At 44.1% G+C, this 112,022-nt stretch overlaps 1 protein-coding gene across 1 annotated transcript; it reads left to right on the top strand.

Annotated features, from left to right (window-relative positions):
- Window positions 1-8,802: 8,802 nt before the first annotated feature.
- Tnfrsf19 (TNF receptor superfamily member 19) lies at window positions 8,803-98,924 on the top strand. Its single transcript, XM_036199800.1, has 10 exons — window positions 8,803-8,920; window positions 20,200-20,295; window positions 24,448-24,558; window positions 50,110-50,288; window positions 59,184-59,269; window positions 86,532-86,696; window positions 87,651-87,776; window positions 89,352-89,454; window positions 90,280-90,676; window positions 96,316-98,924. Exons 2-10 carry the CDS (start codon window positions 20,227-20,229, stop codon window positions 96,322-96,324), a joined length of 1,245 nt encoding a protein of 414 aa, XP_036055693.1. The 5' UTR covers window positions 8,803-8,920; window positions 20,200-20,226; the 3' UTR covers window positions 96,325-98,924.
- The last annotated feature ends 13,098 nt before the right edge of the window (window positions 98,925-112,022 follow it).

Here is a 112,022-nt window from a genome sequence, read left to right as displayed (position 1 = left end):
TTAGCGATTAGCCAGACTCAGGTTTCTCCAGGAGAAGCACCTAGACATGCCTGTTCCCATCCACCCTCCTTATGTCTGCATGATCCTCTTAGAGAACACGGCAGAGAAAGGGGCCGAATCTGTGCCCTCCAGAACAGAGCCTGCTCACTCATGACGGGGTGCAGACAGGAGACTGACCATTAGGAGAGCAGAAGAAGCTTGGGGAGTCATGGGATGCCTCTAGAGTGGTCAGAACAGAGAGATGTTGTGTGGAACCACAAAAGGAATGGACAACCCATCGGCTGCCCCCACCAACTCCAAGATATCCCAGGACACCTGGAGCATTGCATCATTATTTCTGGAAATGTCTCACTCCTGCATCTGTGCAGGGAGATGTTGCTTTGATTAAGAAGAAGGAGGAGGAGGAGGAAGAGGAGGAGGAGGAGAAGAAGAAGAAGAAGAGGAGGAGGAGGAGGAGGAGGAGGAGGAAGGGAATCATGCTACTTTTTTCTCCTCATCATGGTCTTCTGAAAAACACCAGCCAACTTACTGTGAACCATCAGGTCAGCAGGGTGTCAGGCAAATGAGGACCAGTGCCAGGGCTTCAGGAGTAATCTCACTGGCCCATCATTACTCCCCTCCAGGAGGCAGTCAGACACTTCCTGCATTGGCCTGCTTTCTGCCACTATGACAACATACCTGGATCTGAGAGGTTTATAAAGAAGTTTATTTGGCCCACATCTCTGGAGGCTAGAAAACCAGAGAGCATGGAGGCAGTGTCTGCTCAGCATTGTGGTGTATCACAATATGGCAGAGGCACATGGCAATCTGCTAGATCCTGGCTCTTCCTTCTTACAAAGGCCCTTTCTTTTCTTCTCCCTCCCTCCCTCTCTCCCTCCCTCCCTCTCTCCCTCCCTCTATCTCTGAGCAAAACTCATCTCTGGCATTACTCTGTTTAATCTCCGGCCTCCAAGATAAAAATCTATTACACGTGTGTCCTTGCCATTTGCATTCCCAAGGGAACCTCTCTGCAAGGCATTTAGGATTGAAGCCTTTCAAGTGCAAAGCGGAAGAATTCAGAAACAGTGAGGGCCAGGCTGCCCTAGGTTTGGCTAAAAATACTCACTCAGTCTCTGTAACCTTTGAAAATAGCCGGAGCTTTGTTTACAGAAACACTCGTGAGGTTAATATTCTTAAATTAACATTTACTCTAAATATATAGTGACAGCTGTTGTGAGTTACAATTTGCCAACTGTTTACCAAAACTATCTGGCAATCAACAGTTACTATGTTACATGAAGTATTTTAGCCACATTTTCACTTCAATTAGTGCCTTAGAAAACCAAATTATACAGGGCACTGAGCTTGCCAGTTAACTGCTAGTTGTGAATTCATCGCTTCTACACACAGACACACACACACACACACACACACACACACACACACACACACACACGTTTCTGCACTGAGCTGCAGGCACTCAGGACAGTGGGAATCAGCTCTGTATCCACACTAGTCTATTCTAATATTCGGCTCCAGGTTTATCTGGTAAAATACTTGATTATTGTTATAATGGCTTGTTTTATGTTAGCTGGGGATGAGGGAATGTAAATGATAAGAATTCTGACTAAAGGCCTAGAGACTCACTTATTTTTGTGATTAATTTTTCTGAACCCACTAATTAAATTATTTTCACAACATCCCTCCTGATAATAGGGCACTTTGCATGTTTGGGTTAATGTTAAAACCTTAACAACTATGAAGCGAGATATTTAGAACCAGTTAGAATCATGATAGTTACTGTGTTTAGAATGTATCAGTAGGAATTGAGCCCAAGGTTCTAACTTACGTTCAATTGCACCAGGACATTGGCTTTTTTTTTTTCTTTCTTTTTTTTTTTTTTTTTGAAAGGGGGTGCTGCCAATCATACTTACTTACCACAGCCTGATTTTTAAACGTTTGATTAAAAGGTTCTTTCCAAATAATAATAATAAAAACGGAGCTTTAAAAGTAATAGCAGAGGTAGTGTGCTGGGAATGTGCTGTCTTGGTTCAGTTGTGGAGCTCTGGGAACATTCTAATAATGACTGTTTATTCTGCTGCTAGGTTCATTTTAACAAACAGCCTCTCCTCAGCGCAAAACAAAGGGGAGAATTAGCAATTATCTGATTTATTTAGGCTTTGTAGAAAACTAGCTTGGGCAAGTCAAGTCCTTGAAAATCCACTTCAGTGCCTGAATTAATTCAGTTAATTGTTTACCCCTTGTGTCTTTGTTGGGAACTGAAACCTAGCGCATTTGGTTTTAAAGAGAAGACTCTTCCTATGGCACAGGGGTGCTTCAAAAGGCCTTTCTTAATTAATGACCACAGATGCCCCTGCTGGGGATTTAGCAGATATGCCCATGACAGCTCTCCCTTACAATATTCCAGTTTTTCCAAAGCATTTCCTATCTCTTGCTTCAATGGCTGCTTTGTTCCTGCAGAAAGGCCAAGGCTTCAAAGGACTCTTCCAGTCCTGATGCTGCCACTAATTAGCTCTGTGATCTTAAGAGAGCCTGCACACTGGGGGAAGCGAGGGGCTCGACGCAATTGTTTTGTTTTCGGGGAACGAACGCCACTGCCATAGCTACAGCCCTTTCACATATGGGGAAACTGAGACCCGAGAGTGTGCACTGTCTTTCCTAAGCCCATAGCCAAGCTGGCATGGTCCACTTTCCAGTTGCTTAAACGAATGTGCTGTGGGGCCGACCAGAGAACAACGTGGGTTTGAAAGGTAGAAATAGCCACTTCCTACCATATAATCCCTCCTTTGTTCCCATGAGAGAGATGTCAGCTGCATCTGCTGGAGCACTTCTAAGGATTCCGGAGTTGTCAAGGAGTTGTCAAAAGACATGGAGCCATCGTTTCTTCTGCCTTTTACATGTGCGCGTGCGTGCGTGCGTGTGTGTGTGTGTGTGTGTGTGTGTGTGTACATATATGTTTAGTTTTTTGAGAATGGCCTTGGGCTCCTGTCCTGCCTCCATTTTCTCAGATGCTGGGATCCCAGGCATTTGCTACCATGCCTGTCCTCCTTAACAATTAAAATAATTCTCATTTATCAGTGATATATGGAAAATGTATGTTAGAGGTGGCAGGGAGGGAGAGAGGAAGACTATATATAGAAGTTGACCTTATACAAATACATCTCTGTGTGTTTTTTAGAAATTGGTATTTTCTTAGGAGGTATCAATAGGATCCATGAAAAGTTTAATAGCTAATTAAAAACTATAACTTCTAAACGAAGATTTGCCATGGGATTTTGTGAAGGTTTGGTTTGTAAATTCAATACAGCTTCACATATGATGGGTTAGCCTGCCCCACTTAAGTGTGTTGAGAATCATGCTGTGCATTCTCATGAACTCTTTTGCTTTCTTGGAAAAATTTTGCTGTAAAAATTTTAATTTGGCTATTGATTAAATCTTATACCTGTCTATTGCTTTCAAAGCCAAAGGACAGTTAGCTGTCCTTTGTATTATTTTTTTTTTAAGATTTATTTTTATTTATGTGGGGTGTGTGTGTGTGTGTGTGTGTGTACCACATGTGTGCTGCGGCCAGAAGAAGGCTCTGGATCTCCTACCCTAGGGCCGGGTTTAGAGGTGGTTGTGAGCCACTAACATGACCTAGGTTCTGGGACCTAAACTTGGCTTCCCTGGAAGAGCAGGAAGTGCTCTTAACCACTACACCACTCTCTAGTCCCCTTTGTACTCTCTGTCATCAATCTTATAAAAGTTCATGTAAATCTTTATGGATTGTTACTTCCATTTATTATTTCACTAGTTATTGATGTAATAATTTCAAGCATTCCAGCCACATGAATAGTATATTTTAAAAACTTTATCACTTAAATGAACAACTAATAAAATTGCGACTTCCCCCATTATATGCAGAGGGAAAGTGTGTCTGAGAGGAGTTGAATTTCAAGTTCAGGGTCACAGGATTAATTCAGGAGAGTGCAAGCGTCGATGAACTTCAAATCTTATATCCTTTGTTCTTAGGCTAGGCTGTTCCTCCAGTTACATAAAGCTGAACTCCACTGTGAGCAAACACTGTCCCTAAAATTTTGGCCAAAACAAACAAAACAAAGTGGGTCCTATTTTTGGTCTTTCTTTAGACATATTTTATACGAATTAGCTGGCCTAGACTCTCAAGTCATAAAGGGACTCAAAACATAAGCCTTTCCTTTAAGAGTGAACTGAACTCAGGCACCCATCACCACTGGCTGGTCAGACACTGTAATGATAGTTCCACTCCAGGGCATTCTGGGAAAATTTAGGATTCTGTGCTCCTCTAAAGAGGATTCCTTAACTTGTATGTGTCTGGTTTAGAGGACTGGATAAGAAGAATGAGGAGAGGAAAGAGGAAGGCTCCCTGGTGTGTTCTGTGCCTTCACAACCCATTCCGTGTGCCTTCCAAAACTGCTCTTGTGTAGTTGGCTTGCCCAAGGCTCACATCCTAGATTGAGAAGGTGCTTACTATCACCCATGGTGACTTCCATCATTGATGAGAAGGGAAGGAGAGGCCAGGAGTAGGTCAAGTGATTTTAAGAAGCTTTTTCTTCCAACAATAATATGCTTTTTTCTATCCTGTTAGTTGTCTCCAGTATACAGGTATCCAAACAGCCTTACACTGTGGGTTGTGGCCCAGCCTGTTCCTTCATCTAGCCTCCTGTGGAGAAGGGTACAGAGTAGAGTGAGTGGATGGTCATCTACTTGGGGGTTAGAGGTCATGAACTCTAGAGTATCATTCCAAGGGCTCCAACTTGAAACGAGTTTGCCCTGGGAATGTCACAAGGTTGACTGGACAGTCTCTTTCCCCTTTGTGTAGATGTTAGTGGTATGGTCAAGATGATGTTAGAATTGGGGAGCCCAGAATTTGATCCTGGCTTGATTATTAACTTACCGTATGACTTTGAACATGACTTCCATCTCTGGGCTTTAGTCCTCCTGACTTCCTACTCTAATTGGCAGCAGTAGATGTTAAAAATACTTGTACAGCTGGGTTTGGAGTTCCACCCCTATTTTATTGCCTATATTTACAAACTTGTTTGTTATCTTTTGAGAGTTTCCCTTCCGAATTACTGAACTCAACAATTATTTAAAGTACATTTTGTTTATTTATTTTGTGTACATGTGTATGCAGCAGGGTGGGGGTGGTGAGCACGTGCCACAGCATGTGTGTGGAGCTCAGAGGACAGCTTGCTTGAGTTGGTCCTCTCCTTCTACCATGTGGGCTCTGGGGCTCGAACTTGGTAGCTAAGCCTCTTGATGTCATTCATTCAACTGATTTTCAATAAACATTTACTATGTCCCATGCGCTGTGAACTAACCTGATGAAAATCCACTGTTTTCATGTAACTAGCATTCTAGTCCATTTTCCTGTAGAGTCATGCCTTCTAGTGGAAACCCCAGAAGTCAGACAGCTTTCCATGAGCAATGAACAATGCCAGTGAGCCAACCACACAGTGAGCGGTCATCCCTGAAACCATCCCCCAAGAAATGTTACTCCAATACTTCACATTTTGGGTGAAAAGATCCTAAACAAGTGTGTTCTGTGACACTTGGATGTTGCCAGACCTAGATGTAGAAGCCCAGCATAGGATCTGGCTATGGTGGCATATGCTAGTAAACCCAGTACTCCAGAGGCAGGGCTGGGAGATGCTGCAGATCCAAGGCTAGCCTGGTTTGCATAGTGGGTTCTAAACCAGCCAGCACTATGCAATGACATACAGGACCCTGTCTCAGACAATAACAACAAAATCTACCTTAAATCTAATCTTAAAACTAATAGCTTGGGGGCTGGAGAGATGGCTCAGAGGTTAAGAGCACTGACTGCTCTTCCAGAGGTCCTGAGTTCAATTCCTAGCAACCACATGGTGGCTCACAACCATCTGTAATGAGATCTGGACCCCTCTTCTGTGCAAATAATAAATAAATCTTTAAAAGCAAAACAACAACAACAACAAAAATAGTAGCTCTTACAAGATCCGCACAGCAACTTAGCTTTTCCACTTAAAATCTCAACCTGTTGATAAGATCCAGTGCTTAGCGAGAGGAAAATGTTCCCACATAGGTTTCATTCTGAAGGAGCCTAGCAACCTCTCCTCTCTCTCTCTCTCTCTCTCTCTCTCTCTCTCTCTCTCTCTCTCTCTCTCTCTCTCTCGTGTGGCCCAGGCTGACTTTGAACTTACAACCTTCCTACCTCAGCCCATCGTTGACCCCACACTCAGCTAAATCTTGTGATTCTTGTGGGAGGGCCATTGGTGCTCAGTTGTGAGCCTTAGTGCTCACTCAGTGCTGTTGGGTCGTACAGACAACATAAGTGAAGCAAAGGGGAGACCACTGTTGAACTTGACGGCCATCTAAGGGCTAGAATGCAGAAGTTCAGTGTCTTGTTGTCAGTTGGTATTTCAGTAATTTACTGTCATTTATTGACGTTCCTGCTTGTGAATGGCACCATTTACCACGTATGTGCTCTGTGCCAAGTACTAGCCTAGAGTTTTAATACCTGGTGTTATTTATCAACCTCCAGCGAAGTGACTTGTTTTACAGATGAAGGGAAATATCCAGTGGTTAACTACTCCAAGGTCATACAACCATTGGGTGCCAAGTTGGCATTGAGACCAGATTGTTTGATCCCGAAGCCTTTTGTGTTCACAGTTGGGTCCTTCTGCACGGTGAGCTAACAAGCTAACTGGCAAGATCAATCAGACACGTGAAAGGATCCAAGAACTAATGAGCTGAATAATGGGTTGCTGTCTCAGAGTACAAAAAGAGGTCAAATAGGACAGCAGCACTCGGCTGGAGTCGGAGAAGGTAGTTCCTGGTCAGCAGATTAAATTCCACCAGAAACCACTTAGCTAGCATCGATTCCAATGGTCGATGCTATCAGAGGCACAAGCTGAGGCAAAATCCACCTCTTCTCTGGAAGCATTTTAACTCCTTGAGGAAGAATGCTCAGGCCACAGATTCTCTTGCCACAAGGATTGTGACAAGTGCTAAATTAACACAAACCTTGGAAGGGGGGAATGGATTAGGGGGGAATTTGAGGGGGAGGTCAAGACTTCCTGAAATATGAGAAAAGAGTCAGGGAGGTAAGATGCATGGGCATGATGAGGAAGCTTCCAGAGCTCAGAAAGGGCAAATTCAGGACACAGTTGAGGCCAGGCAAGCAGACCAGTTTGGTCAGAATATAAAGCAAGAGCTCTAGAGGCAGATAAGGCTGTAAGTGTGGGTGGAGCCCAAATGTGGAAATCTTTACATGCTAATCCAAGGAGTATAGAAGTGCCTTCTCCCAACAGTGGCAGGCAGCTCAGGAAGACAGAGCTCAGGGGACTGTGGTCCATATTCCGGGGGATTGGGGGTTGGGGTTGGGGGTGGGTAGATACTGTACTGTGGAGGAGATGGTAGGCAGAAGGTAAAGGAACAAGAAGACTGCATGCCGGAGATCTTGCAAAGGAAGAAGCAGAGGTTTCGTTTGGTAAAGATGAACTGGCTATATACTGGGAGGCTCTGGGCTATCAAGAATGTAAGACATGCTGGGCATGGCGGCACACGCCTTTAATCCCAGCACTCGGGAGGCAGAGGCAGGTGAATCTCTGTGAGTTCGAGACCAGCCTGGTCTACAGAGTGAGATCCAGGACAGGCACCAAAACTACACAGAGAAACCCTGTCTCGGGGAGGGGGGGGGAGGGGCAGACACATCATCAAGAGATGGGGAAAGAAAGAAACACTATAGGGATTGCTTCACTATGTAAAAAGGGTGTTCAAGAGTGTTAGTGCTGCACAGGTCACGGACAAGCACCCTTGTCTTGCCATTCAAATAAACTCAAGCACATTCACTGTAAACCACCTACAAATAAATCATTCCTGACATTTGCATTCTGGGTGTATTACATTCAAAGTCTCTATCTTTAAAGTTGACCCTTAAGAGTGGTAAGATTTTCATCACAGGTGCCTAGTACTCCACCGTGTTGTTTGCAGTGTGGGGTCACAAGCTGAGTTTTGGGAGATTAATGATAAATGCCACTCACTTCTACATTCATTCAACAAGATATCCACTGAGGTTCTAAGAAGCAAATTCCATGCCAAGAGAAGCACAGTTGACTTAGGGAAGGTCATGTCAACAAAGAAAACTGCAATGTACCTCTGTATCAAAGTCATGCAAAGTTCCTTGGATGTGAAGGACCTTACCCACTGAACCAATCACTGACCATGTAGGACAGTAAATGGCTTGCATTCCTGTAGCACAGCACTGATCTAGTTTTTTGTTTTTGAGTTTTTTTGTTTGTTTGTTTGGTTGGTTTTTCAAGACAGAGTTTCTCTGTGTAGTTTTGGTGCCTGTCCTGGATCTCACTCTGTAGCCCAGGCTGTCCTCGAACTCACAGAGATCCTCCTGGCTCTGCCTCTCGAGTGCTGGGATTAAAGGCATGCCCACCGCCGCCCAGCCTGGATCTAGTTTTAATATGAAGTGAGTACTGCTCTCCCCCTCTTCCTAAATGCTCAAACCAAGGCTGGGAATTATGAACATTACCTGTCACACAGCAGAGGGAAATCACTGAGCCTGGACCTGCCTCTGCTATGTCCCCTTCCCAGGTTTAATGGTGACCCTAGTCCTTGGACCAGGCTCTTGAACAAGGGGGAGGAGTAGGTTTTGGCAGTCTGGTGAGGTACCTGGATTAGGTTTCTAGCTCCACAGGGCCATAGTGAGATTCTGGGAGGAGAGCATGATCGGGGGCGGGGCTCCCGGCCAGCAGGGGCGGGGCGGGTTCGGGCAGCGGTGGTTGCCGGGCTACGGAGCAGAGTGGCGGCAGGGCTGCTCCGGATCCCGGTGCAGCCTAGTGCCCGAACCCTGCGCTGCCCCATCCTTGGACTGCAGTCAGGCGCTGCTGGGCAGGACAAGGGGAAGGTAGGTGCCTCTGCAACTGGGACTGCAGCGCTGCAGGGCCCAGGTTGCCTGCGGGGATCTGAGCCGAGGGGAGGCAGCTGCTTGAAGAAGGAGGGCTCGCACGTGCAGGGAGAAGCGCCCTGGACAGCCAAGTCACTTGAAGGGGCAAAAGCGTGAGTGACAGGACTTAGCTAGGGTCTAGTCCATGAAGGATGTGTTTGTAAGGCACATGTGCGAGCGTGTGCAGTTTGCGCCTAGCCCACCCACCCTCTCGCTTGTCGCCTGTACCTGGGCGGGCACCCAGAGCCCCCAGCTGGTGCCCATGCCCTACTGCGCAACTGCGGCCGGGAGGGCCAGAGCGGAACGTTTAGAAGATCCCTCTGTAGCCCAGAATCATTCTCATTCCGTGCAAAAAAGGATTCTTGAATGCCAGAGTTGCTAGTGCATGTGAGCAGAGCATGCCATGGATTGGAGGAGAGGAGCCAGCTCTCACCTGCTTGTCAGCGCCCCCTTGCCATTTCTTGAACTAAGAGTTTAGTTACATTATTTCATTATTTTATTCTGTTATTTCAGGGAGGGTTGCGGGCTCCTCTTTTAGCTCAGGCTGGGCCGGAACTTTTGTTGCTCAGGTTGGCCTTGAACTGAATCCCCCTGCCTCAGCCTTCCGATACTGGGATTACCGGATGTGTTCTTGGATCTCAAGTTTGGCGGCATCCAAAAACCTATGATCATTTTTAATAGTAGTAAACTAACCACTAAGCCTATAATACTAGGACTCAGTTGGTAAACAAAGCTATAAACACTGTTGGGTAGTTCTCTAAATAAAACAGTTTAATTCAATTTATTTATTAAGATGTGATTTTTTTTTTTTTTTTTTTTTTTACTTCAGCGACATGTCCTTTGACAAGGCCATTTATACACATAGGAAATGGGTATTGTTAGACATAGCTTATGTAAACAGAAGAACTTATTTTTGTGTTGTCATTTGATGAGCACTTCTTATATGCACAAGGAGGATTATATTACATTAGTTTGGGATTTTCTTGGGATATTTTCTATGGAGGAAGATATGTACCTAGAGGGATGAAGAATTAAGTACTAATGTAGAAGACAGTTTTGAAGTATTCAGAGGGATGGGTAACAAAAATGAATGTTTCTTTGCATGTGGACTTGGTGTGAAAGAAGTATCACAAATATAAAGAAATACAAAATATAAAAGTGTGTTGTGAAAATATTACCTTAGCATTAATGCGTGAAGCATTATCATAGCTCTGTAAGTTCTTTTTAATCAACAAAAATGTCTTATGACGTCTACTTTATTACCAGCACTCCATGGCTTTATTGACTTTAGAATTTTCTTTTCCATAGTAAATGTTAACTCTCGAGATGGTATGCTAGTATTTTCTGAGACAATTGTAGAAACTGTTCCTTTGGTGGGAGTGACTAATGACAAGTCCAGGCTAGATTTTAATCTGAAGCCAACAGATATGAACTGGAAAAGGCAGTAACTACAGTGTAAATGCCTTTCCCAATAAAAGACTTGTATAAGGGACATTGCTGATGTGAAAGCTGTGTGTGTGTGTGTGTGTGTGTGTGTGTGTGTGTGTGTGTGTATTAGACATGTGGAGGCCAGAGGATAATTGAATATCTTTATTACCATTTGCCTTATTCCATTGGGACATGACCTCTCCCTGAACCTGAAGATTGTTGTTTCAGGTAAACTACCAGAGAGCAGTGGTCCACTTGTCTCCGATCCTCTCACTGAGTTATAGGGAGTTGTGCCCAGGCTTTGTTTTTCAAATGTAGGTGCTAGGAATCCAAACTCAAATCTTCACGTTTGTGGAACAAGCAGTCTTACCTACTGAGCCATCTCCCAGACTCCTATAAAAAAAGTTTAAAACTATTTTTAACCCTTACTTTTACTGTATGTATGGGTGTATGGGTGTTTTGCTTGCATGTATGTGTAATATTTGCAGATGGTACCTGCAGAGGCCAGGAAATGGACTCGAGTTACAGTGGTTGAGAGCTGCCATGTGGGTACTGGGAATTGAACCCTGGTCCTCCAGAAGAGCAACTCTTAAGTGCCCTTAACCACTACTGAGCCATCTTTCTAGCCCCTAAAAAGAGTTTTTAACACCTCAAAAAAAAAAAAAAAAATCCCAGGAAGTTAATGCAGATGGTGAAATGATTCAGAACTTAATTTGTGTATATTTCAGCACAAAGGTAATGAATGATTTGACTGGCATTGTGTGTGATTTTGCATGTTCTCCTTAGTACATTAATGGAATTTACTTGTCACAGCACTTAGGAAATTGAAAGCGTGTTTAAGACTTTAAAAATCTATGTGAGGAATTGTGCTAACACTCACAAGAATTTCCTTCCCCTTTGCTTATTTAAATCTCTGAACCCGGGCCTACTCTAGTTCAGTTCTGTAGCCCAGTTCCACCCCAAACTTAACCTCAGTCAGAAAGCTCCATGCATCCTACTCACACAATTCCAAATTGTTTTAAATCTGACAAACCAGCATTAAAAATCATGTGTTTAAAATTGTAGACAAAACCATAAAGTTCCACCAGCACTGAATCTGGTTGACTAAGAGTGTCCTCCTAGAATAAGGGTACACTCCAAAAGAGTCAGCAGCTACGAGAGAGTGGGCAGAGGCCACAGAACAGTTAAATACGTGTGTCCCGCAGCAGGTGACTAGTGGATGGCCATAGGCTTTGTAAAGGAAACTCCAGCAGAAAAAAAGATAAACAAGGCCATAGGAACAGAATTGCCTCTGGTTAGCAGGCTGAGCATGGAGTTCATTCATCATACTTTATTTGTTGGAAGTGTTTACATTTGAAAGTAAGATGTTTAAACAGGACTGGGTTATCTTCTAGTCCACACATCACAAAGTGAATACTTTTTAAACTATAGGATTAAAGCCCAAGGTTTAAAAAGAAAAGAGTCATCTATCAGCAGTCATATGAGGTTGCGATTATTGAACTTCTCTTAAAAAAAAAAAAGTTTGGATGGGTCTCATGAGGAAATTCTGAATGAACCGAGACAGCCTGGCGGCCTAGGAAGAAGGACACGCCAAATGGTGTAAAGACGGTTTGGAATCTACCCAGGCTTTCTTCCAAAATAAAAATTTGAACAGCTGTGGCGTAGGGATGGCTGTGTACAGTCCTTTGAGCACACATCGTCAATGATGCTGTGATTGTGCAATTTGTATCTTAGGATAGACATTCAACACATTTCAGGACAAGTTCATGATTTATTAACGGTGTATTTGTTGGGTGAACATCTTGAGAATTCTGACTTTTCCCTAGAGCAAACATGATTGACTTTACAACTCAAGAGGTAAAAAGAAATCATTTGAGAAAAGTCTACTGTAGGTTAAGTTCTGTTAAAAAAAAAAAAAAAAAAAAAAAAAAAAGCAAATAGAGCTAGATGCCTGACGGTGTTCCTGGTTAATTTCAACTTTGTTGTGTTTGGGGCAGAAAATCTTAACGCTTGCAGAGTTTTTAGTCGCAAACATTTTGTTATTTGGAAGAGACACAGTGTGCACATTCCTCTCAACCTTTACACACCTCTGCAAGCTTCCTAGGCTGCCAGGGATGCCAGCTCTCTTGTGTGAATAAGGAGTTTCTGAATACAGTGATGTTAGGGTGAGCTGTAGAATAACCACAGGCTAAGGCTTGTTGTCCTATTTGAAAATGGCGTCCTAAACTTCTGGTTTTTCTTCTGTTAGCATACGGAACTAGCAGTGTTTCCAAGCCACTGCTCCCTTCTCACAATGTAAGCATTTGCCTTTATCACATGGGCCTCATTTCCACGGTGATTTTTTTTTCATTTTTTTATTATTAAGAGATTTTTCTATTCATTTTACATACCAACCACTGATTCCCCTCTCCTCCCTCATCCCAACCCCAGTCTTCCCCCACAACCCACCCCCCATTCCCACCTCCTCCAAGGCAAGGTTTCCCATGGGGAGTCAGTAGAGTCTGGTACATTCAGTTGAGGCAGGTCCAGGTCCCTCCTCCCTGCACCAACGCTGCGCAAAGTGTCCCACCATAGGTACTAAGCTCCAAAAAGCCAGCTCATGCAGCAGGGACAGGTCCCTATTCCACTGCCTGGAGCCCTCTAAACAGTTCAAGCTAAACAACTGTCTCACTTATCCAGAGGGCCTAGTCTTGTACCATGGGGACTCCTCAGCTATTGGTCCACAGTTCATGCATTCCCACTAGTTTAGCTGGCCATCTCTGTACATTTTCCCATCATGATCTTGATGTCCCTTGCTCATAGAATCCCTCTTCTGTCTCCTGGAGCTTGGCCTGGCACCCGATCTCCACAGCAATTTTTCCAAGCACCAGGTACCAGGCAAAACCTTGTGGATCTGCTTTATTGTGGTCCCATTTCTTTAATGTTTTATCTTGTTGCACATTAGAAAAATTCATGGGTCGAACACTGCTTCGACATGTAATGTTGTTATAGTTTTACTAGATGAAAACTTACCTGTTCTATCCACTTTACCTGTGGGTTAATAAATAGTTTTCAAGAGCTAGAAAAATAGGGACTGTGTGTGGTGGCTTGTACTTATATACTCTGTAATAGGAAGAATGAGGCAGGAGGTTATATTGCCATATATTTTTACTTACATTACTTCATCCTTTACAACTCTAAGAGATAAATATTATCGCCCAGGTGGTGGTGGCACACACATGCTTTTAATCCCAGTACTTGGGAGGCAGAGGCAGGAGGATCTTTGAGTTCCAGGGTTATATAAGAGAAACCTTGTCTCAAAAACAAAAACAAAACCCAACAAAATACTGTCTCTAATTTATTCTTCATTTAGCATATATCAGGTACATACTCTGTGTGAGTTAGAATTCTGCACTGAAATTGATGTCCTGGCCATTAAGTCTCCAGACCCTGTCTGGGGGCAAACATACATGGCTGGTAGGTGATCAGCTATGGGAAGGGAGCCCAGCAACACAGTGTAAAGAGGAAATGAGAAAATAATGTGTTCTGACATGTGAAGGACAACCCATGCTTGGTTCTGGTTCTTCTCACCTCAATATGGGTTCAGGGCTGACAGATGGCTAATGCCAACTAAGTCCTTCATAACACTGAAAATTATTTTTAAAAACCCAAGCACTGGGCCTGGAGAGGTTCCTCAACAATTAAAAGTATTTGTTGCTCTTGCAGAGGACCTGAATTCAGTTACCAGCACCCACATGGCAGCTCTTGGAACTGCTAGTAACTCCAGCATCAGGAGATCTAACACCCCCTTCTGACCTCCAAAGGTACCAGGCACACATCCATGAGTACAGATAAAGCACTCATACACATAAAGAATGAGTATTTTTTAAAAGCCCAAGTATTGATTGCCTTGCCTAAAGAAAGTGTTTGCTAGAGACTAGGAGAGAGAAGTAAGCAGCTATGGATGCTGGGAGGTTCAGTCCAGGGTACATCACACCAAAGCACCCAGGTTACATTCGTGGCGTTCCAGACCTTTGACAGTTAAGCTGGGGCAGACATTGGTTTAGGGACTGCTCTACAGGTCTGCTCAGCCTGGCAGACTTAGAGTCTCCTGGACATTGCTCTCCTGAGCTGCTCCCTGTAAGGCCCCTTTGCCCATGTACACATGACACAGGTTGTTGTTGTTGTTTTTATTTCCAACAAGTGCCAGGGGTGTGTATCTACAGCACCTGTTGTACTTCTGTCCCTGCCAACCTAGGCCAGTTGGGACACATCTGCATTAGTACCCATTCCCACAAATGAGCAAGCTGAGTGGCTTTGCATGTAAGAGTCTCTTCAGTGCAGCTGGCGAGATGTGTGCCAGCCCTGTACTTTGGAGTCCCGCACCTTTGCATTCTGGCCTCTTTCTGATACCAGTAGCCTGCTTGGTGTGGCTGCAGTCAGACATCTGGGCAGGACTGCTTCTTCTGAAGTGCCAGGTAGGGGCAGTTTCTCTGCACCTATTCTGTAGAAGTGAATGCTGGAAGGTGTTTCCAGTATGGACATTTTGATAAACTACAGTCTAACAACTTACAGGATATTATACAGGAACATAGGAACTTGTATTTCTGGAGCTTGATGAGTTGATGTCAGATACACGGAACCCCGAAACATAAATACAGATTATCTGTCTTTGAGCAGAACCCTGAGGCAAAATTTTGAAAACAATTTCACAAATAGCCTTTTATTGCCTTGATGTTGTTTTACTTTAAATATTATTAACACCAGTTATTTCATTACAGTTTTCTTTTTTTTTAATGAATGCCAAACAATTTTATAAGGGATCTCATTCATGGTCACACTCTTCACATACCACCAGTGAAATTGTTTATTTCTAAAGTGCTCCTTGGCCAGGATATAAAAGACATGTAAAGGAAAATGATGCCTACCGAGCTGTGAGCTGCTTCCAGATGTATCAGGCTAGTACCATCCCCATCTGTGGCACCCCAGGACTCTTCCCTCAAACTGGGCTGAACAAGCGGAGAAATGACTGACTTCACTATTTTTTTTACATATCTGTCAGCAGCTTTGTTGAAGCAATTCTACTTTGTTAATCAAAGAGGTCACTGGATGCAGCCACACAAGCCTCAAGTCTGCAGTGACACAGAGTGTCTAAGACCCTGTGTGGCACCAGACAGGAACTTGATTTGATCTCCGTCAGCTCTAGTAGTTTTGACTTTCGACCTTTTGCTTTCTCTCCCACTGTATGGAGATAGAGACCTACTTTAAAGTGAGGAAAGGGTAGTATGCTTTTTTTACAAATACAGGACTTGGCCTTGTGTGAGCTTAGTTCAAACAGTGGGCTAGTTCTCCACAAGCTGCACTGTGATGTCCCACAGTGGTCTGGCAGGTGCTGAGTCTTAAGGAGGATTGTCCCATGTAAAGTAATTTGATGCTCAATAAAAGTGTCATAAATTAAGGGAGGGGGGGTAGGAACAGAGAAGTAACATGAAAAGGGAAGGGGAAGTAATAGAGAAAGATATCTAGGTGGAGAGATGGATGGGAAAGTTGAGCAGAGGAGGGAGTTGGGTGAGAGATGCCTATCACTAATGATGCTTGAAAAAGCATATAGAAGCCTACTATTTTATAAGCCTTCTATACACACACACACACACACACACACACACACATAGTTGGAGGTAGCCTCTACAGGAAATAATGTGCCTCCTAGAAGCTGTAGGTTGCCAAATAAAAAGCTCAGTGCCCGGTGTAGGGCACCTCCATTGACCTGTTGGTTGTGGGTACTCTGGAGACCCTCACCCAAAACTGGCTATTGTCATTGTTCTTAGCTGCCCACCAGAACTTGGTGTAAAGACACAAAGATACCATAGACTTTAGTCACAGTACATGGAGAAATCAAGTAGATACTGGTCAGGAAACTTCCTTCCTGATGGCCAGCTTTCACAGTACTGGAGGCACTATGTAGATTGCTGGGAGAAAGTCATCAACCGTCTTACCCAGTTGGGAACCCAGTGAACTCCAATGACAACTGGTGTGACAAGATATGCCTGTGGGTGTCATAGTGCCATGGATGTTATGGAGGTAACCAACAATTATCAAATTATATGTGAGGCCTGCTCCACAACATGAACTGCATGCCTAAGTATTGTAAATATGGATCCAGACCCATGGTTGGCAAGTTTATGGGCTCCAGTGGTAAGACGTACTACCATTCATAGTCTAAATGGCATAGTAGCAAACAGCCCTACAAATCCATATCTATATCCACAGATCAGTGCAGCTCTCAGACCTCATTGGAGAAGTTTCTTTGTACAGTAGATGGCAGTTAACTCAGAAATTGTTAACTTTCTGGCCCAAGTCCAGAGAAAAACCATCTATGGAGTGTTCAGCCACATTTAGAACATCTGTATCACATACGTTCCTACAGGGCTCAGAGACCATCAAGGAAGACAGAATGGAAAGGTTGTAAGAGCCAGAGGTCAGTGAGGACTGGGATGAAAAGTGTCTTCTTTTTCAGTCAGACAGGACTGTGATACTAGTGAACTCACAACAGCTGGGTTGGCCTGTGCAAGACCTGCACAAAATCAAGCCATTCAACATGTTAGCATGGGGAGGGCTTCAGAGGCCTCAACCTCTGAGGAGCTGTTAACACTTAGTAACTTCTTGGTCAGGGAAAGTTGGTTTTCTTTGATGGTAGGTCCACCATCCAGTGGATGACGTTACACCCATTAGCCCATGGGCAGCACACATTAGGTTCAGTAGATTATTTTTAAAAAGACAGGAAGTTGGGAGAGGTGGAGAGTGGGAGTGGATCTGGGAGGAGTTAGGAGAAGGAGTGGGGTGGAAATGTGATCAAAATGCATTGTCTGCGTGTATGAAAGTCTCAAAGAATAAAAAAAAAGAAGACGACTTTTTTAAACACCGTAGCATAATGGACAGCAGTTGCTAATACTTTATAGCAGTTGTCATGTTCCAGAAACACTCTGTATCAGTGACCTCTCCCACTGTGCTGGAGGACTCCCTGTCCTGCTGGGATGTTTGGCATGTTCCCCACAGGCTGAGGGGCTTGTTCTTGTTCACACAGCTGCATTGTGATGCGTCCTGTTTAGTGGGACCGGGAGCTGTGGCTATCAGTGACTGAACTTTATCCTAAACTGGGCTTCCTTGAAGCAGACCTCTAATCCCAAGTGTGTGGGAGACTGAGGTGATGAGTTCAAGACCTGCCTGGGGCCATTTAGCACAGCCTTATCTCAAAATAAATAGAAAACAAAATCCTCATGGGAAGGTTAGGGAGCTGGGTTAGTGAGTACACTCACATAAAAAGCCAGGCACGACTGTGCCTACAATAATACCAGTGCTGGATGGTGGAGACAGGAGGATCTCTGGGGCTTGCTGCCCAGCCAGTCTCAAAAAATAACCTGCTGGGTCTCTGCACTCTGTCCGAGTTCCCCAGCACCTCATACAGCATTCCTGAAAAGCCTTCTGTTGATCATGACCTTCTCTGATTCAGGCCATCCGTCTCTTTTTCTCTTATTTGGTCTAAGTGCATTGCTTTTCCAGGTTGGAAACTTGAATTGTTCTGGACACTAGCAAGCTGGGGATGCAAGTGAGGATTGTACCCAATGGAGACTCTCTCTGATACACACAGTCATTTAAAACCTTCAGGCTACACGTTTAAGTTGTACATGAGACATATGAAGTTTGAGTTGACTTGGTCCTCACACCCAGCATGGTATATTGAGTGGTGTATGTGCCAATATTCCAGAGTCAGAGAAAATCTGATATCTCAAATTATTCTGACCCTGAGCATTTCATGTAAGGGATGCTCAACCTGTGCTTGCTTTTTCATGTTAGTTTGTAATTTGTAATACCATATAAATTACACTTTTTAAAAGTATTTTTTTTTCAAAGATGTATGTATGTATGCACATGTATGAGTGCTCTATGGCATGTATGCTTTTATGCCAGAAGAGGGCATCAGATCCCACTATAGATGGTTGTGGGCCACCATGTGATTGCTGGGAATTGAACTCAAGACCTCTAGAGGAGCAGCCAGTGGTCTTAACCACTGAGCCATCTCGCCAGCCCCCTTTTTAAAAAATGTTTCCAAGACAAAGTATCATTATGTAACTCTGGCTGTCCTTGAACTCACTCACTCTGCAGATCAGGTTGGCCTTGAACTCACAGAGATCTACCTGCTTCTGCCTCCTGAATTCTGGGATTAAAGGTGTACACCACTATGCCCAACTACTAATTACATCTTATTAACTTTTAGAGAATCACACATTTTTCATATCTTAGGACCATGTCAAGAGATAATCTGTGGTATATACTTTAGGGAATGTAATGCAATTCATTTCCTTAGCCATCCTCCCACCCCCCTCTGCACAGGCAGGGGAGTCCACGGATAAGTCTGAGGTATGTTGGGGAGAGACATGACCAAGAAGGCGAAAGGTCTGAATTCACCCAAAACTAGTATTTATTCAGAGCACTCGCAACAATGATGTCTGTCCTGACAGTGTGTGTGTCACAGGGAGCAGCTAGAGTGACACCTCTGGGTCCCAGCATTCCTGGGGCTTCTGGCCTCAGTCTCAGCTCTAGATAGAGGCTCCCAGCACTGTTAATTCTACTGTTTTGCTCAAGCTCTGTGGCCCCCTATTCCCATGGTTCTAACTAGTGTGGCCCCCTATTCCCATGGTTCTAGCTAGTAGATGGCATCGTATCCTATCCCAGTTAGCTATGGAAGGTCCCATTTTAAAAGAAACCAAACTGCTGTCTCCCTTCCTGATAGATGGATCCACCTGGGGAGGCTTTGCTTAGAATAAAAAACAATACAAAACAAACAAACAAACAAACAAAAACCAATCCCCACAGATCTCCTCTCCTGACCTTATGAACATCTGAAAAACAAAACAAGCAAACAAACATAATAGCTTTGTTTCTACATTTAAAAACAAAACAAAAAACAAACAAAACACTCCTGGTGAAGATCAAGAGTCTGGCTTTATGTTGTATTGAAATGTCATGTCCCTGCCTCATTGAATCCCTTGTTTAGTGACATTTAGATGTTTTAAAACGAAAGCTTATCAGTCACCCATCCTCACTCCGTGCTGTGTAGCTTTAGGGATGATTCACTCAAGCCCAGCCTCAGATTTGGCATCTGTTCCCCAGATCTGTGCAGGGTTTGCACTCACAGAGGGCTTTTCATTGCCCTAGAACTGCCCTACTTGGGCTTTGAATCTGGCTTTGGCTCTAACTGCACAGTGACCTGGAGTGTGTTACTTAGCCATTTCTGATGCTAAGTTTCCCCAGCTCTAAGGAAGGATAGTGTTGATGGTCTAGAACAGTGGCTCTCAACCTTAGGTCTTGACCCCTGTGAGGGTTAATTGAACAACCCTTTCACAGGGAAAATGCAGATATTTACATTACAATTCATAACAGTAGCAAAATTACAGTTATGAAGTAGCAATGAGAGAATTTTATGGTTGGGGATCACCACAACACGAGGAGCTGTGTTGAAGGGTCACAGCATTAGGAAGGTTGAGAGCCTCTGATTGCTCTAGAAGGTCTCTGGAGTAAGCAAATTAGCATGCTAGACAACGCTGGTGCTTAGAAGAGTTGCTTTGAGGCTGTTATTACCCCACAGGCCCCATCCATGTAGGAAAACCACACATACACATAAGTAAAATAAAATAAAATGGTTCTTTTAAAAGGTAAGTAACATTCAGTGCCTCGTGTGTACAGAAAGTGGTGGTCACATCACTGTATAGTAAGTAGAGAGTGGTCCCCAAGACTTGAGTAACTGTGTCTTCTTTTCTTTGACTTGTGCTCAGGGAGAAACACTCTGATGAGAAAGAACCATGGCTTTCAAGGTCCGGCTTGAGCAAGGGAGAGTGCTCTTCACCACCATGCTTTTCCTGGGCTGTTTGGTAAGTACACTCTTGTTTTTTCCATATGAATATGTATAAAGAATTCATACAATGGTCCCAGGATTATGAGTGCTGTAATCTCAGCACTGAGATCTCAGGCTGAGGCCAGAAGATTGCAAGTTCAAGACCAACCTAGACTGTGTAGCAAGATCCTTTCTCAAAACAAACAAACAAGTAAACAAAAATAAAAACTACCAAGACTGTTTTCTATTTATGAGATCATTCTTTAAAAATTTCTTTCAAACTATGCTTGCTCTCTTTTATGTTTAGTGCTGTTAATCCAGGAAGTTTGCCACAGGTGTTAAAATTATTTCATTTTAATGTAGGTAAAGTCATAAAGCTAGTTGCCATGATATTCTTAGTGTTATATTAGTATAATGACATTATTTTGGGCTTATAGGCATATTTCTATCACAATACACCCCAGAGAAGTGGTTCTCAACTTTCCTAATGCTTAGACTCTTTACTCCAGGTCCTTGTGTTGTGGTGACCCCCAACCATAAAATGATTTTTGTTGCTACTTCATAACTGCAATTTTGCTTCTGTTATGAATAGTAATATAAATATCTAATATGTAGGATATCTGATATACCACCCAGTAAAAGGGTCATTTGACACCCTCCCCAAGGGGTCACGACCTACCAGTTGAGAATCCTGACTTAGACTCTAAGACCATAAATTAATTCTAAGTTAGTTTCCAGGATCTACACAGTTTATGAAGAAATCAGAATAGTTGTTGTTTGGTGGGATTGAATTCAGGTCCTTGTGCATACTAGGCAAATATTGTACCACTAAACTACATCACCAGATAAACGATTTGCATATCTACCTTAAGTTCAAAAAGTATTAAAGACAGAGAATTTTAAGTGTTTCTGAAAGTGTGATAAAAGGCCTGTGGAGGTATCTGGTAGAACTGACATTTATTTAATCTGGAGATAAGGACCTACAATTATAGAGAGAGTTGTTAACACTGGAGATAGTACCCAAAGACTTGGAAGGTGAAGTCAGTAGATATGAAGTCAGGCTGGAGTCTGAAGCTATGAGGAAAACCTCCTTTCTGGCCTTTTAGCTGTCAAACATTGAGTAAATGGCCTGGGGCAGAGGTAGAATCTCCTCCTTGAGGAGATTACATTTATTTGTGGCAGAAGGGAAACCTCTCTGGAGCTATGTGAGGTAGGAAAAAGGTCTGTTAGACCTCTAGACTTTCTACAGAGGCCTTTCTAGTTCTGAGCCTACCCTGGATTCTCTTTCCTGCTGGCCCTGGAGATGGAGGCTTTGACTGTTGGAAAGGGCTGATAGAAATGATGGGAGAGTATTGGTGAAATTATTAAGGCCACTCCAAGTAGTTAAAAGGGAGGTTTATTTTGTGGCGTAACTTACAAATGAAGGGATAGGTAGGTTGTAGGGTCTGGCGAAGGTATGGTGCAGTCCAGCGGTGTTCTCTGGAGAACTCTGCTCTGTCTAGCTTCAGCGTCCAGGGTCCCGGAACCAAGAGCTCCCTCTCATTTGGATCCTGGGTCTTCAGTTTCCTCTCTCAGCCCCGCCTTGTAGGTGTGACCGTTATCAAAGCCTCAGTGGGGGTTGGAACTTCCAGGCCAAGGCTGGAATGGCTACCCACTACAGGAGGAAGCTCTTGCTTTCAGTGGGAAGATTGGTCTGTGGTTTGATGAGTCATTATGATGTGTGTGACATGTAGATGTAACAGTGGCTATCCTCATAGGATCTCTAAAGACTTTCAGCTTTAATTTAGAACAGCAAAATGGTCATCAATTAGGTTAATCATGGTGTCCCTTCCTTGGGTAAAAGGTTGAACAGATTGTGTTCTTCTGAGACACCATCAACAATACTGTGTAGCTGGAGTTTCTCTCTAGCTCCCGCCAAACCCCGGCAGTCCAACAGCCCACTTATAAAATAAACAAACAGATGCTTATATTATTTAAACTATTTGGCTTAATGGCTCAGGCTTCTTGTTATCTAGTTCTTATATCTTAAATTAACCTATTTCTATTAATATATAAGTTGCCACGTGGCTCGTGGCTTACTGGTACCTTACATCTTGCTTGTCATGGTGGCAGCTGGCAGCGTCTTTCTCTGCCTCAGCCTTCCACTTCCCAGAATTCTCCTCTCTCCTTGTCCTACCTATACTTCCTGCCTGGCTACTGGCCAGTCAGTGTTTTATTTATTAACCAATCAAAGCAACACATTTAACATACAGAACATCCCACAGCAATACTGCTCTATTTATTACTTCCCAAATTTTTATTCTTAGAGCTTCTAAGTAAATTAACAGTAAAAACAAGAAGTTTTCAGCCTTCTTACATCTCAACAGGTAACTGTTGGTTTTGTTATTCTTAGATAGGGTCTCCAGTTGTCTGTGATGGCCTTAAACTTGCTCACAGCAGAGAATGGCCTTGAACTGATCTTCCTGCCTGAGTGCTTGGATTACAAGCACAGACTGTCACACTCATTACATGATCCTGGGGATCAGACTTGGGGCATTGTGAGTGCTAAGCAAACACTCCACCATTTGAGCTATATTCCCAATTTGAGGTAATCTTATAAATGTACTTTTAAATTTTTGTTGAATTATTTTTTGATTCTTGTACGGGTTATTATATGTTGAAATCACCCTCCCCTCTGTCCTCCCTGTTCTCACCCCTCTCCCTCCCATTTGTCCCCTTTATTACAATTTCCCTTCTATTTTCATTTTTATATAGACACATGATTTTATGTTACTATGAAAGACAACACTATGTAGCTCAAGTTGGTTTCGAACTCTCTAGTCAAGGATGACCACACCTCTCAAATGCTGCAATTACAGGCATTCACCCTACTGCTTAGGCTTGTACAGTGCTGGGGACTGACCCCAGGACTTCATTCATGCTAGGCAAGTATTCTACCAACTGAGCTACATTCTAAGCCCAATACTAATATTTTTAATAGAACATTGTCTGTCAATAAGCAAGTAAGGGCAAGTGAGATGGCTCAGCGGATAAGAGCCTGATGACTTGAGACTGATACCTGGGACCCACATGGTGGAGGGAGAGAACAGACTCCCACAAATTGTCCTCTGACCTCCACAAGTGCTGTTGCATGTGCACTGCATACTCACAGGAGTACGTAAGTAAATAAACAAGTAAACAAATAAATGTTTAAAAAAAGCAAGTAATCACATAGTTATAGAATGACAATAATGTGAACTTGTTTTTAGTAGATAGGTAGATGTCACTAAATTAAGCTAACGAATGGGGGGGGTACTTATTACCTTGTTTTTTGATCACAGGATAATTTTTCTACACAAAGTCTATGCTCTGAGCTAAAGCACACTGTTCAGTCCCAGGAAGGGCTGGATGGTAGTCAGAGAGGATGTGAGTTGAGTTCACACAGCACTTTTATTTGGAAGAGTCCAGAGCCGGCCATTGGTCATGTCTGCCACCACCACCATCCTCAGGAGGTGGGAGCTCATGGTTGTCAGATAGGGGTTTTCAAAGAACATCTCTAAGTGAAGGTAGTGCCCCTGGATCTCCATCCAACCAGGTGGCAGCACTTGGGGAGAGGAGGCATGAAGATGTGGAGTTTGAGGCTAGCCTGGGCTACATCTTGAGATCCTGTCTCGAATAAACCAAACCAGATAAATGACCAACAGCAACAATTCTTCAAAAATTACAGGCAGCGATATCTAAAGGATAACCACAAGTTCTTGTGGGGGTGTGAATCCATCTCACCTGTGTGTGCGTTGTTAGAGTTGACTATGTTTATATTCCTTTAAAATCACAAAAGGTTGGTTTGTGTTTTAATTCAGAAATTTTTAGGTGGCAAAAGCCTTGGGGTCTCTGAGGGATTTCTCCTTCATCCATCATGTTAGAGATAATCAGAAGAGTAACAGATAGGAGAGATAGTTAAGTCTAGAACAAGGGGGCCATGGTTATGGGATGAATGAACATTCCCTGGGCTAAGAAGGATTTGGTATAGATGTACTTGTCCCATGAGCACATTCAAGAACTAGCGTTTCTTCTTCAAAGTTGAAGTCAACGCCACGCTGAAGCATTCTTTAGTGTATGTGGACAACACTGAAGACGTCGTTCCTTTCTGGCAAGCAACCTGAGGAGTGCCGTTGATGATAACGTTTTGGGGACCATTTTTCTTTTTCAGTCATGGAAAGTGACTTGTGAAACTGGAGACTGCAGACAGCAAGAATTCAAGGACCAGTCTGGAGATTGTGTCCTCTGCAAACAGTGTGGGCCTGGCATGGAGTTGTCCAAGGTACATATCAAATACACGCTTGTACTTACGTTTGACAAAGCATTCTTTTAAACTAAATCCTTCTAGTTGATTGTTAGCAACACTTTGGGTAACAAGACAGAATTCTTGGCTCATTATGCCACTTTAGCAAGATATTATAGAATTCCCCTTTAATACTTCTAATCCCTGTATCTTTTTGAGATAAGTAGATCCTGACAACCAGGATTATGCAAATACTATTAATGTATATAACCTGATATTCACTGATAGACTATTTTAGGGGTTAATTGTAAAGAACCAATCTTCAACTTAAAGCTTAAACATTAAAACACAAATAACTGAGGGTGAAATAGTGAGAACAGAAGTCCCACCATTTTCTGGACCTTCTTTCTCTTAAAATGAAGGCTACCATTGCTGGTTAGTCATGTTCTGAGTAGGGATGTGATGAGGCAGGCCAGAGTATTGAAGGAAGAAAGCATCATAATCTTACCACTGTAAGTCACTCCCAAGAGCACTTTGGAATGTGCACTTTAAATCCTACTCATTAAGAAGTCTTCCTCATCGGGCAGTGGTGGTGCATTCCTTTAATCCCAGCACTTTGGAGGCAGAGGCAGGTGGATCTCTGTGAGTTCGAGGCCAGCCTGGTCTACAGTGTAAGATCTAGGACAGGCATCAAAACTACACAGAGAAACCTTGTCTCAAAAAACAAAAACAAACAAAAAACAAACAAACAAAACAACCAAAAAAAAAAACCCAAAAACTTTCTCATAGCTGTTGATATTTCACAGTTTCTCCTCCTGGCGTCTTCGAAGCTAAATGCCCATCTGCTTTGTTTTTTTTATCTTTTGAAGATGTTATTAGTTGTGGGGAATTGGTGTAATGTTTTGTTCTCAGTAAAGCATCAAAGCCTTCCGTTAGGAAAGAGACAACGGATTTTCATTTTTATTGAAAATGACTTTTAAAAGGAGAGCCCTCTCCCCTGCAGAGCACACTTTTGTAAAACCGAGTCTTAGTTCCTAGACTATTGACCAATAATCTACAGATAGCAGGCAACAAAGAGTTATGCATCCCACAAGTCCCACACTTACTGGGGGGGGGGGGGGGAGGGGCTTTTCTTTCTGGTGGCTGTCAGATTTCCAGCTCCCTGACAGCTAGTTAATTACTACATGGCATCAGAAAAGTTTCGGTCCCTCCTGACTGTACAAGTGTTTGTTTCAGATATAGGTTCCGCCATATTGGGTAGCTAGCAGGGCCAGCAAACAAAATCAAGTGCTCAGGCTCCCCAGAAGGAAAATAGACGAGTCTTCCATCCCCTGAGAGCCTTTGCCTAACATCTTGAAAAGATGAGTGGAACTTCACAGATGCTGAGATGCGTAGACCATTTCTGAAAGTTTATTCTCTTCTCTTCATCCTTTGACTGTAGAGACGAGAAAATAAATATCTAAAGAATCAGGTCAGAAGGTGAAGCTTCAATCGGCTGTAAGTTTTTTAAATGAAAACAAAAAATCATTCTACAGTCTCTGTTTGCACTGACTAGGCGCTTCTCCACAGCTGAACAAACTCAAGGATCAGCGGGCTCTGAGATCTCTCAGAGAAGCAAAGCCTTGGAAGTCAGGCAGATACAAAGAGTACAATCCACTCACTGCCTCACAAAACCTCCCTCTGAGGCTGGAAGCCGGAACTATCATTGGCAAATTGTCAAAGCTTTGGTCTGGAGAAGTAGGAGAATGCAGAGCTCTGGAGCCCTGGGCAGTGTGGCCTCACTCCATTTTACCTCCAGGGTATCAAGGAGATTTTCATGATGCATATTAAAGAGAATTCTTCTCTTCCAACAAAGTTGGTGTGTGTGAGGGAGGGGAGGCTTTTTGAAAGAGGCTAGAGCAATGTACTCTTGAGAAGACCACCTTTGGGAGAGATTGGAGGGATATTACTGTAGTGACAGGGGTGATGGAAAGTCCAGTGCCCAAAAACTCTAGTTATCCTATCTCAGAAGCAATGGGGAGAGAGCGTGAGGGAGGGATGAGGGTGAGGAGGCAGAGGGAGAGAGAGAGAGAATGGATGGATGGATGAATATATACATGTATGAGTACCTTGAAGGTTGTAGTCCAGGGCACAGACTCACTGAAAGACAGACATAGTGAGAGAGTCAGGACCTGCTTTCCAGACCTCAGAGCTTTCCCACACTAAAGGGCTATATAGAATAATCCTTTTTACCCAGTTCATCAGGCATGATTTGAAACAAAACACTACAAAGCACACACACACACACACACACACACACACACACAGCCCACTAAAAAGCAAAAACTCAGTTTGAAGAGACAGAGCAAGCTCAAGAAAGAGACACAGCAGAAGAATCGGCATCCACATAAGAGAATTGAAAGTAGCTGGGACTGACGTGCTGTAGAAGATAAAATGGCATTATTTGAGATAGATGGGCGGAGTGAGCAGAAAGATGGAAATCCTTAAAAAGAACCTAAATAAAGATGTAAGTAAATAAATAATGACAAACGCTTCTACTGGGCCATTGGTTTACTGGATATCTACCACTAAGGAAAGATCTCGGAGCTTGAAGACGTATCAATGGACACCTCCAAAACCAAAAACCATGGAGAAGAAATATTGAAAGAAAAACAACAGCAGAATAGAATATCTGAGGCTTGTGGGATAGGTACAAAACGTATAAACTTTCAGAGTGGGAATACAAGAAGAAAAGAGCAGCAGAGATAGTTTGAAACAATAATGACTTAGAATTTTTCCAAGTTCATGTTAGACACTAAACCCTGAAGCTCACAAAAATAATGATAAATAAACTAAACTTGGGCAACCGTTTTTAAACTACAGAAAAACCAGGATGAAAGGGGGAAAGTCTTAAAAAAACAAGTGAGAGGAGAAAGCACCTTCTCTGCAAGGGCGCAGAGATAAGGATGACTTCTGACCCCTTAGAGAGCACATAAACAAGAGGAAAGTAGAGCGAACGTTTTACAGGGTGAGGAGAACAACCCGCCAGAATCCCGTACAGTGTGATGGTGTCCTTCTCAAGTGAGGGAGAACTCGGGCCCAGTGGCCCTGGTGTGTGATCCCGGCCCTTGAAAGGCTGAGGCAGCAAGACCCTGAAATTAAAGCCAACTTGCGCTACATTGTGAGTTCTAGTCTAAAAGAAAAGGGAAGGAGGGTTGGGGATTTAGCTCAGTGGTAGAATGAGGCCCTGGGTTCAATTCTCAGCTCAAAAAAAAAGGAAAAGAAAGAAAGAGCAGTGGGTGGTGAGTAAGTGGGAGACTGAGTGATGTGTAAGCAGCAGCAAATCTTCCAGAAGAGTGGGGACATCATCATCCTTCTGTTGCCAATGACACCACCACTGTCAATCAAACCAGGCGTCACTAACATGGAAAGGCATCTTTGTCTAGTGCCAGTAGATATATCTTCTTCTCAAGCTTTCATGAAAGATTTAGCAACCTGGACTTCATGTCATGTTGTCAAGTCCTTCCTAACACATTTGAAAGGATATTTGACGTGTAAGTGTGATCTGTCCTTCAACAGACAAGCGACAACAGAAACTGGGGACAGGAAGATAGTGGGAGAAGTCCTCAAGTTCTCGGGGATTTAAAAACCACCATGCTCAATAATCCATGGGCCAAAAACAGGAGAAATTTACTTTTCCTCTAAAAATTTATGGGATGAAATGAAATAGTATTCAGAATAAGTATGTGGAATTAATGCATTTATTAGAAAAGAAAGTTCTAAAGCCACCTAGCTAAGCTTCTGTATTAGCAAACTAAAGAACAAATCAAATCCAAACCAAGAAGAAAATAAATAACAATTATAGAGAAAGATGGATGAAAACAGGAAACCAAAGGGAAAAATTAATAACAACAAAAAAATTGGTTCTTCAGAAAGATAGAAAAATAAATCAAACAAACAAACAAACAAAAAACCCAAAGATAATCCTCTAACAAGGCTAAGTGAAGAGCTAGGAAATAGGACACATACTACAAATATCATAAGTGAAGGAGAGTGTCACTACAGATCATGGATGTGAAAAGTTTGACATCTGTAACCTCACAGATACAATGTACCAATTCTGTGAAAGACACAATCTACCAAAACAGGCGAGAGAAAACAGTCTCTGAAGACCTTTACCTACCGAGAAGATCAGCTCTGTCATCATTAGTAAACTGACAAGCAGACAGTGCCAGGGCAGAATGAGGTCCCCAGTTCAGAGTGTTCCCCAGTCTCTCCTGTAATACAGAAGCAGAGGGCACAAACTCGTGCAGTGAGTGTCAGGCTAACAGCACCTACTATCAAAGTCAGACAAAAATAATATCAGAGGGGGATGGGGAGGGAGAGGGAGAGCTACAGAGCAATAACACTCATGAACATAGACATGAAAATCTTCAACAAAACAAATTCATGCCAAGAATATTCCACTTTGTCCTGATGCTATCTCACCAGACAGTGTACTACTATGACTAAGTAGGGTTTGTTTTCCCCATGCAAGTCCGGTTGACCATTTGAAATTCAGTGAGTGTAATCCATCACATCAACACACCAAGGCAGAAAAACCATGTGTCATATGAGTAACCATTTGGAAAAACTTTCAATACCCTTTCCAAATGAAGACTCCCAGTAAAGCAGGAAGGGAGGGGAATTTACTTAACTTGCCAAGCATACCCTACCAGAACAACCCTGTAGTTAGTATTTACCCAGAGGAGGTAAAAACCTGTGTCTACACAAAATCTGCACAGGGCTGAGTATAGAAGCAGCTTTCCTCACCATCACCAAGACTGCAAGCAGGTAGGTGAGTGAGAAAACAGACTAGTCAATGAGATACTATTCTGCACCAAAAACTGGTATCAAGCTATGAAAAGACATGGAAACCTTTATGATTATGATTATGATTATGATTGATTATTATAATATTATTAGGTTTTCAAGACAGGGTTTCTTTGTGTAGCTTTGGTGCCTGTCCTGGATCTGTAGACCAGGCTGGCCTCAAACTCACAGAGAACTGTCTGGCTCTGCCTCCGAGTACTGGGATTAAAGGCGTGTGCCACCACCACCCGGCTGACATGGAGACCTTTAAATGCATACTGTGTGACCATTTGGAGATAGCAAAAAGGTTGGCATCTGCCATAAGTCAGGGAAGAGAGGGGGGATACGTGGGTGGACACAGGATGTCAATATGGAGTTGTCCACCCCTGTAAAATGTACAGCACCAGGACTGAACTCCGAGAGAAGTAAGAAGAGGCTTCAGGTCATAGAACAGCGGTCATGGAGAGAGAGGATCGAAACAAGTGTGTCATTCAGGCACAAGAAGTTGATGATGGAGGAAGCTATGTAGAGGATGGGGTGTGTGGCTACAGCTGATGTCTCAGACCCCCCCCCCCCCCAGTTTTACTGTAAGCCTAAAACTAGTCTTTAAAAAATGAAGTCTTGAGGGATGAGGGGTGAGTCAGTTGGTAAAGTACACTGAGTGTAAGCATTAGGCCTGAGTTTGATCCCTCAGACACCACATGAAAAAGAAAGTCCTGGCATGGTGGAATGCACCTGTAATCCCAGCACCAGGGTTGCAGGACAGGAGGATCCCTGGAGTCTAGTCTAGCCAAACTGGTGAGCTCCAGATTTAGCATGAGACCCTGTCTCAAAAAATAAGTTCCTGAGTATAAGAGGAGCATAAACTACATTGACTTCTGGCCTCTACACACACATGCACATTTCTCACTCTCGAGCATGTACACAACATTATTTCAAAATATTAACAAAATGAAGTCTTAGTCGAGTGTGGTGGTATATGTCTATTATCCCAGCTATCCAGGAGGCTAAGGAAGGAGAATCATGAATTGGAAGCTAGCCTGGGTGTCAGATTCCTATTTCAAAAACAGTATCAAATAAGAACAAACAAACAAGGAAAACATGAAGTCTTTATAAGATGAATGCCAATCAATTTTTTGAGACTGTTGTCTAAGAGTTTCTGTATTGAACAGCCAGTACAAACGAGATACAGGAATATTTGGCTCCAATGAATGAGTGAATGAGCAAGAAGTTTCCTTTCCATTTTCCTAGACTTTCAAAATAATGAACAAGGTTCCCCTGACTGTCCCAAACCACCCCCTTCCCAGCCTTCTGTCTTGTTCCCACTCATGACCCTACTCTGGTCCCCATTTTTCTACCCAGCTCATACGATCCTTCACTACAGACCCAGATCTAGACCCTTCACAACCTCTGTCCTCCGCCCCTTCCCTAATGCACAATGCTCTTTGCATTCACCTTACGTGATAGGCATGCTTGGCCTGTTAGAGAAGATGTGCCTTTCAGTACCGTACACACATTCATAGATGGTTTCAAATGCAGTGGAAATTGATATGCAGAGCCTACAACCCCAAAGTTAAAGAAGCTTATGGGCTGAGGAGTTGTCTCAGTGGAAGAGTACTTGCCTGGTATACACAAGGCTCTGAGTTCAATCCCCGTGTATTAATAAAAAGAAAAAATAAACAACAGAAAGAGAATTTCTGTATTTCAGATTCCGATGGAATCTGTTTCCCCATTGTGACAGTTTGAAGGAGAATTGCCCGACAGGTTCATATGTTTAAATGCTTGGTCCCCAGTTGGTAGAAGTGTCTGGGAAGGATTAGGAGTCATGGTCTTGTTGGAGAAGGTGTCACTGAGGATGACTTTGAGGTTTCAAAAGACTTGTGCCATCACCACTGTTGTCTCTGCCTCCTGTTTGTGGATTAAGATGTGAACTTCCAGGGCTGGAGAGATGGCTCAGCAGTTAAGAGCACTGACTGCTCTTCCAAAGGTCCCAGGTTCAATTCCCAGCACCCACATGGCAGCTCACAACTGTCTCTAACTCCAAGATCTGGCACTCTCACACAGACAAACATGCAGGTAAAATACCAATGCAAATGAAATAAAAGTAAATAAATTATTATTTTTAAAAAAAAGGGTTGGGGATTTAGCTCAGTGGTAGAGCGGTTGCCTAGCAAGCACAAGGCCCTAGGTTCGATCCTCCGCTTAAAAAAAAAAAAAAGATGTGAACTTTCAGCTGTTTCTGCCACAATGCCTTTGTTCTCCAGTCTTGGACTCGAACCCTCTGAAACAGTAAGCCCAATTAAATGCCTTTTATAAGTTGTCTTTGTCATGGTGTTTTGTCACAGTGACTAAGACACCTAGGTAGCAGTTTTCCCTAAGCATAGAAGCAGCCAACCAACCATACTATACCCACAATGCCCTTGGAGCAGCACACGCAGCACTCGGGCGTGTGCGATGCTGCATAGATATGTTAATACGTAGCCTGTGGTGTTCCCTTGAGAGTGGCAGCTCCTGTCAGTTCAGCTTGGTTACTGTCCCAGCCCCGAAACACAGTACATTTGTCTTGGGTATTTTTTTTAAAAAAAGATACTTAGCATCTAACAATGTGAACATTTATGAATTTATATACAAGTAATATATTTTATAAAGTCTTTAATCTTGGTTTTTTGCTCAGTGAATAAAATTAATAATAAAAAAAAAACCCACTAAACTTCTATTTAAAGAGTAAAATAAAGTTTGTTCTCCCTAGATATAAGAGCCTCTGGATAACCTTATTATTTTAGACATAACTTAATACTTAGGTCCATTGTGTGTGTGTGTGTGTGTTTTGCTGTATACTAGACTCAGACTCAGTGTACTTCCTAGGCAAGCACTCCAGTACTGAGCCGCATCCCCAACCCTCCTTTTTCCCAGATGAGGTGTCTGTTTGAAGCATCCTACTCCAGGGTCATAATGTATTTCCCACTGCAAGCGTGTATCTGTGTTTTCAAACTAAAGTTAGAGAAACTTTGGGTAGGCAGGCATAAGTATATTTTCCATCTGTGGTTTTATTACTCCTAATTATAATTTTTTTTTTTAAAGATATTCAACTCTTTTTCCTCAAGGGGTCTAGGCTCTCCTATTGTTGGTTAGGTTTCCACCAGCCGTGATAGGTAATTGGGGCCTGCTGGTAGCTGCTGGATTGGTGTTCTGGAGATTCTGTGTACCTTGGCACACTTGTTGGATGGGACCAGAGGGTCTCAGTCTCCTCCACCTCCCGTCAGTTATTAGATAAGAAGTCTGCTTAGAGACCCCTGCTCTGATAAGTTGGCTATTTTGATTGACATACTTCCTTTCAGTGCCACTGTAACTTAGCTGTCTGAACCTCTCACAAAATCCAGAGAGTTGAGGTTGCATTGTGTTCTTTTTAAGGACATCTCTTAACAAAATGGACCATTTTTCATGCATGCTGTGTTAGTTTATGTTTTTATATTACTTGTTTTTTTGCTTTGCCTGCATGTATGTCTGTGAACCATGACTATGCCTGGTGCCCATGGAATTCAGAAGAGTGTGTTGGATCCCAGGGGATTGGAGTTACAGATGGTTGTGAGCTGCCATGTGGGTTCTGGGAATTGAACCTGGGTCCTCTGGAACTTCAGTCAGTGCTCTTAACCACTGAGCCATCTCTTCAGCCAAACTTTGTTGTTCTATAATAGATACCTTGCAGCTGTGATGACAGATGATGTGGCCAAAATAGGTTGGCAAATGTTATCATGTGACTAATAGACTCTTTGTACCGCATATCCTAAGTAAGGACTCTGATTGTTCCCATCTTGGGGATGGACAACACTTACTCAGAAGTTGATTGGTTTGTCACTGTGGCTAGTCCACCACATGCCAGGGTCAGGGGTGGTGCAGCCCCCCCCCCCCCTGGAGTTAAGACCTTTTTCTTTCGGATGGTGCTCCCATGGATTACTGTCTAGTAGATATGTGAGTCTGTCCCTCACTTTGGAACCCACTAACCACCATGGCTGTTGAACATTTGAAATGTGTTTTTCCAGTAGCTAGTGCTACTGAGAAAACAGATATTTAGTTTTATCTCATCTGAACATTTTTAATTTAAGTTGAAGCCCTTTGAGACTCTGGCTTACGAATTGCAAGGTACAGCTGAGGAATGCTAAGATGTCTTCCAGAAGTTCTGACTGAGGACCACATTTTAAGTGGGTCTCCAGCACACACCCGCTGACATCAGAGGCGGAGCTGCCTTGCCAGCTACCTGCTTCTCATCTTTCCTCTCCACAAATGTCCCTGTCCTTGACCCCACCTCACAGATGAGAACCCCCAGCTTGCACCCTCTAACCCCATCCTTTCCCCACACCAGATGATGTTGCTGGTGCCTTGCTGAGCAGTCTTATTTCATTAGTTCTCTTTGGTTCCCAAGAGCCTCTCCTCAAAGTTCTGGGTCTCTCTGCTGCTTCTGGTTGCCTGTAGCTTACCAAAGTCCCCAGAACCATATTTTAGGAAAGAAGATATGACAGATAACTGAGCCATTTGGAGTCTGTTTGGGGAACTTAAGCCTGATGAGCTTTGTTCTTTGTCTCTCTCTGTCTCTGTCTCTGTCTCTGTCTCTCTCTCTCTCTCTCACACACACACACACACCCTTACAGATTTCTCTTTTGAAAGTTTCTAACATTGTTGAGAATGTTTTTTCCATGTCAGAGTCAAAACTCCCAAGACTGTTCACATGGCCCCTCTGGTGGTACCTGCCAGGCACATGGGGCTGTAAGCATGATTGAGTGACACTTGTTTTCAACATCTTTTAGACTCTTTGAGACACAGGGGAGAGGGGAATTTTTGTTTGCCCAAAGTAACCACACTGGAATTTTTAATTCCTACTGCCTAGAATTCGCCGGCACTGGCCCCTCCTCCCCCCAGAGAATGAGTGCCAACAAAGTGCTTTTAACATGATCGCCTCACAGCAGGAAATCAGGAAACTAGTTTTTGCATGAACCACTTGAAGCAGGCTTCAAGCCTCTGGCATGGTTTTCAAAGTAAGCTTTTCTAACCAATTATTGGGATGACTTTCGTTAATGTAAAAAAGAACTCTTGTAAACAACCCACTTTCCCCATAGGGCGAGTGTCCAGGTTTGGGTTTTTAAAAGTCGTCTAATTTTTGAAAATGGTTCTCATCCTTGTGAATAAAGTCACCGAAAATTAATATAATTTTCAATGATATATTTCAAAAAGCCTCGTTTCTGTCTTTTAAGTTGCTCAGTGTTTTCTTTAGTCATCCTGGGGAGCCAGTAGGTCCAGTAGCTAGCAACAAGTCCCCTCCTGTAATTTTTCTCTAAAACCCCCAAGTACAGATTTTCGGAGCTTTTTGGTGGTGTTTTACTGAAGGAAATTAAAAAGTCATGTAAACCAAATTTGACATTTCCATTTTTCATGCCCTTGATCCCAGCCCCCGCCCCGCGCTCAAATAATTTTTTTCCCCATTTAAATTTGGAATTTAACATTTAAACTTTTAGAGTTCAAAGAACCAAAGCAAATAAATAACTTACTGGCTGTGCAGACAAATAGTGCAGTTAGGTCCAGAGGCCCTGGGGAGCCATTCCTGGACACAGAGGGTCTAGGAGGCCCCCTGTGGTCTGGGGAACTTATCTTCCTCGGTAGGTGGCCCCAGCCTGTGTTTTGTTAAGTGTTGGCTTTGCAAAGGCAGAAAAGAGAGAAGGGATTTAGGGACTGTCAACTTTGAGTCATCTTGCTACTGGATAGCCACCAAGTGTGGCCTGAGATCTTGGGCAGAGAGTGCCAGCTGGGGTGGAAGCAGCTAGGCTGGATCCAGAACCTGGAAAGGAAGTCTTCCAGGCTCATCCCACCCAGGCACCCTGCCTTGCCTTCTTCACACACCCACATCACCTGAGGAGACTCCTGGCTGAGAAGGGAACCATGGCTGCAGCCCTTGCAGACTTTTCTCCTGAGGATTGATTTTAACAGAGGGATCTTCAGCAAATATTGCTTCGAACAGCATTTGCTCATCCATTGGTTTATTCAGCAAGCATTCCCCCTTACTTCCCTGCCCTGCTATGGTGGGTACAAGGATTGAGGAGAGCCTGTATTAAGGACGGCTTCCTGTACAGTTTTAGAGAGAAAATAGGAACCCAAAAATGATCCCTTTCCCGACTGCATTGCTATTTTATCTATGTATATATTTTCTCACTTGAAAAGTTTATTGATAAAATTGTTTGCAGGCAGAGCCAGGTGGATCTCTGTGAGTTTGAGGCCAGCCTGGGCTACCAAGTGAGTTCCAGGAAAAAGGCGCAAAGCTACACAGAGAAACCCTATCTGGCGGCGGGGGGGGGGGGGGGGGCACGGACACACGGGACGGGACGGGACGGGGGGGGGGGGGGACGGGACGGGACGGGACTGTTTGCTTGGATATTGAAGGAAGTACCTGGTATTTCCTTCAAGCTTTTATGACAGCACATCATTATTTGAAAAATAAAGATGATAGGGTATTTTAAAACCAAAAATTAATTTTGGCTCTTGGTATTTATGGTAGAACCTCCCCTAAAAGGAAAAGAAATGCAGTTCTAAGTCCTCTTTTCTACCCTCCCACCCTGGAGAGTGTCAAAGAAGGAGCAGAGCTGGACAGCAGAGTGCTAACCCAGATTTCATGTAGGGCTACCCCAGTAAGGGAAGGACCTTAGACAGGGATTGAACTTACCGTGAGTGCAGCATAGGAAAGAGGTTTGTACTCACTGTAGAGTGTGCAGGGGGCAAGGCAGGGGTCAAAGGATGGGAAGGGAGAGAAAATGATCGTGGGGATTTTGGTTAAACTGACCATGCAGGATTTTTACTAAGACCATCCAGAATGAACAGCAGCCACCCCAGGAGCGGTGGGAGGATTCAGTAGAGAAGTTTGGATGAAACAGACTTGATAGATTCCTTAGACAGCTGAGCTCTTGTAGACAAGGCCCATCAAGGGCACTCCTCAGAGGAGCCTGCCTAGCATTTGACCTGGAGGAATCTTGTGGAAAAGCTAAACCCAAACACAGCTTGGGTTTGCTTATTCACCTGCTGCAGAACAGAGTGGAGCTAGAGAAACTATTCCCTTTTGCTAAGCATTAGGAAGCAAGATTTGAAGTTTTCATTTGATGTACAATGAGGTGATCTGATCAATGTACAGGCAGCTGGCCAAATGTGAATTCCTTCTGTGCCCAGTATGTGGGTGCCGTGTGAGTGGACAGCACCAGCCAGGCACATCCCACGGCATCCACACAGTTGGTGCTCCTCATCACTTATGGAGCACTCCCCTAGATATGCCAAGTGTGAAGCAGCAAAGAGCTGTGCAGTGGTGTACCAAGCCTGTGCACAGGAGCAGGTATTTTGGAGAGGTCATCACCAAACCCTTTGCCAGTGTTCCCCTGTGTGGCAGGGATGGGATTTTAGGGACTGAGATAGAAGACGGCATATTGTGTAAGTTTTTTAAAATGTTGTATTTGGTGGGTTTCAATATACAAAGGAAAAGTCCTGGTCCAAGCTAGGGAGGAGTACAAGTGTGCAAAGATATGGGTCGTGGACCTGCCACGAGTGTGATGGTTGGAGGCTGTGTGGAGTGTGATGGTTGGAGACTGTGTAGTGCTGTTCACCTCGTTTCCACTTGGTCAATCTTTCTTGACCTTTGTGGGGAAGATTTCAAGGCATTTTAAGCACCTGGTTTCACTGAATGAAATAAAAACATCAAAGCAGACGTGTATATTAGGGGTAATTTAATGTTTATGTGCTGTTTACAGATAGCATGGATTATGACTAATTACAGTGCTCTGTGTTTATGGTGCTTTGGACGTGTGACTGCTCAGAGATGTTGCCACAGCAGACCTGATTTCATTCCTTGGAAACAGGTTCTCTGAATTTCCAGTTAATTCAAAGTTTCTACTTAATTCAATGTGTAGAATTATACACTGAGCTAACACCATTAGTTTATTAGTTTGCCATGAACTCTACGGCTATCTTTGACAATAATATTAGACAAGTTTTCTAAGCTAATTTTTTGAAAATAACAAGTCTTAGAGAAAATACATTTTAAATAAAATTCTCCCCAATAAGTTGATAGAGTTTCCAGTAGACTATATGATTTATAATTCATAAATGTTATTTTATGTGATATGTATTTTATGAATGTTATTTTATTATTTATATTGGCTGTGGGCTCTTTTTCCTTTCTTCTCCTTTCTTCCTTCCTTCCTTCCTTCCTTCCTCCCTTCCTCCCTTCCTCCCTTCCTCCCTTCCTCCCTTCCTCCCTTCCTCCCTTCCTCCCTTCCTCCCTTCCTCCCTTCCTCCCTTCCTCCCTTCCTCCCTTCCTCCCTTCCTTCCTTCCTTCCTTCCTTCCTTCCTTTTTTCAGGACAGGATTTCTTCTTGTATTCCTGGCTGCCTGTAACTCACTATGTAAGCCAGGCTGGCCTCCAACTCACATAGATCCTCTGGCCTCTGCCTCCCAAGTGCTGGAATTTAAGGTGTGCGTCACAACAGCTGGCACGGATGTAGGTTTTCATTCCCTTAAACACAACCCAGTGAAAAGCTCTTGCTGTCACCTGAATCTGTAAGTTCAAACACAGTAAGTTGGAATCCAGTAAGGAGATCTAAGTGTGAGGATCCGGAGCCTGGTTGCTCCTTTTTGTACAATTAAACTTAGTGTAGAATGGAATATGCATGTACATGCACACTTGCATACACATATGCACATGCATGCACACACATATGCATATTCAAGAGATGCTCATTCTATAAAATATGATCGGTATAAATGACATTGGAAACTATATGGCATGAACACATTGGTCAAAATGGTGCTTATGTGGTACAAACTCTAGGTGGTCAGAATAAAAAAAAAAAACCGTAGATCTCCCTATGTTAGAAAACCCATTCTTTTTTTTTTAAAAAATGAGCCCCTCACAGCTCTTATTGATTTTCAGTTACCATTTTGTTTTCTGAGATAGAGTCTTACTACGGAGCCCTGTCCATCCTCCTTCCTGAACCTCTTGAGTGCTGGGATTACAGGTACACGCTCCTCTGGCCACTCTCTTATTGATCTTTCTGTCCACTTGGATGATTTGCCTGGTTCTTCATGGTGGGAGGGGGTGGGGTTGTGGAGGAAATGACCTCAGCAGGAGCCAGGAGTGACTGTGGGCTGCCTGGCAGGGCCCTGAAGCCAGCACAGCGTAGACAGCACTGAGATGCAGCACTGAGGCGACTCAGCAGCTGAAGTCCACTTGCACTGAACCATGGTTGAGATTTTTTTTTTTTCAATGTAGAAAACTTGTAATGCATTTTAGGATATTTTCCCCCCATAAGATAGGTTAGGTGGAAAGTAGTATGCTTCAGGTAAACTAGAAAAAGTTGGGGCTAGACAGCCTAACTGTGTTTCTCAATGGAGCATTATTGTCCGTCGTCCCCCCCCCCCCCCCCCCCCCCCCCCCCCGCCGCTTTCAGTCCTGGGGATTGAGCCCAGAGTTGTCACATGCTAGACCGAGCTCTGTAGAAGACAGAATCTCACTATACTGCCCAGGCTGGCCTGCACTCACAACCTCCCTGCCTCCACCATCCAAAATATGTTATTAAGCTTTAATCAGGAAAGTTGGTTTATTGGTCTGTAGAAAATCCAAAATAATAATAGCCATCGGTATAATTTGTTTAATGAGTGCCCACTGTGCTTGAGTTAGGTTTTATATGTTTTCCCATTTCTTCTTCAAAACAACCCTGTAGGGCAGATAGCACTCTTCCCATCTCACTGATGATGAGACTGAGGATCAAAGTGCCCGAATAATGTAGCCAACAAGCAGCAGAGCTGGCACACCAATCCATGCGGTTTGGGAGCCAATGTAGAAAAACACATCCTTTTTGCTTCTTATTTCAAATCCTGGCTTGAAAAGAAAGAGTGAGCCCCATTTCTCTCCGGTTACCACACATTTTCTTCTTCCTCTCTTTTCCCCTCTTTCTGCCTCTCTTCCCCTCTCTTCTCCCAGTTCTGTTGTGTTCTGACTTGTACATGGGTCTCTGGCAGTCCTGGCTGCAAGGATCAAAGCCTGACTTTGAAACACTCTGCTCTGGCTGGAGCCTTTGACTAGAAGCTTCTCATGTGAACAATGTGGCACCGCCCCCTCCTCCTCCCCAGTGTCACGTGTACAGCGCTTTGATCCCTAGAGACGGTGTCTGGGAGGCCTCTCTGTACTCAGAGAAAGCCTTTGCAAGCTCCTGGTGCTCACAGCAATGGAAGTGCTCAGCAAAAAACGGGAGTCTGTCCACAGCATAGCCACAGGCCCCATACAAAGCACTGGAACCTGAACAATGGTCTCCTGCAAAGACCCCTCCCAGTTCAAAGAAACTCCTTCTGAATGCCTATCTTTATGATTGTTCTGATTTCAAGGGGGATAGATGCTTTTGCAAGCACTGAACTATAAATGGTAGAATTATAAAAAATTCAGAACATCACAGATTACCACACCTGGCCAGGAGACAGCCTCTGTTAACATTAAAGAAATTCTAATTTATGAGTTGGTTCTTCAAATCATGCATGAGGTTTTTGCCTTGTTTTTTCCTGTCTGTGACTGCTTCAGGACATCATGTAGGTGAAACACTCGATATGAAGAGAGCAGTTGACATCCTTAGCCACCCCAACAATGCAAATCAAGACTACTTTGAGATTTCATCTTACCCCAGTCAGAATGGGTAGATAAAACAACAATAAAATAACAACAAATGCTGGGTGTTGCTGGATGTGGGGGAAGGGAACACTTATTCACTGCTATTGGGTATGCAAACCTGTACAGCTATTATGGAAATCAGTGTGAAGGGTCCTCAAGAAGCTAAAGATAGATCTACCACGTGATCTAGCCACACTACTTTCAGTCATATACCCAAAGGGTGCTTCCTCCTACTACAGAGACACTTGCTCACCCATGTTCACTGCTTGCTGTATTCAGAATAGCCAGAAATTGGAAACAGCCTAAATTCCCATCACCTGATGAATTGATAATGAAAATGTGGTACACTTATGCAATGAAATATTATACAACTTTTAAGAAAAATGAGATTTGTAGGTAAATGAGTGGAGCTAGAAATGGTCATCCTGAGTGAGGTAACCCAGATCCAGAAAGACGAACGTCTCATATTCTCTTTCATATACAGATGTTAGCTTTGCATTTTCAGATATGTGTGTTTCATTTGGAATACCGGTAGAGGTTAGAAAACTTAAAGAGGATGTAGGGGAGAGGAGCTTTCAAGGGAGGAAGATACAATGCAATGATATAAAAGGGGGAAATAATGGATCAAGAAGGATTAAATGGGGTGGGGGATGGGAAGGCAGGGTAAAGGCGGGAACATGGGGAGGGAAAACTAACACTAAAGGCCTTTTGAAAAAGTCATGGAAACTTATTATTGAAGAAGCTTCCAAAAATATATGCATCAAAAACACACATACATATATGAGTTTAAATGGAGTTACCCCATAACAGGGACAGTAGATAACCCTATGTTAGAAAATACAAATCCTAGTGCAAGGATTTTTGGAGTTGTTGGCCAGTTGGTTCCCATAGACCCCTAAACATCATAGATTATTACCATTGCTCATAATTGTCCTCCAGAGCTTGTCTGTAAGACCCTGTTGTTGAAGATAACACATACTTGAATCAAGAACGTTTGGTGCTGACTGGGAGGCTTTTGTATCACCAGAAGGTGCTATGCATGGTATCAGAGGAGAGAAGTAATCATCCTAGCCTGTGAGATAGAAGAAAGAAATGCCTACTGATGCAAGAGCCGCACCAAAGTCATGGAAGTTAATACAGAGACCCACAACCAGTCAACATCCAGAGAATAAGAGGTTGGGGTGCTCAATCGTAAATGAGACATCTATAACTTCCCCCTCCCTCCCCTCAAGGCTCAGGGGTCATCTTGGAAGAGGAGGTAGAAAGAGTGTAAGAGCCAGGGGTGATAGATGACTACAGGGAAACAGGGAGTTCAAGGGCAGCCTGAATGCTTAGTGAGATACTTCCTGGAAACAAACAACAAACAAAAAACAACTAACCATGGGACTGGAGATGTATGTAGCTCAGGGATAAGTGTTTGCTCAGCTTATAGAGGTCCTGGGTTCAGTCTCCAACCCTGGGAAGAGAGAGACCAATGGACTTTCTACCTCTTCCCTCTCTAAATATCTCTGGAGTGTGTGCAGGATGTGTAGTACATTGGAAGGGTGTTGTGGTTCACACTATAATCCCTGCCTGCGGGAAGCTGAGGCAGAGAGCTGACTGGCAGTTAGAAGCCAGTTTGGGCGACAGAGTGAAACTCTGTCTGAAATCACAAACAAACATGCATTTCCAAGAGGCATAAAAACAGAGAGGGCAAAGGTTCTGGGAGGCGTCGCTTATCCCAAAGGGAAGGTGTGAATTAGTGAATCCTGGGTTGATTTTGCCCATCCTTTAGGACTGACTAGCTTCTAGCAAGGCAGTCTGACCTTAGTGTTGGTTCAGGTTCAGTTTTTTGGCCAGTAAGTGATTTTATACAAAAATGAGGATGAAACTTTATGGACAAATGGAGATTTTTCCCAGGCTGGACCCTATATTCCAGCATTCAGGGCTACAGTTGAGAAACTGAACCTCTAAGGGATTTTGCCTTATCCCTGCTCTGGGATACCCCACTCATGTATGTGGCCTTGCATAAGTGCTCTCTGCAAAGGTGATCGTCTCAGATCTATAGCTGGTTCTGTGTTTAATGTCACTAACACTGATGGCCAGTGCTCTTGGTTTGCAGTCTTTACCCTGTGGCATAGCTTTTGGCACAGTGGCTAGGTAGAAGGCAAACACTTCTCTAAAGCGCCTTCCCCTCAGGTATTGTTGTCAGGACAATGTTTCCCTCCCTGGGAGTGAGTGTGGCTTTATACTTTATAAAATTCTCATGGAGTAAGCACCCAGGAGTGCTAGGACTGTCCTCTTCATAATTAGGATTTTATTGGTTGTATTGAGAATCTGTGCAAAGACACTTCCGTTTGGACACAATTCTTAACAGATGTGCTGAAAGTCTAAAAGCCATGAATTGTGATTCTCTTTTAACAAACACTCTAGTGATTTTCTGGCTTCAAAGTTAGAGGCAAATTTTCCTTAAGGGGTTACCAAGGACTAGTAGTGTTGTTTCCAATAGCTGACAGGTGGACATGAGTCCACCAAATTCTAGTTTTCACCACATAAACCATGTCCCCTGATTCTCAACCTTTCACAGCACATTAACAAAAGGATCAGGAAAACTGGACTTTGAGAACCAAAGATGTTACAGAGTGTGCAATGAGTATGTGGCCAGGCAATGGGTGCCTCTGGGAGGCAGTTTTCCTGTGAGAAGCAAAGTGGCAAGCGGGTGGGTGATGCTCTCTACGGAGTCGCAGGTCTAGTGCTCTGCCATACTTTCTGTGATGCTGTTCTTGGTTGTCAACTTGACAACATCTGGAATTAACTAAAACCCCAGCAGCTGGGCACACCTGCAAGGGATTTTTTTTTTCCTTAATTAAATAATTTGAAGTGGGAAGACCCACTTTTAATCCAGAAATTTTGAGGTGGGAAGCTCCACCACCTCAATCTGGGCCACATCATCTTCTGGCAGCCTATAGAAAGGACTTGGAAGAAGGACGTTTTCATTCTCCTGCTTGCTCTGCTCTTGCTGGCAAGTCCATCCCTTCACTGGCATTAGAACCGAGTTCTTTAGAATTCTGATGTATACTGAAGACCAGCTGAAACATCCAGCTTCATGGACTGAACAACCAACTAACTACTGGATTCTTGTAGATAGCCTTCTGTGGTAGACAGCCAGTGTTGGACTGGCTGGACCACAACCTGTAAGCCACTCTAATCCTATATATATATATATCCTATAAATTCTATTCCTCTACAGAACCCTGACTAATATGGATTTGGGTACCAGAAGTGATTCTAGAGCAATAGAAATATACAGATGAAATTTTAAGTATCTGGAATAAGCGTTCCAATTTGCCAACACCAACAGTTACTGAAGCCTCTCCAGTTACTGAAGCCTCTTCTATAAGCTCCCAGAGTATTAAAAGCCCATGGTGTGTGAACTATTTTATAAACTTAAGGAGACAAATGTATTTGATTATCCTAGTTCACTAATGGTGAGAGGCAATGGATTTGGTAACTCTGTATATAAAACTTTTAACTATGTATGGGAAAAAATGGTGATACTAGTTGGTTGCTCCTAGTATTTCTGGATAAATCGGCAAAGGAAAAGAATGAACTAGTGATAAAATTAACCAACTTCAAGCATTTCAGAATATAGTGAAGGATGACAATGAATTCAGTGATTAAGTTGACCAACTTCAAGCATCTCAGAAGACAGCGAAGGATGACAGTGAACTCAGGGATAAAGTTTACCAGCTCCAGATGTACATTAGCAGTCTAAAGTGTGTTTAGACTGGGAGAGAATCTTCCCTCCAGCAGCCACAGAGCTCAAGTTGCAGAAAATCAAACTGAAGCCCTCATTATGAGGTTGGCTGAATTACAGAGAAATTTCAAGTCTCAGCCTTGGAGGATGTCAGGGGTTGAAGTAAGGGCATTAATTGGTAAAGAACAGGATCCTGTGATGTGGGATGGAGATGAGTGGGAGGACCCTACCGAGACTCAGATTATCAAGGGTGTATCTCGCCTGCGGAAGTAGTCTCTCCACACTTAACAGAAGATGTGCTCCCACCCCAACATCCTGAAATATTCCCTTTTCCACTTTTCACTGAGGAAATTAATCCTTCATTGCCTGCTAAACCAACAGTGACTTTCCTCAAAGGAAATACCTAGCAAAACAATACTGATGTCCCTCAGCGCCCACCAATAGTCACCTCCAGACATATAGCCAGACTAAAGTCTAAACAGGCTTCTAGAGAGGAGAAAGTATGCTCCATGAGGAGGTGTGCTAAAGATCTCTATGAATTTGCTAATTCATTCAAGCAGAAGTCTGGAGAATATATGTGGGAATGGATTTTAAGGGTGTGGGATAATGGGTAGAAGGGACATAAAACTGGATCAGGCTGAATTTATAGATATGGGCCCACTAAGTTGATATTCTAGGTTTAATATGGAAGTTCATACAGCTAAAAAAAAAAGGTATCAAAAGTTTGTTTGAATGGTTGGTTGAAGCATTTATCAAAAGATGGCCTACTGCTGGAGATGCCTGATATCGCTTGGCTTAGTGCTGATGAGGGATTTAAGCCTCAGGGAAGCTGTGATGCTAGAGTGGTCGCACTGTGTAAAATCTAATCCTCCACAATGGGAAGGCCCAGAAGACATGCCCTTCACTAATCCTATAAGACACAGAATGGTGAGAGAGGCACCAGCACATTTGAAGAGCTTTATCATCACCTTTTTCTCATGGCAAACCCTAGGGTTGGAAAGGCTGTTGCTCAGCTGGATGAATTAAATGGGAGGGATTTAAGTGGGCCCCAAATATCATGGGCCAGGAGGCAGCACAGACTCGCCAAAGGCAAGTGGATCATAGTTATTGTGATGGGCAGCACAGACAAAGCAATGTCTATAATGGCCTGAGCCGTGATGGGCGGCACATGGTGTGCAGCTGTTGAGGCCTTTTTCTCAGTACCTGTCCTCGAGGACCACCAGAAGCAATTTGCTTCTAGTTGGCAAGACCAGCAGTATACCTTTACAGTTTTCCCTCAAGGATACCTTAACTCTTCAGTCCAGTTAAAAGGGATCTTGATCTGCAGAGATCCACAACCAAGCACCAGGCCAAGCTCCAGGAGTCCAGTCAAAGACAGGGAAGAGGGATAATGTGAGCAAGGGAGGTCAAGGTCATGATGGGGAAATCAACAGAGACAACTGAACCAAGCTCATATGAACTCAAGAACTTTAGACCGACAGCTGTAGAACCTGCATGAGACAAGACTAGACCCTCTGCATATGGGAGGCAGTTGTGTAGCTGGGTCTGTTTGAGGGGCCCCTCGCAGTGTGGTCAGGGTCTATCCCTGGTGCATGAGCTGGCTTCCTGGATCCCATTACCTATGGTCGGATGCCTTGCTCAGTCTTGATGCTGGGGGGAGGGGCTTGGTCCTGCCTCATCTGAATGAACCTGGCTTAGCTGACCCCCATCCCCTCATGGGAGAGCTGACCCTGTTGGAGGAAGGGTTGAGGGATGGGTGGGTAGGGAGAAGTCAAGGGAGAGGGGAGTGGGAGGAGGGATGAGAGGGGAATCTGTGATTGATATGTAAAAATGGATAAAGAATTTTTTTTTTTTTTTAAAAAAAGGGGAGATCTTGATCATTTGCCTCTTCCACAAAATATCACACTGGTGCACTCTATCAACAGCATTATACTGATTGAACCAAATGATTAAGAGGTGCCACATATTGGTGACACATATATGCATCAGAGGATGGGAAATAAATCCAAACTAAAATTAAAGGGCCTTCTACCTCAGTGAAATTCTTAGGAGTCCATTGGTGTGAGGCATGCAGAGATATTTCATCTATGGTAAAGAATAAGTTACTGTATCTGGCCCCTCCCACAACTAAGAAAGAAGCACAATGTTTAGTAGACCTATTTGGATTCTAGAGACTGCACATTCCTCACTTAGGTGTGTTACTCTGGCCCATACACCAAGTGATTCAGAAAGATGCTTGCTTTGTGTGGGGCCCAGAACGGACTCTGCAACAGGTACTGTGTAGACTGCTCTACCACTTGGACCATATGATCCAACAGACTTGATAGTCAGTGGTAGATAGGGATGCTGTTTGGAGCCTTTGGCAGGCCCCCATAGGTGATATTCACAGAAGAGACCTTTGGGATTTTGGAGCATGGCTCTGCTGTCATCTGCAGACAACTTTTCTCCATTTGAGAGACAGCTCTTGGCCTGCTATTGGGCCTTAGTGGAGACATTTGACAATGGGCCACCAAGTTACCATGCAACTTGAACTGCCCATCATGAGCTTGGTTATCTGACATAGCAAGCTATTATGAAATGGAAGTGGTACATATGTGAGTGGGCCTGAGTAGGTCCTAAAGGCACAAGCAAGTTACACAGAGAAGTTGCCTAAATGCCAATGGTTTCCACTCCCATTATAATGCTGTCTACATCCACAAATGCCCCTATAGCCTCATGGGGTGTACCCTATGATTGGTTGACTGAGGAAGAGAAGAAGAAAAGACTAGGGCCTGGTTTACTGATGGTTCTGTATGTTATGCAGGCACCAGCCAGAAGCATTACAACCTCTTTCTGGACAACCCTGAAAGATTCTGGTGAAGGGAAATCTTCACAGTGGGCAGAACTTCAGGCAGTGCATATGGTCATATAGTCTGAAAGAAAAAATGGCCAGATGTGTGATTGTTTGCGGATTAATGGGCCATAGTGAATGGATTGGCTGGATCAACAGTGACTTGGAAAAAAAAATGATTGGAAAATTGGTGAGAAAGATATCTGAGGCAGAAGTATGAATAGATCTCTCCAAATGGGCAAAGGAAATAAAGACACTTGTGTCCCATGTAAATACCCATCAAAAGGTGACTTCAGCAGAGCAGGAGTTTAGTAATCAAGTAGATAGGATGACCAGTGCTGTGGACAGTCAGCCTCTTTCCTCAGCCATTCCTGTCATTTTCGGTCCATGAACAAAGTGGCCATGGTGGCAGAGATGGGAGTTAGGCATGGGCTCAATAACTCACCAAAGCTGACCTGGCTACAACTGCTGCTGCTGAGTGCCAGACCTGACAACAACAGAGACCAACACTGAGCCTCAGATATGGCACCATTCCCTGGAGTGACCAACCAGCGCCCTGGTGGCAGGTTGACTACAATGGACTACTTCCTCAGTGGAAAGAACAACTCTGTCCTTACTGGAGTAGATACTTATTCCCATTATAGATTTGTATTTCCTACATGTAATGCTTCTGCCAAAACTACCACCTGTGGACCTAGAGAGTGCCTTCTCCACTGTCATGGTATTCCACACAGTATTGCTCCTGACAGGGAACTCACGTCACTGCCAGAGAAGTCCAACAGTAGGCACACAGTCATGGAATCCACTGGTCTTCCCATGTTCCCCACCACCCTAAAGCAGCTGGCCTGATAGAGAGATGGAATGATGTAGCTAGAGTTTTCCCCAGTCCTGTCAGGCCCACGGCCAGGACAAATCTCTTACCCGTCAGTCCCACAGCTGCTCAGACCGAACCAAGTAAACACACAGAGACTTATATTGTATGGCTGTGGCAGGCTTCTTGCTAACTGTTTTTCATATCTTAAATGAACCCATTTCTATTAATCTATAAATTGTCACGTGGCTTGTGGCTCACTGGTATCTTAACATGTTGCTTCTCATCACGGCAGCTGGCATCATCTCTCTGCCTCAGCCTTCCACTTCCCCGAATTCACCTCTCTCCTGTCCCACCTATACTTCCTGCCTGGCTACTGGCCAATGAGTGTTTTATTTATACAGGGCGATATCCACATCAGAATGGCCTTTTGACGACACAGTTACAATGTCAGTTAGGTGGCAGGAGCCTGAAGGGCTGGGGCAGGGTCCTCCAGATGGTGGTATATGCTTTGAATCAAGGTCTAACATAAGATGCAGTTTCTCCCATAGCCAGAATCCATGGGCCCAGGAATCAAGCTGTGGAAAAGGAAATAGTTCACTCACTATCACCTCAGTGACCCACTAGGAACGTTATAGTTTCCTGTTTCCACAACATTAAGTTCTGCTGGCCTAGAAGTTTTGGTTGTAGAGTGGGTAGTGCTCCTGCCTGGAGCCACAACAAACATCTCATTGAACAGGAAGCTCAGCCTTCCCATGGTCACTTTGGGCTTCTGATGCCCTTAAACCAACAGGCTAAGAAAGGAATAACAGTGTTAGGAGGGGTGATTGATCCAGGTTACCCAATTGTCTGGCATGGAGGAGATTATTTAAGGCGTCTCTTGGTGTTACCATGTCCTGGATGTTAATGGGAAACTATAACAACCTGTCCAGGCAGGATGACAAAGGGCACAGAGCCCTCAGGAATGAAAGTTTGGATCACTCCTCCGGGAAAAGAGCCAAGACCTGCTGAGGTGCTCGCTGATGGTGGAGGAAATGAGCAGTAGGGAAAAGTAGTTATAAATACCAGCTAAGGCCACATGACCACTTGCAGAAATAATGATTATAGTTGATATGAATGTTTCTGTCTTTTTTTTTTTTTTTTTTTTTGGTTTTTTGAGAGAGGGTTTCTCTGTAGCTTTGGAGCCTATCCTGGACTAGCTCTGTAGACCAGGCTGGCCTCAAACTCACAGAGATCCACCTGGATCTGCCTCCCAAGTGCTGGGATTACAGGCGTGCACCACCACCACCCAGCTCTGTCATATTTTATTAAGAATGTGTTTATGCAGATATTTGTGTTTTCTTTCCTTGTTATCTTTATCATGTAATACAACATCAATTAAGAGACCATCAGTGGTTATCATATTTAAGTTTTGAGATACCAAAAGAATGTCCCTCAAGGTACATTGCTACCTATTCTAAAATTTATTATGTGTTTGTGGTTTATGAGGGACAGTTACATCATATTAGGCATAATTATGACCTGATTAAATATCTAATGAGTTTGCGACTGTACGTGGGATAGTTCTATCATGTTAGATGGAATTATGACCTGGTTATTGTTTTCATTTGGAAATTATACAGGTCATAAGGAGATAAGATTGGGTGTCAAGTTGACAAGGGTGGACTTGTGATAGCTTTCTTGGTTGATAACTTGACTCCGTCTAGAATTAGCAAAACCCTAAGAGGCTGGGCACAACTGTCAAGGATTTTTTTCTTATTAGATCATTTGAAGTGGGAAGACCCACCTTGAATATGGGCCATACCATCTACTGGCAGCCTATGTAAGGACATGGAAGAAGGAAGCTTTGCTCTTTGTCTGCTTGCTCTAGCTCTCACTGGCAAGTCCATCCCTTCACTGGCATCAGAGCTGGGTTTTATACTGCATTACAGTCATATTCTGTGGTTGCCCTAGCTTATTTTGCTCTTGAACCTGTAGAAGTAGTCCTCTGGGTGCCAGAGTCTTTTTATTTCATTCATCCCGTAAAGCCAGTGCAGTGTCCCGATATGCATCACACCTGAGCCTTGAGGCCTTTGGGTGTTTTGTTTCCTTTGCAGTACTAAAGATTGAACCCAGGGCATCCTGTATGCTAGGCAGTCCCTCTACCCCTGAGCCACAGTCCAGGCTCTAGCTTGTGACCCTTAGTACCACTTGAACTCTCTTTGAACAGATCATTAACTAACAACCCTTCCTGTCACAGAAAATGTTCAGCCGGTCAGCGTTGTAAGGCTTATGAAATCTCTCATGCAGATGCTTTTATCTTCTGAGGTTGCACTGCTGATAGTGATGTGCTTATTTTCTGCCTTGATGGGTGAACGAGTGTCTGAATGTTCCACTGGCTTCAGCTTCTGAGCAGTCACATGGCTGACTTAATTAGGAGAGAAGAAAAGTGCCATAATTCTGCCCTAATGCCTCAGTGGGAATCTGGGAGACCTTTTCTTATGCACATGCTCACCACCTCTGGAATAAAGTGGATGGCTAAGGACACTTGGGTAGGCCACAAGAGAGATTATTAGCCAGGGAAGACACATTTGAACTTGCTGAAAGGGCTGCCTTTGTGCCGCGGAAGGCGGCCTCCGTGGGTCTTCTTTATCCGGCAGCCTTTCCTTTTTCAAGCTTGCAGAGTATGAATAGCTGTCTTTTACCCACTAATCCCCACAGGAATGTGGCTTCGGCTATGGAGAGGATGCACAGTGTGTGCCCTGCAGGCCGCACAGGTTCAAGGAGGACTGGGGCTTCCAGAAGTGCAAGCCATGTGTGGACTGTGCGCTAGGGAATCGCTTTCAGAGGGCCAACTGCTCACACATCAGCGACGCCGTCTGTGGGGACTGCCTGCCCGGGTGAGTTGGGCCATTTCTTATGTTGTTTAATTCCATGTGTTCCAAGGCATGTCTCTGTCCTCTCCAAACTTGGAAGCACAGCGGTAAGATCTTGAGGATGTTTGGGCACCATTTGCAACTTCTGTCTCATTCCTTCTGCGGCCTCTGAGCTTGCTCTGTTCCGGGCACTTGTGACAAGACAGAGAGCAGTCACCCTTACAAAGGGATCTGCCCTGAAAACCTAGAGTTCCTACAAACGAGTGAACAGAAGCACATAGACAAACGGACAAAGGGAATGACAGGCATCTTACAAAAGAGGAGCCCAGTGAGCTGTAGCTATGGACATTCCCTCAGTCCCTGCAATAGGTCAGAGGAGAAAGTAGCAGAGATTCTTGACCATGTGGAGCTTGTCCTGTTTTTTTTTGTTTTTGTTTTTTTTTTTTTTTTTTTTTTTTTTTTTTAAGGCTTCATCCAGGCCAGTAGAATCGTTCAACAGGTAGGAATGATTGCCACCAAGCCTGCTGACCTGTGTTTGAACCCTAGGACCCTCCCAGTGGAAGGAGAAAACTTAACTGCCCACAAGCTGTCCTCTTGCATGCATGCCATGCTGCTCTCTCCTCTCCCCAATAAATGTTTGAAAAATACCATCTCATGGTATTTTTAAAAAGAGACAGGGCTAAGGATGTAGCTCAGTGATAGTATGCTTGCCTTGTGTGTGCAAAGCTCTAGGTTTGGTCTCTTACCCCCCCCTCAACCCTGAACCCCACTTCTGCAGAGAGGCCTGGGGAGTCCCAAGAGGAGAAAAGAGAGGTGCAGGGTAAGAGCAGAAGAGACAAAAGGTGTGAATGGAGAGAACCTTCCATGGACTCACTGGCATGAGTCCTGGGAGGTCCACATGTGTCTAGGCAAGCACCATCTGTTGTCCTATGTGGGTCTTACCAACATTTCAGCCTGTTCTGTAACTGTCTCTTCGCTCTCTGGATGGTGTCTTTGAGGCCCAAAAGTTTTTTAGTTTTGAAGAGATGTGAGACATACCTATTTTTGTTTCATATGTGTGTTTGGTTTAGACTGCTGCTTTCACAGCACCTTAGGTTCTATAGGGTTGACTATAGGGAGCCGCAGATCCGAACCACATCCACTCACGCCCACTAGAGTAGCCATAGATGAGAAGATGGGCAGTTACACATGTTTGTAGGCTGAGGGGAAATGGGAACCTTCCTATGCAAATGTTGGGAATTGGGGGCCACATTAGGAAATGAGCTGACATTTCCTCAAGATGCACAGATACCATAGGCTCAACAGCTCTATGCTTGAGTCTATAATCAAGAGATTTGAAAAGTGTTGTGCATACAAAAATCTGATACACCGATGTTTGTAGCAGCACTCCACATAATAGCCAGAAAGTTGGGACAACCCTGCTATGTATTGAGTTGGTGTAAATGTGTGTGACAGGTTAGCCTTAGACTCAAAGCCGTAAATTGGGTCCTGACAGGTTCTCTCCTGAATTGACTAAGGATACTGGCAAGGGGAATATGTCCCTTTCATGCCCTTCTTGCCATGGAAGGACACAGTGTTTATTCCTTCATGAAGATACAGCAAGAAGGCTGCCTCTTGTGGCTTCTTTCTCTGCCACCTAGACCCTGGGCATCTCACTTCCAGCCCCATGAGAAACATTTTCTAAGTGACCTACAGCATTCCAGAAGGTGTTCTCTTACAGTGCTCCAGAAAGGACTTCAGACAAACCCAAATATCCATCAACCGATGAGTGGATAAACACCATAGGGTAGATCTAAACAATGAAATATTACTCAGCAATAAAAAGGAAGTAAATGATGATATCTGCTAAAATCATGATAGGGGAACTTGGAAGATATTGTGTTCAATCAAAGGGAACTGTTATAAAAGGCTGCACATCTGGTGCTCACCTTAGTCACACGCCCAGAACAGCAAATCCATAGATACGGAAAACCAGCCCAGGTTGCCTGGACTGAGGGCTAGGGATCACTGTAAAGGATGTGGGTGATGGTAGTGGCTAGCAGGTTTGTTCTAGGGGTGACAAAGTGTTCTAACATCAGTTGTAGAGATAGTCACCCAACTCCATGACTATAACAACACTACTGGCATGCAACCCTTTCAGTGGGTGACTTGTATGGTGGGTGAATTATGTCTCAACAAATCTGTCATTTAAAAATTGAACTAACAAAAAGTACCATAATTTTGAAACTCCAAGTAATGATTATAGATAGCTATGGGAATTGTTCTTTTGCCTTGCATTGGGACAGGATAGCTTGGGGTAACCTGCTCTCCTTATTCTCTTGCCTCTCTCTCCATACGAGATGACAGGCAGGCACACCATGCCCTGCTGTTAATAGAGTTTTAATTTTAATGTGCCTGGAACATCTGACATGCCTTTATAGCCTGTGGTCTACAGTTTCGTGATAAAAGCATGTCTCTGTGTGTCTTGTCTCCTCATCTGGGAAATGAGGTAAACTGAGACCCCAGGATGCAAACCTAGGCTGGGCAGCACTGGAGAGACTGGCAGGAAGGCAGGACCTGGGGACTTGGTTTTTCAAAACCATTTCCTGGGCTTTACCAAAAACCCCACTGGGGTGTGCTGTGCACATGTGTGTGCGTATGCGTGTCAGGGCTCCCGGACATCTTACAACTTCTATTCTTCGTGTGTAAGCCTATCCATTGTCACTTGAGTCCAACCCCTTACTTCCCATAGTGTTAATTCACTCTTTAAGCAGATGCTTAGATAGTGGAAAGTTATCAATGAATAGACATTTGAATGATGCAGCCCAGTTTATGTCTATGATTCGTTTAAAATTGCCTTCTTTCTAAGTAGCATTCATGTATGAGCAGGTGATAATTCTACAGTATTTTAAAAGTTTAAAACTCCTATAGCTTGGCTACCTTTCTGTGGAGAAGGCAAATAGCTGAAACCTATTTTGCAGACAGATAAATGAAGGCAAAAGCAAAGCAAACTATTTCTTGCTTCAAAGTGAGTGCTGTCAAGATCAGGCCAAGGTGGCCATTGTCACTTCTGAGGCCACCCCTGCCCCCTCAGCCTCACTGCTTCAATGAACACAGCTGGTGTAGTGAGGCCACACCCACAGGAACTGTCTGACCTCCGTGTGTGTGTGTGTGTGTGTGTGTGTGTGTGTGTGTGTGTGTGTGTGTAGCTGGCTCCAATGCCCACAAGCTAAGTGATGACAAAGACCCAGTTTCTTAGCTCCCAGATATGTTCATTGTCTTTCTGCCAGTAACTTAACAAGCTATCTTCTGAGAATCTTGACATCCTCTAGTGTTGTTGGAGAAACAAAAATGTAAAGCATAAAGTTCCTAGGGGAGTGATGCCCAGTCCATTGTAAACACTGAATAGGTACTAGACAGGATTGCCCATTAGTGGCCTTGCAACCAGGAAGGCTTTGTATGTCTGTGTCCTGCTTAGGTTTTTTGGGTTTTGTTTTTATGGTTTGTTTTTTTGTTTTTCTCAGTTCGACACAAGCTAGAATGTTATCCCAGAAGAGGAGCCTTAACTGAGAAGATGCCTCCATCAGATTGGCCTGTTGGCAGATCTGTGGGGCATTTTATTCGTTAATGATTGATATGGGAGTCCAGCCCACAGTGGGTGGCGCCACCCCAGGCAGATGGTTGGAGTGTATAAAAACCAAGCTATGCACATCACGAAAAGCAAACCAGTCAGCAGCACCCCTCCATGACTTCTGTATCAGCTTCTGCCTCCAGGCTCCTGCCTTGGTTTCCCTCAGTGATAGACTGTAACTGTAAGCTGAAATAAATTCTTTTCCCCCTAAGAGGGTTTTGTTCGTGGTATTTATTACAGCAGTAGAGTCCAGACTAGAAGAGATTATTTACATCAGAGTGACTGCAGGCCTCAAGTGGCCCATCCTTTCTCTTCTGTGGCGAACTAGAGCCCAGGGCTGAAATCATAACTTGCCCTCTCTAGCTCTTCAGTGCTTCTGCTGGCCGTACTATTTAATGAGCACTTCCTACTAGCTAGACACTTTCTGTGGGTTGTACTGTCGCCAAAACCATACTGCAAAGTCAGAAGGAGCGCTGTCCATCCTTACAGAGAAGGCAACTGGTCCTTAGAGTGATGATTGATGCCTCTGGTCACCCAGCTTGTATGTGGAGGGCCAGGGATATTCCCCCAGTGGTGAGCCTCCTGCGTAGGTGGGTGCCCATTGAACCAGGAAGTCTCACAGAAAAGGGTTCAGTCATCTGTCCGTTCTTTGTCCCATGCCCATCCTACCCTCAAACCACCCATTGGCCCCTAGCTCTTGAGAGCTGCCCAAACTGGCTGGCACATTTTCTGTCCTCTCCTCCTGTTGCCCACATCTTGTCCATAGGGACGGTGACATTGTTGATGAGCTCTGGGCTCGATGGCTAATGCTTCATCCTGTCACTGGCGTTTGTACAGTTTCAAATATGGGGTCATGGCTGAGGGCTGCTGAGCAAGATACACTGTGGGCTGACCGGCCAGCCTGAGCCTGGAATGCCAGCATGAACGAACAGCAACACATCCTGCATCCATCGTCCATCCTGTGTGTGGCAGAGTTGAGCCTTGGCTTGACAGTGTCTCACAGGCCTCAAGCCAGCACTGTAAAACAAGAGCCAGCTGTGCCATAGTTCTCGCTGGTAGAAGTGTAAAGGTCCACCAGGGGCTTTCTTAGAACAGCATTTCCAAACAGTGCTCACCAGGCTGGCCAGTCCCGCTTGGACTGAGTTCAGTTAAAACTGTCTCCTCACAACCGCTGTCAGTGACTTTCATATCTGTAAGATGTATTTACACGCCACTTTTTATCACATAGCAAGTAAGCAAAGTCCAATACGGGTTTCTTTTGTCTTTTTATGTTGTCTGTCTGAAAGCCAGGAACAGATTTACCACTGAGCTTCAGAAGCCAGTTTAACCAGACACTTTGTATAATGAATGCATGTGTTCCCTTTTGTTTTGTTCAATTTAAAAAATTTATTTCCTACCTCACTTGGACAGGAAATGCACTTGCAGATGTTTCTATGTCCCCAACGGTGTTACAGACTAAAGGGAGAGCAGTGTGTGTGGCTCAGTGATGGAACGTGTACCTAATTAGCATGGGGTGATGGCCATGCAGACCCAAAGACCAGAGTTCTGTCCACAGAACCCACAGTCAAAAAGCCAACCCTGGCGTGTGCATATAATCCTAGCTCATTGTAGCCTGTGTGATGAATTCCCAGCTAGTGAGAGAAACTGTCTCAAAAACACAGAGAGGAAGGGACGACCCTGGAGGCTGACCTTTGACCTCAACAGGGTAATAGTGCAGTAGGAAGTTGTGCCACTTACAGTGGGACCAGATCTAAAACTGGGTAAATTAGAACAAATCCCGGCTGCCTTCAGTGATTGGTCAGACTTCTACTTTGACTATGAAAATGTGGTCAAATAATGTCTGATACAGTGGTTTCCTCCCAGATTTTAATAAACTCACTCCCGTAAGAGCACAGGCGGTGTAAACAGAGGAAGCTGAAGCACTCACACCCCCTCTCTTTGACGCCCATCACAAAGCTACAGTAATCAAAAGTGTGCATAGGACAAAGACAGACGAACAGGCCAGAGGAGTTGGAAGGGGAGCCTCGAAGTCAGTGCCTGTGGATGCGGGTTTTGACATTGGTGCCTAGAGCAGAGAGTGAGAAGAGGACAGTCTTGCGGAAACAGTCGAGAAGATGAGATCTCTACAGGGAGCATCTGGACTCTCTCTCACCTGACCCCTGCACAAGAATCAACCTCAAAGGCCTGAAAGACAGACCGGAGAACAGGCCGGGCGGTGGTGGCGCACGCCTGTAATCCCAGCACTCGGGAGGCAGAGCCAGGCGGATCTCTGTGAGTTCGAGGCCAGCCTGGTCTACAGAGTGGTATCCGGGACAGGCTCCAAAGCTACACAGAGAAACCCTGTCTCAAAAAAAAAAAAAAAAAAAACAAACCTGAGGATAAGACCTAATGTTCCAAAGATACAAGAAAACAACAACAAACACAGGAAAATCCTCATGACACTGGATTTGGAGGAAGTTTCTGGGTGTGACACCTAGGCACAGGCCCCAAAAGTGAAGATGCCAGGCCACACTCAAGATCTCTTGTGCGGCGAATAGAGCCACCATATGATCCCCACGTCAACGGTTGACAGCCTGTGCAAGGGCAGAAAGCAGCTCTGCCCCGTGCTGGGGAGGTGCCTCAGCTGGTAAAGACCTGTAAGTACAAGGCCCTGAGTTTGAGCCCCAGAACTTGTGCAAACAAGCTGGGCGGACTGGCACATGCTGCAATCCTAGTATTAGCGGGGTGGACCCTGGGGCTCACTGGGTAGTCGGCCCAGCCTAATTGGCTAGCTCCAGGCCAGTGAGAGACCTTCTCCAAAAAAAAAAAAAAAAAAAAATGGAAGGCAGCTGACACTCATGGTTGACCTCTGCCCCCCCCCCTCTCTCTCACACACACACACACACACACACACACACACACACACACACACACAGGGGTACAAAAGCTTTTTTTAAAAATATGTGCTGGTTATAACTCTCTGATAAGAGGTTAATATCCAAATATATAAAGAACTTCTATGACTCAACAACAACAAACATTAAATAAACTGGTTTTGAAAATGGGCAAAGGACTCAAGCAGCATTGTTACAAAGATGATCGGCAATCCGGGAAATGGGCCTATGAGAAGATGTTCACGTCACCAGTCTTCAGGGGGCTGCCAATCAAATCACACAGATTTGTCCCTTCATTCTCATTAAGATGGCCTACCTAGTGGGACCCTGTCTCAAAACAAAGGAAGCAATGGTGTAGGGAGATTTCTTATTTAAAATGTGTCTTGTTAAATACTGTAATATGTATCGGGGGTGTGGTGGTGCCCACCTTTAATCCTACCACTCGGGAGGCAAAAGTAGATGGATCTCTGAGTTCCAGGACAGCCTGGGCTACATAGAGAATCCCTGTCTCAAAAACAAACAAACAAACAAACAAATAAATAAATGAGTAAATATTGTAATATATGTTGATTTTTTTATACTTCCAGCCAGAAAATTACCAGATATAATTTAATTAAATATTGACAAAATATATAATAGTTTTTTTTAGTACAGAAAAACTTTTTGTGTAAAAAAAAAAAAAAAGTGAAAAAGTAATATCCAACATTTTCAACAGCAAACACTAAAGGCGCAAAATACATGTTCTAAAACCACTTAAAAACAGAGATAGGTCAGGTATTGGAATTGAATGTAGACATTATTTAATATTTTAAAAATAAGAAATTCCCCTTGTTCCCAAAGACATTTTTTTGGTGTCTATGTTTTCCCTAATAAGAAAAAAAAAAAGTCCAGTTGCCAAAATAATTTATTAAAATAGACAATGTATTCGAAAACCAGCGTGCTTGTGAGACTGGAGGTGAAGAAGCCCTGCTGTGTTTGAATGACCACTAAAGACTGAGAAGAAGCACTAGCCAGGAAGGGTTGCCTGGGCTCAACGCACAGACAAGGCCAGAGGAGCCACGGGTGCCGCTGGATGGTCAGGCAGAACTGTCCAGAGCTCGGTGGGCCGCTGTTTTACTTGGTAGCTTACCGAAAGAATCTAAGAGTTTGGAGTCCTGTCTTGCTCTGAGGGGTCTCCCTGCATAGCTCTGCCTGGCTTCAGTCTCCTGGGTTTACAGACATGCCACCACAAGCACACTCGGCTAAGACCTTCTTCAAACTGCAGTCAAGTTTCCAGAGTTACCAACCTGCTCACAACACACAGGACACGTAAGGTCACAGGTGCACAGGATAGTCACTGAGTTACAGTCAGCTGGTAATGACCGAAGACATTGGGTGTAATTTTAAAAAGCCAAGATTGAGAAGCTAGAGTTAAAGACAGGCTGTGAGTGTGTGAATACGGTTTAGTAAATCTCCAAGCTTGTTTTCTTTTCTCTCCAGTGTTTCCACTTTTATTTGGTTCTAGGGATGGTTCCAGGGCCTCTGTTTTCATTGCCCCCCACCACCACCCTGTGTGTATGCACTAACCTTTTCCCGGCTTTCCAAGTCAAAATGATGTATTTCCACATCAGTTTGCATTCATTTGCTTACGTAGGAGTTTAAGTATTTAAAACCAATGTTAGCCGTGCAGTGGTGGCGCACGCCTTTAATCTCCACACTCAGGAGGCAGAGGCAGGTGGATCTCTGGGAGCTGGAGGCCAGCTTGGTCTACAAAGCAAGTTCCAGGACAGCCTGGGCTACGTAGACAGTTTTCCCTGTCTTGAAAAACCAGGAAAAAAAATTAATCCATGCAGTCTTTGGTTTAATCATGAATAATGCTCTTCGGAGAACAAATTCTTCACCTCTTTTTCGGTCATAGCATCAATTTCCCAGTAATGATTGTAAGTTTGTCCTTGTAGTTTGATTTACAGGCAGTAGTGTAATCATAATCATTTTTAATTTGATTCTGCTCATTAGCTATGTTGTTTATGCTTATGTTTTCTTTTAAGTAAATTTAATTTATTAATAGAGTTTTGAGTGACTTGAATTCCTACCATCTAGAAGCAACCACAATTAATATTGTAACGTCCCTACAAACATTTCTAATGAAAATATGTGTGCTGCGTTTTCCAATTTCAAAAGCTGAATCTAGTACTTTATTTAAGAGGTGTTTGTGGTTTAGGTCACAACAGAATTGCCAGAGCCTGTATTCCCTCTCCAGCATCCCACCCTAGTTGGGAAGTTTATGCAGGGAACCAAATCTGTAAGTGTCCACCCTCTGTTCAGCCTTTGGGTACCTCTTACTTCACCAAGAGCTGGTTCTAGAGGCCGCTGGTGACTGATAATGTGACTGATACCCGGCTGCAACAGTGAGCTTGGATGACACCAATAACCAGGATTCTCTCCTTCCTCTTCCAGATTTTACCGGAAGACCAAACTTGTGGGTTTTCAAGACATGGAGTGTGTGCCCTGCGGAGACCCACCTCCTCCCTATGAACCACACTGTGAGTGATGTGCCAAGTGGCAGCAGGCCCTTAAAAAAACCCTGTCTCTACCATGGGACCCTAATGTGTGCTCTTATCCAGACCTTAGTCAATCTCATCAACAGCGACCTTTGATTTGCATCCCCCAGGGAAACAGACACTTTGCATTGCTGTTCCCTGTTCCTTCCTTTGAACACCTCCTCTCAGATGCTCAGTGCAGGAGACCTGGCCTAACTGGGCTGTCCAGGTGCTAATCCCCAGATATAACCTGCTGACCCTGATAGGATCACACAGGGGGGTCTGCCTTTCGGAAGTTCCTTCTGGGACACCCTTGCCCTCCATAGTCTAGTCCCTGCACTTCCTGGCTTTTGTTTTTTCTCACCTCTCAAATCAGTGAGGAGAGAGGACTCATTGTACTCGCCCAAGGTGGGGGCAGCAGGACAGGAGACACTTGAGTCTTTGTGTTGTTAGTCTTTGTGACCATGAGTTTTGTGGTTTTTGTGTCTCCCCCTCTTCTGAAACAAGAGCATTTATTGTGTTCTAAGCCCGCATGGTGGCTGCTCACTGTCTCAATGCTAAGCAAAGCTGGCTAACAAACACTACCGGCAAAGGATGGGGTCCAGCCAGGGGTGAGGCGTGGTCTGCTGACCCAGCATGGCTTGCAGCTGGGCTTCAATACACAGGAAAAGCTATGTCCAGGCAGGAGAGTGGGGTGGTGCATGTTCCCCCTGGCACTTGCTGGCACATCCTCTCTAGGATCATTGCTGGGTAGACTTTCCAATCCACGGTATCTGCCCTCCTGCTTCTTTCTGTAACAAAACTTCCTTCCAAACAATTGCAATTGCCTGCATCATTTAATAAGGTCCTGGGAGGGCTATGGAACTTCTGCAATCCATACTCTACTACCTTTATGGAAATACATTGCTTTGTGTTCTTTGTTTGAACTGATCGAAATGCAAAACAGACAAACAAACAACAAGAAAACAGACCATAGACTCCAAGAATCTACCATCTAGGAGATGAATCTTCTTTATGCCCTAGACTCTAAGAATCTACCATATAGGAAATCCTCTTTATGCATACACGTGACATGTCCTCTTGCCAATTAAAACTCAAGGACCTGGTCCTGCTCAGCCATGTGTTTTAGCAGGCAAGCTCAGCTGTCACTACTTGCTATTGAACACATGACATCAGTACAGCGGATGTACAGTAGAGCTGGAAAGTGCTGAGATATTTCCCTCCCCACACACTTAATGTGCTGGGCTTGGTGTGATGTAATCCTGAGGCTTGGGAATGTTTTGCCTTTTGGGTTCTAGCTAAACTCAGATAGCATGAAAGGGCCTTTGAACACGGAACTCACATGCAACTCTCATGTCTTATGCAGTAGTCTTTGGTCATACAACTTGGAAAAGACAATCAATTAGTTTAACAGATAGAGGTAGACATTTCCCCATGGGTCAAACTTTCTAGAATGTAAAGAACAATATTTCTGAGGCCGGAAGCGCATTGGGCCTAGTTGAGGACTTTCACATCTCAGATGGAGAGAACCTGGGGTCTTGGTAAACTTCATCTTTGTCAAAGAAGTTTGCTGTCTTTGGCACCCTCCTTGGGAAGCTGTCCAGAGCTTAACTAATCTCCTCAAAGGAGATCTGGAAGTCTTTGGGGGAAATTATGCCTGGCGCCTCCTGTTGTGATTTCTCCTCCGGGCTTTTCAATTTATCCACAAAGAGCTGCTTCTTCAGCCCCGCTGAGGGGTTCCTGTGACTTGGAGCGTCCTGGCTGTGGGAAGAAGGCATCCTTCAGGCTGCCTCAAACCTGCTCAAGTGGGGTTTGCTTTAAGGGTTCAGCTGGGGCTTCCAGGCTCAGATAAAGAGTTGTGGTCCCAAGGACCCAGGGTATTAGATTTGAGGAGGGTTCCAGGACCCTGCCTTCTCTTCTTCAAAACCAGGCCTGGACTGACACTGCTTTTGGTTTCTAAAGATTGTCAGTTCATGTCTTTTTAAATTTGTTTTTCTTTTCTTTTAAAAGAATGTTCTCCAGACACTTGATGATCAGATTGCTGAGCACTGCATGTAGAGAGATGGAAGTCTTAGTGTCAACTCAGGCATGGTGACTCGCCTGTAGTCTCAGTGCTCAGGAGGCAGAGGCAGGAGGATGGTTTTGAGTTTGTGGCAAGCCTGGGATATAGAGTAATACCTTGTCTAGATGCATCAATAAAAAGCAAAAACAAAACAAGTCATAGTATCTTTGGACACACAGGCATTCAGGAGGGGAGGAGTGTGTCAGTCTTTCCATGATGGGAAAGCCTCCAGCCCACCTGTGCAGAGGAACAGCAGCATGGCTAACAGGGGCAGCCTTGGTCCAGGTATTTCTGTGACACGATGCTCATTGAAGCTTATGAGGAATATGTAGGAAAAGCCATATCTGAAGTGGGAACAGGTACAAGTAATGTGCACAGTGTAATCACCTACCCTGTTAGGAACATAAGCCAAGGCCTCGCACATATACCTGCTCTCCCACAGAGCTGTCTCCAGCCCTACCTACGTCTATCTTTTGAAAACCCATACAGATAGGAAATAGACTGGAAAGAACTTCAAAATGCTGTGTTTTGTGTTTTACTTGCTGGATTTTATAAAGCTCTGATGTTAGAAATGTGTTGCTAGGGGGTGGGCAATTAGTGTTTCCCCTCTATTTTTTCCCCCTTAAGCAAACAAAAATGTCCATTAAGTTCAAATTTCTTTTTAAAGTTAATTTTGAAATGACTTTGATTTGTTCTCTAAGAAGGCCTTTTAAGTTGCCATTAGAAAATAATCACTGTTTAACAGTGTGGCTTATTAGGCATGGCCGTGAGATGCTGGGAGTGTTTTCTGAGTGCCGCGCCACACACACCCTCCAACCCGGCAGGTCATTGAAGCTCCAGCTTTTCTTTCTCCCACACGCAGGGATTTATCTGATGGGTATGACTTCAGGCTCACGTGGCTTGTTATACAAAGCCCTGGAGAACAAAGCAAACATCTAGTTTAAACACTTTAAACACAGTTGTACTCTGGTGAAAACCGCTTTGAATCATTCCTAAACCACTTACCTCAACCACATCAGCATTCCAGATTGAATAAACATTACTCAAAAAAAAAAAAAAAAAAAAAAAAAAAATCCCACAGATTCTCCATTTCTCATCAGACCCAAGGCAGGATTTAGCTCTAAAATGCCCTGGATGTTTTCTTCTCTCACCTTACTGTCTCAGATGGGTGCACATTTGATACAGTCAGAACAAAGCCTGCAGATGGAAATTGGACATAAACTGCCTCTGTCAACAGTGCCACAGTCAGCCCCATGTTCCAAGATCAGCCAAGCATTACCACCAATTAATGCTCTTTACGACCTGGCAGAGGGGCTGTGGGTGGATGGGAGCCTCAATCTCTCAGACCACACTGCTGTGGAGGTTCTCTGTGCATCTGGTGGGGATTGGGAATGGGAAAGGAAAAAACAAAAACAAAAACAAAAACAACAAAACAAAACAAAACAACAAGCTGAACTCAGGGCTCCTCAGCTATCAGCATATCCAAGAGTAGACTGCCCCCTTTACACTGTCCTTTGCTGGTTACCTATATCAGAGGTAGATGTGTCCGGACACTGTCCTAGGAGGAGCCAACTCCTGGACTACCATATTCCCTAAGTGCATGTTCAGGGCAGGAGGAACTAAAGGCAGGAGGCAGGTGAAAGTATAGTCTGAACAAGGCAGACCAGCACAGAGGTGGAGGTCCTGAGTCAGATCTGGGGCTTGCAGCACCACACTGGACATAGTTCACTAAGTTATGTGCCACACCTACTACCTGGGTACTATTCTTCCTATTGTCCAGGGACCAAGCATAGAGTCAAAGAGGAGAGTGACCGCCCAGGTCACATTGCAAGGCAGAGCCACAGCTAGAGTACAAAACTCTGCCGGCCAAAGCCGGGATCCGTTCTACACTCTCTATCACGATACATCTTCCAAACTTCATACAGCAAATGATGACGGTGATGTCAGTGTTAGCAGTCACCTGGCGGGCTCAGGGGTCACCTAGACCGTAAGCCTCTAGGCACCATTGTGAGGGTTTTCTTAATTAGGTAAGCTAGCCATGCCTGTGAAGGATTATCTTGATCTGGTTAATAGAGGTGGGAAGACCTGGCTGAACAGCAGCAGTCACCTGCCTGCCTGCCTGTGTGCTAGGTACGGCCAGCTGCCCTGGGCTCCTGCCAAGTTTGTTTCCCACCATCGCGGACTGTACCCTCAAACTGGGGAAGGAACTAAACCAATAGTTCCTGAACCCTTCCTTACGTCACTTTTACCAGAGTGTTTGTCGCAGCCGCAGAAAAGTAACTATGGCGATGGGGGACAGGCACTTCTTTCTTGTGTTCAACTAAATCACATTGTGGGTAGGACACAGGCTTACCCTGTAAAGGAAGAACATGTCTGTTTATTCATTGATTGTGCGGTGCTGGCACTGAGCCTTGGGATGCTGGGCAGCGCTGCCGCTTACTTTGGCTGCAGTCTCTATGTTGCCCAAGCGAGTCTTGAACTCATCTCAAGCGATTCTCTTGCCTCAGCCTGCCAAGTACCTGGGCATACAGGCAAATGGTACCAGCCCCCAATTAGCCTTTCTTCCTTGTACAAGCGAGCTGTGGATAGATTTGTTCTCTATTGACCAAAATCCCCTCCATCTCCCATCAGGTATTCCTAGTGCACAAAGCTGTTCAGGGACCCTCTAATTTCACTAGCGTTCTTAGAACGACCGCCTGCCGGTACTGAACACCACACTGCTTGGATAGTCCCCGGTACCTCTATAAGACAGCAGCTCTCTAAAGCACTGGGAGAGGAAGCATGGTAAAGTGTTGGCTGGGCAAGCATGAGGACCTAGTTCAGATCCACAGCATCCACATACATTTTAGGCATGGTGGTAGAATTGAACCCTAGCACCAGAGTCTAGTGGGGACCAACTGCCGCCAGTCTAGCAATCTGTGGGCTGCAAATCCAATTTCAATGAGAAATTTTGTCTCAAAAAATAAGATGGGAAGTGATAGATGAAGACACTGAGCCATCAACCTCTGGCCTTCAACACGTACATACACGTGCAAGTGTGATTGAACATACACATATCTGATCAGAGAAAAATGGCAATGTGCAGATGCAGGAGAGATGCCCATAGTGAAAGGTCTTTCACACTACAGCAGTATGTGGATGCAGGGGAGATACCCATGGTGTGCAAGATCCTCCACACTACAGCAGTGTGTGGATACAGGAGAGATACCCATGGTGTGCAAGGTCCTCCACACTACAGCAGTATGTGGATGCAGGGGAGATACCCATGGTGTGCAAGGTCCTCCACACTACAGAAGAGTGCAGATGCAGGAGAGATGCCCACAGTGCAAGGTTCTCCCTCCACATTTGTTATGTGTACATGTAGGGGTTTTCTTTCTACAGTATTTTTTTTGTTTTTTTGTTTTTTTGGGTTTTTTTGGTGAGTTTGCTAATAGTCAGAGGCCAGATTTTCCAGGATGCTTACTGGAACCCCTGCATTATGATCCACAAAGCCAGTATGCACTAATGAAGGGCTCAGCTTACTGGGGGTTGTGAAGTTGTCTCTGGTCCCTAGACCAAGACTCGCTGGTGTCCAGCCAGGTCACTGCTGGAAAGGAGGCTGTTCATGGAGCCTCACTGTGGTATTGTATGGGAGAACAGCTAAGTCTGGCTGTATGCTTTCAACAAATACCTTCAGCAAAACATAGAGGAAGCTGCTCCCAGAGATGTCTGAATTTAGCTCTCTCCTGCTAAACAGAACCTACAAGATAGGGAAGATGGGGATGATAAAATCAGAAGAACAGAGCAGTGGAAACACAGTCAAGGCATCGGGGTGCAGCTTCGAGTGTCAGCCTCCCGACCTGATCTAAGCAGAGACTCCTCACTTCTTCCTTTTCACTGGCTGGTTTAAGATGCCACTGTCCATGCAGTGCTTGACTCTAGTTTACCTCTTTCTTTCTGCTGCTATTACATAATTCCATTAATTTATCAGAAAGTAGCCAGAAGTAGTTCTCACAGATTGCTTAGTTGAAAATGCATCAATGAAGATGACAAGACAAAAACAAACTGAGAAACCTGCACAGCCCCCGTCATTACAGCCCCCTCTGCAGAGGACGCCATTCGAAGGCCTTCCTTGACATCTACTTTTCTGCGCTAGAGATCAAACCCCGGGCCTTGCACATGGCAGGCAGGTGCCAGACCACGGAGCTGTGTTCCCAAGTCTTAGTATTTTGAGACACTGTCTTCCCATATAGCCCAAGCCGGCTTTGACCTTGACATCTTGTCACCTATGTCTCTGAGCACTGAGATTCCAGTCCTGTGCTATCACACCAGGCTATGTGCTTGTCTTTCGCTGTAAGAATCACCAGGCTGTGAGAAGGAAGGCCCTGGAGACAGAGAGCTAGCGAATTGGACGCAACCAGAAGGCAGGGACAGACCATCATTAGGGCATCATCAAGCAGATCAGCATCTGCTCTTGATCCCAGAGAAGCCGCAGGAACCCAGAGCACACTGTGGTTTTGTGACATTGAGTGCAAAACAAGCAGACTTAGCCATCCTAATGACTGACCCCTGAGGTTTTTCTCTAATGGCATTGAGTATGGTATTAGAGGTCTTGTTTTTCTAGATGCTGGGGTAGGGGGTGGGGGGTGGGGAATCAAATGACATTGTGGAAGTCTTTTTCTTTTTCTTCCATCTGTTTTTCCTTTTTTTTTTTTTTGAGAGTCTCACTATAACCTAGACAGTGGTTCTCAACCTTCCTAATGCTGCAACTCTTTAATGGCCCCTCATGTTGTGGTGACCCCAACCATAAAATAATTTTATTGTTACTTCACAACCGTAATTTTGTTACTGTTATGGATCGTAATGTAAATATCTGACATGCAGGATATCTGATATTGGACCCCCAAAGGGTTGCAACCTGCAGGTTGAGGACTATCCTGGAAGTCTGTGCCGGTCCTTCCTCGGCCTCCCTGGCCTGGGGCCACAGGTGTGAGCCACTGTGCCTTCTTTGTTTGCTGATGTTTGGTCTTGATCATGCTTAGGATCCTGGGCAGGGAAGCCGGAGACTGTTGCAGCTCAGGCCACATGTCCTGGCCTCTTTAGAGAACGGCTGTGCAATTGCTCTGTGTGGCTGTCCAGCTGTCTCAGACTCCTGTCCCTAAATGGCTCCTCGGCCGTGGGCTTCCTCGGCTGGAGGAATCAGCACTTCTTCTCAAAGTGTTGTTCTAAACCCACATGTTCTGTCGCCATCCTTTTCTCCCAGTAGAAATGTCTAAATACAAGCCACCAGGTTACCCTGGAAGAAGGAGCAGAAAGTTAGATGCTTTGTCTAGATCACACCATCCCCTGAGCCTGGAGCCGCTTTGGTGGGTCCTTGTCTGCCCGAGTCTGGAGAAGGGGATTATCCTTCCAAGAAATGGGCCGTCACTTCTTCCCCCGTTCTCCAGCACATCTGCCTTCTCAGCTTTTACTCTCAGTTTCTGCTAGACTTTTTTAAGCCTATGGGCTGGTTTAAATATTTACTCCTGGAAAAATAAGCTCCATCTGTTTAAAGGACACTGCTAAACTGAATGAATTTTAGATTAAATACAGCTTATTTTCAAGATAATAAATGAGATCTATCAGGCCCATTTCACTAAGCTGTGGAGGTTTTGGGTTTGGTTTTGGGTTTTTTGCAATGTACCTGTGATCCTCGAGTGCCCGGGAAACACCGGAAAGACGTGATTGGGAGGGAATGGAGAAGCAGAGCTGTCATCGGGAGCATTTGGTGCAGCCACAGGTTCAGGGCCATACGGTTGGGACTCAGAAGTCAACCTTCCATCCAGAGTGTTTATTCTCAGGAGGTTGTTGGTATGTGATGGAACCACTCACATTCTAGTGGGGACCAGGTTAGTTGGCCTTTAAACTTGATGTCCGCTACTTCCGAGTTGGCTCCCCGAGGAGGAACCTGAGAAGTTTTATTTTCAGATTTGAATGAAGAAAGTACCAGGAGAGTACAGCAGAGCAAATCCCTCTTTATCTCATGGAGGTGCAAGAATCCTTACCGGCATTTCTCAGCCTGCTCTGTGTGTCCCTAGGCATGTGCAAGAAGAAAAGGGATTCAGCTGGGGTCTGCCTGACAACACAAAACTGCCCAGCTCAAGACTGCTTCTCAAGTAAACTCCCAAATGCCAAGATTAAGAAATTATAAATCACAGTGTGACTAGGAATGTGGTTTAGTGGTACAGTGCTTGCCTAGCATGCATGCGGCCCAGGTTCTATTCCCAGAACTGTAAAAGTAAAAATAAATACGCCACCATGCCATGATGTCTCCAGGGGATTGAAATGTTCTAGGGTGAGGCTCCCAGCCACAGATGCCAGTGACCTTGGATGCTCAAATATCTTGTACCAAACAGTTCGGTATTCACATAAGACCCAGGTACATTTGCATAATTTAAATCAACTCTAGATTTGAGTCAACCTGCATGGATCTACTAAACTATTCTGGGAATTATGACAAGGAGAAGCCTGCACATGTTCAGCACAGATGCAGTAGCTTTTCAGATTCTGCAATTAACACAGTGAGAGAACAGTCAACAGTGTAATTGAGTCCCTAACGGAAAATACTAGGTCAAAATACCTCACAGGCTGACAATGGTATTAGGCAGCCAGAGCTGGCGCAGGCCTGGCAGCCTATGCCTGTGATTGTGGCGCTCAGGAGACCCTGAACACAGGCCCAGCCCCTCCCTTTAAAAGTAGACGCTTGAAGTTGGATTTCAGGTAGGAAATAGTCCAGTTTAAAAGTCTCTCCCTCTGAGCTTTTAAAACATTGTCCTAACTGCCCTGTTTACATTGAGCATCTCAGAGAAAGTACTTTTAAGAACTATAAGAGGGGTTTTATCTGTACTGTGATTCATGGCAGGTATCTCCAAACACACCTACATATACACACATGAGCACAAAATGAATAGCCCCGGACAGCTTGCCAGTGGTGACGGGGCTTGTGCCTCTCCTTAAGGTCAATAGCTCTTAAAATTTTCTGAGGGTTGCTGCTTAACACAGGCTGCATGTTAGGGAATGTCTTTGAATGCTAGGATGCAAAGTAGTTTATAAAGGTGATAAAATGTGGAGGAAAGCCTAGATAATGGATACCTGAGGACAGAGTCCTACCTGCAACGGGCAGAACCCATTCTGCAGAGGCTGGTTCCCAGTGTGAGTGGCAGATGGAGTTTGGTCAGGATAAGAAGACACCTGTGGGCAGGGCAGTGTTAGCCGCAGCAATGGCGGTCATTGAGAACAGACTTCAGGGGACCAAGGGCGGAAATAGCAGGGACTTAGTATCCTAATTAAGCAGAATATGTCCAGCTGGTACATAAACACATATACTTTGAGGAACAGGCTTTCTGTTCCTTTCTCAAGAACTGTTAATTAATTTAATTAATGCAATTTAATTAATTTAGTTTAAATAATTGTCATTTGGCTGACTTAATTACTGGTTTTACTCTAAGAACATAATAATCTTAGTTATATAGCCAGCCCTCCGTATCTATGGATTTCACGTTTGCAGATTCAACCATTTGGCGTGTCAAAAACATTCTAAAGACATGCTTCTGCACAGAACATGGACAGGCATTTCCTTTGTGTCTTAGAATTGCATAGCTATCCACCGGCCTTTACACTGCATTGGACGTCACAAGTCATGTAGAGGATGTGTGTACCTTTCAGGAGGATGGTGTGGTTCTATGAAATGTTGCCTATTTTATGAGAGACTTGAACACCATGGATTTGGGAATCCACAAGATAAAGTAAGTCCTGAAGCAGAACCCCCAAGGACACTAAGGGATACTACACACCCCACCCCCATCCCTGACATCAATGGAAATGACAAAGAACAACATCTGACTGATTGTGTTTTTTTCTCAGTTCAAGGTGTTTCTTTTACTGTGTGGAGAGGTGTAGTGGTAGGACCTTATGGAAGTGTGCCACTGGGGCCAGGCTGCCAGAGGAAAACACCAGCTACTTCCATTTGCTCCCTCTGCCTCAGGCTTGTGGTTGAGATGTGAGGTCTCAGCTTCCTGATCCTGCTGCTTCCCTACCACGATGGACTCTTGTCCCTCTGGTACTGTAAGCCGAAATAAACTCTCATATAAGTTGCCTTGGTCATGGTGTTTATCACAGCAACAGAAAAATAGCTAATACACTGTTGCTGTGATAAAATGCCTGACTAGAGTGAGGGCGGAAGCATTTCTTTGACTCACAATTCCAGACTTGTCCGTCATTCTGGGGAGGTCACGGGGACAGGAAATTGAAACAGCTAATGTGTTATATCCACACTCAAGAGCAGAGAACCGTGGGTGAACTCCTGCTTATGTTAGATCACCATCTCCTTTTTATTCTGCCCATGGTCCAGCCCATGAAAGAGTGCTGCCCACATTCAGGCTGAGTCCTTAACCCAATTAAGAAAAGCCCTACAAGCCTGCCCAGGCCTGCCTGATCTAGACAGTTCTCAGTGAGACTCCCTTCCCAGGGAAAGTGGACCGTCATACTCGGGAAAAACCACACATTGGGAAGAGGATAAAGAGAATTTCTATCATCCTATGTGTTTAACAGCAGCAGCAGCAATGTTTTCTGTGGCTTAGGCTCTAGGGAGACAGGTAGATGCCTAAAACTACACCCAGGGGAAGTCCTTTGTCATCTCTAATGCCAGGAGGTACTGCAGCCCATCTCTTCACATATGCACATCATTTGCTCGTCCTAAGCCTGAGGCAGAACAGTGTTTATTTGATGTCTTTCTTGGATGGCCACGGTCCACGCTCATTATGAAAAAGTCTTCATTTTGAGTCCCAGCCCTAACCCCTGACAGACAATTCAATTTTTTTTTTTTGGGGGGGGGGTTTCAAGACAGGATTTCTCTGTGTAGTTTTGGTGCCTGTCCTGGAACTCCCTCTGTAGACCAGGCTGGCCTCGAACTCACAGAGATCCACATGGCTCTGCCTCCTGAGTGCTGAGATTAAAGGTGTGTGCCACCACCGCCCAGCGACAATTCAGTTTTTGCGCCCCTGTTTCATGGACCAGGCGGAGGTCCAATAACTACGAGCAATAACAAGACATGGGTAGAATTTTCAAATTCATCTCATGACTGAGACTCCAAGAACTGCCCTTTCCAACTTACTGCAAACCTCTCTGCTTTCACCTGAGCCCCGTTGATTTAAGCCCAGGAGCAGTTCTGTTGGGATGGGAGGTGGCGGGAGACACTGTCTATAAGTCTAGACCTTTCTTTTCCTCCAGACCCAGTCAGTAGTTTCAAATTATGCACAGACACTTGTTTTGCGGGGTGGAAATAAATAAGTATCATCTAATGAGGACCACCCCACAGCTTGCTTCTCACTCACTACCCACCTTATTAATTAGGGGCCCCAGGAAGATTTCTGGGGCTACAATGTGTCTGTCTCCATATGACCCCCACCGACCCCTGACCCCCTCCCTCCCTCTCCCCTCCTCCACAAGGCCCTGCTTTCCAAGGCCTGTGGTGGCACGTGGCACTCCAGGGGTTAAGGAGAGTGCATGCTCAGAGCTGGGAGAGCAGGGCCCAGGTTTCCCTTGTTTCTGTTGCCAGATGGCAGTCCGGCCCCTGTCCCTTTGAGGTCCTATTTGAGCTTCCTGTCCCTCACCACAGATGTGCAAATCCATCGTAATGTGTTTCTCTTTTATGGTGTCTTTTCTGTTTCTTGGTGCAGAGTTTAAAAGCCTCATTGTTTCTCCAGGCGAATAAACACTGAGAGACTTTCAGGTGGGTGGGTAATAAAAAGAGCAAAACATCCTTGAAAGCAGGAAAAAAATCTTCTTTCAACTTTATTGTGTTTGCAAAGAAATGCTGCGGACGATCAGCTGCTGTTCGATGGCTTATAATTTTTTCAGTGTTAATTATAGTATTTATGCTAATTAAAGTACCAAGTGGAATCCGCAAGTGCTAAAGAGGAATGTAAAAGAAAGAGCTCTTCTCTGGAACAGACTTCCTATGAAGCACAGGACAGTCTCCTCAGACTGTCTCAGTGGATTTAGTCATCACCCAGGGCCCGAAAACCTCCCTGCTTTTCCAGCCACTCTCCTGCCATGGTCAGCTCTTCCTGACTTCCTTTCTTTCTTCCATTTCTCCTCAGAGACATGTATGATAATATTTGATTTGTCTAATCCTGGTGGGAAATATATCGCTAGGCCACATGATCTAAAGCCAGTAGAACTGTGGAAACTTAAGTCTGTAAATTCCCAAGATTCAGTCTTCTGGTAGCGCCATCCCCACCTTGGGTCTCTCCAGTTGTTTATGTGTCCACATCTTGCTTACACTTCAGGGTCTCACCTCTCTCAGTACCCGCCAAGCCTTCCTGGACACCATGAGCCAAATACCTTTTGCATCACCGCAGCCCCTGCAATAACCCTTACCTTTAGCCGTCCTGCCTGACCTGCCTTGCCCTGCCCTGCCCCTGGCTACCGGTTCCCTCTAGTTTTATCTCGTTAGTATCTCCACACGTGGACTGTATGATGCACACATCTTGAAGAGTAGAGAACATGGCTTTATCTTGTCCATCTATGGCTTTCTTATGTCGGCTTGAGAAGAAGCAAGAACCCTATAACTGACTCTGTGTCTGTCTGTCTCCTAGGGAAAAGCCATCCCATTCTACGCTAATAAAGCCAAAGTTGGGTTTGAAGAAAATTTTACAACTCTTCACTACTAGCCACTGACGATAGAGCCAGTGGTGATTTGTAACCAGATAGCCCGGACTGGGGTGCTTTTGAGTGAGTGACCCCAGGTCTTGTGGGGAAGGACACTTAGATCACAGTTCCTTCTCTTCCCCTTCCCTGAAGAGCTACCTGGCCCACCATTGTGAGGGGCAAACCACTGAAGATCATGGTCCTCAGAAGCCATACTTTCTATTTCCCAGGTTGCTTCTGAATCAGTAAAGTTGGAACTAAACAGGCTGATTTAGCTGGGAGAGCAGTGGCCTGTGCATGCTGGGTCAGGTCAGGCAGGAATTTGTGACCACGCACTTGAGAGAGGAAAGGGTAAAGCAAGGACCAAGGCCGTGGCAGGAGGGTATGAAGGAGACTCCTAAGGTTAGTAATTTGAGTTAAGGGCTATGCCAACAACCTTCCTTCCTTCCTTCCTTCCTTCCTTCCTTCCTTCCTTCCTTCCTTCCTTCCTTTCTTTCGCAATTGAGATGTAAACTACTTACTATTTCAGTCATAATAAATGATGAGACTGTCTTAATTTTTTATTTTTGGCTTAGAAAAAAGAATAAAACTGGATTGGCCAGAGTACAGTGCTTCATGCTGAGGCTGCTAATCCTACTGGTTGACTTTATGGTGTAGATGGTGTTTACACTCGGTGAATCCACTTGTATGCTGGTGATCCACGGTGAGGAGCAGTTGGGGTGCTGCTGTCTCCGAAAGGAGTTTGGCTGCCTGAGACTGTTAAAACCTACCATGAGAGGACTCTTACGTAGCTAGAGGGGTTCTGCATGGAAAATAATGGTCTTGGTTGGACAAAGAAACACGCCCATTCTACCCTCAGCAAACAGAGACTGGGTTTTGAAACTCAGTTTTAGTAATAATAACAGAAGTCAGAAAACAGCTAGCTGTGCCAGCGAGGCTAACGAGAAACGTCTCCATTTCTACTTAACTGCGCCCTCCCAGTTTACTGACAAATGTACTGTTGCAGCAGTGGTTGTGGGTCAGTTTGCTCTGATCCGGTGGAAACAGTGACTGAGCCAGGATCAGCCCCCTCAGTGTTGGCAGTCTAGAGCACGCCAATGCCAGAAGCTTATGAGCTAGGCCTTCAGATCCCATGGCCCACAGCACAAGGCCCTAAGAACTGGAGCCTTCCAGCTCCCAGCTTTAAAAGCCAGATACTTACATTCTGGGTGCTCAGATTAGCAAGCTCTGGGATCTCAAAGCCAGAGGCTTATAGCTTTGTGCCCTGAGACCACAAGCTTGCAGTTCCAAGTTTTCAAAACCAGAAGGTTAAGCATTTGTATAGATGCTCAGGGCAGAAGCTTATTGCCCTGGGCTTTGAGTGTCGGTAGGCAGCACCCAGTTCATGTTATTAGCTCCCAAGCCTCAGGTGTCAGGACCCCAGAGTTTTTAACCATTGTGGCTTTCTGCAACTCTTCCAGTGATCAAGGCCTGTGGCGCTCACCATCTCCATGTCATGGCCTGTTGCCTCCCATCACCCAGGCTCTTCAGTTTTCTGCTTCAGACTTTTCTCTGGAGTTTTCCCATTGCTGAAGAGCACTCACGGCCACTCCTGTCACTGCTGGGATTGAACCCCAGGTGTTGTCTGCTCTTTGTGAAATTAGCTCTTTCACCCTGCTGGTGGTAAATACACGTAGGCAGACGAAAGGCCACACTCCACTTAGAACCATACTGAGGCCAATGTCACAACACCAGATGTGGTGGTATTGTGGTGACTCCCTTAGTCACCAGGGAGTGGAACTGTTTGAACGGATTAGAAGGGTTAGGGGATGTGGCCTTGTTGGAGTAGTTATGACCTTGTTGGAGGAAGTATGTCACTGGGGTTGGGCTTTGAGCTTTCAAAAGTCCATGCCAGACCCAGTCTGTCTGTCTGCCCCTTTCTCTCTCTCTCTCTCTCTCTCTATCTTTCTCTCTCTCCCTCTCTGCCTCCTGCCTGAGGATGTAAAGTTCTCAGCTACTTCTCGAGCACCATGCCTGCCTGCTGCCCTCCTTCCCCACCACGATGATAATGGTCTAAGCGTTGACACTGTAAGCCAGTCAGTCCCCAATTAAACACTTCCTTTTATGAGGTTGCATTGGTCACAGTGTGCCTTCAGAGCAATAGAACAGTGAGTAAGACACCAGGGTACAGTTATTCACAGAGAAACTTCCAGGCTGAGAATCAGTATACAGAGAGAAAAAGGGCACAGCCTATTTGTGCACAACTTCCTAATTCCACCCATTTTGAGCTTCAGACATGCTTCAAGTCAGCTCTTTGCTGAGCCATCAGGGAAGTTCTCAGCCCTGGACCAAGATTAGATGAATGGGGTCACCAGAAGGCCACTGAGGCCCAGCTTAGCTAAAGTGAAGTCTCTCTGAGCTTCGACAGGCTGTCTGGAGCAGTCAGGAGTGGAGCAAGGCCTCCCGGGCAGCGCCATGGCTTCAGCGGCCATGCCTGTGGTAGTCTCTGCAGCTAGCACAGTTCCCTCAGAACACCCAGGAGGTGTGCAAGCTATGTCCAGTCACCAAGGGTCAAAGAAGTGGCTTCTTGATCGACAACTCCCCAGCCAAGGCCACTGGGCACAAGGGAAGGCTCAGCTGTCTGTCAGATGACCTGGTGACTTGGCCATAAGAGCTTCGGTCATCCGAAAGAAGGGGCATCCTAGGGAGCTACAGCAAAGCTCACGGGGTGGACCTGCTCAGCTGAACCTCACAGTGCTGAAGCCCTGGCCAAATGCCCTCAGGGACACTTGAGCCCCTCACAACTTCTCACCACTTCCTTGATTACTGTAGTGTACCCTGCCTTGATCGACAGCTGGATTCTCTCCAGCTAAAATTAAAAGGCAAGCATTGGGTAGAGTGTCCTCACTGCTGGATGTAATTTTCATGTGTTAGCTCTCTTTGAAGTTGTATGTGCTTCAGTCGGGGAACTGTCCGGACCTTCTCTCCATGTGTTTTTTCCCTTTTGCTCCCAAGTACAAGAGTTTCTCTCCATGTCACTAACCCAGAGTATCAGAGATGTTGGGCTAACCATTATTGGTCCCCACTTGTGACCTAATTAGCCTGTCCACAAAGAGAATGATCAAACACTACTTCTTACTGTTATACCTTTGCACATTTGAACAGTGAAGTGGACCGGGACAGACACTTGTTTGAGGGATATGGATTTCTTCTCTGCCTACTTTCAGGCTCGAATCCAGCAACCCTGATCCCTTTTCCCTTCATATCCACTCTGCGTGTGATTTAAATACTGTTCTTTGCTTAATGTTTACATTTCTATTTATTTGTTGTTAATCAGTCCAAACCATTACTGGACAAACCTCTAACAAATCTAAGAGACAGCCTGCTGGTTGCTCACTTGTATCTGTGTTACTTGAACACTGTTTGGCCTTCAGTCTGCTGTGATTGGCTGAGACTCAGAACTTGATGGGAGACCGGGTTATGGTTCTGTACACATCAGGTTTGGTTGTAGTTCGCTATTACAGAGACAACATTAGGCCAAGCAGACAGGTGAGTTCTGCATCCCAACTCTCCATCCTCTTTTTGTTAAGTCTAAGACCCCAGGCTGTGGACTGCCATGGCCACATTCAGGGTGAGTTTTTCCACCTCAGTTTAACCTCTCTGGAAACACCTTTATAGATGCTCCCAGAGAGTCCATGTCTCAGATGACTCTCCATCCCGTCAAGCTGATGGTGAAGATTAACCTTCACAGTAAGAGTCGGTAGCTTGCCTCCCTTGAATGAGGATGTTCACCATCAGGGTTCCCTTAAAGATTTGGCAGGTGGCCCTCACTGAGCTTGTCTGAACAAGCTCTGTAACTGACGATAGCTTCAAATGCTTTTGTTAACCTGTCAAAGAACTTTCTCCGGAATCATTTTATTAGTTTGTGGCTTTATCATTTCCATTCAGATAATCCTTAAAGATTGATTATTTTGCTAATTGTTATAAAGCATTGCCTAATTGTCACTGGATAACTTTGGTAAAGTTCTTTATTGTGGTGTCCATGTCGTTTACAGAAAAGGAAATTCCACCCTCAGAGCAAACACTTGCTTTGTTTCTGTCATGAGTTTTGCTTCCTAATTTTCCAGGCTTTGGGGATGTGAGGACCCGAGCCCAAACAATTCCCTGTAGCCCACTCCATCAATCCCAGGTGTAGTCGATGACGCTGTTTCATTTAATTTCACTCTCTGCATGAGTTGTGTTCCCTATGTTGGTAGTTTCAGTTGAGTTTAAAGGGACCACAAGACACCCAACAACACAGTAATTACAACATCAAGTTCCAAATACTGAGGAGAATGCATGGTGAACTTAGGAGATATGCTGTGTGTTGGGATCCAGGCCGATCCTTTGAGAGCAATGTTCTACTAGGACCTAGAGTCTAGGTGCCCCCCCCCCAAAAAAAACTTACTAACCAGTGACACTTCTAGATTTCATTAAAAAAGAAACTGAGGCACGAGGTTATCACTTTCTGGTGATAGCACAGGCAGAAAATGGCAACGTTAGGTTGCAAAGCCCTTAACTGTTAAAGCATACAGCACACACCAGGAAAATTTAAAGGCAGAAAAAGCGGAAAGGCTGAATGTATAAAGGTCAGCTGATGTCACCTGTGGACCAATGGAAGGAGGCTTCCAGACAAATCCCTTTAATCTTTGTCCAACTCATAATTATCATACATGTTTGTAATGTACCATGAGGTGCTTTGACTTGTGTCTGTTGGGGCCATCTAAATCATACAGGAAATTCCCTCTGTGTTTTCTCGGGAGCAAATGCTCAGCTTGATTAACAAGCAGTACTTCACATTTTCACAACATTTGCCCCCCCCTCCCCCAGTGCCCTGCAGACATACATCCGCCTTTAGAAGGTATACTCGTTTGCTCATTTTCTTCGTTAGTAAAACCAGGTGTTATGAGCACAGCTTGAAGATGGGTCTTTAGGAAGTCTTTGCTCCGTCCAAGCTGCTCATTCTAGATAAATTAAATGAATCGATCTAGAAAGTCATTGATGGCACTTTCTGCATCAGTTCTAATGAAAACAATGGCTCTTTAGAATTAAAATACTGACATTGTTCCTGTAACCCTTTGCTTCCTGACAGTGTCCTGGCTAGTTCAGGACCAGCTTGTTTCTCTATGCGCTTCAGCAAAAATGTAAGTGCAGAGCTACGGCACCAGCTGAAAACTGCTAGGGTGATACTACAACCAAAGAAACCTTTCTCCTAACAGCCTCCTGCTGTAAGAAAACCATTGGCACACTCTGATGACGTAATTGTGAGGCTTGGACCTTCCTTTCTAGAATCCAGAAGACAGAAAAATGATAAGAGAAATCATCTTTGAATTTCCACTGTGAACATCTCTCTTAAGGTGTGTTTTAGGAGAGAGTAGAGTTTATTGCCAATAAATATGCACAACTTTTTTTTTTTTTTTTGTCAAATAAAAATAAAATGAAGGGCCTGCAAGATGGATCAGGGGGTGAAGATGCACGCTACCAAGCCTGACAACTTGAGTTTGATTCCCCAAACCCCTAGTAGAGGGAGAAAGCCAGCTCTCACAAGCTGTGCTCTGGTCTCCATGAGTGCACGATGACATGCATGCACCCTCCAAAAAATAATAAAAATAACTTAAAAAATAGAAGCTTCAACAGCCGCCATCTCGTAACAGTGAAGTTGAGAGGGCCCACTGGTGTCTTTGAAGTCTAGGATGGATTCGTTTTGTTCCGGGCTCTGCCTGTGACTTTACCTACACTGTTTTTGTCTTTACACATAATGTGATAGAGAAACCCAAACTGGGAAATGCAGACACAAAGCTGTACCTGGTGGGAATGTCCTGCTCAGAATAAAATACTGAAGAATCGGTCACTGGCTTGACCATTAAATCAAAGACAGCTTGGAGTCCTCCAGGCTCAGCCTCAGGTCCCTGGCGTCTAAAGCTTGAGAGAGACTGACTGAGGGGGGTGGGGGGGGCGCGGGGACAGTGCCTACCAGAGGAAGTGGGATGGACAAGCAGCTCCGGAGTCCTGTGTCTGTAAACCCTGCGTTCCTCCTCATAGCAGATGCTCTGGTGAGACTTCTCTACTTCTGATGAGCACTCAGTGCAGTGCAAAGCTGAGTGAGAACCTAGTCACCCCCTGGGTTGCCATTTGGTTGGGATTGCAATCAAATCCGGTATCACCAAGTTATCTGGTCCTCTGAACAATAAATAGCAAGTCTTCTGATCTCCAAATGTCTTCCTGTGTACTCTGTGCTTTTCTTTTTAGTGGTATTTTACAGTTTTCACTGCACAAATATTGGAGCCATGAGGCTCTGCTTCAGGTCCCCATGTCTGAAGCATGGAAGGAGCAGTGTGCTTCTGAGATTCTAAGTGTTTTCCGTCTTTTTGATGACTTTGCACATAGAATTGTGCTCTTCCTTTTTCTTTCTTTGTGTTGTTTTTAAACAGGAACATTCTATGCCTGGCAGGCTGGTCTTGAAAGCATAGACATCTATATGCCCCTGCCTCCTAAGTGGCGAGCAACACACTTAGCCTTCATTTTCTTTTTTGACTCAATGCTGACAATATATAAAATATAACTGACTTTGCATATTTATTTCTATCTTGCAAATCTGTTGAATTCTTTTGTTCTTTTCCATCATTTTTAGTAATGCTTATAGTTTTCGGCATAAATGACCATGTCCTTTGCAAACAGCAATGGTTTTAATTCTTCCTTACAGTTTGGGTGCTAGTTAGTTAGTTGGCTGGTTGGTTGGTTAGTTAGTTGGTTAGTTAGATTTGTCTTTCTTTGGTTAATTCCTCTGGCCAGGTCTCCAAATACTATGCTGGATAGAAATGGTAACAGCAGACACCCTTGGCTGCTTCATTTTTAAAGAATTCAGTTTTCCTCCCCATATACAATGTCAGCTCTGTGATGCTCTGAGTGGGTTTCTAGCATCTTGAGGAGGATCCTTTTGCTTTGTTTTTAATCAGGAAAAGAGGCTGATGAAAGATGTGATTTTTTTTTTTTTTTTTTTTTTTTGGTCAAGTGATTTTTTTTTGGCTTTATTGAGATTATCCTGTAGTTCTTTTTTTTCTCCTTCATTTTATTCTCCTGTTGATTGATTTATTGAGTAATTGATTAATTAATCAGTTAGCTAATTGATGTTTGTGATTAATCCTTGCCTTCATGGAACAAATACTTCTTAGTTGCCTAGTCTGGGGGTCCACAGTTGTTTATAGTGTTCTTGTAAAAACTTTTTGCTTCATTTCCTGATCTTAATAATTCTAGTTTACTTGCTTCTTTTCCCAAGCCAATCCAAAGTTTGTTGATTTTAAAGTTTTTTTTAAAAAACCACTGTTTTGTTTTATTAATAACACTTTATTTTTTCTATTCTATTTCATTGCTCTCAGCTCTAATTCTTCCTTTATTTCTAAAGTTTTAGAATGGATCTAGATTAGATTATGAGTTATTCATTTCCTCTCTCTCTCTTTTTTTTTTTTTTTTTTTGGTTTTTCAAGTCGCTCTCTTTTTTAACTCAATCATTTATTGCTATAAATAGTACAGCTTTTGACATATCCTACAGATTTTGGTACTTTGTATTTTGGTTCATCTCAAATTATTTTCTAATTCCCTTGCCATTTCTTCTATGACTTATTAATTAGAAATACATTGTTAACATACCAAGTATTTGTGAATGTTTCCAATTTCTTTCTTCTGTGATCTCTAATGTTATTCCACTGTGTGTGGAAGATACTTTTCGTGATTCCAGGCATTTCAGATTTGATGACACCCCCTTTGTGACCGTCCAGGACACACTGGAGACTGTTGATTCAGTATTGTCAAGTACTTCCCATTCTCCTTATAGTAGAGTCCAGACCCCCTCACAGAAGTTAGTAAACTCCCCCATGAGCGAGCTCTACCCAGCAGCTTTGACATCATTTTCTTCAATCCCTGGTTCTCATTATTATTCAGGAAGTACTTTTGACTGACATATGCAGATAAGCTTAATTACTATAATTTTGGTAATAGATGTCTTGAGAGGACGTGGAACAATTGCAATGTATGTTTGTGGAAAGTTTTAAAATATATTGAAAAGGCTTGTATCCGAGTGCTCATGGCAGCATTACCTAAAATAGCTATGAGAATTCAGAACAAAGATCATCAGAGAGATGAACAAACCAAATACGGTGCATCGGTTCAGTGAAATATTATTTAGCCGTTAAGAAGGACTGAATTCTGATGCATCTCAAGGATGAACCTTGAAGATATTGTTAAGTAACAAAAACCAGACACAGTGGCCACATACTATTGTGTAATTCCTTTTATGCAGAAACACATGGAGTAATTGATTTCATAGCAACAGAAAGCAGCTTAATGCTTGCCAAGGTCTGGGTAAGGAAGAGATTGCTTAGGGGGTGGGTTTTGGGGGGTATGTTGGCAATGAACATGTTCTAGAATTAGCCATGAACGCCACACAACGGGTTGAATATACTCAGTGTCTCTGCCGCAGAACCTTGTACATATGTTGTTACAGTAAGAAAACAAGGGCCAGTGAGATGGCTCAGTGGGAAAAGGTGCTTGCCGCCAAACCTGGAGACCAGAGTTCTGAGTTTCCTCCCCAGGACCCACATTGGTACTCATGCTCAGACATAATACAGGCAAGGGGCAATAAGACAAATAAAGGTGAAAAAAGCTAAGTTGAAGAAAATAAATGTTTACACAGTTTCATTAAAATAGAATTATATCACTTCCCTCCTTCCCTTTCCTCCCTCCAGGAAAAAAAAATCAATTTCTAAAATATAAATATGTCTATAGATAGAAAAACAAACATAAAAATCTTATTTTGAAATAATGTTTCTATCAGTTATTAAAAGAAAAGATCAAAGTCTAGAGTGAAGAGAATGTGCATGACTAAGGCTTATGTTCATCCATCGTCAGAATGCTTGGTATGAAGTAGATGGAAAACCCAGCTCTTCCGGTCATTGGCAAATGGTGGCGCATCTGGACTTCACATGCTGACTGTTATCATGGGTTTTTGTTTTCACCAGTTTAGATGAACAAGATAAAGCCTTTGCTCTGGGGCTGTGCTCTTGTTTCACTAAAAGATCAAGAGCTCTTTGTTAGTAGCTTTTATTATCATTAAAGAGCATGCCTGGAAAGAATTCATCATCAGGTTCTCATTGTGCTAAACCTTTATTCAATTTGGATTTTGATTGTTGGTAATGGTGGAAAGTCACAAAAAGCAGTGGAATGAATTGTATCTTACTTGAAACAAATCTAAAAGCAAAACAGATAAAAAAATTCTATTGAGAAATATTGTAAGATGTCTGAATTGCACTTACCTTCCAGAATTATGGATAGAATTGCCTATGCCAAAGTGTGGCTGTCAGCAAGGAAGAGTACTGGTGCTCTGATTGTGTTACAGTTTCCAGAGGGGTCATCTCACACAGTGCAAACCCAGACTAGTATCTTCAGGTCCCAACACTGACAGCATACAAGGCATTAGTGAGATACTGACTATAACAGCCCACACCCAAAGCATCATTAGTTCATCCATCACTTGTTCTTTCCTGTTGTAGTAGCAAGACTAATTTAATTATGTAATGTGTACTTTAAAAGTAGTATTTTAGGAATAATACTAGAAGCCATGTGTTGTTTCTCCTTGTAGTAAAATTCAATAGCCTCTTTATTCTTAGGGATAAAGTGAGTTGAACTTGAGAAGCCATATTTGTGTTTGATATTAGGTCAAACCACAATGTATATAATAGCTGGTTAACTAGAGTTTATCTTCCTATACAAAACTTGACCCAATAATCCTTCACACTATAGTTTACATATATGTTTTATTTTAAGTTGTTGTAAAGAGTTTAACGTAATGTAAAAACACTAGCATGGGCTGGGCCTGGGGAGATGGATTGCCATTTAAATTAGATCCCCAGAACCACATAGACACTGGGTGGGCATGGCAGCCCATCAGTAGTTCTGTACTGGGAAGGGAGAGATAAGGGATCCCTGGAACAAGATGGCTAGCTAGACTAGTCATATTGATGTGATCTGAGAGACCTCACCTGAATGAACAAAGTTGGACTCCAGGAAGACTTCCTCAGGACTCCCATGTATGCACATGCACATATAAATGTTCCCACATATATGTGGACATACATGTATGTATGTGTGTATATATATACACAGACATGCACAAAATACATGTAGGCATACCACATTGACACTGAAAAGGAAGAAAAAGGCTTAAGCTTAAGAATCTGGCAAACTGAGGATTAACTATCTACCCAGCTTACTGACTATTTACATGAAAAAAAGTCTGTAAATACATATGGATTTCTTAAGTATAAGACCCTTACTGTGAAGCATTATGCTAACACTTGGAAAGTGAGAGGTTGGGGGTTGTACTGGGGCTGCTAACTGTAATGGTCTTGATGAGAACTTGGAGAATGCTTTGTAGAAGATGAACGTGGGTTCTGTTAGCAGTTCTCTAACTGATCTGTTATTTCTTCTCTTGCCCCCCCACCCCAACCTACTATTAGGGTCGGGATAAGTAGATGTTAATATGCCTTATTTGAATGAGTTGATGTGAATGCATATTGGTTCCCTTAATAATTATCTTGGCACCAGATTAGCTTTGGTTGGACAGGAGACATGACTGCTGGGCATTTCTTTGTAGATCAGCTGCCATTTTCTGTGAGTTATTAGTTAGGATCAAATTTGACGTCCCCTCCCATTATGGCTTCATGAGTTGTCGTTACTAGGGGAGGTTGAGCTTTTGTTGGGTGTTCATTCTGAGGATGAGGTCATGATCTTCAGGGTTTGCATACTGATCAAGCCAAGCAGTCCTTACCCTTTCTCCCTGCCCACAGTAAGACTGTGATGAAGCTGCTCTTTGTAAACACAGCAAAGGCCTTAAACAAAGCTGCTCATTGCTCAGGCTGTTTCCACCTGCACTGCCATCATCAGACAGGAGGTACTCAGTAAACAGTCCCATCTCATTGACTTATAAGGTCTTATAGAATCAATGCTTTGGAGTACTCAGGGGCTAGTCTTTCTTCAGCAAATACTCCTTTGCTTTACTGTTCATTAAGAAGCAAGGGTGTGCCAGAATCCCTTGGAGGCATTATAGATAAATAGTAAACAAGCTTAACAAGACGATTGCCTGTGTGAGGAACGTAACTTGCTGGAGAAGAGGCCAAACTGCTGTACTGAAAGACTCAAAACTATTTCTGCCAAAGTAAAACAGAAGTTTTGTGCCAGCCCAGCCAGCTGGGCCAGAGAGCATTTCTGCTGGGTGAGTTCAGAGGACAGCTTCCCTCTCACCTTGGTCCTGGGCCAGCCTTACTGGTATGCTTCACCCACTGGGTCTCTTGCTTTCCCTGCTTCCAACTCACAGGTCACAGTGAAGGGAACATCTGGATAACGATTTGTCCATGAATTGAGATGATCCACACATCTCCACCCATCAACCTCCCCAGTAATTTGACCCTAGACATTGCCATGCCTAGCTGCAAAGGAGGCTGGAAGCATGGCCTCTTTCCAAGCCAGCCTAACTGCAATCAGGAGAATAACAATGATCCAAAGTGAAGTGTATAGAATGTTGGATGACAGCAGTGTCATGGAGGAAAAGAAAGCAGGGGGGAAGGGTGAAACCCTGTGGATTGCTAGTGCAGCTTTAGTTTGGTGAACAGCATCACTCAACAAACAACAGCCAAGGGACTGATCTGCATGGCCATGTGGGAAGAGCAGGCAGAGGCAGTGACAGATAGGGAAGACTTATAGTAGTCACTTTGCTCATTGCTGTGACCCAGTGCCTGACAAAAATGCAGCTTAAAGGAGGCAGTGTTTATTTGGGTTCATGGCAGGGGATACAGTCCATCATGGTGCAGAAGGCATGGCAGTGAGACCAGTTCCTGGCTGTGGCAACATGAGGCTGCTTGTTCACATCTCAGTGAATCAGGGAGAGAAAGGGATGCTGGTGCTCAACTGGCTTTCTCCTTTACCTCTTTCAGACCCTAGTACATGGGATGGGATTGCCCCAAATCGGGGTGGGGGGGGGTCTTCCTCAATCCTCTCTTTAGACTCTCACCGGCAAACCCATGGTTGTGCCTCACTAATGCCCTAGGTGTTTCTTAATTCAGAAACAAAATGACAGTCCAAATTAGCCATTGCATGAGAGAAATGGATGTTCTTTTAGGAGAGATGGCCATAGTTGCAGTGAGGAGCCTGTCAGGGCCTGTTGAGCTCTGGTGTACCTTATAACCATGGAGACAGCTAGCAACCATGTTCCATGTGAACCTGGTGTGTGGGCCACATGAACCTGGGGCTCAGAAAAAGCAGCCCACAAGTCAGACAACCATGGGGTTCAGTGAGCTGCTTCATCTAGGTCTGTGGTGTAAAGGCCAAGTTCCTCTCCATGGGAAACAAACAGGTCACAGGGTGACCACAGCATTCCCCTAGAGTTCAAATGCCTGGACCTGGCTGGTCCCAAACTCCTTAGGAGTAATGCCAAGCCCCTCAACTTCACAGGGGTTCAGGATCTGCAGAATAAGCCACTCTTTGATCTACCCTGGAGGAAACATACTCAGGAAGGAGAAAGATTTGTTAGTGCCCGAATGGAAAGTGGAGGAATTCCCTGGATTTTTGACTCCAGTCCCTCCTTTTCCGGCCAGCCCTGTCTGAGCAAGGCCCTTTGTTTGGAAGGTTCTCCAGGTTGAAGGAAGGAACTTTTATTGTTTTTGTTTATATGTATTTTAAAGTTTTTTTTTTTTTCATTTTACATACCAACCACAGTTCCTCCTCGGTCCCCTCCTCCTGCTCACCCCTACCTTCCTCCCACCTCACCCCCATCCACTCCTCAGAGAGGGTAAGGCCTCCCATGGGGAGACAATAAAGTCTGGGATATCAAGTTGGCATACCAAGCCCCTCCCTCCCTATCGAGGCTGAGCAAGGTTTCCCTCCATAGGGAATGGGCTCCAAAAGGCCAGCTCCTGCACTAGGGATAAATCTTGGTCCCTCTGCCAAGGGCCCCACAAACTACCCAAGACACACAACTATCACCCACCTTCAGAGGACCTAATTTGGTCTCATGCAGGTTCTCCAGCTATCACTCCAAAGTCAGCGAACTTCAGCTAGCTCAGGTCAGCTCTCTCTGTGGTTTTCCCCATCATGATCTTGACTCCTTTGCTTATATAATTCCTCCTCCCTCTCTTCGACTGGACTCTGGGGGAGCTCCACCCAGTGCTTAGCTGCGGATCTCTGTATCTGCTTCCATTAGCTACTGGATGAAGGTTCTATGATGACAATTAGGGTAGTCACCAATCTGATTACAGGGGAAGGCCAGTTCAGGCACCCTCTCCACTATTGCTTGGAGTCTTAGCTGGGTTCACCCTGTATGGATTCCTGGGAATTTCCCTAGCACCAGGTTTCTCTCTAACCCCACAATGGCTCCCTCTATCAAAATATCTCTTTCCGTGCTTTCCCACTCTGTCCCTCCCCCAACTTGACCATCCCAATCCCTTATATTCTATTACCACCTCCCCTAACCCTCCCCCACCATGTTCCCAATTTATTCAGGAGATCTCATCTATTTCCCCTTCCTAGGGAAATCCATGCATGTCCCTCTTAGGGTCCTCCTTGGTATCTAGCTTCTCTGGGGCTGTGGATTGTAGCCTGGTTACCTTTGCTTTACATCTACTATCCACTTATGAGTGAGTACATATCATATTTGTCTTTTTGGGTCTAGGTTACCTCATTCAGGATGGTTTTTTCTAGTTCCATCCATTTGCAAATTTCATGATGTCATCGTTTTTTATAGCCAAGTAATACTCCATTATGTAAATGTACCACATTTTCTTTATCCATTCTTTGGTTGAGGGGCATCTAGGTTGTTTCCAGGTTCTAGCTATTATGAATAATGCTACTATGAACATAGTTGAGCAAGTGTCTCTGGTATGATTGAGCATTTCTTGGGTATATGCCCAAGAGTTGTATCATTGGGTCTTAAGGTAGATTGATTCTCAATTTTCTGTGAAAGCATCATACTGATTTCCAAAGTGGCTGTATGAGTTTGCACTCCCACCAACAGTAAATGAGTGTTCCTCTTGCTCCACATCCTCTCCAACATAAGCTGTCATCAGTGTTTTTGATCTTAGCCATTCTGACAGGTATAAGATGGTATTTCGGAGTCATTTTGATTGCATGAAACATGAAAGAGAATGGGGTACTTGAACATCTTCAGACCTCTCAAGTTGGTTTTCTCCACTTTTATTTTTATCATGTGAAAGCAATTGCTGATGACATCCACTAGCTTCGGTGTGTTATGTCCAGCCTGCAACCCACAGGCTGGGCATAGCCAAGAATAACTATGAATGGGGCTCAACCATAGACTTGCTTAGTAACCAGATTACATGGTTCTGGAATGTGAAGCCTGGTGGGTGGCAGCAACATGGCGTCCTGTTATCTCTAAGGTTGGACAGGCTGGAAGTGTGTCAAGTCCAAGCTTGCAAAGGCTGTGCTGACCTGTTCCTTCCTGACACTTTTCAGGTACCAGCAAGGTGAACCTTGTGAAGATCTCATCCACAGCCTCCAGCCCTCGGGACGCGGCCCTGGCTGCCGTCATCTGCAGCGCTCTGGCCACCGTACTGCTTGCCCTGCTCATCCTGTGTGTCATCTACTGCAAGAGGCAGTTCATGGAGAAGAAACCCAGCTGTAAGTCTCCCATCCCTCTGTCTTACTGTGAAGTGAGCTCAATTAGCATTGCCACACAAGAGGAGACCTGGCTAAGACAGGCATCTCCAGCGGTTTAGGAAACAAGGCACTGGAAAACAGCCCTCTGCAGGGATTTTGGGTCGTCACTGGGACGCTGACAGGGCTGTAATGTCCCAAGGGTACAAGGCAAAAATAAAAATTGTCTATACCCCACATTCTTAACGAGTTCTTTTAAACTGTGTGTGCCCCTGTTTGAGGAGAGATAGGCAGTCCTCAACCTGCCATCATTCAGTTTGACAAGTCTTCAAAGTTACGATGGTCTGACGGCATACCTCTTAAGCCTCTCTGCTTCTCACATTCAGCTCATGTGCAGTAAATTACGTAGGCACTGTGAAGAAACAGGCCAAGCTGTAGCTTGGTGGTAGAGCACTTGCCTAATGTACACAAGGCCCTGGGGTTTAATTCCCGGCACACACAAAACTGTGGAGGTTAGATGCTGGAGAGATGGCTCGGTGGCTGAGAGCATTGGCTGCCCTTTTAGAGGAAGATTCTATTCCCAGCATCCACAAGGCAGTTTACAAGTGTCTGTAAGTTCCAGTCCCAGGGGATCTGATGTCCTCTTCTGACCTCCATGGGTACCAGACATGCATGTAGCAAACAGATATATGTGCAGGCAAAATAAATACCCTTACATATGCGTGTATGTGTGTGTGTGTAATGACTTTGTATTAATTGATTGGCCAACTGTAGGCTAGCAGAAGGTTATGATCCAGGTTAAGTTATTCTAGACCAAGCACTATGTTTGGAAGACTGGCACACAGAGTGTCTTTATTTTACAATGAGTGTCTTAGGGTAAGCAGGAGTCTATAGAATAATGGTGTTGCCTCATTAAAAATACAAAATGCCAGGCTTCCTATTGGGAAGTGTTGACTATGGATCTCTCCTTTCCCCTAGGGTCTCTGCGGTCACAGGACATTCAATACAATGGCTCTGAGCTGTCGTGTTTTGACCAGCCTCGGCTCCGCCACTGCGCCCACAGGGCATGTTGTCAATGTCATCGGGACTCAGCCCAGACTTTCGGTGAGTTGAGCTATGAAGGGCCCAGAGGAACCAGGAGTGTAGAATGGGACCACAAAACAGGGCATTGCCAAGCCCAGCTCCTGTTCTTCAAAACCGGTGACAGCAGGCCATAGGCTGATTTCTAGTCATAGCTGCTCCATGTCAGACTCCCCTCTGGTGCTCCAGGTCTCTTCAGTATTAAGAAAACAGGAATCCCCACAGAACTCAAGACCATTTTAGCAGCTATTTAGACAACTCAGCCTTTCTCATTTAGAGTCCGTTTCACTTACAATCACTGTGCCTGCTGTGTAGAGGTGGGGCTGACATCCTTGTGTCTTAGTCAGGGTTACTATTGTGATGAAATACCATGGCCAAGAGCAGCTTGGGAGGGAAGGTTTCATTTGACTTACATATCTGGGGCCACAATCCTTCAAAGGGAAGTCAAGGCAGGAACTCAAACAGGGTAGGAACCTGGAGGCAGGAGCTGATGCAGAGGCCATGGAGGGGTGCTGCTTACTGGCTTGCTCTCCATGCCTTGCTCAGCCTGCTTTCTTATTGAACTCCCCACCACCACCACTACCACCAGCCCAGGGGCAGCCCCACCCACAATGGACTAGGCCTTCCCCCATCAATCACTGATTAAGAGAATACCTCACAGGCTTGCCTACAGTCTCTTCTTCTGGAGACATTTTCTGACGTGAGGCTCCCTCCTTTCTGCTGACTCTAGCTGTGTCAAATTGACAGAAAGCTATCCAGCACCTTGGTCATCTGGCCAATTCAAACCCAACACTAATGTGACTGGTTTCAATGACATCTGTGAGGAAGAGGGAGGTCCACACCAGGGTCCAGCCACACCTGCCTCTCAGTCTGTTGCTGCAAATAGTTGTTGAGGAGAGTTGGCACAGGTAGAAATGTGCGTCTGACCCAGTCAGGCAAAGATGACATGACTTTCTCTGCCCCTGACTGATCGGCATCAACCTGAGGTTTCTACTTCATGTCCAATCCCAGGCCTCAGCAGGTGACCTCCTGCACATAAATCCCACATGGCTAACAGTGCTTCCTGTGTCGGTCTGGCCCAGTAGCCCTCTCTCTTGTCCCGAGTTTCTGGTTTGTCTGGGTATAGTGTCCATGACAGTGCCAAGTCATCTCTTAGACACTGTTGTCTGCTTCAAGTTCGTTGTAGTCCAGGCTGGCTGGACTGGCCTCTTGGCGTCACCCAGTGTCTCTTTGTAATGTTGCGGAATGGACCATCTCAGTCCCGTGTGTCACACATAGAATGAGAATGTTTCACCTTATCCCCCCTCCCTCCTTCCTGACAGGTCTCACTGTACAGCCCAGGCTGGCCTAAGTCCTCTGACCTGCTCCAGTCTTGGCACCCATGTGCAGTTGTGTCTCTGTGTTTGAAATTTGAATTCCTCCTTCTGCTAAATTGTCACCCAAACGGGATCTGCTGCCTTTCCTAGTGGGCCAAGGCTTAGCTGCGATTGTCACCCAAACGGGATCTGCTGCCTTTCCTAGTGGGCCAAGGCTTAGCTGTGATGAACAAGAAAGTTCAGGAGGAAATGCCTGGGCCTCACGCTTTTCTGCCTTTCTCAGGGCCTGTTCACCTGATTCCGACTTTGTGCTGTGAGGAGGCCCGAAGCTCTGCCCGCGCTGCCCTTGGCTGTGGGCTGCGTTCTACAGCTACCCTTCAGGAGAGGTAACTGCTTGCTCTTCTAGTCAACAACGCCATACTCCTGTTTGCAAATGTGTTCTCCTGATGTCCCGGCCTTGTGTTAAAATGTAGAGATCTGTTTCTTAAGCATTACCAATGACTTCTGGGAACCTGAGATTCCCCAGCAGGGATCGTAGGGCCCGAGGCTGCTGGTAACTAGTCCTATTTCCTAGCACTTTTCTCCCAGACACCACTTTATTTGTGTATTATGTTCATGACATTCCTCTGTCTTTACAAGATTTCATTTTAAAGCATATATGTGTGTTTCTGTGTGTAAAAAAGTACAGGTGCCCTCAGAGGCTGACAGTGTCACATCCCCTTGGAACTGGAGTTACAGGTGGCTGTGAGTCTCCCCATGTGGGTGCTGGGAACTGAGCTCAGGTCCTCAGGAGCAGTGCACACGCGCGCAAACACACACACACACACACACACACTTAGCTGCGGAGTTGTCTCTCTAGCCTCTACTCCTGACATTTTCGTTATGTCAAAGTAATGTCTCACTTGTCGCACTTTGCTGGCACACTGTTCCAGAACAACAATCCAGGAAACTCAGTTAAGACCTAAGAAAATACAGATGTTAGACATTGGCTATGCTTACAGTAATTAGAAATATGTATGAAAATCACTTTTAAGGTCAACGGAGTAGCTGCAGCTGCTGCACTGAGGCAAATTTAAACCAATAGTTAGCACCGGAATTCTCAGCTTGTTGCTATTGCAGCCATAGAGGTAAAGCTGTAGCTGAAATGCTAGTCTGTCACAGTGGTTTCGGTCACTGTACAATACTTACAAACCTTCCGGATGTGTGTTCAGAAACGCAGCTTCGGTGGGGGACACAATGCCGGCTTTCTTCGGGTCTGTGTCCCGTTCCATGTGTGGTGAGTTTTCCGATGGCTGGCCTCTGATGCGGAATCCTATGGACGGCGACATCTCTCTTTGTGACTCTTACCCTGAACTCACTGGAGAAGATATCAACTCCCTCAACCCAGAAAATGAAAGCTCGACGTCTCTGGATTCCAGCGGTGGTCAGGATCTGGCTGGGACAGCTGCTCCGGATTCTTCTGGAAATTTCACAGAAACTACTGACTCACCTAGATATGGCGATACAGTCTGGGAGCAGACCCTAGCTCCAGATGCTCAAAGGACTTCGAGCCAAGGAGGTTGGGAAGGCAGTGGCAGCCTGAACCTAGCCACACCTGCGTCCTTCCAGGTAAGACACTGAGGAGTTTCAGGATGAGCTTGGCAATGGCTTGTGCTAGAGTGGAGGGATCCAGACTCTATTCCCACTGTGAAATCTGGGGAGGTAGAGGAGAGAGAGCTGTAATTTATTATTTCTCATACATTACAGAAGACTGTTTTAAAGAGAGCTTAAAGTCTTCTTCTCCCCTAACAAACAGAACCATTTTATGAGAGCACACAGGGCCCCCCACTCTTCACTTGTCTTTTTTAATATGACTGTTGTGTGTGGAGTGCTCCTGACAAAGAGGTGGCTAGTGATGAAGGCATCTGGCCATCAGCCCCCATCTCCGCTGTTGTCAAGGACAGTCTTAGACTTGACTTCCCAGGCATTTATCATCCTCAGCTTGTTAGAACTGAGCTCTCTAACTCCTTTTTGTTACTGCGCACAAAGCCACTGGCGCCTCCTTGATGGCATTGACTCATTGTCCAGTCTGGTTAGAACAGACTGGTGGTGATGACCTGGGACCAAGCGCATGGAAAGATCTCCCTGCACAGATGCTTCAATCGGGTTCAGCGTTGGGAGTGGTCAGGAACAGAGGAAAGGGCTTTCTGAAGCCACAAAGCAGGGAAGGTGTCAGGAGGCCTGGCCCTATCTCTGCATTCTCTTCTGGGTGAGGATATGACCTGGGCTAACTTTGCCTTCATGCTTAGCAACATTTCCTTAAATGTATTGCTAGCAGAAATAACAGTGCGAGGTCTTTGTAGCCAGGAGTGATGGCTTACTGGTCTTATTTTGAGCCATCCTATAATTTGTACAACATTGGTGGCAAAGGGTAAGAAGGAACTTGAGAATTCTCCTAGTTGCACAGAAGCTTCTTGAGAACTGTGCTGTGTGACGTTTAAGGGCCAGGAAAAGGGAGCTGCCCAGGGTAGAGAAGAAGCGCCACCTTTGTCTAATGGCAGAGCACAGGACTCCACAGGAATGGGTCCTGCCCATCAGCACCAGAGCCATCCCCCAGCACCCTGTCAAGCTTCTCGTAGACACCCTGTATTCTCTACAGAACAAGGGCATTGGCCTGCAGCTGACTGATGGGTTTTCAGAACCATGCTGGCTACTTCTATGTCAACTAGACATAGCAATGGGTATTTTAAAAGGGGAACCTTAATTGGGAAAGTCCTCCTGTGGATTCTCAGTGCTTCAAGAAAGCAGGCTGAGAAAGCCATTGGCAAGCCAAAAATGCATATCTTGATTGATGATTGATATGGGAAGGTCCAGCCACTGTGGGTGATACCACCCTGGGGCAGGTGATCCTGTTGGTATAGGAAAGCAGGCTGAGCAAGCCATGAGGAGCAAGCCAGTAAGCAGCACTCCTCCATGGCCTCTGCATCAGTTCCTGCCTCCAGATTCCTGCCTGGAATGAATTCCTGTCCTGAATTCACTGAACATAAGCTTTTGGTCATGGTGTTTTATCGCAACAATAAAAGCCTACAGAAGAATCTTGTGAGAAAGGGGAATTGCCATTCCCCTCTGTTTTGTAGTGTAGAAAGAAACTGGGTATGGTTGTTACATACCTATAATCTAAGCACTTGGAGGCAGAGACAGAAGAGACAGGGTTTAAGGTCATCTTTGGCGACAGAGTAAATTTGAGGCTAGCCTGAGCTATGTGAGCTCCTGTCTCAAGAAAACATGTTTGCAAGCATCCTTAGTTTCTAATATAAATTGATGTCTTAGTTAGGGTTCCTATTGCTGTGACAAATGGAAACATCTACAACGCACTCCTGCACCTATGGCTCAGAGAACATTGCAGAAGGGGGCAGGAGGATTGTAAGAGCCAGAGGATCAGGGAATTTGCTGTGAGGTTGTGTCTCTTAGTAACCAGAAGCTACACTCATAAAATCTCACCAACATCACTGCCCAAATGTGAGTAGAACAAGGAAGACACCAGTGAGCATGCCAGACTGGATGGGGCAAAGCCATGGGCCTCACCCTACACAAAGAAGTGCGGGCAACTGAGGAAAGCTGGCAGTGGGAGAGGGGGGGGTCTTCCTTAGGGCAGAGCATGCCAATCGGTTGTCCAGTGCCAAACCCTGAAAACATACACACAAGTACCATTATGTGGACTCAATAGGCTCTATTTAGGAAAATGTATGTATATATATATACAAATCTACATGTGCATGTAATAACAATGAAGAAAGAGACCATGAATTTAAGGGAGGTATAGAGGGGTATATGGGTAGTTTGGGAAGGGAGGAATTTTGTAATTATAATCTCAAAAAAGAAAGAAAGATGGAAAGAAAGAAAGAAAGAAAGAAAGAAAGAAAGAAAGAAAGAAAGAAAGAAAGGACAAGACTCTCTATTATCAGAATCAACCTGAGGAGGAAAGGGTTTATTTCAGCTTAGAACTCTCAGGTCACACTCCATTGCTGAGGGGAATCAGAGCAGGAACCTGGAGGCAGGAGCTCATGAAGGCCCGGGCCATGGAGGGGTGCTGCTTACTGACTCACACTCGTCGCCTGCTCATCCTGCTTTCTTATAGAACCCAGGACCACCAGCCACGTCATTAGTTAAGGAAATGCCCTACTGTCTTGCCCACAGGTCAGGGGGTGGCTCCCATTTTTCACTTCCCAGAAAACTCTAGCTTATGTAAAGTCGACATCAAACTAGCCAGCACAAATGGACAAATGGCAACAAGGAAATACAGCCTAGGCAATTATTACCATCTACACAAAGATAACCATCCACTCAAATAATTGTGACAAGGTCATAATTATATATAAAATGAACGGGGGGGGGGGGAGAATGTGACTTTCAGATTGCATATCAAAACTTAATGGTGAAAAAGTTTTCTTAACTTTCTGAGATAAGTCATCTTACAATCTGTAGGTAATTTAGGTACATCTAACTATAACACTCTAAATTCAGAAAAAGAATGGCTAGACAGTAAACCATTTTAATATCCCCCCATTTGAGCCCATTTTAAGAGACTCTGATTCTGAAAAGTGTGTTCTCTTCAGGTACACTTACTGAATCTGTGAGGCCAATGCCTCCACACACACGGGCCCTCATAGGTGTGCAGCAGCTGAGTGTTTAACTCAACTCATTTTGATGTTTTCTGACTGGTGTGTTCAAAAAGCAATTCCAATTTCCTTCTCAAAGGCTCATTTTTCAAGTAGACAATGCATTTACTTCTCATGAAAACTTTGATACCAAGCCAAATGAGCTAGTGCACACCTGTAATTCCATCACCCAGGAGGCTGAAACAGGAGGGTCACTATGAGTTCAAGACCAGCCTTGGGTATAGTGACAGGCTATCTTGGGCTACATAGCAAGACTTTTTTTTATGCCAATAAAATCCAACAAAGAAGAATTTGATTTCAGCAACTTACTGTTAGGAACCAAAGCATGGAGCATCTAGATCATTCTCTCCTTTCCTTAAGTTCATTACTCATTGACTTAGCATGGGCCTCATTTGGAATTCAGAGAGAATCTTATTCTCCCACTGGGAAGCAGCCGCAGCCTTTACAGCAATTGTGGTCTTTACCTGGTGGGAGGCTGTGATTTCCAAAGCATGATGAAATCGTTTCCTGAACCAGTATTTTTGCACACTAGTGTTCTTGTGGGTGCTGTAAGATCAACCGAGGTCTGATGGTGATGGTCCCTATTCAGGATGAGTATGTAAGTGTGAGAGCCATGGTTAGCCTCCACGTGTGCCTCTCCCTGTTCGCATCTGTGCAGACGGGAGCAGAGCTGAGGGAATATGGGGTGTTGGTTGTTGAGCTATTTGAGGGAAGGAAGTGAAGCTGTTTCCTGCCAGGAAAAGCTTTCTTGGTGGTTTTACAATTTTGTTTTATTTTTTATTATTATTGGGGCAGAGAAGCACATGTGGATATTAGGGGACAGTTGCAGGAGTCGGTTCTCTCCTTCTACAGGTTCTAGGGATTAGACTCCATGCACGGCAGGCGCTTTACCCATGACCTATGTTGCTGTGCTGGCCCTCTTGATACTATCTTTGAATGTCAACAGTGATGTTGCTATCAGGGAGATGGCTCAGCAGGTAAAGGCGCTTCCTGCCAAGCCTGATGACCTGAGTTTGATCCTTGGAATCTACAAGGCAGAAGGAGAGAGCTGACACCTGCAAATTGTTCTCTGACCTTGACATGCCCCCCCCCACACACACACAAAACACAGAAAATAATAAGCAACGAATAACTCAACAGGAAGGAACAGAAGGTTGGAGAAGCTTTGAGAGTACCTATAGCACGAACCTTTTTTGTTGGGGGGGGCAGAGCTGAGGACCGAACCCAGGGCCTTGTGCTTGCTAGGCAAGTGCTCTGCCACTGAGCTAAATCCCCAGCCCTGTATAGCATGAATCTTAAATGGTCTTATTAATAAATAACTCGGGGCCAGGTATTGGGGTGAATGCTGAAAGGTCAGAGAAACAGAACAAGCCACATCCAACCTCACCTTGCCAACACCTCAGCTGATCCTGTTTCCTCAGACTCGAAGCCTCTGAGTCCTCATCCAAATGGATCTCAGCTGAACTGCTGCTAAAAAGCCTAAAAGTTTAAAAGCCTCTAGTTCCTGGTCCTCACGCCTTATATACCTTTCTGCTTCCTGCCATCACTTCCTAGGATTAAAGGCATGTGTCACCATGCCTGGCTGTTTCCAGTGTGGCCTTGAACTAACAGAGATCCTGATGGATCTCTGCCCCCAGATTAAAGGCTAGGATTAAAGGCGTGTGCTACCACTGACCTCTATGTTTAATATAGTGGCTGTTCCGTTCTCTGACCCCAGATAAGTTTATCGGGGTGCATAATATTTCCACAAGGGCCCCATAGTTCTCTAGTCTACCCATCTGCTTGTTGAATATGATAAAATGAGATGATTTGCTTCTGGCAGTAAAGTCAACATGTTGGTACTAGAACATCAGTTGGTGAACATAGTTGGTGAAAATTGTTTCCCAATGTTCAAACAGACTTCAGACCCTCTGGTTTCTAGACAACCTTTTACCTAGAAATATTTTCCTTAGGGTTACCTGTGTTGCCAATGCAAATTAGTGGTGAACACATTGCCAAAGGGCAGTGCATGAAAGCAGGGTTCTCAGCAGCACTCAGCTGGCTGATGCCTGGTCTCTTTTTGAGGGAGGCCATGCTTTCTGTGATACGACCCCTGGCTGAGGGTAATCATCTTGAGAACATTGTGTCTGTTCAAGGGAGACCATTAAGAGCCATCCTCGTCTCTCTGTCTTTGCAAACATCTGCAAGGAGTGGGAGACTGAGGTTCTATGACTGAGGTGACAGATAGGGCAGAAGTGTTCAACTGGCCACCTTCGTTTCTGGAGGCCATGAATGACCTACAGATGTTTTAGGGAGCTCCATACTGAAGCAGTGCCTTCAAATGTTTGGATGAGGTTAATGAACAAAAGAAATGTTTTTTTAAGTCCCTGTGATTATTATGGGTTACACTGTCATCTTGCAAGTACTCAGCACATACTGGTAATTGTGTTACTGTAAGACTTCCATTACTTTCTTGGAGGACACAGTAAAGGACGCTTGAGTATGTGACACTGCTCTTCATAGCTGTGCACAGTCGGTTTTAGAACGACCACAAGCAGCTTTCATGTAGAAGATGCCATTTTTCAAGCCTTTCCTCTGTTGCTGTTTTAGGATGCCTGAAGGCCATCTTCCTGAAGTGGAGGTGTGGGTCTGGACACGCCTGGGTTAAGGCTTACAGACTGAGCAGTCTTTGACCTTCTATGGCTTCTGGAAGCAATAATAAATCTGAACCCAACTGGCAGCATTTCCAGCCTTTCAACCAGTTGCCTCTGAGCCAGACCTGCTGTAAGCTGAAACCCCAGCGAGAATCAAGGAGAGACTGTAGGCGGCCTCACGACCCGTGCATCTTCCCTAAACAAGAACCTCCGCTGAGCGCAGTTTGAAGGACCGATGGGTGGAATGTGCTGCCTGCGAGATTGTGGGCACAGCAAGGCCCAGCCTGGCTCCTGCTTACATTCATGGTGAATGTGGTTTCACAAGACCCAGAGTATAAACTTTCATAGGCTCTCTTTCAGAACTAACCTGGTACCCTACGAAAAAGCTATGGCAGATTCCTTACTTAGATTTTAGCTAGAGCTCTGGGGATTTCTATGGGAAAAAAAAGTCACTTTCTCATCAGCAGATGGTATTTGTCAGTGGTTTGAAGGGGTGTTGTAGCCCTGCTTAAATCGCAGTTTGGTGAAGTTGACTGGCCTATCCATTATGAACAGCTCTTTGTCCTCTCCCCCATAAATGTATGACAGAGCTAAGAGGAGAGAGGGCCTGGGCTATGGACTATGGCTGTGGATGTGGTTAGAAGTGTGGCATGAGGGGAAAGAGGGGAAATGGCATTACCCTACTGTTAAAACCACCTATTCTGTATATCCTGCAGCGCAACTGTGCATGCTAGGGCTGGTGACCATGGAAACGTGTGTTAAGTCTGCCCCTGTGCTGAGCTCACAAAGCCCAGATCTCTTAGGTAGAAAGGAGATATTTCTAAACATAGTAATCTGTGATCTGCACCTGAGCTTAGACAAAAGGCTTCCTTACATCCAGTGTGCTACTGAAGAATCCTTCAGTGAGAATCCAGTGCATGTTAGAATGAGGCATGGAAAGGTGTGGTTGGCAGACAGTTTGGGAGAACAGGCTCCCTGGTGCCATGTACCTGACCAAGGCTTTGTAATACTCATGGTGTTCTTATGTGGGGGTGTTCTGTAAGGTTCTTCCATGATGGCATTTGCCTTCCAGAACAGTCTCTAAGACTAAGGAAGAACTAGGGCTAGGTTTTTTCTTTATCTTATGCCTTATGGCTTCGTTGAGCAGGATTTACTTGGTTTCCAGTTTGAACTTACATCATCAGATCTGACCTCTGCCTTTCAACCCTTTGCTCTTGCTCTGTTACATTTACACTTTGAAAAGAGCATCAGTGTGACAGAATTCACTAGCACCTCTGTTGTGAAGATGCCCCGCTGAAATCTGGCTCTTTTACCCAACACTAAACCCAAACATTGAGATGCTATCTTCCTAGACTTTTTATCTTCTGTTTCCCCCATGGTTTTCTCTCTTTGTAAGACATGGGTAGAATTTAATGCGCCCTCTTCCTGTGGCCTCTCTCCATTCATTACTATAGCTTTTGATGTGTGTCTTCGGGTTTGTCCCTATCTGTTGCTTCACCTGGCATCTGTTCTTTTACCAGATGTAGGAAGAACTTAGCATAGAGTGTTCCATGGTAGTCCACATCTGCTTTCATGTCCACATGGTGCCCAGTCATAACTGATTGGCATTTTGTTTGTGTGTCCCCAGCCCTGACGGGAATTTGGCTTTAGGAAAGTCATAAAATATTTAGGATTTAGCCAGCAGACTTCCATGAGGATGCAAGCTGAGCTCCCCCAAATGGCGTTCTCATACTGCACATGTGTGTGCCATTGTTTGCAACCCCATCATCTGTGTTATGACAGAGAGATGATCAAAGACAGCAGGGTTGTGTTCCTTTGTGTAACCTGAATATATTTTCCACATGCCAAGCCCTGATGGACTTCAAAGACAGACACTGCTGAGGAAAGCCAGACTGATTGGAAGTGAGACTTTGGCCCCAAATCCTGAAACATCACTTTCAGTCAGAAGAGAAATGCTGAGGGATAAAAATTGATTTCATTTGATAAAAATTGATTTCATTTGATACTGCATTTGGAAGGTCCTGGATTATCATCAAAAAGGAGACTCCTCCCACTGGCCACTCTAGAAAGATGCAATCGTGTTTTACATTTTATACTCTGTAAACAAGAGGGGAAACTGCAACCTGCACTCCATGTTATTGGAACATCTTACAAGGCTGTTTACCCAGGAGCTGGAGTGCTGATGTCAGACACTGGGATAGAGAGGCATTCAGGCCTAGGGGACACTGGTGCCACCTTTCACATGGCAGAAGCAAGGACAAGATGGAGACAAGGATTGTTGGTTCAGTCAGGGCAAGTCATGTGTTTTCTATTTTGAATATATGGAATATATTTTGAATTGTGGGGTTTTCTACTTTAAAGTTACTGCTGCTGTTAAGCACTGCTCTCTGTGTCAAAAGAAAAAGAACAGAAAAGGAAAATCCATTGCTTTTAAGATAGTTTGTATCAGCTTAGATATCATGACTGTTTTACATACTGGAATTTATAAATTGTAAGTTATCGCTTTCCAATGCAAACCTTTTTTAATGCTTTTTAAAAATTGTGAAATAAAATTGATACTTGTCATTCTTAGTTACATAATGTCATAAATCATAGAGAGTGATGCATAAGTCACAGTTGAGGGCGCACAGAGCCATTGTGGAGGACACATAATCATTGATGAGGGTCAAAAAGAGTCATGGTAAAGGTCACACAGACATGGTCAGGGCACATAAACCACTGTGAAGGTCACAAAAAGTCATTGTGAAGGTTAAGCTGAGTCATTGTGAAGGTAAGAAGAGTCTTCCTGGGGTTCACACAGAATCATTGCAAAGGCCCAGAAGTCTATAAGTATATACAAAGCCATTGTGAAGGTCACAGAAAGTCATTGTGAGGCACACAGTCATTGTGAAGGCACACAGTCATTGTTAGGCACACAGTCATTGTGAAGGCACACAGTCATTGTGAGGCACACAGTCATTGTGAAGGCACACAGTCATTGTGAAGGCACATAAAGTCATTGTGAGGCACACAGTCATTGTGAAGGCACACAGTCATTATGAAGCACAGTTACTTTGAGGGCATACAAAGTCATCTGGAGGGAACACAAAGGATTGTGAGGACATGCAGTCATTGAGAGGCCATAAAAAGTCATTCTGAAAGTCACACAAAGTCATTATGAGGACACAAAAAGTTATTGTAAAAGTGAGAGTAATTGTGAGGGTACGGAGAGTCAGACATATTCATAATGAAGACCAAATATTAATTATCAGAACAAAGTTATTCTGACATCATATGTAGTCATTGTTAAGGGCTCAGAAGTCATTGAGAGGATATATAATGTCACTGTGAAGGTCACATGGATTGTGATGGCACACAGTCATAAGGACATACAAGTGGTTTTGAGCTCTCAAAATCAATGTTTGTCATACAGAGACATTGGGATGGAGCACAGAGTCATTGTGAAGTAATTGTGAGAGCCCATAGCATTTTTGAGGACACACAAGTCATTGTGAAGGTCATAAAGCATCTTGTAAGCAAGCACACATTCAATGTGAGGGCACACAGACTCTATAAGGGGATAAAGGTTATTGTGAATATCATAAACAGTCTTGTGAGGGCACACATAAACATTATAAGGTAAAGTCATTGTGAGGATACATAAAATTGCAAACATCACAGTAAGTCATTGTTAACATCACACAGAGTCATGAGGGCACTGAAGTCATCGTGAAGGCATATGAAGTCACTGTGAAGGTCACATAGTTTTAAGGCACACAGAATCATTGCTTGGACACACAAAGTCATATGAGGGTACACAAGTCATTGTGAAGGCACTAAAAGTCATTGCGAATGGCATACAACATTATTGTAAGGTTCACAAAGAGTCATAAAAGTGGACTCACAGAGTCATTTTGACTGCACACAAGGCATTTTGATGGCCATAGAGAGAAACTGTGATGATACATACCTTGAGGGCAGCAAATATTTGTGAGTGTATACAAAGAAAGTCATTGTGGAGATCAGATAGTCAGTGTAAAGGTCAAAGAGGATCATTGTGAATGTCAGAGTTGTTGTGAAGGTCATAAACTGTCATTGTCAAGGTCACATAGAGTCTTGTGAGGACACAGTCATGGTGAGAGCATACAAAAACTGTGAAGGTTATATATGGTCATTTAGGTCATGTAAAGTCATTGTGAGCATCCAAAAGTTATTGTGAAGGTACATCACACCCATGCAACAGCACAAAAAGTCATTGTGTCACAAAGAACCATTGTTAATGTCACAGACAGTTATTTTGAAGATCATTGTGATAGCACAGGGAATCATTGTTAGGGCACACAAAGTCATTGAAGTTATTCATAGTCATTGTGAATATCAAAGCATTATTATGAGGACACACAGCATCATTGTGAGGGTACAGAAGTCATTGGGAGAGTATACACTGTCATTGTGAAAGTCACCAGTTCATTGTGAGGGCACACTGAATCATTTTATGGGAACACAAGTTTTAGTCAGAGAGTGCAAAGTCATAGTGAAGGTCACAGTCATTTTGAAGTCACACAGAGACATTGTGAGGAAATAGAGTTATTATGAGGTCATAAAGTCACTGTGGAAGCTCAAGAAGTTATTGAGAAGGTCACATGGTCATTGTGAAAGCACACAAAATCATTGTGAGAGCATAAAAAGCTATTGTGACAACACCAAGTCACTATGGAATCCCAGAAGTCATTATGAGGGCATATGAAGTCATTCTAAAGATCATACTTCATTGTGAAGGTACTCAAAGTCATTGTGAGGGCAAAGAATTTACTGTAATGGCACTTATTGTCATTGTGATGGTCACACAAAGTCATTAAGGTCACACAGAATCATCATGGCCCACTAGTCATTTTGAGGGTACACAAAGTCACTGTTAAGGTTACACAGTCATTATTAGGACAGTCATTATGGGAACACACACAACTATGAGGGTACACAGATCATTTTGATGCCCCCAAAACCATTGTGAAAAACACACAAAGTCATTGTGAAGACATAATTATGAAGGTCACAGTGAGTCATTGTTAAGGTCACACAAAGACATTTTGTGGGCTCACAAAGTCATAGTGTCACAGAGAGTCATGTGATAGTTATACAGAGTCATTCTGAAGGTCAGATAAAAGCATTGTGAGGGCACCCAAACTCTTTGTGACAGCGCACAAAGTCATTGTGAGGGTCATACATAGTCATTATAAGGACTCATATTTCATTGTGAGGGTATACAAAGTCAATGTGAGGACATACAAATTTGTTGTGACTTCCTACAGATTCATTATGAGGGCACAAAAACCTATTGTGGTGGTCACTCAAAGTCATTGTGAATGTCATACAAAGCCATTTTGAGGACCCACAATGTCTTCATGAAGGTCATGGTGATTTATTGTGGGGAACACAATGTCATTTTAAGAGTCATCATGAAGGCCCCATACTCTTTGTGAAGGTCACACAGTGACATTATGAGGTCACCCATACTCACTGTGAGATCACATAAAATCATTGTGAAGGTACATACAATCATTCTGAACATCACAATACATCATTGTGAGTGTCACAGCATCGTTGTTATGTTCACACAAAACCAATGTGAATATTATAAATGCTTGGTAGTAGGGCACACTAGTCATTGTAGGAGTCACAAAGAGTCATTGTGAAGGTCTCACAGTGTCTCTATGAGAGTACACAAAGCCATTATGTGAGCACACAGAGTCATTATGATGGCATATTGTGAAGGCACAAGATGTTGTGAAGATCATACTAAATTGTTGTGATGATCACAAACAGTTATTGTGAAGGAACACTAAGTCATTGTGAAGGAACACTAAGTCATTGTGAAGGGACACAAAGCCATTGTTGAAGTCACAATAAGGCTTTGTGTAGCACAAAGAGTCATTATGGGGACACACAAGTTATGATGAAGGCACAGATTTATTATGAGGTTCCCAAAATACCACTGTGAAGGCACACTGTGTCACTATGAGGTCATACAGTAACCAAGAGGACACACACAAGTCATTGTGAAAGACAAAGTAATTGTGAAGGTCAAGTAGAGTCCTTGTGAAGGCACATAGTCATTGTGAAGGCTCAGAGAATAATTATGAGGGCACAAAAGTTATTCTGAGGGCACACATAATCATTGTGAGGGCACACACTCATTGTAGTATACACAAAGCTATTGTGAAGGACACATGAGGGTGGTAAGGGCACAAGAAATTGTGAAGGTGACATGCAATAGAAGACACATAATAATCACAGTGAAGGTCACATACAGTCATTGTTAGGGTACACTAGTCATTTTGAGGATCACAAGGCATCATTGTAAAAGTCACACAGTCATTTTGAGGGTTCACAAACACATTTGTGAGATAATACAACATTATTGTTGTGACATGCAGACAAGTAAAAATCACACAGATTTGCTGTGAAGGTCACAATCATTCTGGTGCTTTAAAAAAATCATATGAAGGTGACATAAAGTCATTGTGAGTTCATATAAAATCATTATGAAGGCCCAGAGTCACTGTGAGGGTACATCAGACATTCTGTGAGCACACAGTGTCATTGTAACAGCATAACTGTGAAGAGACATAAAATCATTGTGCAAGATAGTGGTTTTGAGAGCCCACAGAGTAGGTATGAGGGTGTGTGAGTTATTGAGAAAGAACACTCTCATTGTGAAGGGAACAAAGAATCATTGTGAATGTCACACAAAGTCACTGTGAGGTAGACAAAATTATAGTGAATACAACAATTCTTGGAAAGGCACAAATAGTCAAATAGTCATTTTGATGGCATACTGAGGATTTGAGGGCACACAGAGTCATTGTGAGGGCATATGAATCATTGTGAAGGTCACACATAGTCATTGTGTAGGCACACAAGTCATTTGAAGGGTCACAAAGAGACTTTGTGAAGGTCACATAGCGTCATTGTGCTGCCACAATAGTTATTTTGAAGTTCACACAAAGTCATTGTGAAGGTTACACCAAGTATGGTGAGGTCAGACAGTCACTGTAAGGGGTCACATGAGATCAGAAGCAGTCATTTTAAGGGCACATAAAACATTTTGAGCATCACAATAAGCCATTGTGAACACTACATTGTGAGCACACAGTCATTATGAGCATAGGCCAGTCATCGTGAGGGTATATGAAGTCATTGTGAGATCACACAGAGTTATTTTGTGAGCATTATGAAGGCATCATTATGAAGGTATAGAAGTCATTATGGGTACACAAGATGTCATTGTGAAAGTTGGGTGAAGTCCTCGTGAGGATCACAAAGAGTCATTGTGAAGAACACAAATAATCACTGTGAAGCACACAAAGATATTTTGTGGGTATTAAAGAATGATTGTGTATGAAGTCATTTTAAATGAAGACAAAGTCAAGAAAGCATACAAGTAATGTTAGGGGCCCACAAAGTCACTATAGTGGCACACACACTCATTGTGACGGCACACAAGTCATTATGAGGGTCACTATGGTCACTGTGAAATTCTTCTAAAGTCAGTTTGAGGGCACATTACTCATTGTGAGGGTCACACAGAGTCAATGTGACAATCACAAAGTCATTGTGAAGGTGACCAGTCGTTAAGAAATTTACACAGATTTATTGTGAGGGCATCCATACCCCTTGTCAAGGGTCACACTGAGTCATTGCTAGGGGATATAAAGTCATTGTGAGTGTCAAACTGAGTCATAGTGAAGGTCACACAGTGTCAAAATGAAGTTTTAAACACTCATATCAGGTCACTCATAGTCATTATGAGGGCTCTTAGAATTATTATGAAGATCAAATCAGTCATTATGAGGACATACATAGTCATTGTAAGGAAATACAATTCATTGTGAGAGTATACAAAGTCACTGTGAGGGTTCCATAGTCATTGTGAGGACACAAGAGACATCATAAGAGCATATGGAGTCATTACAAAGGTCCACAAGTCATTGAAAAAGCACAAAAAAAATCAGTGTGTAGGTCATACAGAGTCATTGTGAGGGTCTCCACATCCACTGTGAAGTTTACACTGAGTCATTGTGGGGGTCACACAGTCACTGTGGGGTCACATAGAGTCACTGTGGGGGTCACATAGTCACTGTGGGGTCACATAGAGTCACTGTGGGGTCACAAAGAGTCACTGTGGGGTCACAAAGAGTCACTGTGGGGGTCACAGAGTCACTGTGGGGTCACAAAGAGTCACTGTGGGGTCACACAGAGTCACTGTGGGGTCACATAGAGTCACTGTGGGGGTCACACAGTCACTGTGGGGGTCACATAGTTACGGTGGGGTCATAGAGTCACTGTGGGGGTCACACAGTCACTGTGGGGTCAATAGAGTCACTGTGGGGTCACACAGAGTCACTGTGGGGTCACATAGAGTCACTGTGGGGGTCACACAGTCACTGTGGGGGTCACATAGTCACTGTGGGGTCATAGAGTCACTGTGGGGTCACACAGTCACTGTGGGGTCACATAGAGTCACTGTGGGGTCATATAGGGTCACTGTGGGGTCATATAGAGTCACTGTGGGGTCATACAGAGTCACTGTGGGGTCACATAGAGTCACTGTGGGGTCACACAGTCATTGTGGGGTCACATAGAGTCACTGTGGGGGTCACACAGTCACTGTGGGGTCAATAGAGTCACTGTGGGGTCACATAGAGTCACTGTGGGGGTTTTTGTTTTACTTACTGCTCTGTTGCTGTGAGGAAATACCATGACCAAAGCAGCTTATAGAAGAAACCATTTCATTGGGGACTTACTGCTTCAGAGGTTAGTCCATGATCACCATGGCAGGGAGTATGACAATAAAACAAGTAGGGGTGGAGCTGGAACAGTAGCTGGGAGCTCACATCTGATCTACAAGTTCCAGGCAGAGAGAGAGAGCAAGACTGGGCCTGGTGTAAAAGCCCACCTTCAGTGACACACCTCCTCCAACAAGACCACACCTCCCTATCCTTCTCAAACAGTTCCACTAACTGTGGAGCCAAACGTTCAAATATGTGAGCCATGGCAACCAATCCTATCCAAACCACCACAGTATAAAAAGTCATTGTGAACGTTACAAAGAGTCAGTTTTTAGGGGTCACAGAGTCATTGTAAGAGCACAAGATGTCACTGGGAGGTCACACAAACTCATTATGTGCATCACAAGAGGTCATTTTTAAGGACACACAAAGTCATTGTGAGGGCATGCATAGCCATTGTGAGGCTCACAAAGAATCATTGTGAAGGGCACAGAGTCATTGTGAAGACACACAAAGTCATTTGAAAGCACATTAGTCACTTTGAGAGCCACAAAGAAGTTATTGTGATGATCACACCATGTCACTGTGAAAAAAGACAATGTCATTGTGAGGGTTACAAAGATTGCAAAGAGCACACAAAGCCACTGTGAAGGCACATAAGATGACTATTCTTGGTTGATAACATGATTACATCTGGGATTAACGAAAATCTAAACAGCTGAGCACACCTAGAGATATTTTTTTAATTGGGTCATTTGAGGCAGGAAGACCCACCTTAAACCTAGGCCTCACCTTCTAATGGCAGTCTATATAAAAGACACGGAAGAAGGAAGATGTTGCTTTTTGTCTGCTTACCCTCACCCTCATTGACAAATTCATCTATCCTGTTGCTGAGGCATTCCTTCACTAGCATTACAGCCAGCTTCTGTAGGATCCCAATGTATTCTGAAGAGCAGCTGAGATATCCAACTATGTGGACTGTCTTAGTTAGGGTTTCTCCTGCTGTGAAGAGCTGCCATGACCACAGCAACTCTTACAAAGGAAAACATTTAGTTGGGACTAGTTTACAGGGTCAGAGTTTTAATCCATTATCATCATGGAAAGCATGGTGGCGTGCAGGCGGACATGGTGCTGAAGGAGGAACCGAGAGTTCTATATCTGGATCAGCAGACAAGGAAGAAAGAGTGACACTTGGCCTGACTTGAGCATTTGAAACCTCAAAGCCCATCCTCAGTGACAACTTCCTCCAACAAGGCCACACCTACTCCAACAAGGCCACATCCCCTAACAGTGCCACTTCCTGTGAGCCTATGGGGGCCATTTTCATTCAAACCACCATATTCCACTCCCTGCCCCCCATAGGCTTGTGGCCATATCATAACGCAAACTGTATTCAATCCAAGTTCAAAAATAGCCATAATCTATCCAAGTCTCAAAAATGTTTAAAAGTTCAGTCTTTTTGGAGATTCATGGCAATCTCTTAATTGTAATCCCCTATAAAATCAAAATCATAAAGTAGATCACTTATTTCCAACATACAATGGTATAGATTATACATTATCATTCCAAATGGGAGGAAAGGGACCAGAGTGGGGAAATACTGGACTGAAACAAGACTGAAACCCAGCTGGGCAAACTCCAAACTCTGCATCTCCATGTCTGAGTCAAAGCACTCTTCAGATCTCCAACTCCTTTCAGTTTTGTTGACTGCAGCACACTTCCTTCTCTTGGGCTGGTTCTACTCCCTGTCAGCAGCTTTACTCAGCAGGTATCCCACAGCTCTGCCATCTCTAACATTGTGGGGTCTCCAAGGCAATCTAGACTTCACTTTCACAGCTTTACACAATGGCCTCTCTAGGCCTCCATGCAAGGACACCCCTCACTTATAACTGGCCTCAATGGCTTTCTTTAGTCATGGAGGGAGAGTCCATAACCCCTTTATTGTACTCTTGACTCTAAAGCTGGAAGCAAATGGCCAAAGCTGCCAAGTTCTACTGCTAAGGGGCTGGAACATGGTCCCCTCTTCTAATTACATCTGCATCAGCTTTCTGTTTTCAATGATTTCCTTCACTGCTTAAGACTGACAGTATTGGAACTTGCTCTGAAGATCAGGCTAGTCTTGAACTCAGGTATTCACCCACCTCTGCTTTCTGAGTGCTGGAACTAAAGGCGTGCACCACCATGCCTAGCCCTAAGATTTTCTTTAATTCTTTTTTTTTTTTTTTTTTTTTTTTACTTTTCTTTAATTCTTTTTCACAAGTTGGAAGCTTAGCTGAGTGAGGTCTTGCTCTGAGGTCACCATTCCCTTTATTACATTTAGTATCAAACTTTTCTTTACTCTGTTTACATTCTCTAGTGCTCCTTTTCTCCTCAAACTGAACATTTTATATTTTTCCTTGCCTAGCTTGCTCCTTTTCATTATAGATTTACATAAGATTGGTCACTAATAACCACAGAACACAGTCAATACTAGGCTGTTTTGAAATTTCCTTTGCCAATGCAATTAATCCAAAACTTCAATTTAGCCTCAGGCAGTCTTTTCAGACACGGGCAAAAATTAGCCACATTCATTCTTCACTAAAATATCATAAGAATGATCTCTAGGCTACTTACAATTATTCTCCTGTGAAACCTCTTGAGCCAGACTGTCTTAATCTATATTGCTCTCAAAACCACTGTCTTCCCTGCTTCTACTACTATGGCCTATTAAAGCTTTCAACTGCTTTCCTAATCCAAAATCCCAAAGTCTACATTTCACCAAGAAGAAACTACATGATCAGGCCTTTCACAGCAATACCCTGGTCCCAGGTACCAACTTCTGTTTTAGGGTTTTTATTGCTGTGAAAAGACACCATGGTCATGGCAACTCTTATAAAGGAAAACATTTAATTGGGACTGGCTTTCAGGTTCATAGGTTTAGTCCATTATAGCCATAGTGGGAAACATGACAGCATGCAGGAAGATGTGATGCTAGAGAAGGAGCTGAGAGTTCTATATCTGGATCAGCAGGCAGCAGAGAAAGAATGACTCTGGGCCTGGCTTGAGCATTTGAAACCCCCAAGCCTACCCCCAGTGACATACTTCCTCCATTAAGGCCATACCTACTCCAAAAGGGCCACAACCCCTAATAGTGTCATTCCCTATGAGCCTGTGGGGGGCATTTTCATGAAACCACCACATGAACTAAACAACTATTGGCTTCTTGGAATTTTCATCAGAAAATAGCTGAATAATGGCATGTGAGCCACTCTAATAAATCCTCTTTATTAACATTCTATCATCTGATCCTCTAAAGAATCCTGTCTAACACCACACACAAAATCACTCTAGATTACACATATCATTGTGAGCATCACTAAGCATCACTGTGAAGAACATACACAGTCATTGTGAGGACCCAGGAACTCTTTGCAAGGGTCACAGAGAATTATTATGAAGGGCAAACAAATCATTGTGAAAGCGTCATTGTAAAGGTCATACAGAGTCACTGTCAATGCACACAGAGTCATTTTGAAGGTCACACTGAGGTTTTGTGAGGACAGAGTCATTATGAGGGAATAAGAAGTAGATGTGAAGGTAAAAATGACCATACATTGCAAACGTACACAAAGTCATTATGAAACACACAGAGTCATTGTGAGGGCAAATTAAAAAAAAAACTACTGTGAAGTATACACAACATTGTTGTGATGGTCACAAAGAGTCATTGTGATGAGCTCACAAAGTCACTGTGAGGGCACACAAGTTACTGTGAAGATCACACAGAGTTATTATGATGGCTATAGAGTCATTGTGAGATTCAGACAAGATCATCCAACCTCAAAGTGAGGGCACATAAATAATTGTTATTATACACAAAATCATTCTGAAGGTCAAACAGTCATTTTGAGGAGCCCATACTCATTGTGAAGTTCACACTGAGCCATTGTGAAAGCAAACACAATCACTGTGTGTATCGCAATAAGATACTGTGAGTATCACACAGAATATTATGAAGATCACACAGATCATAATGAGTGTCACAGTGAGTCATTATAAGAAGACACAACTCATTGTGAGGTCACACAGTCATTGTTGAAAAAATATAGTCATTGTGAGGGTCTCAAAATTATTGTGAATGAACACAAAGTCATTGTGAGGACACATAATAATTATGGGGATCATATTGTGGGAATCATAAAGAGTCATTTTGGGGATCACAAAAATTACTATAAAGGGCATACAAAGTCATTGTGAAGTCACACAAAGTCAAAGTGAGGGCAAAGTCACTGCAGGAGTCACAAAGAGTCATTGTAAAGGTCACACACAATCATTGTGAGGGCATATTAAATCATTATGAAGGTCAAATAGGTTTTTCTGAGGGCACACAGGGTTAATATAACAGAACATGATTAATTGTGAGGATATTCAAAGTTAGAGGTAACATCATAAAAGCCATTGTGATGGCACATTGAGTTATAGTGATGAAAACCAAGTGATTGTTAGGAGAACCAAAATCACTGTGGAGATAAGATAGTCATTGTGAAGGTCACAAAGAGTCATTGTGAGGGTACACAAGTATTGTAAGAAATAAAATCACTGTGAAGGTCACACATCATTATGAATTTATACAAAGTCACTGTGAAGGTCTCAAAATCATTGTGAAGGCAAACTAAGCCATTGTGGTGGCATATAAAATCATTGTGAAGGAGAGGTGAGTGCCTGGGGTTATAGCCAGAGAGGCAACTGCCCTTGGGTCCCACCGCTGGACACAGGCCACTCCGGGAGGACCTGACCAACTTGGCCCCAGTTTCCTGCCAATTGGCAGGCCCTGCGGGAAGGCTCCCCTTTTCCAAGACTGCAGGCAGACACTGCAGTCTCCACACCCTGCCCCCACACCCATCTGCTGGAGACCCCAGCCACTTCCTAAGAATCAGAGACCAGCCCCAAGCTTCCATCCTGCCCTGGATCTCCCATCTGGACCAGAGACCAGAGGAACTCCCATCTGGACAAGAGGAGCTCCCATCTGGACAAAATAAGGAGACATCAGGGACTTCCCCAGACTCAGAGTCCAGCCCCCCAGCTCCTATCCAGCCAGCACTCTCATCTGGACCAGTGCTCCCATCTGGCCCAGAGCTTCCAACTGGACCAGAGAGAGGCTCCTTAAATCTGTCAACTCTCTGGACCAAGTACACTGATAAGACCAAGAACGAACACAAGAGGAGATGGGCAGACGTCAAGGAAGAAGTACATACAACAAAATAAAGAGCAATACAGCATCACCAGAACCTAGCCCTTCTCCAACAGCTAGACCCAAACATCACGGAATGGAAGAAGAAAACAACCTTATAAGTAACATCATGAAGAGGCTAGAGCCTTATATAGAAAAAATCAAAAATAAAGTAAAGGAACAGACAAACAAAAAATGAGAAGAACACTATAAAAAACTAGAGGAAAGGACAATTAAAGCAGAAGAAAACAATAAATCCTTGAATGAAAATCATGAAAAAGCAAGGGAGACAATCCAAGACCTGAAGAGGGAAATAGAAAAAATGAAGAAGACACTAGCAGAAGGAATGTTGGAAATAGAAAATCTGAGTAAACAAACAGGAACTTCAGAGGCAAGTATAACCAACAGAATGCAAGAGGTGGAAGAGAGGATCTCTGGTGTTGAAGATACGGTAGAAGAAATAGATTCATCAGTCAAAGAAAACACTAAAACCAACAAAGTCATGACCCAAAATGTCCAAGAAATTTGGGACACCATGAAAAGACCAAACCTACAAATAATAGGGATAGAAGAAGGAGAAGAATCCCAACTCAAAGGCACAGAAAATATATTTAACAAGATCATAGAAGAAAACTTTCCCAACTTAAAGAAGGAAATGCCTATGAAGATACGAGAAGCCTATAGAACACCAAACAGACTAGACCCCCCCAAAAAGCCCCCATGCCACATAATAATTAAACAACTGAACGTACAGAATAAAGAATATTAAGGGCAGCAAAGGAAAAAGGCCAAGTGACTTACAAAAGGCAAACCCATCAGAATAACACCTGATTTCTCGATGGAGACTTTGAAAGCCAGAAGGACCTGGACAGATATAATGCAGACACTAAGAGACCATGGATGCCAGCCTAGACTAATATACCCAGCAAAACTTTCAATCATCATAGATGGAGTGAACAAGACCTTCCAAGACAAAACCAGATTTAAACACTACTTATCCATAAACCCAGCTCAACAGAAAGCACTAGAAGGAAAATTCCAACCTAAGGAAGGCAGATACACCCATTAAAACACAGGCAATAGATAATACCACAGCAGTAAACCCCAAAGAAGAGAAGTACACACACTACCACCAAAAAATAAAAATAACAACAGGAACGAACAATCACTGGTCATTAATATCCCTTAATATCAATGGAGTTAATTCACCTATAAAAAGACACAGACTAACAGAATGGATATGAAAACAGGACCCATCTTTCTGCTGCATACAAGAAACACACCTCAAATTCAAAGACAGACACCTCCTAAGAATAAAAGGCTGGGAAAAGACTTTCCAATCAAATGGTCTTAAGAAGCAAGCTGGTGTAGCCATCCTAATATCCAGCAAAATAGACTTCAAACTAAAATCAATCAAAAGAGATGATGATGGACATTACATACTCATCGCAGGAAAGATCCACCAAGATGAAGTTTCAATTCTGAACATTTATGCCCCAAACACAAGGACACCCACATATGTAAAAGAAACATTACTAAAGCTTAGATCACATATAAAACCCCACACATTAATAGTGGGAGACTTCAACACCCCACTTTCACCTCTGGACAGATCAGCCAAATCGAAACTTAACAGAGACATAATGGACTTAACTGATGTTATGGCTCAAATGGACTTAATCGATA

Source organism: Onychomys torridus, chromosome 9 (assembly GCF_903995425.1).
Source record: "Onychomys torridus chromosome 9, mOncTor1.1, whole genome shotgun sequence".
Classification (NCBI taxonomy): domain Eukaryota; kingdom Metazoa; phylum Chordata; class Mammalia; order Rodentia; family Cricetidae; genus Onychomys; species Onychomys torridus.
This window is presented reverse-complemented; position numbering and strand designations above follow the sequence as displayed.

Bases quoted from the DNA above. Each gene is read 5' to 3' on its own strand.
- Tnfrsf19 (XM_036199800.1), top strand. From the start codon at position 20,227: ATGGCTTTCAAGGTCCGGCTTGAGCAAGGGAGAGTGCTCTTCACCACC. The intron at 59,270-86,531 runs GTGAGTGATGTG...GACACTTTTCAG, and splicing joins TCCTCCCTATGAACCACACT to GTACCAGCAAGGTGAACCTT. The intron at 89,455-90,279 runs GTAACTGCTTGC...ATGTGTGTTCAG, and splicing joins ACAGCTACCCTTCAGGAGAG to AAACGCAGCTTCGGTGGGGG.